The sequence below is a fragment of the Balaenoptera borealis genome (assembly GCF_965194805.1).
Source record: "Balaenoptera borealis genome assembly, chromosome: X".
NCBI lineage: Eukaryota > Metazoa > Chordata > Mammalia > Artiodactyla > Balaenopteridae > Balaenoptera > Balaenoptera borealis.
Genome location: NC_138881.1, coordinates 41,958,981 through 42,100,221, shown reverse-complemented (window position 1 = coordinate 42,100,221; position 141,241 = coordinate 41,958,981). Strand labels below are relative to the sequence as shown.

Genomic DNA, 141,241 nt, shown 5'->3' with positions numbered 1-141,241 from the left:
AAGGTTTTTTTTTAATTCAGTTTAATTTAAAACCTGAGGAGATGAGCTGAATTTACCCTACATAGAAGAATATAGAAGAAATAAACAGGTAACCATGTGTTAAAAGAAATTTAGATGTTTGGATAGTAATATTGATTTAAATATAAGTCTCTGGCAACAGAAAGCTGTTTTATTTACACCATTCAAGGGTTTACAAAAAGTGACTATGAATACACAGAAACTGTACAAGATAAATGTCAGAATACAAAGGACCTTTAAATTTAAATGTATAAGATTATTCTATCCAAAAGCATAAATACTTTGCCTTACATTTATCCTCTTATCATAATACTAAAATCCTTATTTAGCTTTTATCTGATTTTACCTATTTGCTTCTACATTTTTATTAGGGGAATTCCAAAGTTGTAACAATGGCACATGAATAATAAGAAAACATTCATTTTCATGTTCTAATTTTTTAAATCTTTTTGCTTCTTTTGTTTCGTGTGTGTGTGTGTGTGTGTGTGTTTGTTTTGGTTTTGGTCACATTTTGTTTTGTTTTGGTATATTTGGTGGCATGTGGGATCTTAGTTCTCTGACCAGGGATCGAACCCAGGCCCCCTGCAGTGGAGGCATGGAGTCCTAACCACTGGACCACCAGGGAAGTCCCTGTTCTGATATTTTTAACAAAATATTTTCTATTTGAACCATATTAACCAAGATTGAATGAGACAACCTTATAGGTAAGGGTACTGCTTAAAATTCTCTATTCACTAGTCATTTCCTATAAAATGCTAGTAAGTTTCTAAGCTACAAGGCCTGAATGTTCACGTATAAATTGTAGGCAAATGGCTCGAACATGGTGTCCTGGCCACCTTGCTTTTCTCCACATAGGTCATGTAGTCAAGGTCTGATTGCAGTCACCCGAGTTCTGGAAGAATGCCCTGTGATGTTCCCCTGGAACGGGGCAGTCTTGTGAGGGGCTGTTACAGGATGTTCCTCACCTGCCTCCCTATCTTCCAGAAGTCTTGCTATCTTGCCAAAGGTTCCCACAAAGCCATTTCTCATCTGTCCCCCCCAGATTGGGTAAGGCATGGGATTTTCTGCTTTGCTGCCTCCCCTTAGGGTACAGCTGCAGGCTTCTGTGTAAGTCATACAACTGCTTGTGTGTAGGTTAGAGAAGGGTTCTCAATGACAGAGTGACCCACCATGCATGCTTTCTGTCACCTGGCCCCTCTGGTTCAGTGTCACACAGTACCGACCTTGCTTTTACTGTCTATGTAAATAATAAATCCTTATGGTTCATTGTCTCCTTAGCAGCTGAATCTATGGAAATATGACAAGCCAACTTCACTGCCACTTAGGGACTGCTTGACCACTTGACAAATTGACACCCAACGTGGGGCAGGTAAAGTCATGATGCCTCTTTGGAGAAAAGACATAAGGGCAATGTAGGCCAAGTTAGGGGTTATGAGGAAACCCCCTGGGATCTGGCAGTTCATGCTTTTTCTCTTTTCAGGGCACTGCCACATGTAAAAAGCACTCATGAGACAAACTCTGCCCTCCCCCTACAATTTGTCACCAGTGGATAAGTCATGATTTAGTGCAACTACCTCTACCTTATGAGGTCCAAAGCTTTCACTATATAGATGATGTCCTGTTGGTTAGCAAGTCAAAAGCCTTAGTGTCAGCAGCCCTGACTATGGTGTCATCTCATCTTTACCAGCAGGGGTAGCTGATCAACTCCAACAACATCCAGAGTCCTGCTTGCCAAGTAAAGTTTCTTGGACTTATGTGGGTGGATTTACAACACTCAGTCCCTCTGGAAACCAAGTTTAGAAGTGTCTTACAAAATAGGGGACTGCTTGCCAAACTTATAACTTCTGGCAAAGTCTTGTGATTAAAGAGCCCCCATTATACTGGGCATTGGCCCCACCCTCTCCTAATAGATTAACATCAGATCTGTGACACACTTTCTGGTTATCAGTGGTGCCTCATCACAGTTGATATCTGGTCAAACTGTGTTATGTTTTACTTGATGGACATACACCCAAATGGTTCTAATGGATGCTGCTAAAAGTACTGGAATAACAGATGTTTTAAGTAGGCGTAACACTTCTCTTGATTTTATGGAATGTTTCTAGTGGAGAAATGGCCACAACTAAAACAGTAGCAGTAGAATAAGACACAACCAGGAGCCCACCTGGCTTCCACAGCCATATGGTGTCACTAAAATAACACAAGATGGGGGAGGGGTGGCTGATCATTTTATTAAACAAAAACCTAATAGAGATGGAAGTGCTTTTAAAAAAATTCAACAGACTGCCATCCCACTTAGGCCAGTCAGACCTAATGAGGCTTTTGAACTACTAGTGTCAGTGACTGACAATTATGCAGACTGGAGCCTGTAGGAAAAAGAAGTTGCCACTAGGCCACAGTCCCCACCACCACCACCACCACCCCACCCCTCCTGTGGCTTTGCACATGTCACTTCTCTTGACACATCAAGATTCCTGATAACTGGACCTGATTCATGGACAGATCAGCTAAATTAGAGTCTGATAGGGCATGCTGGGACACTTGCAGCAATGCAACCACCAAAACAAAACAAAACAAAACAACCATTTGAAACTTAGCATGGAGCATGCAGACCAAGGAAAGGGCCCTGAATCCCTGAGGGTAGCACCAGCACAGATGTGGCAGGAGGCACTAGGAAACCAAAAAAAGTGCTCCCACCTCCCAGTCCCACATTTTCCATCCCACACCCATGGGCACCAGACAGAACCAGGAAATCAACATCCACCCCTGGCACCAACAAAGACTGATGTGGTGCTCCAGTGGTACCAGGCAAACAAAGCAGACCAGAATGACATTGCAAGGTCTCTGAAAACTAAATTATCATTGGAACCACAGCCCCAAAAGGTCAGGACCTATATGATAAACCTAGACAGAGTGACTGCTAAAACAGAAGATTTAAATAGGATCCTGAGTCTCCTGACATGATAGACAAAATGTGCGGGATACAATAAAAAATCAGGGGTCATACCAAAAGCCAGAAAAATCACAATGTGAATGAAAAGACAATCAATAGAAGCCAATACCAAGATTAATCAGATATTGGAACTATCTGAGAAGGATTTTAAAGTAGTTATTATAAAAATGATTTAACAAGGAATTACAAATAAACTTGAAACAAATGAAGAAATAGAAATTCTCACCAAATATAAGATATAAAATAAGAACCAAATGGAAAGATAGAACTGAAAAATATAAGCAAAATTTAAAACTCAGGCGGAAAAGATCAATGGCAGGATGAATTTGACAGAGGAGAAGTGACCTTGAAGATAAACAATAGAAATTACCCAATCTGAACAACAGAGAGAAAATACACTGAAGAAAAAAAAGGTGAATAGAGTCTCAGGGGCCTATATGGCAATAACAAAGATCTAAGATTCATATAATTAGACTGCCAGAAGTAGAGGAGAAAGAGAGTAGTGATGAAAAAGTATTTGAAGAAATAATGGTTGAAACCTTCCCAAATTTGGCAAGAGACACAAACCTACAGATTTAAGAAGCTGAGAAAACCACAGTAGGAGAAACCAAAAGAAAGCCATGCCAATACATCATAATTAAGCTTTTTGAAAACTGAAAACAAAGAAAAAAACTTGAAATCAACTAGAGGAAAATGACACATTATGTATAGGAGAACACTGATTAGAATAACAGTGAATTTCTCATCTGAAATCAGAGACTAAAGGACATGGCACATTTTTCAAGTACTGAAAGAAAAAAAGCTGTCAATTGAGAATTCTATATTGGGCAAAATTATCCTTCAGGAATGAAAAGGAAATAAAGACATTCTCAGATGAAAGAAAAGTAAAACAATTTGTTGCTAGTAGATCTACCCTTCAAGAAGGGCTAAAGGAAGTTCTCCAAACAAAAATAAAATAATAACAGACAAAGGCTTCATGAAGCAAAAAAAGAACCACAGAATGGGTTAACATGGAGTGAATGTCTTTCTCCTCATGAGCTTTTTAAACCATATTTGATGATTTAAGCAAAAATAATAACATCTGATATGGAGCTCAGTGTATATAGAGGAAACACTTAGGACAATTATGTTTTAAAAGTCAGAAGGATAAAGGGCCCTAAAGTGAAATAAGTTTTCTCCACTTCAATCAAAGTGGTAAAACATTGCTATCAGTAGACTGTGATAAGTTACACCTGCACATTGTAATACCTAGAGCAACCACTAAGAAAACCACACAAGAGACATACTCAAAAATAATGTAAATAAATAAAAATGGAATTCTAAAAAATGCTTATGTACCCAAAGGAAGGCAAGAAGAAAGAAACAGAATAAGAATCAGAGGGAACAAATAGAAAACAAATAATAAAATGGGAGACATAAACCCAAACATATCTCATTAATTACTTTAAGTTTAAATGGTCCAAATATACCAGAGATTGGCAGAGTGAATAGAAAACACAACCCAACTATATGCTGTCTACAAGAAATTCACTTCAGGGACTTCCCTGGTGGTCCAGTGGTTAAGACTCTGCACTTCCACAGCAGGGGGCACAGGTTCGATCCCTGGTCAGGGAACTAAGATCCGCCTGCCATGCAGCATAGCCAAAAGAAAAAAAAAAGAAAGAAAGGAAAAAGATAAGCAATGCAAACATACATTTTTTAAAAAGTAGACTTGAGAGCAAATAAACTTAGAGGCAAAGAGAAACTTTGCATAATGATAAAAGAATCAGTCCACCAAGAAGACATAGCAATCCTAAATGTGTCTGCACTAAAGAAAATAGCTTCAGGATACATGAAGCAAAAACTGATGGGGCTGAAAGGAGAAATAGATAAATCCACAATTATAATTGAGGACTTCAGCAATTAATAGAACTAGTGGAGAGAAATTCAGCAATGATAAAGAAGAACTGAACACCACCACTGATCAACAGAATCTAATTGATACTTATAAAACATTCAACCCAACAATAACAGAATATACATTCTTTTCAAGTGCCCATGGAACATATTTACCAAGATGGACCATTACCTGAGCCATAAAACAAATCTCAACAAATTTAGAAGAATTTGTTGCATATAGCATATACATATATCATATGGTCTTGACCATATGGAATCAAACTAGAAATCAATAAAAAGAGACAACAGGAAAACCTCTAAAACACTTATTTAAAAACATGCTTCTCAATCATCTATGGGTCAAAATGGAAGTCAAAAGGAAATTTTTACAAATACATAGAACTGAAAGAAAAGAGAAAATACAAATCAAAATATGTGCAGTGCACTAAAGCAGTGCTGAGAGAGATAGTCACAGCACTAGATGCTTACATTAGAAAAGAGGAAAGTTCTCAAATCAATAATCAAAGTTCCTACCCCAAGAAACTAGAAAAAGAAGAGCAAAAATAGATCCAAAGCAAGCAGAAGGAAGGAAATAATAAAAATAAGAGCAAAAATCAATAAAATTGAAAACAAAAAAATGATAAAATCAATGAAATAAAAAGATAGATCTTTGAAAAGATTGATAAAATTGAAAAACCTCTAGAAAGACAAAAAGAGAGATGATACAAATCACCAATATCGGGAATAAGACGGAATTATCTCTACAGATCCTGTAGCTGTTAAAAGGATTATAAGATAATAATACTATGAACAACAGTAGGCTCATAAACTCAACAACTTAGAAGAAATGCACTGAATACTCCAAAACCACAAACTACCCAACTCATCTAAATAGTCCTATAACCATCAAAGAGATTGAATTTGTTATTTTTAGCCCTCAAAATGGAAATCTCCAGGCCCAGATGTTTTCCCTGAAGAATTCTACCAAATGTTTTAAAGAGAAATTAGAACCAATTTTATAAAATCTCTTCCAGATAAGAGAACACTTCCCAACTCATTTTATGAGGCCAGTTTTACCTTGCTATCAAAACCAGAAAAAAAGGACAACAAGGAAAAGAAAAATACAGATTGCTACCTCTCTTGAACTTATCCACAGAAATTCAACAAAACATTAACAAATCAAATATTGCAATGTTTATAAAGAATTATACACCACAGTTGGGGCTTCCCTGGTGGCACAGTGGTTAAGAATCCACCTGCCAATGCAGGGGACACAGGTTCAAGCCCTGGTCCAGGAAGATCCCACATGCTGCAGAGCATCTAAGCCCGTGTGCCACAACTACTGAGCCGGCTCTCTAGAGCCCGCGAGCCACAACTACTGAGCCCGCGAGCCACAACTACTGAGCCCGCGTGCCACAACTACTGAAGCCCGTGCGCCTACAGCCCGTGCTCCGCAACAAGAGAAGCCACCGCAATGAGAAGCCTGCACACCACAACGAACAGTAGCCCCCGCTCACCTCAACTAGAGAAAAGCCCGTGCGTAGCAACGAAGACCCAATGCAGCCAAAAATAAAATAAATAAATTTATTTTTTAAAAAAAAGAATTATACACCACAACCAAGTGAGATTTATTCCAGGTATGAAAGGCTGGTTCAATGTTCAAAAATCAACCAATGTCAGCCACCATATCAAGAAAAATTATATGATCATATCAATTGATGGGAAAAAAAAAAAAAACCCAAAACAGGATTTGACAAACTCTAACAACCAGATTTCTGGTTCCTGGAGATGATGGAGTGGACATGCTTCTCCCTATTTCTACCACTAAGTACAGCTAAAAACCTGGATATTGTATATAAACAAGACTCTGGAAGACTCTGAAAGGTGGAGAAAAGACAGCAGACTGGCTAGTGTCTCGAGACTCAAGGAATGACATGGTGGTGAGTTCCCTGGCTTTTCTTTTGCATAATAGATCCAAGACAAGGTGATGGAGAAACCAGCAACCCCGAAACACTAAGTAGTGCAGACAAGAAAAGACCCAGGAAACCCTTTTCTCCCAAAGGATCAGGCGAGAGGTGGCCTAATAAGAGAGCAAGAAGGTGAATGTCGGGACTGATAAACTTGCTATGTGTACCTGTGTTAAGGAAAATCTAAGTTCTCCTCCTACCTTTCTCCTTTACTTTCATACAGAACACCACTTCTGATAACTTTCTTTTTTTTTTGTCTGTGTGGCTTGCAGGATCTTAGCTCCCCAACCAGAGATTGAACCCGGGCCCTTGTTAGTGAAAGCACAGAGTCCTAACCACTGGACCGCCAGGGAATTCCCACTTCTGATAATTCTGGTCACCAAATGTGTGGAGGTTTTTCCCCCACCAAGCAATTCTCTATGACACCAGCTGGGTGTCTTATGACTTAATTCTGACACACACATCTACCTGGAGATCACATCAGATCCCATGGGTTAAGGGCTCAGTCCCATGAGACTGCCCTCACAACTTCAGATGCCAATCGAAAGTAGTAGGTCCCCAGGTTACCCACCACTTCTGTCTGACTCAGCTACACATGGGAGATTCCCACGACCTCTTCCCCCTTGGATTCACTAAAGAGGCTCACAGAACTCAGGGAAACACTCACGTTTATCAGTTTATTAAACGATATGATAAAGGATACAGATGAACAGCCAGATGAAGAGACACACAGGGCGAGGTCTGGGAGGGTCCTGAGCACAGGAGTTTCATCCCCATGGAGTTGGGGTGCATCACCCTCCTGGTATGTGGATGCTTCGCCCACCTGGAAGCTCCCAGAACTCCATGCTATTGGGATTTTATGGAGGCTTCCTCACGTAGGCATGATTGATCATTAACTCCATTTCCAGCCCTCTCCCCTCTCTGGAGGATGGGGGTTGGGGCTGAAAATGCCAAGCTTCTAATCATGGTTTGGTCTTTCTGGTGACCATCCAGGAGCCCACCCAGAGCCACCTCATTAGAAATTCCAAAGGATTTAGGAGCTCCGTGTCAGGAACCAGGGTGAAAGACCAAATATTAGAAGAAAAGATTCTCCTGTGCTCTTATCACTTAAGAAACTACAAGGGGACTTCCCTGGTGGTGCAGTGGTTAAGAATCCGCCTGCCAATGCAGGGGACACGGGTTCAAGCCCTGGTCCAGGAAGATCCCACATGCCGCAGAGCAACTAAGCCCATGCGCCACAACTACTGAGCCTGCGCTCTGGAGCCTGCGAGCCACAACTACTGATCCTGCGCACCACAACTACTGAAGCCCTCACACCTAGAGCCCGTGCTCCGCAACAAGAGAAGCCACAGCAATGAGAAGCCCACACACCACAATGAAGAGTAGCCCCCGCTCGCCACAACTAGAGAAAGCCCGCGTGCAGCAACGAAGACCCAATGCAGCCAAAAATGAATTAATTAATTAAAAAAAAAAACTTCAAAAACAAACAAAGAAATTACAAGGGTTTTGGGAGCTCTGTGCCAGAAACTGGGGGGTAAAGACCAAATGTATATTTCTTATTATAAATCACAACATCACAGTAACAAAGACAGAGAAGCTACTTACATTTCTGGCCATGCATGATCTGTCTAAATATTTCATCCAGGGAAAAATAAATCAAAGAGATTATTTTCAGTATAAAAGGGATTCAAAATTTATATGGCTTAACCACGGAGATATGCATTAGCCTATGTGCCTGTAGGCCACAGGCACATAGTAATATTACTAATGAGATTTATACATTAGAAAGTTTTTTAAATGTAAAAGACAATTGTCCCTTTTTGTTAATTTACTAGTAATGGAAATCTGCCTTTGAGAAGAAACTCTGAATATATCTTAGAGTAGGGGCTGGCAAACTGTGGCCCGTGACCAAATACGGGCCACTGTCTCTTTTTGTAAATAAAATTGTTTGGGTTTTTTTGCCATGCTGCATGGCATATGGGATCTTAGTTCCCCAACCAGGGATCGAACCCGTGCCCCCTGCAATGGAAGCACAGAGTCTTAACCACTGGACTGCCAGGGAAGTCCCATCTTTTTGTAAATAAAGTTTTATTGGAAAACACACACATGAACACACAAATGGCATTTCTATATACTAATTGTAATCAAAGGTAAAAACACAATACCGTATACAATTGCTCCAAAAAAAATTAAGTACTTAGGTATATAGTTAACAAAACATGTACAGGGTCTGTATGCTAAAAATTACAAAATACTGATGACGGAAATCAGAGGAGCTCTAAATAACTGGAAAGATACATCGTGTTATGGATTGGAAGACTCAACGTGGTAAGAAATGTCAATTCCCCCCAAACGGATCTATAGGTTAATGCAATTACTATGAAAATGTCATCGATATACATAAGCTTTTTCTAAAATTTATATGGAAAAGCAAAGGCTAAAATAGCTAAAACAATTTTGGAAAAAGAAAAAAAGCAGGAGGAACCACTCCACCTGATATTAAGGCTTACTATAGAGCTACGGGGATCAAGAGAGTGTGGTACTGGCAGAGGCAAATAGATCAATGGAACAGAATGGAGAGTCCAGACAGAGACCCACACAAATACGCCCAATTGACTTTTGTCAAGGAAGTGAAAGCAATTCAACAGGAGAAGGACAGCCTGGTCAACAAATGGCGCTGGAGCAAGTGGATATCAATGGGGAAAAACCTGGAACCTCACACCTTACACAAAATTAACTCGAAATGGATCACGGACTTAAATGTAAAACATAAAACTTTAAAAGTTTTAAGAGAAAACATAGGAGAAAATCTTCAGGACATCAGGCTAGACAAAGAGTTCTTATACATGATGCCAAAAACAATCCATAAAAGGGAAATGTGACTAATTGGGTTTCATCAAAATTAAAACTTTTCACCTTGGGAGGGACTCTGTTAAGAGAATGAAAACACAAGCTACATACTGGGAGAAAATAATTGCAAGATGTATATCTGACAAAGGACTTGTATCTAAAATATGTAAAGAACACTCAAAACTCAACAGTGAAAACCAAAAAAATCCAATTAGAAAATGGGCAGAAGACATGAAGAGACATTTTACCAAAGAGGATATACAGATGGCAAATAATGATGTTGGACATCATTAACCATCAGGGAAATGCAAATGAAAACCACAGTGAGATACACCTACGCAACTATCAAAATGGCTAAAATAAAAAATAGTTACAACACTAAACACTGGAGAGGATGCAGAGATCACCTACACATTGCTGGAGAGAATTTCAAATGGTACAGCTACTTTGGAAAATAATTTGAGTTTGGCAGTTTCTTATAAAACTAAACATGCGGGCTTCCCTGGTGGTGCAGTGGTTTAGAATCCACCTGCCAATGCAGGGGACATGGGTTCGATCCCTGGGCCGGGAAGATCCCACATGCCACGGAGCAACTAAGCCTATGCACCACAACTACTGAGCCTGCGCTCTAGAGCCCAAGAGCCACAACCACTGAGCCTGCATGTCACAACTACTGAAGCCCACATGCCTAGAACCCATGCTCCACAAGAGAAGCCACCACAATGAGAAGCCCACGCACCACAATGAAGAGTAGCCCCCGCTCGCTGCAACTAGAGAAAGCCCGAGCACAGCAGTGAGGACCCAATGCAGCCAAAGATAAATAAATAAATTTATTTTTAAAAATTAAAAATATAAAACTAAACCTGCAACTACTATATGACCCAGCACTGCATTCCTGGGCATTTATCCCAGAGAAATGAAAACTTATGTTCACTCCAAAACCTGTATATGAAACGGTCTTAACAGCTTTATTCATAATACCTAAAACTGGAATTATCCAAGATATCCTTCAGTGAATGAATGGTTAAACAAATGGTGGTAACATCCATATGATGGAATATACTTAGCAATTAAAAGGAATAAACTGGGACTTCCTTGGTGGTCCAGTGGGTAAGACTACATGCTCCCAATGTTGGGGGCCCAGTTCCATCCCTGGTCTGGGAACTAGATCCTGCGTGCATACTGCAACTAAGTGTTCACATGCCGCAACTGAGAAGTCCTCATGCCGCAACTGAGAAGTCCTCATTCCACAACTGAGAAGTTCACATGCCACAGCTAAGAAGTCCAAATGCCACCACTAAAGATCCTGCATGCTGCAACTAAAGATCCCGCATGCTGCAACTAAGACCTGGTGCAACCTAAATAAATAAATAAATAAATATTATACAATAAATAAATAAATAAAAGGAATAAACTATTGACACACGAAACAACTTAGTTGGATCTCAAAGGAACTGTAATGAGTGAAAAAAGCCAATCTCAACAGGTTTAATATTGTTTGGTTCTATTTATGTAACATTCTTGCAATAACACAATTATAGAAATGGAGAAAAGATTAGTGGTTGCCAAGGGGACAGGGAGGGGGGTGGGGGACTATAAAGGCACAGAACAGGGCTCTTTGTGCTGATGGAACTGTTCTGTGTCTGTGTAGTGGTTACATGAATCTACACATGTGATAGAACTGCACAGCACTACACACACACACACACACACACACACACACACACACGGCATGTAAAGCTTGTGAAATATGAATAAGTCAGTGGATTGTACCAATGTCAATTTCCTCATTTTGATATTGTACTATAGTTATGGGAAAGCTGGGTAAAAGATACATGCAATCCCTTTGTACTTTTTTTTGTGCAGGAACCCCTTTGTACTTTTTTTGCAAGTTCATGTGAATTTATTATTATTTCAAAATTAAAAGTTAAAAGAAAACCTGTGCATGGAGAGGGGAACTGCGTTCAATGGACAGAGTTGCAGGCTGTGGAGCTTGCCCTGGACTCATGGACAGTAGCCTGGTATCAAGGCCACTGGATGACCAGCCTCCATGGGAACAAACATTATGGCAGCAGATCGCACAAGACCCACAGCCCTGTTTGTGACCCATGTGGTGGATGTCCATGGAATGGGACCCTTTCGGGATTTGCAGCAATGGATCAACAAGCTGGTTAGCCCCACACTGCCCAGGTAAGGACCATGGGTGCCTGGACACAGTGCTGCACAGGGTACAGTAACTCTGCTATAGTTCAGGACTGGGCCCCAGAGCAAGACCTGGTGATTTCAGCACACAAAGCCAAAGAAGCCTGGCCAATGTGCTGAGACTGCCAGTTACACAGTTGGGTGGCAAGGAGAGATTCAGGGCACTGGACCTGGCCCATCTTGACAATAGACCCTCCAGGCCCCTTCCCTCCTGTCGCATGAGGTTGGCCGGGCACCAACTGCAGTAGGTGCGTTTTTAGGGCATGGCACTGCCACCCCTGTCTGTACGTCAGGAGGGGACATGCTATCCAAGGACTCCTAGATGGGTGGTGCTACATTTTGGATTCCCCAAATACACCCGGTCACCACCAAATGGTGCCACCTTTTAGCAAACGTCACTGGGTTGGGGGCCATACACTGAACATTTCAGGGGCGAATGCCATTAAAAAATAAAATGGACTTATGAAAGAAAAAACTAAAAATAAAAGATAAGTGGTATTTACAGTAGCCAGGACATGGAAGCAACCTAAATGCCCATCGACGAAGGAATGGATAAAGAAAACGTGGTACATATACATACAGACTGAAGTCAGAAAGAGAAAAACAAATACTGTATGCTAACACATATACATGGAAGCTAAAAAAGAAAATGGTTCTGATGAACCTAAGGTCAGGACAGGAATAAACATGCAGATGTAGAGAATGGACTTGAGGACACGGGGAGGGGGAAGGGTAAGCTGGAACGAAGTAAGAGAGTGGCATGGACATATATACACTACCGAACGTAAAATAGATAGCTAGTGGGAAGCAGCCACATAGCACAGGGAGATCAGCTCAGTGTTTTGTGACCACCTAGAGGGGTGGGATAGGGAGGGTGGGAGGGAGGGAGACACAAGAGGGAGGAGATATGGGGGTATAGGTATATGTATAGCTGATTCAGTTTGTTATAAAGCAGAAACTAACAGACCATTGTAAAGCAATTATACTCCAATAAAGATGTTAAAAAATATATATTGAGAGAATGACTATCATACCCATAGTAATCTACACATTCAATGCAATCTCTATCAAACTACCAATGGAATTTTTCAAAGAACTAGAACAGAAAATTTTACAATTTGTATGGAAACACAAAAAACCCTGAATAGCCAAAGCAAATTTGAGAAAGAAAAATAGAGCTGGCGGAGTCAGGGTCGCTGACTTCAGACCATACTACAAAGCTACAGTAATCAAGACAGTATGGTATTGGCACAAAAACAGAAATATAGATCAATGAAACAGGATAGAAAGCCCAGAGATAAACCCACACACCTATGGTCACCTAATCTATGACAAAGGAGGTAAGAATACACAATGGAGAAAAGACAGCCTCTTCAATAAGTGGTGCTGGGAAAACTGGACAGCTACATGTAAAACAATGAAATTAGAAAACTCCCTAACACCTTACACAAAAATAAACTCAAAATGGATTAAAGACCTGAATGTAAGGCCAGACACTGTAAAACTCTTAGAGGAAAACATAGGCAGAACACTGCTTGATGTAAAATGCAGCAAGGTCTTTTTTGACCCACCGCCTAGAGTGATGAAAATAAAAACAAAAATAAACAAATGGGACCTAATCAAACTTAAAAGCTTTTGCCCAGCAAAGGAAACCATAAATAGGACAAAAGGACAACCCTCAGAATGGGAGAAAATATTCACAAACAAAGCAACGTACAAAGGATTAATCTCCAAAATATACAAAACAGCTCATGCAGCTAAATACCAAAAAAAACAAACAAACAACCCAATCAAAAAATGGGCAGAAGACCTAAACAGACATTTCTCCAAAGAAGACATACAGATGGTCAAAAAACACATGAAGGGCTTCCCTGGTGGCGCAGTGGTTGAGAATCTGCCTGCCAATGCAGGGGACACGGGTTCGAGCCCTGGTCTGGGAAGATCCCACATGCCGCGGAGTAGCTAGGCCCGTGAGCCACAGCTGCTGAGCCTGCGCATCTGGAGCCTGTGCTCCGCAGCAAGAGAGGCTGCGATAGAGGCCCACGCACTGCGATGAAGAGTGGCCCCCACTTGCCGCAACTAGAGAAAGCCCTCACACAGAAACAAAGACCCAACACAGCCATAAATAAAATTTAAAAAAAAAAACACATGAAAAGGTGCTCAACATCACTAAGTATTAGAGAAATGCAAATCAAAACTACAATGAAATATCATCTCACACAAGTCAAAATGGCCATCATAAAAAAAATCTACAAACAATAAATGCTGGAGAGGGTGTGGAGAAAAGGAAACCCTCTTGCCCTGTTGGTGGGAATGTAAATTGATACGGACACTATAGAGAACAGTCTGGAGGTTCCTTAAAAAACTAAAAAATAGAACTAACATATGACCCAGCAATCCCACTACTGGGCATATACCCAGAGAACTTCCATAATTTAAAAAATACATGCACCCCAATGTTCATTGCAGCACTATTTACAATAGCCAGGATATGGAAGCAACCTAAATGTCCATCAACAGAGGAATGGATAAAGAAGATGTGGTACATATATATATAGCGGAATATTACTCAGCCATAAAAAGGAGCAAATTGGGTCATTTGTAGAGATGTGGATGGACCTCGAGATTGTCATACAGAGTGAAGTAAGTCTGAAGGAGAAAAACAAATATCCTATATTAACACATATATGTGGAATTGAGAAAAATGGTATAGATGATCTTATTTGCAAAGCAGAAATAGAGACACAGATGTAGGGAACAAATGTATGGACACCAAGAGGGTGGGATGAACTGGGAGATTGGGATTGACATATATACACTACTGATACTATGTATAAAATAGGTAACTAATGAGAACCTACTGTATAGCTCAGGGAACTCTACTCAACACTCTGTGGTGACCTAAATGGGAAGGAAATCCAAAAGAGAGGGGATATATGTATACATACAGCTGATTCACTTTGCTGTACAGTAGAAACTAACACAACATTGTAAAGTAACTATACTCCAAAAAAGATTAATTAAAAAAATATATAAAAAGGACTTCCCTGGTGGCACGGTGGTTAAGAATCCGCCTGCCAATGCAGGGAACACGGGTTCGAGCCCTGGTCCGGGAAGATCCCACATGCCACGGAGCAACTGAGCCCGTGCGCCATGACTACTGAGCCTGCTCTCTAGAGTCTGCGAGCCACAACTGCTGAGCCCACATGCCACAACTACTGATACCCACGTGCCTAGAGCCTGTGCTCCATAACAAGAGAAGCCAGTGCAATAAGAAGCCCACGCACCGCAACGAAGAGTAGCCCCCGACTAGCCACAACTAGAGAAAGCCCGAGTGCAGCAACGAAGACCCAAAACAGCCAAATAAATAAATTAATTAATTAAAATTTAAATTTAAAAAATGTTTTAAATAAATAAATAAAATGGCACAATTTGAGCATCAAAAAAAATCACAGTGCTACAAATAATCAATACTGGAGAGGGTGTGGAGAAAAGGGAACCCTCCTATACAGTTGGTGGGAGTGTAAATTGGTGCCACTATGGAAAACAGTACAGAGGTTCCTTAAAAAACTAAAAATAGAACTACCTTATGATCCAGCAATCCCACTCCTGGGCATATATCTGGAAAAGATGAAAACTCTAATTCAAAAAAATATATGCACCCCAATGCTTATATCAGCACTATTTACAATAGCCAAGACATGGAAGCAACCCAAGTGCCCATCAACAGACTACTGGCTTAAGAGATGTGGTATTTATATACAGTGGAATACTACTCAGGCTCAGAAAATGAAATACTGCAACAGCAACATGGATGGACCTAGAGAATATCATACTAAGTGAAGTAAGTCAGACAGAGAAAGACAAATATCATATGATATCACTTGTAGGTGGAATCTAAAAAATAATACAAATGAAACTATTTACAAAACAGAAACATGGCTTCCCTGTTTCTGACTACTGAGCCTGTGCTCTAGAGCCCGCGAGCCACAACTACTGAAGCCCGCTCGCCTAGAGCCCGTGCTCCACAACAAGACAAGCCACCGCAATGAGAAGCCCGCACACTGCAACAAAGAGTAGCCCCCGCTCGCCGCAAGTAGAAAAAGCCTGCACTCAGCAACAAAGATCCAATGCAGCCAAAAATAAATAAAAATAAATAAATTTTAAAAAACAAACCCAGAAACAGACTCACAGACATAGAAAACAAACTTATAATTACCACAGGGGGAAGGGGGGGGGGAAGAGGGATAAATTAGGAGTATGGGACTAATAGATACACACTACTATATATAAAATAGATAAGTAACAAGGATTTACTGTATAGCACAGGGAACTATATTCAATATCTTGTAATAACCTATAATGGAAAATAATCTGAAAAAAAAAAATGTAACTGAGTCGCTTTGCTGTACATGAAACTAACACAATATTGTAAACCAACTACAGTAAAAAACATTTTTTAATCACAATGGATACACATTAAATACATAAAAATCCGTGAATTCCTAATGATATTAAACAATGAAGGTCTCTAGGAAACCAATTCTCTGAAAATTAATAAATGATAAAAAAGTATCCTTTTGTTTTTTAACATTAACTCTTTTTTTTAACTGAATTATAGTTAATTTACAATATTGTGTTAGTTTCAAGAGTATGGCAAAGCGATTCATTTACACACACATGTGTATGTGTATATATATATATTATATACATAATTTTTCAGATTCTTTTCCATTATAGGTTATTATAAGATATTGAGTATGGTTCCCTGTGCTACACAGTAGGTCCTTGTTGTTTACCTATTTTATATATAGTAGTATGCATACATTAATCCCAAACTCCTAATTTATCTCTCCCTCCCCCCAACCCTGCTATCCCCTTTGGTAACCATAAGTTTGTTTTCTATGTCTGTGAGTCTATTTCTGTTTGTAAATCCTGACTTTCTTTTCATGAAACATATTTCAGGATGAAAATAGTAGCTGGAAGGAAAAGGTCTCCTTTATAAAATAATCCCAGCTAATGAATGCAGACTGATTGCTAGAATTAGACCACTACTTTCCAACCACTACTGAAATAATGAATTTAGAAAATTATCTTCAGTGGCTGCTAAAATCAACAGGAGAAAGGCTGGTAGGAAATGCTACAATGGAGGGATCAGGCTGAGATCACCAGCAAACACAAATCAATCCCAGCATCAGTTAAAAAGATAAAATCACACATGATGAAATGCAAAAGAAAGTGCATAACACTGCATGAAATGATTCTTTCCCTTAAAAAATAATTAAACTGAATCTACTCAAGCCTCTAGCTCTAAATGCCAGTGAACAGGAAACATGGGGAGGGGAAAACACAATAAAAATCACCTTAAAGAAGCAATCATCAGGACTTCCCTGGTGGCGCAGTGGTTGAGAGTCCGCCTGCCAATGCAGGGGACGCGGGTTCGAGCCCTGGTCCAGGAAGATCCTACATGCCGCGGAGCAGCTAAGCCCGTGCGCCACAACTACTGAGCTTGCGCTCTGGAGCCCGCGAGCCACAACTACTGAGCCTGCGTGCCACAACTACTGAAGCCCACGTGCCTAGAGCCCGTGCTCTGCAACTAGAGAAGCCACCTCAATGAGAAGCCCATGCACCACAATGAAGAGCAGCCCCCGCTCGCCGCAACTAGAGAAAGCCCGCCCACAGCAACGAACACCCAACACAGCCAAAATAAATAAATAATAAAATAAAAGATATTTTTAAAAAATTATTAAAAAAAAGAAGCAATCATCTAAATCCATTTGTCAGTCAGACAAATGATTTAGTTTCTCCAATAAATCAATGGTCTTTAAAATTGGGGGGTAGGGGTGTATAGTGGATTTACAGGAAAGGAGACTCAAGAGAAAAACATCCAGTAGGGGGCTTCCCTGGTGGCGCAGTGGTTGAGAATCTGCCTGCCAATGCAGGGCACACGGGTTCCAGCCCTGGTCTGGGAAGATCCCACATGCCGCGAAGCAACTAGGCCCGTGAGCCACAACTACTGAGCCTGCGCGTCTGGAGCCTGTGCTCCGCAACAAGAGAGGCCGCGATAGTGAGAGGCCCGCGCACCGCGATGAAGAGAGTGGCCCCCGCTTGCCACAACTAGAGAAAGCCCTCGCACAGAAACGAAGACCCAACACAGCCAATAAATAAATAAATAAATAAATAAATAAATAAATAATAAAAAAGTGTTTAAAAAAAAAAAAAATCCAGTAGCAATAAATGACCTTTGGATATAGATTTAACAAAGCTACTGTAAATAGACATTTTAAAGACAATCATGGAAATTTGAATATGGACTGAGTATTAGATAATATAAAGAATTATTGTTAATCTTATTAAGTAAATATAATGGCCCTGTGGTTCCTTATATAATGTACCTATGAGTTAGGGATACAGAATGAGGTATTTATCTGTGCAATGACAGGATGGCTGGGATTGCTTTAATATGCCCCAGTGAAAAAAGTGGGTGAGGAGAAAAGAGCAAACAAAATTGGCAAAATGGTATTAATTGTTGAAGCTTAGGAATAGAGCCATGCACGGTTTTTGTGTGTGTGTGTGTTTTTTACTATTTTCTACTTTAAATCTATTTGAAAATTTCAATAATAAAAGAAAAAAGACAGAAGCCAATGTGAAAGCGTTCCAACTGGCTCCTTCTAAACTGGACAGTTTGAGCGATAGAAGAAATAATGACTGCAATGAATTGAAAAGTACTGAATATATAACAAGTTCAATAAAATATAGAAAATGACAACAGTAAAGTCTTAAGGAATATAAAAACGCCTTAGGACACTGCATTGCCGCTCCTGACCCTCTCTCGCACTCTCTGACTGCCAGCAATCGTGGGTATGGACCCCACGCTCCAGTGCCATGCATTTTCAGGGCTAGTTGATTCAGCAGCCATGTGGTAAGTGACCTGGAAGATAAAATAATGGAAATAAACTACTGCAGAGCAGAATAAAGAAAAAAGAATGAAAATAATTGAGGACAGTCTCAGAGACCTATGGGACAACATTAAACACACCAACATTTGAATTATAGGGGTCCCAGAAGAAGAGAAAAAGAAAGGGACTGAGAAAATATTTGAAGAGATTATAGTTGAAAACTTCCCTAATATGGGAAAGGAAATAGTCGATCAAGCCCTGGAAATACAGAGTCCCATACAGGATAAATCCAAGGAGAAACATGTTGACACATATTAATCAAACTATCAAAAATTAAATACAAAGAAAAATATTAAAAGCAGCAAGGGAAAAGTAACATATAACATACAAGGGAATCCCCATGAGGTTAACAGCTGACCTTTCAGCAGAAACTCTGCAAGCCAGAAGGGAGTGGCAGGACATATTTAAAGTGATGAAAGGGAAAAACCTACAACCAAGGTTACTCGACCCAGCAAGGATCTCATTCAGATTTGATGGAGAAATTAAAACCTTTACAGACAAGCAAAAGCTAAGAGAATTCAGCACCACCAAACCAGCTTTACAACAAATGCTAAAGGAACTTCTCTAGGCAGGAAACACAAGAGAAGGAAAAGACCTACAATAACAAACCCAAAACAATTAAGAAAATGGTAATAGGAACATACATATCGATAATTACCTTAAATGTAAATGGATTAAATGCTCCAACCAAAAGACATAGACTGGCTGAATGGATACAAGATCTGTATATATGCTGTCTACAAGAGACCCACTTCAGACCTAGGGACACATACAGACTGAAAGTGAGGGGATGGAAAAAGATATTCCATGCAAATGGAAATCAAAAGAAAGCGGGAGTAGCAATTCTTATGTCAGACAAAATAGACTTTAAAATAAAGACTATTACAAGAGACAAAGAAGGACACTACATAATGATCAAGGGATCAATCCAAGAAGAAGATATAACAATTGTAAATATTTATGCACCCAACATAGGAGCACCTCAATACATAAGGCAAATGCTAACAGTCATAAAAAGGGAAATGGACAGTAACACAATCATAGTAGGGGACTTTAACACCCCACTTTCACCAATGGACAGATCATCCAAAATGAAAATAAATAAGGAAACACAAGCTTAAAATGACAGGTTAAACAAGATGGACTTAATTGATATTTATAGGACATTCCATCCAAAAACAACAGAATACACTTTCTTCTTAAGTGCTCATGGAACATTCTCCAGGATAGATCATATCTTGGGTCACAAATCAAGCCGTGGTAAATTCAAGAAAATTGAAATCGTATCAAGTATCTTTTCTGACCACAACGCTATGAGACTAGATATCAATTACAGGAAAAAATCTGTAAAAAATACAAACACATGGAGGCTAAACAATACTAGTAAATAACCAAGAGATCACTGAAGAAATCAAAGGGGAAATCAAAACATACCTAGAAACAAATGACAATGAAAACACGACGACCCAAAACCTATGGGATGCAGCAAAAGCAATTCTAAGAGGGAAGTTTATAGCAATACAATCCTACCTCAAGAAACAAGAAACATCTCAAATAAAAAACCTAACCTTCCACCTAAAGCAATTAGAGAAAGAAGAACCAAAAAAACCCGAAAGTTAGCAGAAGGAAAAAAATTATGAAGATCAGATCAGAAATAAATGAATAAGAAATGAAGGAAACAATAGCTAAGATCAATAAAACTAAAAGCTGGTTCTTTGAGAAGATAAACAAAATTGATAAAACATTAGCCAAACTCATCAAGAAAAAAAGGGAGAAGACTCAAATCAACAAAATTAGAAATGAAAAAGGAGAAGTAACAACTGACACTGAAGAAATACAAAGGATCATGAGAGATTACTACAAGCAACTATATGCCAATAAAATGGAGAACCTGGAAGAAAAGGACAAATTCATAGAAAAGCACAACCTTCTGAGACTGAACCACGAAGAATTAGAAAATATAAACAGACCAATCACAAGCACTGAAATTGAAACTGTGATTAAAAATCTTCCAACCAACAAAAGCCCAGGACCAGATGGCTTCACAGGCGAATTCTATCAAATATTTAGAGAAGAGCTACCACCTATCCTTCTCAAACTCTTCCAAAATATAGCAGAGGGAGGAACACTCCCAAACTCTTTCTACCAGGCCACCATCCCTCTGATACCAAAACCAGACAAAGATGTCACAACAAAAGAAAACTACCGGCCAATATCATTGATGAACATAGATGCAAAAATCCTCAACAAAATACTAGCAAACAGAATCCAACAGCACATTAAAATGATCATACACCATGATCAAGTGGGGTTTATCCCAGGAATGCAAGGAGTCTTCAATATACACATATCAATCAATGTGATACACCATATTAACAAACTGAAGGATAAAAACCATATGATCATCTCAATAGATGCAGAAAAAGCTTTTGACAAAATTCAACACCCATTTATGATAAAAACTCTCCAGAGAGTAGGCATATAGGGAACCTACCTCAACATAATAAAGGCCTTAAATGACAAACCCACAGCCAACACCATTCTCAATGATGAAAATCTGAAACCATTTCCACTAAGATCAGGAACAAGACAAGGTTGCCCACTCTCACCACTATTATTCAACATACTTTTGGAAGTTTTAGCCACAGCAATCAGAGAAGAAAAAGAAATAAAAGGAATCCAAACTGGAAAAGAAGAAGTAAAACTGTCACTGTTTGCAGATGACTTGATACTATACATAGAGAACCCTAAAGACTCTACCAGAAAACTACTAGAGCTAATCAATGAATTTGGTAAAGTAGCAGGATACAAAATTAATGCACAGAAATCACTTGCATTCCTATACACTAATGATGAAAAATCTGAAAGAGAAATTAAGGAAACACTCCCAATTACCACTGCAACAAAAGGAATAAAATACTTAGGAATAAACCTACCTAAGGAGACAAAAGACCTGTATGCAGAAAACTATAAGACACTGATGAAAGAAATTAAAGATGATACAAACAGATGGAGAGATATACCATGTTCTTGGACTGGAAGAATCAACACTGTGAAAATGACTCTACTACCCAAAGCAATCTACAGATTCAATGCAATCCCTATCAAACTACCAATGGCATTTTTCACAGAACTAGAACAAAAAATTGCACAATTTGTATGGAAACACAAAAGACCCCGAATAGCCAAAGCAGTCTTGAGAAGGGAAAACGGAGCTGGAGAAATCAGGCTCCTTGACTTCAGACTATACTACAAAGCTACAGTAATCAAGACAATATGGTACTGGCACAAAAACAGAAATACAGATCAATGGAACAGGATAGAAACCCAGAGATAAACCCACACACCTATGGTCACCTTATCTTTGATAAAGGAGGCAAGAATATACCATGGAGAAAAGACAGCCTCTTCAATAAGTGGTGCTGGGAAAACTGGACAGCTACATGTGAAAGAATGAAATTAGAATACTCCCTAACACTGTATACAAAAATAAACTAAAAATGGATTAAAGACCTAAATGTAAGGTCAGACACTGTAAAACTCTTAGAGGAAAACATAGGCAGAACACTCTATGACATAAATCACAGCGAGATCCTTTCTGACCCACCTCCTAGAGAAATGGAAATAAAAACAAAAATAAACAAATGGGACCTAATGAAACTTAAAAGCTTTTGCACAGCAAAGGAAACCATAAGCAAGAAGAAAAGACAACCCTCAGAATGGGAGAAAATATTTGCAAATGAAGCAACTGACAAAGGATTAATCTCCAAAATATATAAGCAGTCCATGCAGCTCAATATCAAAAAAACAAACAACCCAATCCAAAAATGGGCAGAAGACCTATATAGACATTTCTCAAAAGAAGATGTAAAGATTGCCAACAAACACATGAAAGGATGCTCAACATCACTAATCATTAGAGAAATGCAAATCAAAACTACAATGAGGTATCACCTCACACCGGTCAGAATGGCCATCATCAAAAATCTACAAACAATAAATGCTGCAGAGGGTGTGGAGAAAAGGGAACCCTCTTGCACTGTTGGTGGGAATGCAAATTGATACAGCCACTAGGGAGAACAGTATGGAGGTTCCTTAAAAGACTAAAAATAGGACTACCATACGACCAAGCAATCCCACTACAGGGCATATAGCCTGAGAAAACCATAATTCAAAAAGAGGCATGTACCACAATGTCCATTGCAGCACTATTTACAATAGCCAGGACATGGAAGTAACCTAAGTGTCCATCAACAGATGAAAGGATAAAGAAGATGTGGCACATATATACAATGGAATATTACTCAGCCATAAAAAGAAATGAAATTGAGTTATTTGTAGTGAGGTGGATGGACCTGGAGTTTGTCATACAGAGTGAAGTAAGTCAGAAAAAGAAGAACAAATAGCGTATGCTAACACATGTATATGGAATCTAAAAAAAAAAAATTGTTCTCATGAACCTAGGGGCAGGACAGGAATAAAGATGCAGAGGTAGAGAATGGACTTGAGGACCCAGGGAGGGGGAAGGGTAAGCTGGGACGAAGTGAGAGAGTAGCATTGACTTATATACACTACCAAATGTAGAACAGATAGCTAGTGGGAAGCAGCCACATCGCACAGGGAGATCAGCTCGGCGCTTTGTGACCACCTAGAGGGGTGGGATAAGGAGGGTGGGAGGGAAGTGCAAGAGGGAGGAGATATGAGGATATATGTATATGTATAGCTGATTCACTTTGTTATACAGCAGAAATTAACACAACATTGTAAAGCAGTTATACTCCAATTAAGATGTTTAAAAAAAGAGTGAAAATATAAATAAAATAAAATAAATGAGTCTAAATAGAAAGACTCATTTAATTTAAAAAGAATGTGGTACATATATACAATAGAATATTACTCAGCCATAAAAAAGAACGAAATAATGCCATTTGCAGCGACATGGATAGACTTACAGACTGTCATAATGAGTGAAGTCAGACAAAGACAAATATCATACGATATCGCTTATATGTGGAATCTTTAAAAATGGTACAAATGAACCTATTTACAAAACAGAAATACAGTCACAGATGTAGAAGAGAAACTTATGGTTACCAAGGGGGAAGGCAGGGGTAGAGATAAATTGGGAGACTGACATATTCACACTACTATATATAAAATAGATAACGAATAAGAACCTACTGTATAGTGCAGGGAACTCTACTCAATACTCTGTAATGGCCTATATGGGAATAGAATCTAATAAAGAGTGGATAGGGACTTCCCTGGTGGTCCAGTGCTTAAGAATCCACCTCCCAGTGCAGGGAACGTGAGTTCGATCCCTGGTCAGGGAACTACGATCCCACATGCTGCGGGTCAACTAAGCCCGTGTGCCACAACTACTGAGCCTGTGCACTACAACTAGAGAGCCCGCGTGCCACAACTACTGAGCCCGCCTGCTCTGGAGCCCACGTGCCACAACTAGAGAGAAGCCCGTGCGCTGCAACGAAGAGCCCGCACACCTCAATGAAAGATCCCGTGTGCCGAAAATAAGACCTGACGCAGCCAAAAAAAAAAGAGTGGATATATGTATATGTATAACTGATTCACTTTGCTGTACAGCAGAAACTAACACAACACTGTAAATCAACTCTCCTCCAATAAAAATTAATTTTAAAAAAAGATAAGTGGGCCAGCAGGGCTCAGTTTCCAGTGGCGCATACATTTAAAACAGGCAGTATTGGGAACTTCCTGGTGGTCCAGTGGTTAGGACTCCCTGCTTCCACTGCAGGGACCAGTTCCCCTGGTCAGGGAACTAAGATCCTGCAAGCCGTGCTGCGCGGCAAAAAATTTTTTAAAAAACCCAAAAAACAGGCAGTATGAGCTCTAGATGTGGCAATTCTCCACAAGAGAACTTCCCATTTGGAGAAAATGTTTTAATTATGAAGTTCGGGGGAAGGGAAAGAGGCCCAGACTGACTGTAAGAGACCCAAACCACCCAAGTAGTCCTTTTCATTCTGCCTGTTCCCTTCCACACCGACCTGCAAGAACCCAGGACTTGGCAAGTGGCCCAGAAGAGATGGGAGGTTGGAGCTACTAACTTGGTGTTTCTCTTCACTCTGGGTTAATGATGATCATAGGTATGAGGTGACAATTTCTAAGTTGGTCCTGGAGGGGTGCACACGTCCGGAGGCGGAAGATGATCTAGGAGGGCACAAGGTATACAAAGAAGGAAACCACTGGGCCATCTTAGGATGAGCCTAGACCCACAGTGTGGGGAAGACACGGGGAGATTAGAAGATGTGGGCGCTTCGGAGACTGGGAGTACCCATCACGTGACCACAAAAGGAGAGTGACAACCTGGGCTGGTGGGAAAGCAACACCTTAGACCCAGGGGTTGGCATGGGTGGGGGGCACCATTAGGCTCTCTTGGCTCTTGCCTGCAGGACCCCTGACCTGTCCTATCATTTCCGAATGCTGTGGTAACCTTGTCCTGGACCCCAAGGCAACAAAATGCTGCTGCTGAGGTCGCTACAAACCTATTAGTAGAATCTAGTTCCCCCTGAGCAGGCTGTGGCAGGGGGCTGAGCTGGCTGAGGTAGGAACGGTTTAATTCGGTTGAGTTTCTATCATAAGGGACATAAAACTGGTTTACTCCTGTAGTAATAAATGATACACTTCTGCTACAGTTTATGGCCCAGTAGGGTACCACTTCTGACATGGACATCAAGCCTATACTTGCCTGCCACACATGAACCAGTCTACACTCTCTAGCGTGACTGGGGATGGACAATCCCATCACCCTGGACTTCCTGCTGGCCACTAAGTCAGGGTGTGTGCAGTTGCCAACACCTCTTGCTGCATCTGGATTAAATGACATATTTGGCTGGCTTGGCTCTGGATCAAGATCCTGGCTGCAGTCTGTCCTCCAGGCAGGTGTGATTGTTCTACTGGGAGTCGTAGCCACAGTCACTCTCATCTGATTTCACTCAAAACAAATAGAAAGGGTTTTTGTCCAAGCCCCTATCAGTACAATGACTGATGGGGCATCTGATGGGATGGCCTGTGCTTCTAAAAATAATTCTTAGGGACTTCCCTGGTGGTCCAATGGTTAAGATGCTGCGCTTCCATTGCAAAGGGCACAGGTTCCATACCTGGTCGGAGAACTAAGATCCCGCAGGCCGCGCCACAGTGCGGCCAAAAAATAGAAAAAATAAAATAAAAAGAATTCTTAGCTAGCTGGATCCATGAAAGGTCAGGCAGTGCAGGTGTAGGGGAATGGCTCTGCCATGGCGGTGACCTTGCACATCTCCATGGAGCCCGCATGGGCCAAGGTTTGGCTGAAGTCTGAAATGAGTCTTGGCAGAATGTCCTGGGATTTTCCCTGGGACATGACAAGACAAGCAGCCTGAGGAGGAGCCGCCAAGAGGCAATTTTCCATCTGCCTCCCTGGCTCTGGTGCAGCTGGAATTCCCACCTTGATCACACTTAGGGTACAGCTGCAGGCTTCTGTGTAAAGTCTACAAAATTGCTTGGCTGTGGTTTAAAGTTGGTTCTTCAATGACAGAGCGACCCACGGCCTGTCATCTGGCCCTTCTGGTTCAGTGTCAAACTTTGGGACTAAGGACATGGGAGCTGACATCACGCTGGTCTTACTTTTGCTGTCTCTGTAAGGACTACACTGCCTGAGTGAGTTTGGGTTCACTGTCTCTTTTCCGGCTGAATCCGTGGACATGTGACAAGCCAGCTTAGCAGCTGCCAGTGCACTGCTGCTTAAGAGCTGTCACCCAAGTGACATAAATGTGTTGAAATGTGAAGGAGGATATGCTTTCTCACACTTTGACGTTTTGATAAAATATCTTCCCGGTGTCACCTTATCTTACAGTTTCCCACATCACCTCCCAGAGTCACATCACCTGGATGCCACCTGTGTGGACTATGGAACTTGGCAGGACATTAGTCATTGTGAGCCCACTGAGGCAGGAGATAGATGGGCTCCAGGCTAGAAGTTTACAACTGGCCTCCTGTTCACACTTCCTGGGATGACAAATAGATGGGCTCCAGGCCGGACATTCACTACCAGCCTCCTGTCTGCATTTCAAGATCTGCACTTCGATGTAAGAAACAACAGGAATAGGGCAAATAGCCGGACATTTGACACTTCTATGGCAGGAACAGAGAGGGACTAAACCTTGTTAAAAGATCAAGAGGTCATACACTTCTCATCCTTGGGGCAAGGGAAACATTACACATATGCAGAAAGCCTCCATGGGGTCAAAAAGGCAGGGGATGCCAGACCATAATGAGTCTTGCTATTTTCCCTCCCAGACGCCTTTGCAATGGAATGCCACCAACACCATCTTGACTGAGGGGTGCATTCGCACCCAGGGGAGGGTCCTGAGACAAATTAGCCATGGAGTCAAAGAAATACGACTGGTCAAGAAGAAGACAAAGACCCAGAAGACTGCCCCCTTATAAAGGATTTAAACTTCCCAAAGGTGCGACTCTCAGGACTCTCTCACTGAGTTCGCCCATGCATCTTTCTGCATGTACTCTTCTTTCCTAATAAGCACTTTACTTTCCTCTATACCTTCTGTCTCCTTGTCAGATCCCTCCTTTCAAGGTAGACAGGGACTGGGAATTTAGATTCTGGCTGCTGGCCCTGTGGTCTAGCAGTTAAGATTCCTGGTTTCCACCCGGGCAACCAGGGTTCGATTCCCGGTCAGAGAACTAAAGTCTCGCTCCCAGACGCTGCTCACTGCAAGCTACCGCTCACTGCTGCGTGTGTCAGAAATCACCACCAGGAGCTTAGACGTGGAGTGTTACTTAAGAGATTCCAAAAGGGAAGACAGGAAACCATAACCATTTTCCTAGGAAAATACCCCAATGAAAGGAAATTAGTTCATCTGTGTAATCTTAGAACGCAGATCACAGACATTTTACAGTGAAAAGGGTATTCGGAGATTAATTAGGTCAACAACAACCTAAGTCAGATGGGTATGTATTATTGTACCCATCTTATAGGTCAGGAAATGTAGACACCCAAATGTAAGGCAACTTGCCCAAAGTCTCAGTCATGGAGTTGGGACTTATAATGTCCCTTTCTTCCATGGAGTTGGGCCCCTTTCACAAGCTATAGTTGCTGGAGCAAACATCGACAACTACAACAATATATTCTTACACTTTTGTTAGCGATTCTTTTCCCCTTTCAAGTTAAAGCAGAGCGTTAAACACCATCTGAAAGCAGGCAAATAGATGAAGTTTCTCACTCTTATGGAAAATGCATGCCCCACAAGTGAGACTGCATGGAGCGCTCTGGAATGTCACCAACACCAATAGAACGCTCCGGAATGTCACCAACACCAGTAGGTAGCCCTGGCAGTTGCTGTCATGCAATGACTGTATATATAGACCACAGTCTCCTCACAGCGCGCATGCATGAAGGGCTCCGTTTGCCTGCAGGCTGGTGCCCCCAGTTTGGAACGGCTTCTCCTTTGTGCCTGGCTGCCCTCTTGCTCCCAATCTCTGTTCTGAGGCTGTCACCCAATCCGTGCCTGTTGCATATTCAGATGTGTATCTGGGTTTGTGAAGGAGGATTAGCAAGAGAACCAAAAGCTTATTGTATTTGCAGTTTTTGATCCTACACATTAATCGAACTTATAATTGCCATAACCATAGTTATATAGCAACTTATAATTAGTTATGTAAAATAGTCTCAATATTTGAGTAAAAAGCAAAATACTAGAAAGACCTGGCTTCTTTACCTGGTGTTCCTATTTCTTTTCTGAGTTCCAGCATGGCTATTTGAAAAATCCCTATAATAATTATGAATTGCTTAGATTAAATTAAAGTAGTACTAACATGGTAAATTCTCACATGTTCACTTATGTCTTTTTAAATAAAATTAACTTTAACAATTTATGTTCTTAAAGGAGAATGTTAGGAATTCCCTGGTGGTCCAGTGATTAGGACTCGGCGCCTTCACTGCAGGGGCTGGGTTCAGTACTTGGTCGGGGAACTAAGACCCTGCAGGCCACACAGCCCGTCCAAAATAAAATAAATAAATAAATAAATAAAGGAGAATGTGATCACAAAACTTTTTTTTCTATGTTATTGCTTTTTTCCCCCCCTTTTATATACTGGGGTCAGTACAATGAAAACAAAGTAGCATTACTGAATTTTAGCTAAATCCTACTGTTCGGTGGAGGCTCTGGGTCTGAGACTTACTCTTCTGTTGTCAAAAGATGTACTTGTTTTGTCCAAAGTTCCAAACTGAGACTTTCTATCTGTGGTACCTACAGAGGCTGAAAGAACCTGGGGAAGGGGCCATCTCTCTCACTTGTGATTCTCTGTTATTTAGTGCTGTGTCCATAATTACCACCAGTGATAAATGCACCCTGCACTTAGGACTGAGCATCATTTTATTTAAATTTTGAAATGTGCATCAATTTAAAGAAACATATTAGGGGGCTTCCTTGGTGGTGCAGTGGTTGAGAATCTGCCTGCCAATGCAGGGGACGCGGGTTCGAGCCCTGGTCTGGGAGGATCCCACATGCCGCGGAGCAACTGGGCCCATGAGCCACAATTACTGAGCCTGCGCGTCTGGAGCCTGTGCTCCGCAACAAGAGAGGCCGCGATAGTGAGAGGCCCGCGCACCGCGATGAGGAGTGGCCCCCGCTTGCAGCAACTAGAGAAAGCCCTCGCACAGAAACGAAGACCCAACACAGCCATAAATAAATAAAAAATAAATAAATAAAATGGTGGATTATATGGTATCTTAATAAAAATAAAAAAAAAGAAACATATTAGGGCTCCTACACTGTTGGTGGGAATGTAAATTGGTGCAGCCACTATGGAAAACAGTATGGAGGTTCCTCAAAAAACTAAAAACAGAGTTGCCATGTGATCCGGCAATCCCATTCCTGGGCATATAATTCAAAAGATACATGCACCCCAATGTTCATAGCAGCACTATTTACAATAGCGAAGACATGGAAGCAATTTAAATTCCCTTGACAGATGAATGGATAAAGAAGACGTGGTACATATATACAATGGAACACTACTCAGCCATAAAAAAGAATGAAATAATGCCATTGGCAGCAACATGGATGGACCTATAGATTATCATACTAAGTGAAGTAAGTAAGACAAAGACAAATATCATATGATATCACTTATATGTGGAATCTAAAATATGACACGAACTTATTTACAAAACAGAAACAGACTCACAGACATAGAAAACAAACTTATGGTTACCAAAGGGGAAAAGGGGTGGGGGAGGGATAAATTAGGAGTTTGGGATTAGCAGATACACACTACTATATATAAAATAGATAAACAACAAGGTCCTACTATATAGCACAGGGAAGTATATTCAATATCCTGTAATAAACCATAATGGAAAAGAACATGAAAAGAATATATATATATATATATGAAACTAAATCACTTTGCTGTACACGAGAAACTAACTCAACATTGTAAATCAACTATACTTCAATAAAGATTAAAAAAAACATATTAGGTAATAACGTTCATTTGGTATATGGATATGGCAAAAGTAGTGATGGTTGTACATGAATTACTGAAGTCTGTACCACAGTTTTATCATGTGAATATGTTTTCTATGTATATGTGTCACATATGCATGTTATATGTGTCATATGGAACAGATATAATATGAAATCCAAATATATATACTTTTTATATATACCCTGCATGTTAAAACTCTGGAAATTATGAGGAAAGTATCAGTCTCTGGATTTCTTTTTTTCTTTTTTAGCTACAGCTAAAATCTTTATGATGCAGTGAATTGAGAAGTCAACAGGAGAATTAGGCTATAAATTAACACATCACACACCAACTTCAGAGAATGGACTTCTGTGGCCCTTTGCCCATGGCTGTGTTTTGAGCACCACCTGCTTAGTAAGCTGGAACTCAGACCAGTTCTCTTGACTCCAGTGCTTGAATGGTTTAAATTATGCTATGTGCGTAGTAACTGGAAAAACCACATGTGATAAGAATAACCTATGGCAATGACAACAGAAATCGATTTATTCCATAGTGTTCACACAACATAAAAACATAAAAGGAAGGACTTATTCTGAACACTTTCCCATTGTTACATAATTATACAATGTTATAAGTAAAAAGGAGGGCCATTATGGGACTTTGCAATTCAAAATATCTCACTATAGTGTCAAAAATGGGGGAAGGGGTAGATATTTACTCCATAGAGTTTTATTTTAATATTTATTTATTTATTTGGTTGCACCAGGTCTTAGTTGCAGCAGGCGGGCTCCTTAGTTGCAGTTCGCCAGCTCCTTATTTGTGGCATGCGAACTCTTGGTTGCGGCATGCATGTGGGATCTAGTTCCCTGACCAGGGATCGAACCCGGGCCCCCTGCGTTGGGAGCACAGAGTCTTAACCACTGTGCCACCAGGAAAGTCCCTCCATAGAGATTTAAACCATTTTAATATATTCTATGAAACCCAAATGTTCAAAGGGCCAACCTTAAAACGTATAAAAATGTTGCAACTGTACTAACACTCATTACTAAACAATATTCATTGAATATTTGCCCCAAGCCCAGCAAATGAGGGCTGTAACCCCCCAAGTGGGCCTCTGCCACCTCTGAGAGCAGCCAAGTCACTCAGTCTCTCTGTGAGGCAAAATAGTCATTAAGAAACAAAAAGTCTGCTCGCAAAATCCTCCAACACATCTTTCAACTTTTTACTTGAAGAAAACAAAAACACTGCAGTTCACATATTTAGACAACTTTATCACTATTGCTCAGAGGAAAGGCCTGTCTTGGTCTAGTAGAATTCTACAGGAAGCCCTTGTGCCTGGTAAAGTGGGGAATATTCGGCTCTGGCAGCCCACTAATCTAATTAATAAAATGGTACCCTTCATACCACACTTGGATTATTAATTTTCCAGAGATTTTGAATGCAAAAAATAACACTAAATCAATATAATTTAAACGTTATTTCACAATTAAGAAAGTATCTCACAAGTCTGTTGAGTTGCAGGTGTTTATGTTCTATCACTTTGCTAAGAAACAGAGATATCCTTTGTGTATCACGAACTGTTCCCTGGCCATTTCAAAATCCCTGTTGGGTGCATTAGGATTTTTTAAGTGGTAAAAAGAAAGTTTTGGATTTTTAAAATTACTGTGGCCCTTGCAACACTATTTACAAGAGCCCACTCATGGAAGCAACCTCATCGAAAGACAAATGTATAAAGAAGATGTGGTACATATATACAATGGAATATTACTCAGCCATAAAAAGGAACGAAATTGGGTCATTTGTAGAGATGTGGATGGACCTAGAGTCTGTCATACAGAGTGAAGTAAGTCAGAAAGAGAAAAACAAATATTGTATATTAATGCACATTTGTGGAATCTAGAAAAATGGTACAGATGAACCGGTTTGCAAGGCAGAAATAGAGACACAGATGTAGAGAACAAACGTATGGACACCAAGGGGGGAAAGCAGGGGGAGGGGGTGGTGGTGGGATGAATTGGGAGATTGCGATTGACATATATACACTAATATGTATAAAACAGGTAACTAATAAGAACCTGCTGTATAAAAAATAAATAAAAAAGAAAAAGAAAAAAAATTACTGTGGCCTTTAAAAGAGTAGCAAGTTACTACACTGTACTGCCAAAAAAGTATCTGGGAATAACGATATAGCAGAACAAAAGCTGAAAATTATTTTCAAGGACTAAGGAAAGGAGTGCATGGTACATGCTACATGTTATCAGTTAAAATAGTCAACTGTGGTGAAATACCTTTGGGGGAAAAAGTAGAGAGTTTTACAAATGCAGAAGAAAATGTTACTTCTCTGGGTCTAAGTACAGTAACAAGGACAAGGAAAAATATGTCAGAAAAATCAGGTTATATGTCTTGAGAATCAAAACCTCTTATTGATTCTCACTAAGAGAATTACTGTGAATAACTAGGTGAGTTTGATAGCAGCATGAAAAACAGAAAGAGAATGAGAAAAGCAGGAAATAAATTCGAATAGCCACAGGAGTGGCTTTGACCATGAGCATGGTGTCAGAATTTCAGCAATGACAGAAAAAGCAGGCAGACAGATGGCAGAGATATTTGCTGGAACCATAAGGAAGAGAGTCTTGAATATGTTATAATTGCTTTTGAACCCTTCAGCGTCCATAGCTCTCTGTGAGGAAAAGCTCTGCTAACCTTTGAGACTAATGAAGACCGGTTGTCTTGCTTTGGGAAATATGGGAGGTTTAAAATGGAAAAGCCTAGGGTTTCTTGATGAAAAGAAATGTATGATGGGGCATTCAAACCCAAAGCAGCATTTTTAAAAATTGAAGTATAGTTGGTTTGCAATATTGTATTAGTTTCTAGTATACGGCAAAGTGATTCAGTTATATATATATTTTTTCAGATTATTTTTATTTTCCATTATAGGTTATTACAATATATTGAATATAGTTCCCTGTGCTATACAGTAAATCCTTGTTGCTTATCTATTTTATGTATAGTGGTTTGTATCTGCTAATCCCAGACTCCTGATTTATCCCTCCTCTCCCTCCCTTTCCCCTTTGGTAACCATAAGTTTGTTTTCTATGTCTGTGAGTCTGTTTCTGTTTTGTAAATAATTTCATTTGTATCATTTTTTAGATTCCACATATAAATGATATCATATATTTAAATTTGGTTTTATTTTGTTCCCCGACCAGGGATGGAACCTGTGCCCCCGGCAGTGGAAGCACGGAGTCCTAACCACTGGACCGCCAGGGAATTCCCTCAGCCATGTGGCTTAATAAGTCTAACGAAGATGCTCTGTAGCAGTCCTTAAATTCTCATGATGAGACTTTAGCAAATGAGGACTTCAAAGAGTTGTCCCCAAGAAGCATATGATAACTGAGCATCTCTGCTGAAAAGATTGCCTCAGACTCACTTAAAGGCCAAGTGCTCTCAAGTCTACAAGGCACTTGAAAAGAAGCACCAGCTTGAAGGCAGTGGTTGAAGAACAAAGTCAATGCAGAAAGGCAGTCATACATCACTGATAAAGGTGTTTGGGGGTAGGGGGAAGGGGAAATAAATACTAAAAAGCATCTTTTTCTGATGTGATCACCTGTTTGCTCCAGAAAAGGTTAAAATGAGTCATCTCTCTCCCTGTGTCTCCTCTACCCGCCTCCTCCACAGCTCTTACAATTCCACAGCAGAAATAATGGCCAATAATCGCTGCAATCACAAGTAACTGATGGTCACAAATGCACAATCATGAACATAAAATTATTTATACTTTAAAACACAAATTACTGGACTTGCCTGGTGGCCCAGTGGCTAAGATTCCGCACTCCCAATGCAAGGGGCCCGGGTTCGATCCCTGGTCAGGGAACTAGATGCCGAATGCCGCAACTAGGAGTTCGCATGCCGCAACTAAGGATCCCGCATGCAGCAACTGAAGATCCCGCATGTGGCAACGAAGATCCCGCCTGCCGCAACTAAGACCCAGTGCAGCCAAATAAATAAATAAATAATAAATTAATTAAATAAAATACAAATTACCAAAATAAGTAAAATATGCATACACATAGTTAATTGAGGTTATCATAGAGACAGTCAGCCATACTGTTCCCCATTATTGCTCATCATTGCTCAGGAATTCATCCACTATAATTATATTATTCCTAGAATACTCAGACATGTGTGTGCATGTGTGCACACACACACACAGGCTAAACACAGTCAAGCAACGTATTCCAACAAAATTTAGGTTATGCTGTTATTTCTTCTGTGCTTTTGGAACCATGGAAACGCAGAGCTGCAAGAGTTCTGTATCCAGAGCCTCACCCAACATACTATGGTTGCAGCTGTAGAAAACGAGGTCAAAGCCTGAGATGGGAGTTAGGACCAGGCTTCTGACTAGACCCCAAGTGCACTCCTTGTCCCTAGAGTAAGATGGCATGGAAGAGACCCCCAGAAAATGCTAACTTCTGGTGAAGGAGGCCCCCTTTGACATTGGAGAGTGATGTCTATCATACAGAAAGCACTATTGTGAAGACATTACCAAGCTCTGGAATGTGAATTATTCCTTTATCTCTAATTTTATCATCTAATAATGCTTTAAAAGTGCAAATATCACCTTTTGATTCTATGCTTTCAGTGATGTTAATAAGTGATCGCTGCAGTTTTAAAAATTGTACTTCCAAAATAGACACATAACTCCTGATTTTTTGGGAATGCTATCACCTAAGGGGCTGGCTTATAAAATTCTAACTTAAAAACAGAATAGGGGGCTTCCCTGGTGACTCAGTGGTTAAGAATCCGCCTGCCAATGCAGGGGACACGGGTTCGAGCCTTGGTCCAGGAAGATCCCACATGCCGCGGAGCAACTAAGCCCGTGCACCACAACTACCGAGCCTGCACTCTAGAGCCCACGAGCCACAACCAAGAGTAGCCCCCGCTCGTGGCAACTAGAGAAAGTCCGCTCGCAGCAACGAAGACCCAACGCAGCCAAAAATAAATTAAATAAATAAATAAATAAACCAGAATAGGTTTTCCACAAATTCTGCTTTAGGAAAGTGTTGGAGGAAAAGTGGGGGAGGGGATAAGGAGGGGTGTTAGAAGGATACCATGGGAAAAATAAGAAACATCCCAGCATTGCAATAAGAAATTAAAGATATCTATTCTTCCTTCAAAAAGATCTCAAAACAAACTGGTGGTTGCCACAGAGGAAGGGTTGGGGGTACAGATGAAATAGGTGAAGACGATTAAGAGGTACAAACTTCCAGCTATAAGATAAATAACTCACAGGTATATAAGGTACACATAGGGAATATAGTCAACAGTACTGTAACAGCTTTGTATGGTAATGGGTGGTAACTGGACTTATTGTGGTGGTCATTTCATAATGCATAAAATATCAAATCACTATGTTGTACACCTGAAATATAATATTTTATGTTAATTATAACTCAATAAAAAAGATCTCAGTATGTGAGGTGAGAGGTGTTAACTTGTGGTGATCATTTCATAATATATATGTATATCAAATCATCGTGTTGTACACCTAAAACTAATACAATGTTCTATGTAAATTAGATCTCAATAAAACTAAGGAAAAATAAATAAAATTTTTAAAAAGCCCTCAGAACACACACCACCACACACACACCAGCTTGGGTTCAGCACTCACTTTCCCTGCATGCTCAGATCTCTTTGCTAAGAGATTTAGGGCTTCAGATGTAGTCAGTGACAGGTAATATATATGCACTTAATACATTTCCTTGTCATCTAATTCAATACATTCAATAAAAGTAGCCTGGGCTTCCCTGGTGGCGCAGTGGTTGAGAATCTGCCTGCTAATGCAGGGGACACGGGTTCGAGCCCTGGTCTGGGAAGATCCCACATGCCGCGGAGCGGCTGGGCCCGTGAGCCACAATTACTGAGCCTGCACGTCTGGAGCCTGTGCTCCGCAGCAGGAGAGGCCGCGATAGTGAGAGGCCCGCGCACCGTGATGAAGAGTGGCCCCCGCTTGCCACAACTAGAGAAAGCCCTCGCACAGAAACGAAGACCCAACATAGCAATCAATCAATCAATCAATTAATCAATAAAAAAATAAATCTTTAAAAAAAAAATAAATAAAAAAATAAATAAAAGTAGCCTACTTGATATGTCTAACTCCCTTGGGCAGTTCCCTGTCCTATCTCTAACAAAACAATTTCTTCTGGAGTTTTCTGCTGAGTTTTAGCATCAGAAAAGATGTAAACTTTGGATTATGGTTATTATAAACTCTCCATTCTCCAAAAACACAAAATAATCTTTAACTTGTTTTCCTGTGAATAAAATTACTTCACCTGAATACAACAGCACAATTTGAAGCTTCCAGTATTTCTGTATCCTGTAAAAATGGAGAAGCAGCCCTGTGTGGTTCCACGATGGGAGTCCTCAGAACATGCCAAAGATAGGGATGGAGACGTGGATGAATTACACTGTAGCAGTCAAAGCAGGTGATGTTCAGTCTCTGCTTGAGCAACAAAATAACCACCCTCTTCTTTTTTTGATACTGGGTTAAAACAAAGAGCTACCACAGGGCTTCCCTGGTGGCGCAGTGGTTGAGAATCTGCCTGCCAATGCAGGGGACACGGGTTCGGGCCCTGGTCTGGGAGGATCCCACGTGCCGCGGAGCAACTAGGCCCGTGGGCCGCAGCTGCTGAGCCTGCGCGTCTGGAGCCTGTGCTCCGCAACGGGAGAGGCCGCGACGGTGAGAGGCCCGCGCACGGCGATGAGGAGTGGCCCCCGCTCGCCACAGCTGGAGAAGGCCCTCGCACGGAGGCGGGGACCCAACACAGCCAAAAATAAATATAAATAAATTTAAAAAAAAAAAAAAAAAAAAAGAGCTACCACAAATAGCTGAAATCTGGCGGGGCGGGGGCGGGGGCGGGGGCGGGGGCGGGGGCGGGGGCAATGCTTAAACTGCTCACTTTCAAACCTCATGCCAGAACCACTAAAAAAGTAGCAAATCCCCTGAACCTGAGACATCCTCCCTTGCCCACCCTATGATGGACAGGCCCTTCACTAACCAGGATGGCATTAACCCCACCATGGCAGGGCACAAAGAGATAAAGCTAGGGAATGAGATGGTCTAAAATAATTAACTGCTCTCTAAAGAGCTGGCCTTACTAACATGGCTCATTCTTTCAAATTATAGGAATACATTTCCTTTTGTTTTTTGGCCATGCCATGCGGCTTGCGGGGATTTTAGTTCCCCAACCAGGGATGGAACCCGTGCCCCGGCAGTGGAAGCACGGAGTCCTAACCACTGGACCACCAGGGAATTCCCAACACATTTCTATTTTTTAGGAAGCTTACACATGTTCAAATTCATTAGGAGGGGACTTCCCTGGTGGTCCAGTGGTTAAGACTCCATGCTCCCAATGCAGGGGGCCTGGGTGGTTCGATCCCTGGTCAGGGAACTAGATCCCGCATGCCACAACTAAGGATCCCGCATGCTGCAACAAGGATGCTGCAATGAAGATCCCGCCTGCCGCAACTAAGACCCGGTACAGCCAAATAAATAAATAAATATTTTTAAAAATTCATTAGGAGGAGTGAAAGTACTTTATTTTTCTTTAAACAAATAAAAATGCTTTTCGGCACATGTTAGAAGGAATAAAGTAGTAGAAAGAGTGGGGCTGTAGAGCTAAGACTTGGCTAAAAGATACCGCTTATTTGCTATATGACCTTGGGCAAGGGCAACATGCCTACCTGCCTCAGCGGCAGCTCCATCATCTACAACATGGCAATGATAATACCACGTCCCACGGTGTTACACAGAGGGCAAATGAGAATGTATCTGGAAGCTTTTTTGTAATTTCTGAAGTCCTATACATATTGTTGTTTTTTATGACAGACCAGTACACAGTTTTTAATAATTATGAAAGTATTTTTGTCCCCAGGATAGATTCAAAAACAGATTTTATTTGAAAACACATATTTTACCTTCACTGAAACTCATAGCCCTATTCATACATCACAGAAAGAAAGGGTCAGCTGATGACAGGGACAGGAGCTTGGGAAGAGGTAGCAGTGATACCAAATGGACACAAAATCTGCTGCTTTCAGCACGGTCTCCATTTGGAAAGAGGAAAGGTCCTCTCCAACCTGCCCCATTTCCAACTGGGCACAGGAAACCTATTAACTGAGGGAAGGAGAGAGAGAAAAGCGCCTCAGTGACTGTAACTGCTAGAGCAAACCAAATCCAAGATTTTGTTAGGTTCTAGAATGGAAAGAAACAAGATTTTAGAGCTGCTCAGAGAATAGGACAGGGATCTTACACGGCAGTAGAAAAAAAAGAGGATGCTCCCTTGGAGCCCTGACTTCAGACATTGTTCATTCTTAAAAATACCAAAAAACTATATTCACAATTAAGTCTTCTTCTACAGTGTATTTACATACTGTTTTTTACCATTTTATAGAGTAGCTAACACAGGCAGTGGTCTGCTCAGTGGGGTGGCTGGTGAATGCAAGTGGACCATGACCAGTCATGCATTGCAGTCTATGGAAACTATAACTGAAGATCTAGAAACAGTGAGGGTTACATGCCATTTCTGTAAACCTCATCCATGTGCTACTAATTTTTCCTACTTTTCTATTCCCTCTTCTCCTTGCTTTCTTCTACCTTCCATATTTCTTTTTTAACTTCCAGATTGCTCTCTCTGCTATCCCCTTTCCACACAGAAAGAGTGTACAATTTTTTAAAGGTACAGTAAGTTTTTAAAATATAGAGATACCCATGTTTATATACATTTTTTTCCAGTTGTTAAGGAAACTTTTTTCAAGGTGAGCTCTATGATGGCACCAAAAAAACTGTAAGCATTTCACAAATGTGTTACTTTTTTTATTTAAAGAATTTAAAGAATCCAACAGTGTCAAAAGTAATAAGTCTATTTACATGGGGTTTTTACAATCCATATTTCTGTTTTTTATTATCTAGGAGTACAAACATATCAAGGCAAAAAGTTAGAATAATTAATGAACTAAGCCTTCATCTCAAGAAGTGAGAAAAAGAACAGCTAAACAGCAAGTTTTACAAAGTTGTGGGAGAGCACTTCTGCTTCCAGCCAAGATGAAGCAACAGAGACAAGACTCACCTTCTTGCCTGAAACAACAATACAACTAGACAAAATATGTGAAACAACAGTTTTTAAAACAATGGACAATGGAAATGAAGGACAGTGACCCCTGAGAAACAGGAAGCAGATGAGGTGAATTCCCCAGCTTACTGCCTGGAGGGATTGTCCAGGCCACTGCTCAGGGAGGGCAACCCAGGCAGAGCCTGGCGGAGCCCCTGAGTTGAAGAGACATAGCTGAGAGTCTGTGGAGACCAGAACAGCTGGAGTCCTTAGGACAGAGTACCAGAGAGGAGAGAGCTGCAGAGAGAACTCTGGTGATCTGCAGAGGGTCTTCCTGGAGCAATCAACAGAATATCAAGCAGTGCATCTGTGTGAGGAAACTGCCCAAGACTGGGGGAAAGAGCCATTCAAAAGGGTTATAGGGAACAAGGCCTGGCACTCACACAGGGTGGTTCCAGTGGCTGATCCAACCAGGAAGACTGGAAACACTCATAATTGGATAGAAGACTCAGGAAGATCTTGCCTCAGTGGTGGGGAATAATTAACCCTAGATTAAACACTTCTTTGGAACTGCCTACCATCATAAAAGCAAGACTTGAAAGGATGAAACTATTTCTAAGAAAATTAGATGCATCCAAGAACAAAGCTCTAGGAGATTTGTAGGAATACAAAAATATCCAGCTACTAGTAAGATAAAATTTACAATGTCTGAGATCCAACCAAAGAGTATCAGAAATGCCTTTTCAGGGAAACATGACCCATAATAAGGAGCGTAATCAATCAAAACTGATTCAGAACTGATACAGACGTTAGAATTAGCAGAAAAGGACGTTAACACAGTTATTGTTATTATTGTATGCCATATGTTCAAAGTTAAGTAGAGACATTGAAGATATAAAGAAGACCCAAATTGAACAGCTACAATGCCCCAGTTGAAAAATACACCAGATAGGATTAACAGCACATTAGACATTGAAGAAGAAAATAACTAGTCAACTTGAAGTCACAGCAACAGAAACTATTGAAAATGAACTACATAGGAAAAAAAGAATCAAAAAAAAAAAAAAAGAAAAGAGCATCAGTGAGCTGTGAGACAACTTCAAGCAGCCTAATATATGAGTAATTGGAGTCCATAAAGAAGAAGAGAGAGGGGAGCTTCAGAAAGAAAGAAAGAAACACTTGCCAAAATTTTTCCAAATCTGATGAACACTAGAAACCTGCAGATCCAAGAAGCTCAAGGAACCCCAAGCACAAGAAACATGAGGAAATGACACCAAGGCAAGAAACTTATCAACAAAACAAAAAGCTGCCTACTGAATGGGAGAAGATATTTGCAAACAATATATCTGGTAAGGGGTTACTATCCAAAATATACAAAGAACTCATACAACTCAACGTTAAAAAAAAACAAACAACCTGATTAAAAAAATGGGCAGAGGACCTGCATAGACATTTTTTCAAAGAAAACATACATGGCCAACAGGCACATACATGAACGATGTTCAACATTACTAATCATCAGGGGGATGCAAATCAAAATCGCAATGAGATATCACCTCATACATGTCAGAATGACTATTACCAAAAAGACAACAAATAACAAGTGTTGGTGAGGATGTGGAGAAAAGGAAACCTCTGTGCACTGTTGGTGGGAATATAAGTTGGTGCAGCTAGTATGGAAAACAGTATGGAGATTCCTAAAAAAATTAAAAATACAACTACCATATGATCCAGCAATTCCACTCCTGGGTATTTATCCAAAGAAAATGAAAACACTAATTTGAAGAGATATGTGTACTCTTATGGTCACTGCAGCATTATTTACAATAGCCAAGATATGGAAGCAACCTAAGTGCCCATCAACAGATGAATGGATAAAGATGTGGTGTATATATATACACAATGGAATATTACTCAGCCGTAAAAAAGAATGAAATCTTGCCGTTTGTGACAACATGAATGGACTTGGAGGGCATTATGCTAAGTGAAATAAGTCAGACAAAGACAAATACTGTATGATTTCACTTATATGTGGAATCTAAAAAACAAAACAAATGAACAAACATAACTAAACATAAACAGAACAAACAGGTGGTTGCCAGGGAGGAGGGGAGGTGAGGAGGAGAGAAATAGGTGAGGGAGGTTAAGAGGTACATACTTTCAGTTACAAAATAAGTGAGTCATGGGTATGAAATGTACAGTGTGGGGAATATAGACAATAATTATGTAATATCTTTGTATGGTGACAGTAACTAGACTTATCTTGGTGATCATTTTGAAATGTATAGAAAAATTGAATCTCTATGCTGTGTACTAGGAACTAACATAGTGTTGAAGGTCAATTATACTTCAAAAACAAAGAGACAAACTTATAGAAAAAGAGGTCAGATTTGTGGTTCCCAGAGGCAGGAGGGTGGTGGGAAAGATAACTGGATGAAGGCAGTCAAAAGGTACAAACTTCCAGTTCTAAGGTAACTACTAGGAATGTAATACACAACATCATATAATTAACACTGCTGTATGTTATATATGAAAGTTGTTAAGACAGTAAATCCTAAGAGTTCTCATCACTGGGAAAAAATTTTTTTTCTATTTCTTTAATTTTGTATCTATATGAGATGACGGATATTCACTAAACATTGTGGTAACCATTTCATAATGTATGTAAGTCAAATCATTATGTTGTACACCTTAAACTTACACAGTGCTGTATGTCAATTATATCTCGATAAAACTGGAAGAAGAAAAAAAAGAAACTACACCAAGGCATATCATAATCAATTTTTTCAAAACCAGTGCTGAAGAGAAAATCTTCAAAGCAGCCAGAGGGAAAAAAGGACTATGCACAGGGGAACGAAGAGAAGGATGAGAGCAGATTTCTCATAGGAAACAATGCAAGGAAGACGATAGTGGAGGAATGTCTTTAAAGTACTGGAAGAAATAGAAACAAGTTGACCTAACATTCTAGACCCATGAAAATATCTTTCAAAAAATAAGGTGAAATACAGACTTTTTTCAGACTGTACAAAAACAGAGGATTCATCACCAGCAGACCTGCGCTATAAGAAATGTTAAAGAAAGAAGGCAAATGATACCAGATGGAAATCAGGACCTACACAAAGGAATGAAGAGCACTGGAAATGGCAACTATGTGGGTAAACATATATGATTCCTTTTCTTATTATTTAAATCTCTTTGAAGTAATTGACTGCTTAAATAAAAATAACAGGGACTTCCCTGGTGGCACAGTGGTTAAGACTCCACACTCCCAATGCAGGGGGTCCGGGTTCGATCCCTGACCAGGGGACTAGATCCCACATGCATGCTGCAACTAAAAGTTCGCATGCCACACTAAGGAGCCCGCATGCCGCAACTAAGACCCGGTGCAACCAAATATAAATTAAAAAATAAATAAATATTTTTTTAAAAAATAAAAATAACAATGTATTTTGGGATTTATAACATATGTTAAAGTAAAATGCATGATAACAATAGCATAAAGGCTGAGCAGGGGGAAATGGAAGCACACTATTGTGAAGTTCTTATACTATATGTGAAGTAGTATATATCACTTGAAGGTAGACTTTGATAAGTTAAAGATGTATAATAAATATAAACCCTAAAGCAATCAGTAAATAAAACTAAGAGTTAGAGCTAACAGGCAAACAAAAGAGATAAAGTGGAATCATTTAAAAATACCTAATTCAGGGACTTCCCTGGCGGCGCAGTGGTTAAGAATCCGCCTGCCAATGCAGGGGACGCGGGTTCGAGCCCTGGTCCGGGAAGATCCCACGTGCCACAGAGCAACTAAGCCCGTGCACCACAACTACTGAGCCTGGGCTCTAGAGCCCACGAGCCACAACGGCTGAGCCCATCTGCTGCAACTAGTGAAGCCCGCGAGCCTAGAGCCCGTGCTCCACAACGAGAGAAGCCACTGCAATGAGAAGCCCGTGCACCACAGTGAAGAGTAGTTAGTCCCCTCTTGCCGCAACTAGAGAAAGCCCGCGCCCAGCAATGAAGACCCAACACAGCCAAAAAAAATTAAAATAAGTAAACAAATTAATTTTAAAAAATAAATAAAAAACAAGTAATAAATGATGTGCAATCTAATGAAAAAATATGAGATTTCTATCAATAAATTTCCTATTAAAAAAAAAAACACATAATACACAAAGGGAGTGACATCAGCATAATGGCAGACTAGGAAGCTCCAAGCTTGTGTTCCCCAACGAAAACATAAAATTAAATTTAAAAAGAAAAGAAAAAAGAAAGCAAGCTGAATTGTCAGAACCAATTGTGTCAGTACTCTGGAAACAGTCACAGGTTTATAGCAACAGAGCAAGTGCCCAATCAAGAAAAAGACATCTTCAAAGTCGTGGGAAAGCTCTGTGGCATTCTTCCTCACCCTCGCCCCACCTTCTCCCTGGGACGGTGGCAGTTGCGGTCTGGAAGCAGCAGCCTCATTCCCAGTCCCCTCCCTTGAACTGGAGAGGGCAGAGCAGACTATTTGCAAGTGGTTGCATACGTGCTATCCATCCACCTTGTTCCATGTTCCTTTCTTCTTGCCTTCTTTTGGATTATTCATCTATTTCCCTTCCTCTTGTTTGAAATTTATACTTTTCTATTCTTTAGTTTTTATACCTTTAATTTATCAAAATGTAGTATTAGTCTATCTTAAAATCTTCTAGAAGTGCATTACTTAGTACACTTTAAACTGTATCCAATTCACAGAGTCCCTCCTCGGCTATGTCTGATGTGTTGCTAAACTCATCCATTGACTTCTCAAACTTTGTTATTATCTATCTCAGATCTATCACTTCTGCTTGGTTCTTTCTCAACTCATTTTCATTTTTAAAAGTTTTAAATTTCTTGTTCATGTGTAATCATCTCTATTTCCATGGCCAGAGCAAGCATAACTGTTTTACATTGATGTCTGAGGATTCTAGTATGAGGTGTCTCCATGTAACTGTGTCTGTTGCCTCTTACTTTTCCTGATTCTTAGGCGTGTTGTCTTTTCGAAACGTCTTTGGTTAAACCCGGGAAGTTATTTTGAGTGAATTCATTGTAGGTGAATTTTTGTCCAGGACTGATTGATTACTCATAGCTAATGAGGTCTTATTTTGAACCAGCTCTTTACGCCTGCTTCCTCATCTGCAAAATGGGGTAATAGTGCTTAAACCATATAGTCTTCGTGAGGATTAAACAACAGCTTATGAGTTCCTGGATCCAGTCATGCCTTTGACTAGTATTTCTGTGCTTTGCGCTTAAGTCAGTTTGAGCTCACAGCAACTACCTCAATTCTTGCCTGTGTCAACAGCACGACCGGAGATTTGTGGGTGATAAAGCTGGAGGTGGGGGCGGGGGGAGCCTGCCAGGTCCAGTGCAAAGGCAGCAGGCTGAGGGGAATGAGGAGGCCCTTCCCGTGGGAATGGTCTCTCAGCCGTCCTGATCAGGATTCCCTTCCTCAGTGTGAAGGGTTGGGGTGCTTGTCTACGTCCGGATACTGCACATCTGTCCACTCCACGCTGCCCCAAGGTTGTCCCCACAGGAGCCCTGTTTCTCAGAGGTGAGAGCTGGTGCCTATGGGAGGGCTCAGGTGGGGGCTGTGCAGTGCTTAGGTGGCATCTTATGCTCAGACACACTATGCTGCACCCATTCTGTGCTAGGTGCACCACCTCACTCTTCTGTGGCATGAGGCTGAAGGGACCCTGCCTGGTGGGGGAGCTGCCGTCATGGCGGGAGGCTAGGCATAGGGGCGACACAAACACGGCACATCTGTCCTGTCAGTTTGGCTGGCTTGGGCCAGATGTACCCACTCCTCAGAGGACACTACTGGGGGCCTGCGAGGTGGTCTGGTTAGTATCTTTTACGTCCGGAAACCACCCATTTGCCCACACGGATGCCTGTCTGTTCCAGGCACACCTTTCCCACATCACCTGTAGTGCAGGTCATGTCCACAAAGATTTCCATCCTGGGTCCAGGGAGGTCAAACGTCCCCTCCGGGACTACTCCAGTGTAACTGATAAGGTGTACTGACCTCTGGACCTAACTCAAGCAATTACTTGACCTCTGTATCTGTTTCCCCATCTGAAATTGGCGATGACAACTCCTGTGTGAGACTGTTGTGAGGATTATGAGTCAATATTTCCAAAATGCTTTGGAAAACACTGGGCATGCAGTTGGTGCTGAGAATCGTGTCTGGTGCGCAGATGGTGCTTCAGAAGCACTTAGAATAGTACCTGGCACACAGATAGTGCACTCAGAGCAGCAGCCATCACACACCTGGCATTCAGTAAGCACACAGGCACAGAACTGGTGCTTGGTAATCATGTGAAAAGAAAAAACCCCACACTGCCAAGGAACACACTGGCACTTTTATATGTACACAGCGGAAAGTACAGAGTCTCAATAAGAAAATACACTCTGTGTTCAGGTGCACCCCACCACCACCCCCTCAGTTCACCCCAGGTTGAGGACAAGAGGGAAGGGGACAACCATAAATAGAGAATAGAAGGGAGGGTTAATGCTCTAAGGGGCAAACACAGGTAGGGAACACACTGCCGGAAGGAGACATACCTCTTCTTCCCCAGGAGAAAGCAATATAGCAGCACAGGAGAACAGTAGCCACGACTAAGCCTGTGGCGTCTGGCATGGGGCACCTAACACAGGTAAGAGGACAGGGCTGGAGCCAGGAAGGAAGAGAGCAGACATGGCTTCCTTCCCTGTGGCAGGGCCAGGGCCCCTCAGTTTATATCCATGAACTCAAAGTTGGCTGGGGTACCACAGGCTGGGGATGCTGGGGGGTCAGATAAGCTGGGCTGGGGTTGCAGGCGACGTGCCACATCCTGGCGTTGGTAGAAGAGGACATAGGCTGCCTTGGACTGCGAGGAGAGGACAGGAGTCAGTGTGGATCGGGGAGGAGGGTGTCGGGAGAAGGGAGGATGGAAATCACACCTCAATCTGATTCTCAGTCACAGGTGAGACACTGTTGTCATCGAAGTAGTGCCATTGACCGCTGTCCTTGTTGCAGGCAAATGTCGTATCTATAAGAGAGGGGAAGCTGTCCTCACCCACCCTCCTGCCCCTAAGAGGCGACCACGTTCGCTCTCTCACTCCTCCCACCCTGATGACCTCGCCACCCGTTCACACATCTGGGGACACCCACTGGGGACATCCTGACCCCCCGGCACACGGCCCTGCCACGGCCTGGCACATACAGTGTCCATCCCGCAGGCCCCCGTAATGGTTGGAAACTGCGATGAGATCATATTTGTACAGCTCTGGGGCCGACTCGTTCTGCGGCTTGATGACAAACTTGGAGAAGTCCAGGTCCCTGTGGGTGGGGAGAGGGATAACACTGCTGGCGCCCCCTTCCCCATTGCCTGCCTTCCCCCCACAGCCAGCCTCCCTGGGCCCCGGACCGGATAGGAAACTCCACAAGGGTATCCAGCTTCTCGCGGGAGAACTTGGTGTAGGAAAAGCGCTTCAGGTGGATGATGAGCGTCTCCGGCAGCATCCACAGGTCCAGCTTCTTGGTGGCCAGCTGGTGCTGCTTGCAATTGGGGCAGTACCTAGAGATGGAGCCCGAGTCGGGACACAGACACTTTCTGAGCACCTACCGCATGCTCCTTGTGCCGTGCGGCCTTCGTGGGCCACGTCTCGTCCAGAGATGCTGCTCTTACTCCTAGCCTGCCTGTTACTCCAGTTTGCTCTCTTGACACGTTAAAATCCTGCCAAGTACTTACCAACTCCCCACTGTATACACTTTTGAACTGGCGTGTGTTTTTGTTTGGCTTCCGGTCTGTGAGACACTAGTCTTCTTTTAGAGCCTGCCTCTCTCACTCCAGTTTTCTCTCTTCTATTTTATTCACTGACTCACTCGCCAGGTATTTACTGATGGTCTACTGTTGAGTCCTTTGGCACTACTTTGTACTTCTATTCCCTTTCTGCTCCATGGAGATGCCGCTCTTATTTTTGAGACTGGTTTTGTCTTGTTTGGTTCTCTTTTTCTGTTTTGTTTATTCTGCAAGGATCTAACGAGTATCTACTGCACAGCCCACACCATTATAATCAGTGAGAAGAGACACACAGTGAACTTAAAAGTCTTCCCCCTTAAGGGGTTCACTCTAACAGAAAAGACAAAAAACGATGCAAAAGGGGATCTAGGATGTGACATCAAGTGGCGTTACAGAGCTAGAGAGAGGGAATGGAGGGAGCTGATGGCTGGGGGAGGAGTGGCTTTTAACAGAAGAGTAAGAGAAGGTCTCTCTGATAAGGTGACATTTGCTCAGAGACCTGAGCAAAATGGAGGTCAAATCCTGTAGATAACAAGAGGAAGAACGACCCTGGGAGAAGGAACAGCCCAGGCAAAGGCTCTGAGGTAGGAATAGGCTTGGGGTGTTGGTGGCCAGAGTGGCAGGAAGGCTTCGAGTGAGGGGGAGGGGGAAGGAGGTGTATTTAGTGGTGACGGACTGGGGGAGGTGGTCCCACCCAACTGCACCCCCAGAGGCCCCGTTCTGGTCCCTCACCAGGGGTTTTCCTTCTCCAGGGTCTCAGTGGTGGTGAAGAGCTCGATGCACTCCTGCAGCCGCACCGGAGCCTTCTTCAGCACGTACCCAACGCAGTCATGCTTCACGTAGCCCTAGGTCGGGGGAGTGGACAGCCAGGTATGAGGACGGGGGTTGGGGGGGGGGATAAAAAGGAGTGGGGGTGGAAGACGCACGCCGAGTGGTTAAGAGCACGGACTTTGAAGCTAGGAATCCGAGGCCCTGGGAGCTCTGCGGCCACGGCTCGGCTCGGCGGAGGTGGGGGAGGGTGTGTGTGGCACAAGGTGAAAGTGCCTCCCATCCCCAGGATCTCCCTTACCTCAGCCTCCACCTCGTCATAGTAACGCTTCTTCATCTCTGGCTCCCAGTCGATGGCGATGTACGGCTGGGCTGGGGGCGAGGGGAGGTGGTCATGGGCCCTGCTGCCAAGGAAACCCCCCCTCCCGCCTCCCCAACCCTGGCTCACAGCTGAAGGAGACACCATGGGTATCCTCGTTGAAGGTCGAGCGGTCGCTGGTCCCATTGGAATTCACTGTCTGCAGGGTGAAGAGGTGCTTGCGCCGTGCTCTCTGGGGCCAGTGAGATGGTCCAGGGGAGTTGTCCACGGGGGCCCGGCTCCCGCCCGCGACTCCAGAGCTGGGCCCAGCCTGCTCCGGCCCAGGGTCTTGGGAGCTGCCCCCAGCCACATGTCCAGGCTTAGGGAGGTTGTCCTTATCCTCCAGGTCTGCTGGGACAGGAGAGGATGTCAGAGGTGGAAATGTGTGAGCCCCAGGGGGTTGAGCTGCAATACACATCCATGTGGACCCTGTGTGGGCCAGACCGACCCCAGACCCCCTGACCCTTCCTCAGGCCATGGGACTGCTTGTACAGACCCTCATCCTTGCTGATCCTCTCTCCTTTCTCTTCCTCACCTTTCTCATCCCCATCATCCTCGTCATCCGAGCTGGGTCTGGTCACATAGCGTCTGCCGACAGAGCAGAGGAGACTCTCAAGGAGGGACCCGAGGGCAGGGAGGACAGAGTCCAGAATCCTACTTTGCTTATGATGGGAAGCCACTGGTAAACCCACACACTAACAGTTCTTAAGGAGGAGCCCGGAAGGTCTCAGGAGATGCCAGAGGGACACGGGAAGAGGCGGCCTGACAATGTAGGATCTTGTGCGCCACAGTTAAGGAGCGTGGATCTTAAGTATGATAAGCCACTGGTAAACAGGCCCACGATCAGCTGTAAATTTCCATCAGGGAAGGCCTCTGAGGAGCACTTGTAAGTGCAACATGAGAGAGAGGTGAAGCCAGATAGCGCACCGTTGTTTGCCTTGGTAAGGACTCTGGATTTTAAGCACGATGAAAATCTATCAGTAAAAACACAAACAACCAAGCCTCTCCAAGGAAGAGACAATTAAGTACAAGATGAAGTCTGTATTTTGTCTGTCTTGTTCACCTCTGTGTATCCCCAGCACCTAGGAGAAGTGGTAGCAAAGTCAGAAATTTAGAGAAAGAAAAAAGCCTACAAGTTCCTCTCTGGCCATGTTAAGTTTGAGCTGTCTTCTGGATGCAGACGGGAGGTGGCAACTAAGCAGCTAGACGCCCGGGTCTGAGTTCTGACCCCACCTCCCTGCCTGATCCCAAAGGGCAGACTCACGAGAGGCGGTACAGCAGGATGTGATACAGGGCGTCCCAGGAGAGCCGGTCCCGGGGCACCGACACCAGGAGCGGGTGCCCAAAGAGCATCAGGCCATAGTAAGAATTGTTGTAGTCCCGGGCTGGGGTGCGCTCCCGCAGGTAGATAGGAAGCACAACGTCCTCTCTGGAGTTCTCGCCAATAGCAGCCCTGCCTGACACCTCGTATCTGTGGGGGATGGACATCAGGTCACACCTGATCAGGACACCCAGGAGGGATTCGAGGACTCTACCCCAGTTGCTCCAGCCACTCACCACTCACAGCCTGAAAATATTTTTAAAAGGGTCCAAAGAGTCACCCAGGGTTCTGCATTTTACAAACTGTTGGATGATTTACACAGCCCTTTGTTTATGTGATGTTAGATGAAGTGCTTCGGTGTTATCAGAGCACTGAGGGAGTTAACAAAAATTTTTTTGTGACACAGGGATCTAAAACCATTTTCTTTTTGGAAAACTAAACTGCTTGGTTTACAAAAACTTTTCTACTCATAAAGCACCTTCTGTTTTAGTTACCCGAAGATTTCAAACTTGCTCTGAATGTTCTTATGCTCAGAAAGCATCTTAGTGTTCCCCATTTCAAAAATCACTTGGTTTTTGAGGCCTGCAATGTGAGTAAGGAGTGCAGATCAGCATCTGGTACATACGAGGTACTAGTTAAGTGCTGAATAAAATAAAGAAACAGGAGCCTCCCTCACATAACAAGGAGGAGAACACCCAAGGACGCCCTGTATAAGGATGTGTCGCCCCACTCACTGACAGCCCCTAGCCCCCTGCCCCACTAAGACACATGGCCGAAGCCCCGAGCCGCGCAGGTGCCCTGTGAATCAGGCCGAGGAAGGGAGAGGAAAGGTGGTTAACGGAGGAGGTTGCTGAGAAGCCCTCATCTCCCCTGGTCCTCTCACTCACATGAAGATATCATCTCGGTCCAAGATGCCGCTCAGAGACTCCTCCAGCTGGTAGATCTTATAGAAGCGGTGACTGAAGACATCGGCCACCATCATCTGAGAATGGGATGCGGAGAGGGAACCGGTCAGTCTGCCAGGTCTCCCCCAGGCCCTTCTGCCTCTCTCTGCCCCCCTGCCCCTGAATCCCACCCTCCTTCTATCTGCAGAGCCTCACCCTTTCTGGCGAGACACCAGTGTGTTTGGCCAGAGCCACACACAGATCCGAGATCTTGCCTCTCTTGGGGACCACGAGCCGGTGCTGAGGGAGGAACAGTATCCACAAAAGAGCAGAAGGATGTGTGGTGAGCTAGGGAAGGAAACCCTGAGGTACGGCAGAGTAATCAAACGAACTCTGACTACATGTCCCTCATTACGTCCCCTGTCCCCATTCCCCCCATACCTGCTCTGGCTTGCGGCGGGGGTCCATGGAGACAAAGAAGACCTCCATGACCCTCTTGTGGGTCACAGGCAGTGGGACACTGAGGTAGCAGAAGGGGTCGAAGGTCACAGACACGTTGCCACAATCAGGGCACACCACCGTGGACTTGAAGAGGCCATGGAAAGTGTCCACAATCACAGAATCGTTCCGCCGTCTGTGGTTCTGCCAGGCCTCCCGAGCAACCTCCTGTTGAGTGCCGTGGTGGGTGGTGAGGCTTGCCCGGGGCCGGGGAAAACCATGGTGTGGGGTGGATGCGCATGGGATTCAAGTTAAGGTTAGGGCCACCGGTAAAGTCCAGAGGCAGAGTTACAGCGAGGGCTATCTGGAGACTGCGTTCACTGTCAGGGCCGGGGGTTATTTGGGGCAGGAGACCAGGTGGGGGTTAAGTCTGGGTTGGGTGTGAGGGCAGATGTGGCGTTGGAGCCAAGGTTGGGACTGAGGTCAGGGAAGAGGAGCTTAAAAGAAAATGGTGGTGTGCGGGATACTCCAGGGAGGCCAGAAAATTCCTGAGGCAGAGGCCCTAGTGGCTTTAATGAGGCTCTCGGGATGGGGGTCTTCCAGGAGCACCCACCTGATCTGGCCTCCCAGCAGCATCGCACAGTTCCACATATTCCTTCTTCTTAACACGATTGAGGTCCTCGTGCAGCCCATCCAGGAGAAACGACAGCAGCTCCTGTGAGTCATGCTGCTGGTAGCCCAGAAACTGGGACGCAAAGTGGCCGACCTTGGTCTGAGAAGATGGGCAGGGCCGTCAGAGCGTGAGGGAGTTGGGGGATGGGGGCGCAGAGGAGCCGGCCAGGGCTGAGCCACACCTTGAACACGTGGGGCACGATGGAGCGGTGGTGGCCGGACCACGCCTGCTTCACCAGGTCCGCATAGGCCTCTGCAATCTCCCCCTTCATGCCCAGCGGGTTGCAGAAGTTGAGCTCCTCCAGGTAGCGGTTTTTGAGGAAGTAGTTGGTGAGCTGTGGCACATTGCTGAGGCACTGCAGAAGGCGGGGGCCAGGTGCATGAAGAGGAGAGAGAGGTAACCAAGGTGGGGACAGAGGAAAGGGAGACAGGAGGGAGGAGGAAGGGGAAAGAAAGAGAAGGGGCAGGGGAGTAGGGGAGAGAAGAGAGCAGTATTTCAGAAGGAAGAATGTGGTGACGAAGGACAGAAGACAAGGGAAAGCAGGGAGCAAGTGGAAGGAAGAGGCATTAACGTTTCAGAAAGTAACGTGGGCATGTCGAGCCAGACTGTGGGGCCCCAGCTTCCAACCTGACCCCTTGCCCTGCAGTACCCCCCTAGCTCTGTCCCCAATCTCCAATGCTCAAATCCATCCCTGCGCAGTGCCAGACCTAGACCTAATGGCTCAACCTGCAGGGCCGAGTTCATGAAGCACGTGTTGCCCAGATTGGTGAGACCACAGATGCCCGGCTGGCCCTGGAAGTCCTCATCCTCCTCCGACGCGCTGCTCCTGGGACGGATGAGAAACTCTTATCAGCTGAGGACCTACTACTTGTGGGTGGAATGTGCTCTTGGGCTCAGTTGTTCTGCCTACTGTGGGATCCCACTCTGGACTGGAAACCCCAAGGGCTCACATGGCGGGCAGCTGTGCGCTGGGCCAAGTGCCATCCTTGTTTCGGGTCTCCATGATGACCACCTGGGTTGGAGGAAGAGGAGTAAAGATCAGGAAAGGCATTCATGGAGGGCCCATGGACACCTAGCCCTCACTTCCCCCAACCTGAGCACGGGTGGTGGGCCAAGAAGCCCTCCCCACCCTTACCTGCCCAGTCTGGAGAGCGGCGTCAAGCACCGTGACACGTGTGTTGCACAACCTCTCAAAAGAGCCCTCCGCGTTCTTGATCCACAGCCGTGTCTCTTCCTGGGGGCTCACCAGAAACTGCTCTTGAGCGGTGCGCAGAACTAGGTCTGTGGAGGGTGATGGAGCACATTCAAGGTCTTCCTGGAACCCTGGAGGATCCATCCATCTTGGCATCAGACTCCTTAGGTCACCGAGCTGTGACCGTGGCTGGGAATGCCAACTTATTCCGCGACCCTTAGACTCACCAATAGAATCTGTGCGGTTGAATTGAGCGGTGTGAGCTGTGTCCATATCACTGTGCTGGATGAGCAGCAGTTCTACTGGATACACTTCAACCTTCTGGATGCTGGACAGCTCCACGACCTGGAAGGCGGGAAGGATGCACACACAGGTGTACCCACCCAACACACACACGGACACAGGAACGACGACCTCTGAGATCAGAGGAACATCCACACAGACAAACACACGTGGCATAGACACACGTGCGAGGCTCTGTGAGGGGAGCACGCACAGGCGAGCAAATGCAGGGGACACAGCAAGATACCGTCTGATGACCTGGGAGAGGAGGAGAGGGCAGACCCAGGTGTATGGATACAGCATACGTGAACACACAGGTCTGGACCCATCCTGGGCCTATGAGGCCTTCCTCCTACGCTCCCCCACTATAAAAGCCGTCCCCCAGCACCCTCTCCACCCACTATACCTTGCGTTCAATGGGAGGCTGGCCATGCCCTAGACCATACCAGCTGACCAGGTAATGCCAAGCAGCCGCTGGGAGCAGCACATAGTCCTCACCTTCCACCAGTCCCTTCTTGAGGCGCCAGTTTACCTGGTCTGCAGGAGGGCGGGGGGAGGTGGCAGAGGAACAATCAGGGAAGGAAAGTGATGAGTCACTCTGGCCATCTCACCAATGACCTAGCACAGAAAAGGGGCTCATGATCATTTGCTGGGACAAAGATGACAAGAAGTCCAGGCTAGGCTGATGTGGGGAGGCAGAAGCCTGGTACCTTCAAAGAGCTCAGCATTGTTGATGCAACCAGGGAAGGTGCTGGGGTCCTGGCCTCCTCCCTGCACGTGTACTTCCCACTGCTTGTACCAGTGCCGCTCCACGAGGAACCTGGACCAGACAGGTGACAGGGGTGTCACACAGCTATCTGGGGGTTAGTGGTACCACTTCACACGGTTATTAGACTAAAAGTATCAACACGTGTTTACAAGTCAAGATGACAAGTTTCATGAACACCTGAAACTAATAACAGCGCTATACGCCAACTATTTTTCCGATTAAAAAAAGAAATTCTTCCCAGAATTCAACATTTAAAAAAATTTTCAGCATCATATAAAAATAAATTAGAAGCAAAATGTATTCAGTGAAATCCAGATTCGGACAGAATGCTTAACTTCTTAAGATACTAAAAGAGACTTGATTAAAAACAGAAAGTGTGCTCAATAAGGGCAAAAAAAAAAAAAAAAAAAACCCATACCCATACCCATGGTGCCAGAAAACAGGAGACTTTATTATGGAATAAACAATCATTCACTTGTATTAGTCTGTGGGGTAACACAGTCAAATTAGGTTCAAAATAACTGCTATTTGCAGCTAATGTTGTAAGACTTCAGCCATTTGTTAAATGTGCAGTGTCTGTAAAGGATACAAAAATCTTCAGCTAAGAAATGGATTGTTAAATTCTGAAAACCCGCTCAGAAATCAAAAAGAATTTCAACTGCTAAAAGAATCATAAAGTTTTCCTTCAAAAACTGTATACTGCCATCTTTAAAATAATTTTTTATTTAGGATTTATTTTGGCTTTAGAGCAAATTTCTAAGTGTATGGTGACTAGCTCACTCTTTGTGTAAAACTGCGGTGAAAAACATATAAAATTTACCACCTGAACCACCTTTAAGTGCAGTTTGACCTGTTCTCTTTTAAAGGAGACTTTTATATGCACTACTAGGATAAACATTTAGGACTGTTGAAATCTGCCGTTGTAAAATGTCATGAGAAATTCTGAAGTCTGCAAAATACTTGACATATAATAAGTGCTAAATGAACATTAGCTGTTACTGTTCCGATCCCAGGGCTTAGACAAAAAAGTTCATGTACACATAATCCTCGTTCCCCCCTCCAACCCCAACACAAACCTGCTCTGCTATGGAATTTTTTTTTTCTTTTTTTTTTGGCTGCGCCCACCCGTGGCATACAGGATCTTAGTTCCCAGACCAGGGATCGAACCTTGCCCGCTGCAGTGGAAGTGCGGAGTCTTAATCACTGGACCGCCAGGGAAGTCCCTGCTATGGAATTTTTGACACATAAAAGGCTGTCCCAAGTATTTAACAGCCTCAAATAAACACTTTTTTAAAAAATTACAAAACTGCTGAAAAATACGTAAACATTAGTTTTCCAGCGATTTAACTCTATAAATTGGATTCCTTAAAATGGCAACTTTTCTTTGTTTAAAAAAGGATCAGAAAGGTAGGGGGATGGAGAGATAGAAAAACCCTGGAATAGTCACATGTTGCCCAAATAGGCAAACTTTTCTGTGGGTTGTTTTTTATTCATTTATTTATTTTGGGGGTTGCAGTGACCCCCCCCAGACCCCGTATTTCATTCATGCCAGGGACACACACCCTCCACACCCCGGTGGCTCAAGCCACAGACACTTCCCATCACTCATCTAGAAAACCCCATCACGGACCTTACCCTCTGCCACTTGCACCTTCACCTCCCCTTCAAGGTTTTAATTGCCTCCATTGATGGTCTATGAGGTTATTAATTCACTCAGTAAAGCTAGTTTATTGTTAATGGGAGCTTCGAAGCAAAAGGAGCCACAGCTCAATGGGTTTTTTTAAAAGCAGATTTTTAAGGAAGATTAACACTAAAATCACTTTTTAGAGTGGTAAGCAAAACCTCCAGACCTGGCTACAACCTGGATTTCTAAAGCCGTCATAGAAGACTGAAGTTTCACATAAATTTTCACAAAGTATCACTACCATGTTTTTTCAATTCAAAGACACAAAAACTTTAACATCTCTGAATTGGGATGGCTCATAATCTGTCAGCTCAGGTGGCAGTCATGACAGTTGTCATTGTCTAATGAAAAAGCACCCACATTGTTACATTTACTCCTACACTTCAATTTTTTTTGGTTGCTACTGTAAATGGTATCTTTTAAATTTTAACTTTCTAATTTCTTGTTGCTAGTATACAGAAATAAAATGGATCTTCCTAAAATCACTTGTTTGTGTTTCCTCAAATTTGTTAAAATGATATGAAATATGTGCTTACGGAAAGAAATTACTAAAAATATTGTCTGTCCTCTAGATTTATCTTGTGTCTGGAGAAAATATTGGTTATTCTGGTTAATCATTACACTAGGTATAATAATTACAGAGAAATAGAAATATGGATATAAACTAAGAGATGGTTTCCTACTTGTTTTATTAAAAGGTTGTTAGCTTATTCAGATGGTAAATGTGCTATTACCTTGTTCTAAATTCATTATTTATATATCTGTATAAGCCTACATACATAAATAAGAAGGCACGCATATAAATAAATCCTTTCTGTAAATTGTTACATGAATAATGTACCAAAGGAGAAAAATTAGAATTTGGGCCCTTTTCTGTAAAATGACTACATTAATTTATGCCCAGATTGAAAGTTCCTTTTTCTGTCACCAAATTACTGTTAACTCTTGGTACCTTCTGACATCTCCTTAGCTCATTTTTTAAAAAGAATTCTTGCTTTAAAAAAAAGTTAAGCTCCTAATAATCTTTGTTGTTTATCACTGTGTTTTACGAGGTTGACTATAAATATTTCTTGTCTTTACTTCAATTTATATCTTGTTAAAAAACAACTATTCTTCCTTTGTCTTTCGCAAATTCAGGCCAAAGTCAGAATAACAACACTGTTAAGATGTTCTTTTCTGTCTAAACTATCTCTGGGAGATACCACAAAGATCTGCTCCTTTGCCCTATAAAAGGAATGACAATAGCATCATTAGGTTTATCCAAAATTCCCCCAATTTTAATTAACTTGAAAATTTCAGAAAAGCTTTCATTTTTCAAACTTGATATTTTTAAAAATGACAAACCAAAAAGAAAGTTTATCTTCCTAGATTAGTTATTGTTAATTATATATAATTAGATATACTAATATAAATATCTTTCAGTAACTGCATACTTTTCAAGCTAAAAAGCATACTCATGTTCAAGCAACAAAGACTAGTACAGTAACTGTCTACTACCAAAAGATCCCCCCTCCAGGACGCTAGACTCACAAACCCCTTTCCCTTTTTGGTTCACAAAAAGTCTGAACAGGTACTAGGGGTGCCGACTCAATTACAGGGGAATTGTCAGAGGCCTATTGTTTATTTCAGTCTTTCATTAGATCCAGTGGCCAAAGCATATTTACCTTGTGTAAGAGCTATAGCAGCAATCGCCAACCAAACGTGTGAAAATTTCAGTCGGTTTAGTTCTAGGGTCTTCATTAAAGGTAACGGTTCCCCGTGCTGTGCAGACTTCTCCATTGACAGAAAACCCTCAACATTTCTAGGCTAGTCTCTTAAGCTCCAGTGAGACGTTGCTTCCCCTTCACACATCACAGTCGATTCTGCAACACTGAACCCAGCCACCCACCTTCCTTAACCTGAACAAAGAGAACCTCATGCTTGCTTACCTCTGTTAGGAAACTATCCACACCCTGCACAGACCTAGAGACTCCTTCAGCTATCCCAGATTTAATTGTTTTAGATGGTTCATCCTCGAAAATTTGCCGAGGAGGCTAAACTATCACAGATTTGAATTTTCTCTTAAAATTTAAGCTTCTCCTAGAAATTAAATCAGTTTAGATGGCCAAATTAATTAAATGCCCCCACCCAGATCTGCCAGCTGACAAAAGATAGAAGGTGCAAATATTAATATGGATATTCGGTATATGACTTGGGGTTAGTCCATGACTTTGAAATGCTTTATAAGCACAAATTTCCTGACCACTGCAGCAAACCCCTATAAATTAGACAGCAAATTAAAGAATCTTGAGGTGCTCTGCTCTAGATAAGCATTAAAAAATGGAGCTAAGGAAAAATGCTGCATGATATTATCCACAAAAGCAGAGATAAACTGGCTTCAATACTGAACCAACATCGATGGGATAAATTTTTTTTATTGACAGAGCATAATTTTTTATTCACATGACATAAAATTAACCATTTAAAAAGTGAACAATTCAATGGCATTTAGTACATTCAGCGTTGTGCAACCACAACCTCTATCTACTTCCAAAACATTTTCAACACCCCAAGAGGAAACCTGGTACTGGTGGAATAATTTTAAAGGGTATTGTCACAAGGCTGTAAAGGTAGGATGGGGCAGAAACCAAAGTCCCCCCCCCCCGCCCTTCTGAACACCTCCAAATGGGCTATAAAAATGTTCCTGTTATTGTTGTTTATTCTCAGGATGGATTGAGGTTTTGCCTTGCTGGAGAGCTATAGCGTAATGGTAAAACAAATTGCTCAGTTCCATATTTCCGATGTGGGGAATCTCAACTTGTCTCTCCAGTAACAGGAATATATATTTCGCGAGTACTGTGATTAAAGAACTCTGTAAAATGAGCAAACCTCACTCCTAAAGGCTCTCAGGTGAGAGCATGCTTGAGGCGTTCGAGGAACAGCAAGAGTCCAATATGGCCGGATGGGGAAAGTGAGGGGGAGGGAAATCAGAAGAGCATGGGAGAAGATCAGAGCCAGGGACCAGCCTCGCAATCCTAAAGCCTTGCAAGTCATTGTAAGAATTTTAGCATTTACATTGAATAAAATAGGAAGACTGTTAAAACATTTTGAGGAAAGAATGGACATAAATTATTTTTAAAAAGAATTACTGTGTACGGAAAGAGGAAAATAGTACCTGCAGTGGAGAAACCCAGCAGATACCTTCACCAAGTGATCAAGGCTAACGTCACCAATGACGTCATGTGGATACCGAGTACCCACCTGACATGATGCAAAGGGCACACCATGTACGTCCAGTCTGATTTCATATATATCCTCAATAAAATAAAAGCTTAGACCACAAATACTATTTAGGGATGCATACAATGGTGGGGAAACGTTAACGAAATTAAAAATTCAGGGTAATAACTTCCCGTGGCAGGGAGGGGGACCTTCATCTGGGAGGGGCACAGAAGGATTTCTTAAGGTAACGGTCTGAATCTTAACCTAGTTGGTTAATTCACAAATTTTTTATTATTCTTTAAATTTTTTACTTTGAAATTGACTCCGAAAAATCGCAAAAATAATACAAAGAATTCCCGTGTGCCCTTCATCCAGATTCTCCAAATTTAAAATTTTACCCGTTTGCTCGATTATTTCTTTAAATACGTTTTTATATATGCCATTCTTTCAGCGATTTCAGAGTAAGCTTGCTTACACGATGGTTCTTTACCCCTAAATATTTCGGCATGTATTTCCTAAAAACAAAGATATTCTCTTTCATACTCACAATATAGTTATCAAAAGCAAGAAATTAGCAGTACTAATAGCTAATCTTCAGACCTTAGTAAAATTTTACCGATTTCCCCATTCATATCTTTTACAGTAAAAGAGAGAAAATTCATTTTATGAGAAAAAACTGATTTTTAAATAATTTATTTTTTCTGCTCCGGGATCCAACCCAGGATCACACTTTGCATTTAGTTATCATGACTCGTTAAATCCCGTTAATTTCTTCAGTCTGGAACAGTTCTTCATCCTTTGTCTCTCACGACCTTGAAATTTTTGAAGAGCACAGGCCGTTTATTTTTATAGAATGTCCATCAACCTGGGCTACGTAAACGTTTCATATAATCTTTACAGGTCTTACGTATTTCACAACTTAAAAAACGAGATGCAACTCGGCGAGAAATAAAATGAACCCAGGAACAGTACATTTCAAGCACTGGTTAGCAAATCAATTAAACAAGCCGATTTATCAAGATACGCATTGACATTTTAAAAAGCTATTTGTTCCTGATTACAAAAACAAAGCAGTACTAAAACAGAAAACAAATGTAACATCGAAGGCCCCTCCCGTGCCAATCACCTGCACTTTCTCCCGTCCTGGGAAGAAGGGCTCGGCCAGAGGCAAAAACCTCGCCGCGTCACAAACTTTGCTCATTCGCAGGCGCCATTTTCTGCTTCACAAGGCACCACCTCCCCTCTGCAGTCTTTCCTCGGCCCCAGGACACGCCCCTCGGCCTACGTCACAAGCCTCGTTCCCAGGCTCCAGCTCCCTCCATCACGCAGGCTCCGACTACCCCCGCCCCCACAGCCTTTCGGCTCCGATTTCGCTCTTACGCCTGACGTCACCCGCCTCGCCTCCGTTGTCAGGCGCAGCGGAGCACCGCGGGCCGCCTCCAAATGCTACGTTACGTCGCGCAGACCATGCTGTCCCGCTCTGTTGCTGAGACAGTCTCCTTCCCAGGTTCTTGGTTCCACCACGCGAGCCTGACTCCGCCGCCGTGGCCCTTTCTTCTCAAGACCCGGCCCCCTGAATGTAAATTGATATAGCCACTATGGAGAACAGTATGGAGGTTCCTTAAAAAACTAAAAATAGGGCTTCCCTGGTGGCGCAGCGGTTGAGAATCTGCCTGCCAATGCAGGGAACACGGGTTCGAGCCCTGGTCTGGGAAGATCCCACATGCCGCGGAGCAACTGGGCCCGTGAGCCACAACTACTGAGCCTGCGCGTCTGGAGCCTGTGCTCCGCAACAAGAGAGGCCGCCATAGTGAGAGGCCCGCGCACCGCGATGAAGAGTGGCCCCCGCTTGCCGCAACTCGAGAAAGCCCTCGCACAGAAAGGAAGACCCAACACAGCCAAAAATAAATAAAAAACAAAACCAAAAACTAAAAATAGAACTACCATACAACCCAGCAATCCCACTACTGGGCATATACCCAGAGAAAGCCATAATTCAAAAAAGCACATGCACCCCAATGTTCACTGCAGCTCTACTTACAATAGCCAGGACATGGAAGCAACCTAAGTGTCCATAGACAGATGAATGGATAAAGAAGAAGTGGCACATATATACAGTGGAATATTACTCAGCCATAAAAAGAAATGAAACTGAGTTATTTGTAGTGAGGTGGATGGACCTCGAGTCTGTCATACAGAGTGAAGTAAGTCGGAAAGAGAAAAACAAATACTGTATGCTAACACATATATATGGAATCTAAAAAGCAAACAAACAAAAAGATGGTCATGAAGAACCTAGGGGCAAGATGGGAATAAAGACGCAGACCTACTAGAGAATGGACGGGTAAGCTGGGACGAAGTGAGAGAGTGGCATGGACATATATACACTACCAAACGTAAAATAGGTAGCTAGTGGGAAGCAGCCGCATAGCACAGGGACATCAGCTCTGTGCTTTGTGACCACCTAGAGCGGTGGGATAGGGTGGGTGGGAGGGAGACGCAAGAGGGAGGACATATGGGGATATATGTATACGTATAGCTGATTCACTTTGTTATAAAGCAGAAACTAACACACCATTGAAAGCAATTATACTCCAATGAAGATGTTTGAAAAAAAAAAAAGATCCGCCCCCCCTGCCTCTCCAGAACAAACCGCCTCCGGTTCTCAGGCCGCAGGCTCCACCACACAGGCCCGGCCCCGCCTCTGGGCCACACAGGCCAGGCCCCGCCTCTTTCCCAAACAAGGCACTTCCCCGCCTCTCCTGTCCTCAGTCTCACAGGCCACTCCCCCGCCCCAAGGCACCTCTCCTGCGGACCTTCGCCGCCCCGTCCCCCACCGTCCCCAACGCCCCCATCGTCCCCCCAAGCCGAGGCTCCGTTCGCAGCTCCGCCTCACCAGCTTTCGCCCGCCCGCAGCGGAGGCCCTCGCCCATTCTCGCCGTTCTCGATCTGGCGCCGCTGGCTCTCCAGGCCCGGCACCGCTTCACGCTGTGGCTCTCGGTCCTCGGCCGCAGCCGCAGCCGCCGGACTCTCTGCGACCGCCGCCATGGCCTTTCGCCCTCCTCTCACAGTCACCGCAGCTGGGGATAGGAAGAGGCCCCTCAACTGCTACTTCCGGCTTCTGGTCCCGGAAACGGAAACAGAGCCCCCCAAACAGCCGGGGGTCTACTGCCATTTTGAAAAGGGACCCCTCGCTCGGACGCGTCGAGGGGCTAGGCGGGCATCGGACCTTGGGCGGTGATCTCTGTGACGAATAGGCGGGGTAAAGCCTCCAGTTGGAAACTAAAGACAAAGGTGTCTTGTGGGATTCTAACGCCATGTTGAGTCGGGGCAGACGGTTCTGTGGAAGGTGCAGGTAGAGGTCCCCGGCGTGGACGAGGACATGTATTGGGGAGCGCTCAGGGGAACGCAAAGGTTCCAGGTCTTCTCGGTCCCATGCTCTGCTGGGGACCGCGGGCCCCTATCCTGGGAGCGGCGTTTTTGCTAGCCTGACCAGAATACCCTTCTTTCATTGCACTACCCTTCCCTTCTCCTCCATCAAAACCTAATGCAAAAGAGGTCACCACTTACAGGGCGCCACCCAGCCCTTCGGGCCTCCTCCCTGCGTGAACTGGATTTATTCTCTTGATAAACGTGTTGAAGGCAAGTCAGCCCCAGGCCAGGTATATTTGTTGGAGTTGCAGTACTAATAATAGTTGGCCCTGTTTAGGTGTTTTATTGCACGTAAATAGTAGTCTTAGGCAGCAGATTGCCTGTGGGCAACAATGGGGATGCTGAGCACCAGAAACGTTAATTCACTTTGCCCCACCTAGTAAGTAGTGGAGCTGTGGTTCGAACTCAGGAATTCCAGTTCCAGAGTTGGCACCTTAAACCACCAGGCCAGAGATTCTCAAACTGTGGTCCTAGGCTTTCTACCGCTTCAGGAAACCCTTTCAGGGGGTTCACAAAGTCAAAACTATTCACAACAATACTTTTTCATGGTCATTCTCTCTTGCATGTGCAGTGGAATTTTCCAGAGGCTGCATGACATAAGCAAAAGCTCTTTGGATGTCCTCAATTCTTAAGAATATAAAGGGATCCTGAGACCAGAAGTTTGAGAACCAGTCCACTACGCCAGGGTTTTTTCAACTTAGGCACTATTGACATTTCTCTGTTGTAGGAAGCATTGTAGGATGTTTAGCTGCATCCCTGGCCTCTACCCGCTAGCATCCACCAGTTGGCACAACCAAAAGTGTCTCCAGACGCTGCCAGACGTCCTCTGGGGGTGGGGGAGATTATCTCCTGCTGAGAACCAGTGCACTAGACTACGCCAGCCTTTTCTCTGCTAGGGCTCCCAGCCCTACATGTTGGTGATAACTAAAATTTCCCCCTTTGGCTCTCTACATCTACCTGCCTATTGGCTGTCCCCACTTGACCATATCACAAACTCCCCAAGACAGGCTCACGATTCTGGGTCTGTTTCAGTGATTTCCTTCACTATCACCACCCGTACCCACAGGCAAAAACACACCTTGCCTTTCCACACCTCTAGGCCCAGGCACACACAGGTCCAGAATACCCTTTCCCTGCACAATTTCAAACCCCACTACCACCCATACACATGATCTTATGATTTACCTGTTTTCGGTTAACTTCTGCAGGGCAGGGATTGTATATTACTGTGATTCCAGCCTCCAGCTCAGACCTGGCACAGGTGAGGGGGTCACAACTCAGTTGTGCAAACTTTGAGGGAGGAAAGGGAGCAGCCCTTTCACCTGGGGATCCCCAAAGTGGCATTCGAGTTCAGTCTGGCACATGGCAGATAGCTGCTCTTCAGGCCCAGCTGAAGCTTGGCAGATTCTCTGAATTGCCTCTTATTGCCCCTCTGCAAACTCCCCCTCCCCATTTAATTGGTAGCCCGTCCTTCCTACAATCCAACAAGAGGCCTCCCTCCCTAGGCCTAAACTCGATCTCTCCATTTTCCAGAAACCAACATCTGCCCACACCAAGGACCCTACCACTTCCCAGAGCAGTTGGGTGAATTCTAGTCCGGCCTGGCAATCTTGTCCCCTTTTGCAAGGTCTTCGTTTTCCCCACCTCCCTTGCTGCCAGAGGTGGCCATGTCAACTGATTCTAGCCAAAGGATGGCATAAGAAGTCTGCTGAGGAACTTGTGGAAGTTTCAGCCCTGTTACAAGGAAGCGGTCAGGTAGGGAGGGTGATGTTTTCCCTGCTTGCTTTCCCGTCTTTGGGGACATGGCAGCCATCATGGAACTATAAGGCCGCAAGCTATCACCAAGGTGCTTACAGGGACACAGTAGAGGTCCATCGGCCACTGCCACCGCTAGACTTCAGTAACCAGTCACTTAAGCTTGCATCTCCTGTAGCATTTGCCTGGCCCTGCCCACCCCACCTCTTCTGCCTGGAAGTCTATCCTAGGCTTTGCCCAAGATGGTGGACAGGGGCTAGAACTTCCAGGACAGAGGAAATCGAAGCCTCGACTTGAGACCAAGTCCCAGGCTGTGTCTCTTGACCTCTAGCCTCTCACAAACCACTGCATCCTTCCCAGGGTATTCTCATACATGTCGGTGGTTTCCATTACTTCCTAGACACCAGTAATCCAAACATCCAATTCCATCAATGGCCCTACTCCTGAATTTGATCCATGTATTAAAAGGATTCCCCTATCTACTCAGTGGTTCAAAATCTACCCTCCTCTCATATTCCCTCTCCAACTGGCCTTTCTCATGCTCCCAGCCAGACATGTCTTGGTCATACTGGGCCTCTCTGCCTCACCTCCCCAACTCGTTTTACTGGGCCTTCCAAGTGTCTTTCAAACAAACAGCCTCTCTACACCCACCAGTCTACCCTCTATCTGGCTTCCGCATATTCTCAGGTAAATCTAACTCCTCTCTCCGCTTGATCCTTAGCCTATGCTCTATACAGCCTGCCCTGCCTGTTTCAACTCGATGTTCCACCGTTGTGTGCAACCCCTCAGATGCCTTTTTCATAGTCCTGAAGCGTCTCTGGCCCACTCCCAGTGCTCTTCTAGACGATGGGGACCAGGTATGAATTCTCCAAGGTCCCAGTACTCACCGTGGGTTGAGCCCACCCCCACAGGGATTTACAATCAGGTTTTTCACTTTAGACTTTTTAATATTTCATACAGCGATTATGGTGCATTCAGGAACCCACCCCTCCCAAACCCCCCTAGGAAGGCCCCTGCCCTCCCACCCCATTTGAGGGCCCCAGGGTTTAGAGTGAAGGGGAGGTAACCACCCATCTGGAGACTGACCCCAGAGACTGTCCCTGCCCTGCCTCATCTTCCCCAGGGGTTAGGGGGTAACGCCTGGGCACCCCCCCCCCATGTGCCCCTCTGTCCCTGCCTGTGCACATATACACACTATGGCTCCTCGCTGAGTTGGTCAGTTCCTGGCAGGGCCCCTACTCAACAGCACCGAGTGGGACGGAGGCAGGAGGGCTGGGCTAGGGAGACCCTGAGAAGGAGGCCCCTGCTATGGGACTGCAGGAGGGAAAGAGTGGGGGCCCCCCACCTCATCCATCTCCCAGAGAGTCTCCAGTAGTCCCCAAGTCCCCCTGCAGCTGGGGATGGCAGGTGGGGGTCGGAAGGCGAGTGGTTGAGGCATGCTTTCCCTTAGCTGACCCCAGGGTCTGGTGATGGTCAGGCTTTTGGATAGGGGTTGTGCCCCTGCCATGGAAAGGCTGGGAGCGGGGCTTCATTGCACAAAATACTGTGGGAGGGCCACACAGTGGGTGGGGCCCAGCCAGCCTGTATACAGAGATATTGCATTTAAAAAATGAAAACCTCATTTAAAATAATTAAAAAACAACAATGAATCAAACAAACAAAAAGAAAAAGGCCCACACAACATGAGGCAGGTGGGGCAGGCAGGAAAGCAGACAGGGGAGCCTCAGACCCAAGGCATCACCGTGTCTTGTCTGAGTGGAGATCCCCAGCCTGGGCTAGCTCCAGACCCCTGGCTTGCCGTGGGGTAGTGGTCCTGCGGCGGGGGGATGGGGGGGGTATAATGGGGAGGGGTATAGGCCTGGCCTCAGTGTGGGAGGCTGGCATGGCCATGCTGTCCGCCGGCAACTACCGAGACAGAAAGAGAGAGACACACACAGACAGACAGACAGACAGACCAGGCGAAGGAGCGATGAGAACTTTGTTAGCACCCAGCAGACAGGCCAATGGGTGGGCCGACAGGCCAATGGTCGGGTGTTCAGACAGGCAGCAAGGGACATGTGGGCAGGCGAGCATGAGTCAGGCAGGTAGGCAGGCAGCAAGCAGGGAGGATGATGCAGTTGGGGGCTGCCCTGTGAGGGGTATGGCATCCCTCCAGCTGCTGCCTGCTGGGGCCTCGGTCTGTGGCTTAGAACTCGGTGTCCACCACTCGGAAAGCTGGCCTGCCTGCAGGGGAAAGCAGAGCAGATGGCTGTTGGTGAGCAAGCAGGTAGGTGGACGGGGCAGGGAAGAGGGTGAGGGCCACACGTACCCTTACCTGAGTCAGGCATTGACGAAGACCGAATGCTGGCCTCCTTTTGTAGCTGGATCTCCTTTAGTGCAAATATGGAAGTAGCTGTGGGTGGAGGAGAGACAGGAGTGGAGCATGACCCATGAGGCCACCTAGGACCACCTCCCATGTGGCCCCATCAGGGAAATTAGAAAAAGTTGCCTTTTCTTTGCGAGCCTTGACTTTCATCCGTCAAATAATCCCACACACAAACCAGCTACAACCAGGGAAAATGGAATACAGACTATTACATGACACCAAGAAATCATTAACTTTGTCAAGTGCGACAGTGATATTGCGATTACCACCTGTAAAGTCTAGACAATGGATGGTGTTTGGGATTTGATTGAGATTAATCCAATCAAATTTTAGCGTGATAATGGTATTATTGTTATGCTTAAGAAAATATTTCAGAGATACATGCTGAAATTGTTTATAGATGAATGATGTATATGGGACTTGATTCAAAATAATCAGAGTGATTATAGATAAAACCAGACTGGCCATGAGTTGATCACTTGTTGGAGTACCTGGGGACTCACCATATTATTTGGTCTAATACATAAATATATCTAACTTTAAAATGTCCATATTAAAAAGTTTTAAAAAGTCAGACATAACAGAACACGCCATGTGACTCCATTTCTGTAGGGTACAAGGACAGGGAAAGCGTATCTATGCTTTAGAAGTCAAACTAGTGGCAACTCTAAGAGGGGATGCCAGGAATAACTGAAGGAGAAAAGAGGGCACTTTAGGGGAGCTTCTCACATCCCATTTCTCGACCTGTATGCCGGTCACATGGGTGTTTAGTTTGTAAAAATTCATTGTGCTATATGCTTATGATCTGTCATTTCTCAGTATCTATTTCACAACATTTACTTTTTTTTTTTTTAATTTTTATTTATTTATTTATTTATGGCTGTGTTGGGTCTTCGTTTCTGTGCGAGGGCTCTCTCCAGCCGCGGCAAGTGGGGGCCACTCTTCATCGCGGTGCGCGGGCCTCCCACTATCGCGGCCTCTCCCGTTGCGGAGCACAGGCTCCAGACGCGCAGGCTCAGTAATTGTGGCTCACGGGCCTAGTTGCTCCGCGGCATGTGGGATCTTCCCAGACCAGGGCTCGAACCCGTGTCCCCTGCACTGGCAGGCAGACTCTCAACCACTGCGCCAACAGGGAAGCACCCATTTACTTTTTTTTAAAAGGTAAAGTGATGTTCCATCGGTTTTTATGTACGTTTGAAAATTTCCATGAAAGGTAAAAGGAACTGAAAACTAAAAAACTCTTCTGTAATAAACAACACATCACACACGTGAACAAGGGCATACCCCCCACCCCACCCCACCCCACCCGAGGTGGCAGAGCCAGAGCCCAACACAACCTGCCCAGCTATCTGCAGCAGTCCCCTTCCCCGAAGCCCCCCACCAGCCGGTCCATTCCCCAGCTCCACTCACTGTCAGGAAGTTTGTGGATCCGTTCCCCCAGACTGAGGAAGAATGGACGTTTCATGGCATCTTCTGCGGAGATCCGATTGCGACCTTCAAACTGAGTGTGTGTGTTGGGATGGGGGAGTATTGACACTTTAAACAAGTAGGCTTCTCTTCCTCCCCGCCCCAGACCCTGCCCCTGTAGCTCCCTGTTTCCCCACACCTGGAATCCGCTAGGCCCCAAGGCTGGCCCAGGAAGATGGTCTCACCTGCAGCAGCTTGGTGAGGAGGTCAGCCCCGTCGCTGTCAAGTCTACCACAAGGACAAGGGGACCTGTTTTAAACTCAGTTTGGGTACTCTGGTCCCTAACACCCACCCACCCACCAGCCTCACCGGGGTGCATGGCTCAGAAGGGCCTCAGCTCGGTACTTGGGGTAGTTGTATGTCTTGAACTCTTCATTGGACAGGATGCCCGGCCATGTCTCCTCAGTCGGGGTTCCTGGCGGGGAAGCGGAGTTATCCTAACCATCTCACAGGGCCTCCCTGCATGTCCCCACAGCTCCTAGGGCTCATGCCTCCTCACCCAAGATGCGGAAGATGAAGTGCAGCTGTTCCTCCACCGTGGAGCCCGGGAAGAGGGGCCGGCCTGTGGCCATCTCATAGAAGATGCAGCCCACACCCCTGGGCAGGGAGTGCACAGTGAATACGGAGGTAGTTGGCCAGTTGGCTGTTGTGACCAAGCCACCCCCCTTCACCGCATGGCCCCTGCCACACTTCGACCTGTCCTCACCACATGTCAATCTGAGTGGAGTAGTCTGTGGACCCGAGCAGGATGTCGGGGGGCCGGTACCACAGTGTTACCACCTCATTGGAGTAGGTCTTCGTTGGAATTGACTTGGCCCGGGCCAGGCCTGGTAGGTGGAGAGAAAGAAGGGGCAGCTGGGATTGAGGAGGTTGCGGGCAGTCTGGGGGAGAATGCAGTTAGGACTGAGGGCATCCTAAGCAAAGCCTGGAGGGGCTGAAGGGGAGGGACTGAGACTAGGTGGTTGTGGGGAAGGGGGAGGCTGGGAGAGTAAGGCTGGGGGATCACTGGGAAGAAGGCAGAGGCCAGGGGTACCAAAGTCGGCCAGCTTGAGCTCTCCTCTCTCATTGATGAGCAGGTTCTGGGGCTTGAGGTCTCGGTGTAGCACCTTCTGCCGGTGGCAGTAGGCCAGGCCACGGAGCAGCTGGAACAGGAACAGCTGGGGACCCAGGAACGGCAGGCAGAGGTCAAAGAGTATCCAGCAGCCTGACCCCCAGCAGGCACTGCTCCCCCTCCCAAAGACAGGCACTGAGCCCAGAGCCTTGTCTCACAAAAGAGGATAGGGTCCCAATGCCCTCCAAGGGCTCCCAGCAAAAAAGCCAAACGGGAAAAGTCTGTTTCTGGGAGATTTGTGGGATGGAGTGGGTGAGTGGGGGGCCCCCTTGTGCCCCTGCTTCCTGCCCCACACCCACTTTCACGTTGTGCATGTTGATGACGTTCCCACAGTCATCCAGGTACTGCTTCAGGTCCTTGTCCTGAGGAAAAAAGAGCAGGTAGAGGAAAGAGGGTCACATCCTGTGGCTCCTGGCCATCTCCCCACCTCCCCCGGGACCCACTGCCACCCAACCTTACCAGGTACTCAAAGACAAGGGTGAGGGACTTCTCTGTGTGAATGATGTCGTGTAGCGTGACGATGTTGGCGTGTTTGAGGTCCTTGAGCAGGGACACTGCAGGAAGCAGGGGGGTGGGACAGGGGAAGAGTCAGGGCCCACCCTCAGAACAGAGGCAAGGAAGAGGACCAGACCGGGTCGAGCCCAGGTGGCTTGGGGTGGTGGCTCACAGCCACCGGCTCTAACCCACCTGATACCAGGAAGAAGGTGTGTCCCCAAGTTCCAGATGTGGAAACTAAGGCTCAGAGAAGAGTACAGAGCAAGAACCTGGGATTGCAGCCCCAGGCTTATGTGACACTAGATTTTCACAACCAGTTTTTGGTTTCTGGAAAGCGCCCTTGATCCAATCCTCAGTACACAGACCTGCAGCTTCGTGTGAAAATGAGTTTGCACACTCAATTACTATGCAATTCAGATTCATTCCATGTGAAATTCTGACTAGAAACTATTGTGTCAAGTAAACTGGTGAGCACTTTCAGGGATATTCTCAGAACCAAAGCAAGCACCCTGCTTTACAATTCACCTGCCTCTTCTCCACACAGGAAGATTCCTGGTTACCCTGATTTATTATATGGATATGTGGGTGATGGGCACTTTCTCATGAAGCCCAGAACATCAGGAGGGAAGTCCCAGAACCCCTAGTCCCTGTCCTCACTATGGGTGTGTGTGTGCGTGTGTGTGCGTGCACGCGCACACCATGGGGAGAGCCCGGGAAGCCTGGGGCAGATGGGATGGGGCCTGTACCTTCTCGGATGGCGGTGCAGGGTGCCCCCTCTTCGTGTTCCAGTCTGATCTCCTTGAGTGCCACGAGGTTGTCTGTGAGCTTGCTTTTGCCTTTGTAGACGGTGGCATAGGTACCCTGGAATGTGAGAAAGAGTGACAGGACACGAGCTATGAAGCTGCAGGGAGTTCCCACTGACCCCCAGCCCTACCATGGGCCTCCTGGCTGTCTCTCACCTCTCCCAGCTTGTCCAGCTTGATGTAGGTCTCCAGTTTCCCAAAGCCAATCTCAGACTGTGGGGCAAAGGAGGCAGGCTGAAGTAAGCTCAGGGGAAGGGACTGGGAGGAGGAAGAGGAGGAGACAGGAAGAGAAGATGCTCACGAGGCTGACACGGCGGAGGCGGCGGCTGAGGGGCTTGTCGAAGATGGGGCTATTGAGGGTCAGCTTCTCAAGGTAGCCCTCGGGCAGCCGGATGTCGGCTGGTAGTGATAGGCGCTTGTTGATGTCCTAGCAGGCAAGATGGGGGAGAAACAGGACCATGAGCTCCAACACCCCAGGTCCGACCCTCTTTTCCAGCCCCGCCACTGCCCGGACAGGGGGTTCAGCACCTCAGTGGAGATCTTGCGTGGGGGATGGTTGCGCATGCGCACCCTCACTGGTGACTGCACCTCATCCGAGGACGTGGCTGAAGCCTGGTCACTTTCCCCGTCAGACCCCATCTTCAAGTCCTCGTGTACAATCTCTGGTAGTGGGGACAGGGGGAGGGCAGGCCGGGTGGGCTCAAAAGCCCCAGGACAAATCCCCCCACCCTCCCGTAACACATTCCCTCATCACACACGTATGCACATGGCCCCCAGAGCAGCCTGGAGTCCCTCAGGGAGAGGGTGGGAAGGCCCAGGGAGGTTCACACAGGTCAAGACAGGTTGAACTGGGAGGGCAATAGTCACCTAGTGGAGCACCCCGCGTCAGCGGCGAGCTGAAACTGCAGCTGGCCCAGAGCCAGTGGGCAGGCAGCAGCAGAAGTAGCCAAATGCCCTGGGAAGGCAGGCCTAGGGCAGGCAGGTGCCAGGAGGCCTGAGGGGGCCGTCACAGAGCGCAGGAGAAGGGCAGAGGGAGGCTTGGGGCAGCTGTGGCAGGCGGGGCACCCTTCCTCCCCGCTGAGGCCTGGGCACAAAGCCAAGGAAAGGGACACAGATGGACAATAGAGAGAGGGTGTTGAGAGAGGATGGCAGAGATGAGGGAGAAAATGGAGAAAGGGAAATGAAAATAACGCAAGTTTAAGAGGAACTCAGTTGGAAGGCAGCACCCCTGGGACCAGTCTGGGAGTGGGAATGGTCAGTGGACCCACCTGGTGCAGAGCTGAGTGGGCCCCGTCCAGAGCGAGGTTCCCCAGAGGCAGCATGTGTGGGGCCCTCTCCAAGGTCACTGCCGCCGCCACCACCACTCTCATCCAGGCCTATCTGTTCAGGGGCACCATTGGTCTTATCTACACCTCGGCCCCCTCGGAGTGTCATTGACAGCTGCCGTTTGATCTTCTTCATCCGATCCATGGCGACCTGCGCAGGGGATGTGGATGCGAATGGGTCCCACATTAGCATCTGCCTGACACCCATGGGCCCCCTAAAACCCATGACAACCCAGTGAGGTGCACTAACATGAACCTGTGTCAGTGCCCACCCAACCACTGTGGAGTCCTGGGACCACTCAGGATTCCTGGAAACCTGGCATGGATGGAGACCCTTGTCAGTGCCTGCCACCTACGATGACCAGCCCCAGGGCACCCTGCTCCTAAGGAGCCCACCTGGGTACTGAGGCTTGGGTGGCTGGCTGAGGGAAAGGGCCCAACTGGTGGCGTGTTGGCTTCTATGGGGGTACCCTCACTGTGGGAGCAGAGGGCTCCACAGCAGGCATTCTCGGGTGCAGCAGCACTGATGGACCCAGCCATTGGTGTGGCGGGGGGCTCGCCCAGGACGCCGGATCCACTGACACGGCCCCGGGCATGCCCACAGAACGGCATGTTCCACTGGCACCAGCCCACATCACCCCCAACTGCCAAGGCGCAACGCTCCCCGCGACCACAAGGACCCTCCCGCCTCCCCCAGCAGCCATGGTCAAGGTGGCTAGAGGACTACCCCACTGGGCTACCCAGGTGAGGGGTGCAGGGAGAGGGAGGGGGAGTCCTGCCCAGACCCAACCACTGGGTGGGGTTGTGAGGGGATCTAAGTCTACCAGCTGTCCTGAGAGCTGCTGGAAAGGTTCCATCAGGTTGAACCCAGATTTTACCAGATTTTTACAAGCCAAGTCACATTTCTCCTCTACCTGAGAACGTACCACGTGTCCCTTATCACCCCAAATAAACGTCTCAGTCCTTAATGTGGCCCACAAGGCCCCCATTCACACCATTACCTCTCTGGCCTCACCGCCCCCTCGTTGCTAGTTGCTGTTCTGCAACCGCACCCAAAAGTCCCACCTCAGGGCCTTTGCAGTGGCTGTTCCTGGTACTTAGAAGACCCTTCCCCTAGATTTCAAAATAGCTCACTCCCTCATCCCCTTCAGGCCATTGCTCAAATATGACCTTTTTCACAGATAACCATGAATAACCCTATTTAAAATTGCAACCATTCTGAGCCCCCTCACCTTGCCAATTACCCCCCCAGCACTTATCACCTCCTCAGAAATGACACCATCTAGTTATTGGTTTCTTTATTCTTTACCGTCTGTCTCCTCACCACCATAACTAGAAGATCAGCTCCGCCAGGGTAGATTTATGTCTGTTTAGGTCACGGCTGTATCCTGAGGACCTGGAACAGTGACTGACACAGAGTAGATGCTCAAAAAGTGCTTATGGCAGAAATTAATGAAGCAGGGGGCTAAGGGCCTAGGACCAACATCTGTCAGGGTGAGCAGGGTGAGTCCCTGCTACTCATGAACAACCCCAGACAAGGTGGCCCAGGGACACTGGTATCAGCAAGAAGATGGGGCTGCTAGAGGGAACGGGGCCACCAAAAGGCTTAGGCCGGCCTTCTTCTGCTTCCTCCTGGGCTCTGGGCCAGCAAGGAGGGGGAAAGACCTGGCCCAGGAACCATCTGGACTCACAGCAGGGCCTAAGATGGCCCTGGGCCCAAGGGAAGTGGAGCTAGATAGGAGGTTGAGGATGAGGCTGGGGCTGGATTCGAAAGAGAGAAGTGGGTCATCTGTTACCTTGAATTCAGGTGCTTACCCTAGCGGTCCCCATACCCCACTTCTGCCTGCCTGAGCTCATCACCCCCAGAAGGGGTAGAGGGGCCAGCCTAGCAGAAAGACCCAGTAAAGAGGATGAAGTCCATCCAAAGAACCCAAGATAACAATAACAAAAAAAATCCTGACCCAGGAGGCTGAACACTGGACCTGAGGCTGAGGAAGGTGAAGCATGGCCAGCCCCCAAAGACTGTTTTCCATACGTCCATATGGCATGGATCCCCAGCCGCTTTGCCTGTTGTGGCAGGGAATGGGGGAGCTGGGGGGACTGTAAGTAGGGCTGAACGGAGGATGAGGAAGGAACCCGAAGGAGCCATGGGTCCATGACCTCTAAGTGGTAACCCCAAGGGCTGGACATATTCCAGAGTTCAGTTTTGGGGGGATTTTAGGAAGATAGGGTACAAAATCTGTGTATCATGCAACGCCCCCAGCAGGGGGACCCTGGACAGGGCCCTGTGAACAGAGACACTTGAACATTAATCTGCAGTAAAACTTTTAAATATCATTTCAGTTTTCTGAGATTTTTAGGTTTTAGAATACTGAAGGAGCAAGAAACTGGATACACAACCCCACTCAGAAAAGGGCACATGTCCGTCTTGACCCCCTGAGGGGATACTTCCATCCTCAGAATACTGGACTCTCACAGTGTCCTGCTTCCTTCAGTACACACTGGACCCTCTAGAAGGCTTCTCTGCCTTGTAACTGCCAGCGGCACCGCAATTTCCCTATTTATCTCTAACCCCCATCAGCACACAAAGCCTCAACAGAGCACTAAGCTCAGTTAGCACACCACTGGCCCCTCTAAGTTAACTCTTAGCACCACATGCTGCTGCCTGTTATCTTCTCCACAGCACTCACTGTTCCCCCAACATGATTCCGACCCCTATTAACATGCACTTGGGACCCCCTACAGCAGTAGAGGGTAACCCACATTAGCACTCACTGGACCTTCACACTACCCTGAATCCCATGAACACAAAGTGAATCTTGCAGATCCCTGACCTGGTTTTGCCCACACTCAGATCCCTCCACAGCTATGATCATCACTGACACATATTCTGGTCCTCCCACTACCCTGTCCCGCCATATCCCATCAGCACAGGCTGGACCTTCACTTCACCCTGACCCCTATTAGCACACACCGGGCCTCACAGTGCCTCCCCATTACCACACCCTGAACCTGTACTCAGCCCTAGTCCCCAGGGACACACAAACACGCTGTTCTATAATGGCCTGACCCTCATTAGCGCACACAGATCTTCATTCAGCCCAGAACCCCATTAACACACTTCAGCTCTCCATGGCGCTAATCCACTTTAGCACACCTAGACCGTCACACGTTCCTGTCCTTCATTTCTCTTTGTTTCAACTCCTCCACAGCTATAACCCCTGTCGGTTGACAACTGGATCCCTTCACAGCCCTGATCTTCCTTATTGTACACAAGATCCCCTCCACAGCTCTACCCTCCATTAGCACTCCTGGAACCTCAACGCACCTCAGTCCCCCAAGAACACACTGTCTTCACAATGTTCAGACGCTCATTAGTATATTCCAGACCTCATACTGCTCTGATTCTCCCCCCATTGGCACACATTTAAGCGCCTCCATGCCTCTAAATCCACATTAGTAGTCACTAGAACTTCATATATTACCCTGCTCCTTCTTAGGGTGTCCTAGAGTCTCACATCCCTTGACCTCATGGACCCACACACACTGATCTCACACCATCTTGATGCTTAATACACTGAACCTCTTACAGTGCTTAGATACTTCCCTCACCAGCAACCCCCCAACCCCCACACACATATATCCACAACTCTGATACCCATTAGCACAGGCTCAGGTCTTCCACTACTCTGCCCCCATTAGCACATACTGGGCCTCATACTACCCAGACCTTTATTACCATATGCACATACCCTCGAGAGCTATGACCCCCATTAGTACCCTCTCAACACTGGAGTTCTTCCACTACCCTGTCCTCCATGAGCACACTCTGGACCCTCACACCCCGCAGTCCGTCATGGACAAATACACAATATTAACACCATCCTGACCCCCCCCCCTTACCACACACAGGGCCTCAGAACCCCGATCCTACTGGCACACCTTCTGGTACCTCTACCACCTTATCCCCCCAGTAACACACACGGGGCCTTTCTACAGCTATAACCCCATTTGCATATCTTAGCACTCCTCCGACGTCCTCTCCCTTGTTATACATCCTCAGGTCCCTCCATCGCCCTGCACCGCCCCTCCGTTAGCACACACTGGGCCTCAAAACCTTACACAGCGGTAAGACTTATTACATGCTCCGACCCCTCCACAGCTCAGGCCCCCGTTAGCAAACCTCGAGTCTTTCACCACTCTGCCACCCATTTACACACGCTCTGGTCCTTCGATTACCCTGCTCCCCATTAGCACCCAAAGTACTTCCCATCCCCAGCTCCCAGACCAGGCCCAGGGCGGGGCCAAGGTCAGGGAGGCCCCAAATGACCCCCGGCCCGGCGCATTCTGGGAAACTCGCTGGGGGAGGGGACACATGCCAGCAGTGCAGCCCGGCAACGCCCGGGGTCTGGGTTGGTTCTGCAGGAGGAAGGGCAGCCCCCACCCCACGCCTCGTGGACGCGCTCACCGGCGGGGGCGCGCGAGCAACCTCAACGCCGCGGGGCCGGCGCGGCGGCGCCTGGGGCGGCGGCCCGGGCTGAGGCCGCGCGACCTCCTTCTCCTCCTGTTCGCCGCAGGCGCCCGTCCCAGTAGTCTTCGGCCATGGCTGCTGGGCCCGGGCCGCCGCCGGCTGAGGAGGAGGAGGCGGCGGCGGCGGCGGTGGCTGAGGCGGAGGCGGCGTCCCGCTTAGCCGGCCATGAGCTTGGCCGCTGCGGGCGATGCCCCTGGGCTCGCTGGCGCCGGCTAGAATCCGAGAGCTCACGGCGGCTCGCGGTTCAGAGCCGACCGCTCGCGGAGACGCGGCGGATCCCAGGGCCGAACAGCCAACGGCCCAGCCGCTGCGCGCGCCGCGCTCCGCGCATGCGCACGCACGCGCTGGAAAGGGTGAAGTGGGAAGGAGGGGACTCACCTCGGACTGCATGTACCAAAAGACCCGTCCGCAGCGGGAGGGGGCGCGGCCATTGCGCGCCCACTGGGGAATGTGGCGCCGGCCCTGGAATGGCGCCCGGGGGGAAGTGTAGAGGTTGTTTAGTACTCAGTTCCGATCTTGCTAGAAGTTTGCTAACGCTGAAGTGGGCAGCAGCCAGTGACCAGCGTGCCGGTCACCACTCGGTCCCCCTACTCCGTCTCACTTGGTACATCCCCATGATAGCAAACGGGACTTTTGGAAGGAGGAAAAAGATAAGGCAGTCAGTCCTAGTCCCTTGAGGTGCCTCCGGAGGCAGGGACTTTAAAGGTTCGCGAGAAGATGACTTTTCTAGGAGAAGCGGCCTGGAGAATCACTGGCCTCTACCACCTTAGATAGGACAGAGTCTAGCCCCGCCCAGCTGCTCCTCCCCGACCGCGAGCTCTTTCCCACTGTGAATGTGTGCGGCCCCGCCCTTTGAGTTTGTCGCCCATCCAATCGGATTTGCTCCCTGGGGTGAGGCAGAGCAAGAATAAAGGGCGTGGCCTGGTTGGAGAGGCGTGATTTCGCTGTCCCGGCCACGCCTCTGTCAGGTTTTCATTGGTTTCACCGCCGAGGGGGCGGGGCCTCCTTTTTGTTCTCTTACAATGGGTCGAATGTCTCGCAAGGCGATTGGTCAAAAGATCGTTCAATCGAATTTCGTCCCGCCTTTAACCCCTCCCATCCCCATCAGCAAAGCTCACGGGGTGGAGCCTAGGCTGAAGGGAAAGACGGACCTTTACAGGGGCGAGCGCATTACTACGCATGCTTGGGACTTCGGGTTGGAAGGGGTGCTCTTTTCCGCCTCACGCGAGGATTTGCACCCTAAATTGGGTTTTACTGCCACCTCTCAACTACCTCTTCTGGCCCGCCGGAGCCCCGCCCATGGTTCCCCCTGCCCCACCTCCTGGGCTCTCCGGTTTTCATTTTATTTATTGGGCGCCTGTTGTGTGTCAAGCACTGACAAACCGACCTAATCCCTCACCCGTCTCTGCCTGCAAAACTCCTACACTATCACCAAGCCCAGTTTAAATGGCAGCAGACTCCGTCCGGCAAGCCATCTGGAACATCTTTACACGGCACCCCAGTCCAAAGCCAGCTTCCCCACCTCTTCTGGGCTTCCCCTTATGGTACCCTTGGTCACACCAGATCATATTAACGAGGATTTACCGGAGCATGTCGGGAGTGGAAATATTTGACAAAGACAAGAGTCCACCTCGTGATAGATGATCGCGTCCATCACTTCCCAGAGCTCATCTCTTAGCCTTCTCACTCGGCTCCAGTCGTACTAGTATCCTAGCTGTTCCTGAATAAAGCAGGCACAGTCCAGCCTCACGGACTTTGCACTTGCTGTTCCCTTTGCCTGGAATGCTCTTTCCCCAGATATCCACTTGCCTCATCTTTTTCCAAGTCCTTGTTTCAATGTCACCTTCTTCATGAAGCCTTCCCTGACTCCCCTATTTAAAAATGCCTACCTGCACCCCCCCCATCATTCCCCAGACCTGGCTTTACAGATCTTCTGAACTGCACTGATCAACTTCTAACATACAATTTACTTACTGTGTTTATTGTCTATTCTGGGTCTTGCCCTAGCAAAACGTAAGTATGCGCACACGCGCATGCACACACACACACACACAACCCACCCCAGGACAGGGATCTTTTTTATCTGTTGCTGTCTCCAACACCTACAATAGAGCCTGACACACAGTAAGCAGTCAACAAATGTTTGTTGAATGCCTGATGGTAAATAGTTCTAGGCAGAGACAAGAGGAAGCAACCTTGTCCCACTCTGTCCTTTGTGCCTGCTGTGTGCAGGGGGCTCAGTGCAGTGACCCAACCCTTGCCCACTGAGCCCTGGTGTTATAATGGTAGACGAAAATGATAGAGAAGTAAAATGGCACGTGTGGGGAACTAAGATGCAACCAGAAAACATGGGTTCTTGATGAAGAAGCTGTTCTCAAACCTTATGCAAATTAGGTAGCAAGGGGATCCAGGAGCTGTGGTGGTGAAGAAAGGGACAGCAATGTCTGGAGTCAGGAGGTGTAATGGTGGGGGGCGGGGGGATACAGTGAACAAGGTCTAGAGTACCCATGAAGGCCCCAGGATAGTAGAGGCAGAGAAATCAAGTTTGTGTGCAAGCCTCAGATGCTGAGGTGGAAATGGTGGAAACAGTGGACAGAGGTGCAGAGTTTGGGGGTACTCTAGAGCAGCAATAATGGAAAAAGTACCTGTGGTGGGAAAACCTCTCCACTTGACCTAGATAGCTAGCATCACCACTAAATGGATGCCAGAGATAAAGCACTTCAGTCCCTAATGTCCTGGCGGAGAATGAAAGGAAGTATAGAAGGATGAGGTCACCCAAACAGAATAGGCCAAGAAAAAACAAGTAACCAGAAAAGGACTTCCCTGGTGGCTCAGTGGTTAAGAATCCACCTGCCAACGCAGGGGACATGGGTTCGAGCCCTGGTCCAGGAAGATCCCACATGCCGCGGAGCAACTAAGCCCGTGCGCCACAACTACTGAGCCTGCTCTAGAGCTTGTGAGCCACAACTATTGAGCCTGTGTGCCACAACTACTGAAGCCCGCGTGCCTGGAGCCTGTGCTCCGCAACAAGAGAAGCCCCCGCTCGCCGCAACTAGACCGCACGCAGCAACGAAGACCCAACGCGGCCAAAAAAAAAAAAAAGTAACCAGAGGGAGGTGGGGCAAAGGCATATGCTGTGCCTGGAGTCTGGAACTGGCCCAGGAAGCAGCAGATGTGGGAACAGGCTGTGATGGGTGACAGGTCAGGGTCAGGCCAGTTTGTGTGATTCCCAATACTTGGGTTAGAGTGAAGGAATGAGGGGGTCTGTTTCTAAATGGAAAAAGTTGGAGTCTGGCTGGGTGAAGGACAGAGGTATGAGTGGCTTCCTCAGGCACCAGGTGGCCAGTCCGATTGGTGCTTTCAACTGTCTGAAGTGCTCAGCCGAGACCAAAGACGCAGTGCGGGCAGTTCTGCCGTCCTGGTGGGGCTTGTGGTGAGCCTCCTACTGCCTGCTCCAGCCAATCAACAACCCACAGCCGCTCTCTTCTCACAGGTGGGAGGCCTCAGGACAAGCAGACCAGGCCCGAGGGACAGGAAAGAGGCTTTTCCTTTACAGATGTTCTCAGCCAAATATTTTCATCAGTACTGCAAACTGTGCACAAACACTGGCACTCCTCAGTCCAGCAGAGCTGTTGAGGCCCCTCTGCAGCAGGGAAGTTGAACTAAGGGCACCACAGGCATTCCTAGCACTGGGAACCATGATGCTAAAGGCTTGTCCAGGGTCTGAGTGCCTCGGTCCAGGCGGGAAGGGATGTGCCCCAAGGACATAAGCCACAGTGACCAAGCCCTGGCCGACTGGTTGCCATAACTTTTCCCTTCACAGAGGGGGGACAAGGTTAGAGAAGTTAAAGGACTTGCTCAAACACTACTCTTAACTACCTTTCAAAATCCATATGGCAGGGAGTTAGGAGCTAGAGATGGAGAAAGTGAATTTGAACCCACCTCCAGTGAAGTCACAGGGACCTAGGTACCTGCTCTCCACAGCTTCACTACTGCCTCCATTTCTTCCTAAGCAGGAAGGGCAGGAGGAAGACATGACAGTTCCCACATTTTCTCTGCCCAGGAAGCTGGCAACTGGGGTGAGGCTGAGCCCTTCTGGTTACTATCTGAACCAGACAGCTCCAGGAAGTCCCTTCTTTCCCTGGAACCAGCAGCTATGTCACATCTGGGTTTATAACGCTTTATTAGGATTCAGCAAGAGGGGTTCAGATAGAGGGACGAGGAGGGAATGACAGAGGCCAAATGGGAGCCCTGTGCTGGAAGGGGTCTGGAGAGGGGGGCCTGGGGTCAGTCTGTAGGAGAGGACAGGGGTCAGCGGATGGTGTATCGTACATAGGGGACCTCAACGTCCTCACCGCTCTCGTCGTTGCAGCACAGCTCAAGCACCAGGGCCCGCACATGGCGGCCCAGCTTTCGCTTCGACACACGGCTTACGATCTCTGTCATCCTGGGGGCGGGGGAGCAGAGGGTCAGGGAGGCAAAAAGTAAGTGAAGAGGGGCAGGTAGCTGAGGGCAGAGGAGGTGAAGGGCAGTGAGCAGGAGTGGGACAGCTGCAAGTTGAGGCTCCCCACTACCCAACTCACGGCTGATCCAACCGTTCCTTGAGCTTGGCGGCTGGCATGAAGAAGGAGTAGAGCATAGACACGCCCTGGGACAGCATGGTGATCTCCAGCTTATGCTCTGTCTGGAGGAGAAGGGGGAGGACAGCAGTGTCACGGGGGTGGACAGGCCAGCCAGTCACCTGCACACTCCGCCCCCAGTGGGGTGAGAGAGAGAAAGGGGTCTCACCTTGAAGTAGTCAAGGAACTGTTTGAGGGTCATCTCCTCACCATTAGACTGCAGCCCCTGTACTTCAAAGCGATCCCACAACGTCCACTCTTGGTTATAGTACTGTGGAACAAGGAGCAGGCCAATGGGATGGGGGCCACCAGAGGGCGCAGCCCCATCAGTCTCCCCCTCCACTCATGCAGACATGCTATAAGTCAGATCACAAGCCTCTTCTGTCCAAAACTTTCTCATGGCTTTTGTCTTGCCTTGAGTAAAGACTGAAACCCTTATGATAATGGAGATAAGGTCTTAAGTCACTGGAATCCTATTCTCTTCTCCTCATTTCCTATCCCCTCATCCTCTCACTCACTCTGCTCTAACGACTTCTTCCTCAAACATGCCAGGCACACTCCTACCTCAGTGCCCTCGCAGAGACCGGCCCCTCTGTCTGGAATGCCTTCCCGGCAAATCCTTCATGGCCTGTCTCCTCACCTCCTCCAAGTCTGGACTCACATGTCATCTTCTCTGTAAGGCCACTCCTGATTATCCCACATCTAAAATCCCAAACCCATCCCCTCACCACCTGGTACTCTCAAGTTCTCCTTATCCTGTTCTTTTTCTGGGGTTCCAAAATCATTTATTGGGTTACTCTATTTCAAGAATATAACCTTAGCACCTGTAAGAGTACCTAGCACGCAGTAGGTGCTCAGTAAATATCTGAGTGAATGAAGAAGCAAGCAAAAGCACTTAGCATACTAAGCACCCAATAAATTTTGGGTGCTACTATTGTGCAGTTATTAATCATAATCTAATATTCAAATATCTTTTCTGAGGGCTTCCACAAGCAGAATCAGACCGGTACGTAGCACATAGAAAATACTAAAAAAAAAAAAAATATGATGAGTGAATAAATGAACAAGGGGATACACAAAAGGAACAGGTACACACTGACAGAAACCCTCTCCTGGTGACAGGCTATGAAGCAAACTAGAGCCAGCTCTACAGAGAAACACCCACCCACAAATCCACTTCCCCTGATGCAGGCCCTCACCTGATGATGGGGTGCTGCCAGGGGTTCAGAGAAGCCAAAGAAAGGCAGGGCCAAATTGAGGAAACCATTCTTATAGGAGTCAAGCTGTTGGTGCCCCTGCACCACCTTGTACAGCTCTAGACACACAAGGCCAACCACGGCTGCTGTGGTCGTGGCAATGGCTGGGATGATCTTTCCTGCAATCAGCTTGCTCTGTAAGGAAGGAAAGGATCAAGGAAGGAAGTTAAGGGTAGAAGAAGCTCATATTCTACAGAAGGGATAGAATGTGGGCAACTGCAGCCTGGGAGGGGGTGAAACGTCAAGTCTAGATTTCCCTCACCTTGTGCCGGTCTGAAGGGGGAATGTCATAGTTCTCCGCCCGGAGGTTGGATGCAGCCACAATGAAATCCATATGGAAGTTGCTGTCATCATCCTTTTATGAGTGAGAGGTTAAGGGAGGAGGGTGGGGAGACAATAAGGAGAGGATCAGAGGAGGAAGAGGATTCCTGGCCTCCGGGGACACAAGTATCGTCCACTGCAATTACCTGCTGGGCTCTCAGATCACAAAGGCATGGCTGGGAACATCTACTCGTTCAGGGCCACGTGGCAGGCCTGTGATCCAATCCCACAAAGGCCTGGGGCTGCCTCTAGATCCCCAGAACCTGTTCTGTCCAGCCCATCTGTGCTTAGCCCATCCCCACTGCCTGCCCAGGGCCCCCACCCAGCACCTTCTCGAAGTCAATGGGGTACATCTTGAACCCAGGGAGCTTTTCTGGACTGGGCAGTGTGGCCTTGAGCTCCTCCAGACGACTGTCATCTGCAGGGAGAGAGGGACACCGTCAACCCTTTAGACCCCAGGCCAGGGTCTGAGGTAGAAACAGAAGCCCAGGTGGGGCAAAAGGTGTTTAGGTAGATAAAGGATTTGAAAAGGAAAGACATCCTGGGAGAGAGGAGGAGCAATGGGGAGAGAGAGAGCAGGACAACAGAGTACAAACCTGAGTAAGACGGGGGGCAGGGGGCAGGGGGCAGGTATATCAAGAGACAGGTATCTCTAGAGACTCTAAGGAACTGAAAATGAAGACATTAGGAGAAAGTAGGGATGGACAGATCAGGATGGGAGAGCTGTAGATCTCAGGAAGAATGATGCAGAGAGAAGTGGGGAGACATAAGAGGATACAGGGGAAAAAGGCAGGGGAAGATATATAGAGGGGAAGTTGGGAGAAATATGCAGATGTGGATATAGAGGTTAAGATATTGGGGGACAGAATATATGAAGAGTGGAGAATAGGGGCATATACAGAGGATGAGATAGGTGAGAAAAAATTTTATACACATGATAGATACAACTTATATATACCCTATATACTCTGTGTATGTGTATGTGTGTGTGTGTGTGTGTGTGTGTATATATATATATATATATATATATATACACACACACACAATGTTTATATACATTTTACATACACCTTGCATACGTTTTATATACATTTTATACATATTACACACAGATACATACGTGTGCATGTATATGAGGAACAAGATGGAGGAAATACACAGAGAGGAACATGACGGATATATATTTGGGGAGGAAGATGGGGACATGGGAGAAAATAAAAACAGCCACATTCATTCATTTGTATGTTGTGTATGGCTGCTTTTGTGCTTCAATTGCAGAGGTGATAACTGCAGACACTATATGGCCTGCAAGCCTAGAAGAGTCACTGTTTGGCCCTTTACCCCTGATATACAGCATGAGCTGGGGGAAAGAGATGGAGAGAGGTGGGGAACTGGGGCGGAGATATGGAGAGGGAGATGAGGAAAACTGTGGAGAGCAATACCATGGCAAAGATGCACACAGAGGAACATGGCGGTGGGAAGATGGGGCAGATACCAAGGGAGCGAGACCACTGGTGGAAATCACACCCTCCAGATAAACAGATCAAGAAGAAACAGAGAAAAGTTGTTCTTTCCAAGGGAAACACACACAGAGCAAGAGAAACAAACAGCTAGTTCTCCTGAGGGCCAGAGAGTGGGGAGGAGGAGGCAGGAGGGATAGAATTTAACCCAACCAACCCTCATTTCAGAGCAAGGGAGGCTCAAAGGAAGGTGTGGGGAAGCCTTAGGCCAGGGGTTGCAGAGCAGTGCCAGGGGCAGAGAAGGCTGGACTGGGCAGGGGACAAGTTGGGGTGGTGACTCCTGGCCGACTGGCCAAACATCCTCACCAACAGAGGCATTGGCGCTCTGTAGCTCCTGGTCAGAGACATGGATCTTGACGCCGGACTTGGGGGTAAACTCGGGGACCTGCACAGACTGTAGAACTGTTGCCACGGCAGCTCGGTCCTGAGAGCCTGTCAGCCCGTAGGTCTGGGCAAACAGGTTGGCAGCAGCCATCACGTAGTCCAGATGCAGAGGCTGGGAGAAGGCAGGGCCCAGAAGGGTGAGCACGTCCACCCTCGCCTGGGGAGTCTCGGCCTCCTTCCCACCCACGCACCCTCCACCTGACCCTAGGAGGCCCCAAGGAGGAGACTTACATTGTTGACATCAAAGGTGAGCGGGTGTGGACAGCGTTTGGGCCCAGACCAGAATGGAGCTCCCGAGCTTGTGAGCTAAGGAAGTAGAGAGAATTTTGAGGAGCAGGACCTGAGATTGGAGGCCTCTCTAACAATTCTAACTTCTCACCTTGGCCCTGGATGTGCCCTGACTCACTCTTCCTGGCTGGGCACGCGCAAGGGGCTAGAATCGATCATGAACAACCCAGACTGTAGGGTCCTGTAGATGGAAGTGCTGATGCCAGGCTGAATGAAACAGGGGCGCCTCACTGAAAAAAACTCCTGGCACTCACTCTGTGCAAGCCACACAGCCATTTAACAAACTCTTATGAATTGCTAGGCACTGTACTAAGTTAATATTAATAAATACCAATAAATCCTCACAAAAACCCTCATGAGGTAGATTATTGTTATCTCTACTGATAAGGAAACTGAAGTACAGACAGAAGGTATGTGACTTGCCCAAGTGCAAATGGAGCTGGGATTTGAACCCCCACTGATTCCTGAGCTCTTAACTCCAAAATTTCTCCACTATGATCCTTACAGTCCTGGGAGGTGGGTGAGTCAGCCCACACCACAGGTAAGGGAAACAGAAATGAAGTCTCTTGCTCAAAGGAAAGGGAACAGCAAAAATAGGTCAAGTTTACTCATTCGTGTGAGACCCCCATGCCTTGGGGCATCTGCCACAGCTGGACGGAGAACTCACAGCAGGCTCCTGTTTCTAGGAAACGCATCCCGCCAAATGGACCTGGCAAGTGGGCGTTACCTGGTCGGGAGGGAAGTTGTGCAGCAGCTGCCGGATGTTGTTAGAGTACTGGGTGTGCCAGTGGTGGCAGGCCCAGGCCACACAGTCGGCCCAGGTCTGTGGCCGCTGCAGCACCAGGCTGCGCTGCACGGCCTCCAGCACCTCCAGGGGTTGGGTGCCCGCCAGCCGCAGGGTCCGCTCCACAAACTTGGGGTCTCTATCAGGAATTGGAGGGGTCAAAGGGGCAGGATTACACAGCGGCCCCAAGAGTGGGCTCCAGGGCAACCCTACTTTCTCCACGGAAAGCTAGTCCTGACCCCCAGTGGAATGAGGCCCCAGCAGTCACTGACTCATTGAGAAGTGTGCCTGGTGCTGGGTGTCACACTGGTGAGGAAAGCAGACAGGATGCCCTGGCTGGAGGGCAGGGGGTGGGGTGAGGGGGCATTTGGTTACTTACGTGAGGTACTGGTTGACGTTTTCTGCCGGCTGCTTGAAGAGGCCTTCAAACTCGTCTCTAGCCCACTGCAGACAGAACAAACAGATTACAGGGGGCGATGGTTGACAAAATGGGCTTCTGGAGGCATTAGAAAGACCATCAGTGAACAAATCAAACAGGATGAACAAAGCTGCTCTGGGAGAAGGTAAGCCCCGCAACCACTGTTCCCAACCTTCCCCACTCCACCACCCCCAGCACCTCAATTTGAAAAACCAATGAACTTGATCTGGACAGCGGTTACACTAGTGAATGCGTGAAAAAAATTAAGTTCTGTGTACCTTACGTGAGGTATGTCATGCCTCAATAAAAAAGAAACAATTCAATTATGTGTATTTTTAAATTACATTACATATTTAAAATTACGATCCTATACAGGCCCTGAGGACTCAGCAGCAAACTGGACAGAGGCTCTGCCCTCTGAGAACTCCTAGAACAGTAAGTGCTGTCATTGGTGAGGGGGTTTGGAGGATATAGATGTTAGAGATCAAAACCAGCTCTGCTACGCAGTATCTAGCTTTGCGACTTCAGGGACACACAGTAACACTTAACTCTGTGCCCTCCTTTCCGAAACAGATACTGTAACAGTAATATGTACCTCACGGGTTGCAAGTATGTATATATTTAAAGTTTATTTAAAACAGCACCAGATACATAGTGAATGCTAAGTGCTTTACAACCCCATGAAGTATATACTACTGTCACCTCCATTTCATCAGAGGCATGGAGAGGCTAAGTCCAAGGTCACTCATGCCCTAGTGAGTCTGTGGTGGGTGCACAAATACAAAGACACCCAGTCTGGAACTGCAGGGGCAGAAGGGAAAGTGATAGAGGGAACTGGTTTTTTCCCCCCTCCCTATTTTGTTCCCACCCCCTCATACTTTTACTAAACATTCTGAATGGTTTGCTCTCAAAGACTGGAATAAGAATCATCTGATAACACAATGGTTATCCTTAGGTTCTGGTCTGTAGGCCTAGGTGCTGGACAACCTAGATATGTTCCCTTTGTAAAAAACTCAGCCAGATAATACGTGCACTGTTCTGTATTCTGTATGTATATGCATCACGCAAACAAAATCAACCTGGAAAACCAGCTGTTAAACCCATTTTGAGCAACAGCAGGGGAAACCTGTATATGGACTGAGTATTAGAGACAAACAAGTAACTAGGAGAGACAGTAAGAATAACCATTAACTTTGTTCAGCATGAAGGTGGTGTTTTGGTTAGACACGGCAGTTCTTACCTGGGGGCAGTTCTCACCTGGGAGAGATTTTGCCCCCAGGGGACATCCAGCAATGTCTGAAGACATTTTTAGTTGCCACAAATGGAAGGGGGTGCTATTGGCATCTAGTGGGTAGAAGCCAGGGATTCTGCTAAACATCCTACAGTGCTCAGGATGCCCCCATGACAAAGAGATATCGGGCCCCAACTGTCACCAGTGCTGAGGTTGAGACCCTGTTATGTGCAAATATAACCTCCCTTTGAAGAAGCAGAGAGAGTGAAGCATTGTGATGGCCACGATATACTTCACCCAAAGAAGAAAAAGCCACATGAATCTAAGAAGAGAATGTGGCAAAACGTTAACAAATGTTAAATCTAAGAGTATTTGAGTGTTCCCCACACTATTCTCTGTATCTGTCTAAACGGTGAAAAGTTTTCAAAACAAAAGTTAAAAAAAAAAAAAAGAATGAATCATTCTAGAAACCAAGGTTGCACGATAGAAAGTAAGAGAGGAAGGTTTAAAGAAAAAGCACAGGGGCCAGTGGCCGCGAGGCCGGGTGCCTGCCCCCTGCCCTCTCCCCTCACGCTGATCACCTGCAGGGTGTGCTCGATGGCATTGGGGAAGTTCTTCAGTGTGCAGATGGGGATGGACTTTTCAGGCGGGTCCTGGCTGGAGCTGTATGATTCTGTCAGGAAGGGGATCACCACCTGCACATTGCCCTTGGTGCCCAGTGTGCCTGACTCCAGCAGTGGCTTACGGTAGTACACGCAGCGGCGGTCCATGTACATGCCTGGGGGGTGGGGGGGTCACGACAAAACGTGAGTGCCAGGAAATGAACATCAGGAGACGGGAAGACAGGCACCTCCAAGAGACACACACACACACACACACACACACACATGTACCCACGCAACTTGGCCCTTGACCTCCTCACCCGCCTCCAAACTCACGGGCATCCACATTATCCAGGGCGTTGGCCACACCATCCAAGTTTTGGAAGAAATCGTCATCATAGATGCGCTCGGTGTCAGGGCCTACACGGTTCTGGTGGCTTGTCACTCGGATGTGCGGATTCATCTGGCGCACAGCTGCAGCAGCTGTGTCAGACTTTAACTTCTGGGGGGGGCAAGGGTAGGAATGGGGGAACAGAACTCAGTTATTTATGCATGCACCAGCGAACCTCCACAGAGCTGTCCTCCTGAAGGCTGGCTTATTTAATGCTGGGAAGAACCAAGCCCTGAGTTCAGGAGGCTCCCTGGTTTGGCAGGAGACAGTCCGTGACAGTACCACATGGCTAGGGCTGTGAAGGATATGGCAGGGGCTCAGTGAAAAGGGAAGCAGTGCACAGACAGGCTGGAGACAATAGGCCAGCCATATGTTCTTCTGCCTACCCAACTTCCATTGTTCTTTCAGTTAACGGCACCCAGGGCTGGGGAACATTCCCCCCAAACAAAACAGAATCTTAGCACATAGACAAGGAGGATCCTTTCAAAGTCCAAATCAGGTCACGTCCCTCCTCTGCTGAAAACCCTCCCTTGGCTCCCACCTCCACTGAAGGCAAAATGAGTCGGCCCCCATTTCCTCTAGCTCATTTCGTATTACCCTCCCACCTTAGGATCTTGGCCTGGAGCACTCTTCCCCAGAAGAAGGGACTCTACTCCCTCACGCCCTCCAAGTCGGCAGAAATGAGCCCTTTCTTAACCACTGTAATCAAAACTGCAAACCGATCTCCCTGGCCTGCCCACTTCCTTCATCTTGTTTTTGTTGTTCCCTCTGCACAGCACTTATGGACGTTAACTATAAACTTCGCTATTGTACTGTGTGCTTACTGTTTACTGTCTGTCCCCGCCCACTAAAATCTTCGTTTCCTTGGTGTACTGCAAGTACCTAGAACAGAACCTACTCAATAACTACTTGGTGAATAAATGAACAAAAGGGGAATCGATCCTGGCCAGGCAACAATGACAGTCCCCTACAGAAGGCTTCCTAACTAGATCACCGTATAACCCAGCTTCTATCTGTGCAGAGAAGAGTGAACCTAGCACAAGTGCTCTCCTAGGAAAGAGGCCTGCTGGCCAGGTTGGCCCTCGGCTGGAGTCTGGGAACCTGGATTTCTGGAGGGTTCTTGCCATTCAGTACCTGGTAAGGGCTGCTCACTGTGCCTAGACTGCTTATGCAAACCCTGTGGTTTATGCTGAACTCCTGCTCTCCTTCTGGGAGTCTGGAATTTGGGGACATTCCCAGCAGAGGGTGCCTATGTGACCAGCCCACAGTAAAAACCCTGGGTACTGTGTCTCTAACGCGCTTCCCTGGTTGGCAACATTTCACGTGTTGTTGCAACTCGCTACTAGGGGAATTACGCATGTCCTGTGCGACTCCACTGGGAGAGGAGTCTTGGAAACTTGTGCCTGGTCTCCCCCAGACTTCGCCCCATGAGCCACTTCCCTTTGCTGATTTTGTTATGCATCCTTTTGCCGGAAGAAATCGTTAACTGTGAGTACAACTACATGCTGAGTACTGCTGAGTCCTAGGGGGCTAGTGAATCATTGAACTTGGGACCCCCAACACACTGTCCCAACCAGCACTCATAAGAAGTCAAGGAAAAAGAAAAAAAAAAAAAGGAGATAAAAAACGGTAGATTCGATGGAAGGGTACTCAATGTTTGTTGAACGAGTGACAGAGAGAAGCTGAAGGAAAGAAAAAGGTGGTAAAGCCCCTTTTCCAAGAAGAATGAGAACAAAAGAGGAAAACAAGATGACAAAGTCCCACCTCCTACCCCCACCGCTCTCACCGTGACGTCCCAGGGCCGGAACAGAAACTGTCTGTTCAGATTTGACTTCTCAATGGTGTCCATGTCTGTGACGACAATTTCTCCTCCCTCCCCACAGCCCAGCCCAATCATGGCAAAGTTCTTGAGCAGTTCACAGCCAATGGCCCCTGCGCCCACCTAGAAGACAGCCAAGAAGAGAGACAGAGGCTAGTCAGGGTGATGCAGGTCAGTGTGAAGTCACTCATCACTCCTCACTCTCACTCCCATTGAAGACAGCAAGAGAGGGGAGAGGTGTGTCTAGTGCCACATCCTCAAGTGCCAGGGCTATGAGAAATAACCCAGGCATCTGAGAGAGGAGGCACAAGATGGTGGAAACAGAAGGACACACCAGGCTTTCCCTCAAGATAAAAGAAAATGGCAAAAGTCATGCGGTAGAAATATAAGAACCAAAAGACCCGCCCTCAGGAGGCAGAAGGAGACCCCGTAAGAGGTAGCCAGAGGCCACAGGAGATGAAGAAAGTGGCTGTCCCAGTGGATCACTCACCAGGAAGTACTTCTGCTTGCCCAACTTCTCTTGCAGGTATGAGCCAAATACAGCTACCTGCCCATCATAACGGTTCTGGCGCTGAGGAATGCAAAGGGAGAAGGGTCAGAGAGAGGCCTCACCAGAAATGCCCCCAATGACATCTCCCCCAGGGCCCCACTCACATACCGGGAGGCACTTGTCCTCCGTGAGAGCCTCTTTGTCCTCGGGGAGACACTCCAGTGCATCAAAGTACAGCCACTGCATGACGGGCATAAACTTCCCGGAGCAAGCCTGGGGATTGGGCAGGACAGGGGAAGTGGTGAGTGGTTAACTGGGGCCTGACACAGATGGACAAGCGATGGAATCAGGGAGGTGTCTGGCCCACCCCAACCCTGTCCTTCTCTATCTGTGCTGACCTTCATGACCTCCTGGGCAGCTAGACCCCCGATGAAGGCATTTATGGGTGCCAGATCCCCAGCAGCCACATATGCCAGCTTTCGAATGAGGTCCTCATCCAGGCTGTCCTGCTGCACCGCTGGCAGGGCTTGAGCATTCACAGCCTGGGCCAAGGTCACCAGCTCTGTGGCATCCTCCTGGTGAGGCAGAAGGAACCAAGAGCGTGCCTGTGAGGCCACTGTGGGGGGTGAGGGGGGCTAGGTAGAGAGGCACTGTGGGCCTTCGATGCCAAGGTCATCTGCCCTGGCTGGCTCACCCACCTACCCACCTCATTGCGGGGCCGAGGGGGCCGGCCATGCTGAGCACAGAACTGGTGCAGGGCCTGGAAGCCAATGTGCAGCTGGGTGGGGCGGGAAAACTTGGCGAAGTCCGTCATCACGAAGTCAGGCTCTGCCAGGGAGGCCAGCAAGGATTTCTGTCGGGGGCAGAGCATCAGAACCAGAAGAGTAGAATGGAGAACCTGGAAATGCCTGGCACCACCCCCAGAGCCCACTACTCCCCACACTCACAAAGCTGATCTTCTTGGGTACTTTGACCTGGCTGACGATGCCTCCACGGATATAATCAGAGAAGCTGGAGGTGTCACAGATGCTAAAGGTGTAAGGACCTAGGGTAGGCAGGGAAACTGTCAGGCTACCCACCCTCCCTAAAACCCACAACACCCACAAGATGAGGAAAAATCCATCCCTGACCCAGCCCAGACATCAGGAGTAATCGATTCCACTCCAACTTCACAAACCATCTACCCTCTAGCCCAGCTTAGAGCCCATGGGACCCTGTGTCCCTGACCCCAAGTCTACACTAGAAGACAGTCTCTGCTCCCTGTCCGAATCCAGTCAGACACGAGTGGATCCTCTGATCTGCTTTGTTCAAACACCAGAGATCTTTTCCCCCTCAGTGCAGATACCAGGAGCCTCTTCTAGGAACAGCTCAAACACGAGACAGCACTTCTCCCCCATGTCCCCAGCTCTGGGTGGACCACAGGGGACTCTGTCTCTGGTTCATCTCAGACACCCAGGATGTGTCTCCCCTCACGCAGAGTCCAGGGAAACACCTCCTATCTCCCCTGATTCCCCATGGCCCTAGCTCACCCAGGACTTTGATTTCCATGGGCTGACTTCCGTTGAGTTCAATCATGCCCTGTACTTCCGAAAAGGAGACAAAGTCGCCACTCTCAAAGCCATGCCGGGCCTCATCCAGACAGGTAACCACACCGGGGTTGTCCTGGTTAAAGGAGGAGTACCTCAGAGGCAGGCCCAGGGTACCAGGAGCAGACAGGAAAGCCTGCTGCCCATCTGCCTGCCAGGACCCCTGAGGCTGCCCTCCTCACCTTGGTGACCATAGAAACCATAGCACTGAGCGGCTGCTCCCCATTGGAATCTGTGAGGATCATTTCCTCTCCAAAGTCACAGAAAAGCTGCCTGTAGAGGGAAGCAACAGGGCTGATGCTCGAGTCCCATGCGCTCAGGGACCCCACGTGTCCCTCAAGATGCAGCAAGTACTTGCTGAGCAAGTTCAGCCCATCACTGCTGGGAATCAGATGGCACTCATGCTACATGGGGTGAGGTAAAGACACAATATCCAAAACCCAAGGGGCTGAGGGGGGCTGAGGGCAGTCAGAGGTTGGGGGTCTTTTCCTGGGCATGGCAGGGGTCAGGGGAAAAGGGTGGGGGCACTCACCCAAACAGGCCCCGCGTGTCTGCCACCACCAGCTTGATGCCATGGCTGTGACAGAACTCACCCACCCGCAGCTGGTCCTCCAGGGGGGTGTTGGTGAGGACCACCACCTGTGGAGAGGTGGCAGCTCAGGCGAGGGCCCAGCACCAGGGGAAAGGGGAAAGGGGGAGATGGTGGAGGAAGGCTGGTGCGAGGCCTCAGGGAGTCCTTATGGCTTTGCTGGTTCAGCTCTCTATCACAAATACAAAGTATCTACCATGTATCAGATTCAGCCCAGGCGAAACTCAGTGAAGGGAAATGTGAATCCCTAAACTATGGCAGGCAAGGTAAAGAGGCAGCTGGGAGGACAGAGTTTGGACAACAGCTGACTCCTTCATTTGCCAACACCCACTGCTGCCTGCCTACAACCCTGCCATGCCCTGCGAGACACAGAAGTAAAACTTCGTCCTCAGCCAAAGTCTGAGCTCACTCCTACCACACCCACTTGCTCCCAATTCTCAAGACAACACCTGCTCAGCCATGATCCTTGGGACTTTGCTCTCTGCCTGAATGCCCACCCATTCCATCAGGGTGAGCTCCCACAGCTACATCAGGGTTCGGCAGCAGTGTCCTGGCTTGCTGGGACACCCCAGGGCACAATCTCAGCTCCCACAGCTCCTCTTTCCAGCCCAGGGTTTTTATTTAACAAAAAACCAGCTGCTATTCTAAGTGCTTAGCCCTCACAAAATCTTTATGAAGTCGGCATTACTACCATTCCCGTGTCTACAAACAGACAAAAGGCAGGCACAGGAGACTCAGTGACCTGCCCAAGGTCACACTAGTACAATGAGAGACTTGTGCCAAGGCAGTTTGGCTCCAGTCTATGCACTATGCTGTCCTGTCTGCTGGCTCATATCTTCCCCCTGAAGAGGCAGGTCCAGCGTCTAAAGCCTGCCCGCATCCCCTAGCTGCAGCCTCAGCATGAAACCTGGCACCCAGGCTAGCCCATTAAATATTGATCAAATGAATAAACCAGAGATGGGCTCTGAGAGAACTGGGCAGGAGGTCGGGCGGTGGCCCAAGGTACCTGGAAGTCACTGAGGAAGTCCTCTACGAGGGGTCCAGTATAGGCGCTGACAGGCACGTAGCTGTTGAGCTCAGCCAGGTGGGGCTGGGAGACCTCAGCCCGGTTTTTCCCAATGTCCTCCTCCCGCAGGTAGAACTGCAAAGGGGAATGAGGAAAGAAATGAACTGGCTGTGTAGCCCGGGGGATGGGGTCTCGGCAGAGAAGGGCGATGGGAAGAGGTACCTGGGAGGAGAGGTCGGCCCACTGGGCAGTGCCCTGGTCATGCAGAGTGACGGCCTTGACCCCACCAAGGATGATGTTCTTAGCAATCTCCACGCCCAGGCCCCGCAGGCCTGATACCAGTACGCTGGACGTCTGGAGCCGCTTCATTGCCTCGTGGCCCAACACATACCTGCCAGGTTAGGGGGCGTCTCGGGTCAGGGCCAGGCCCTTCTGACCCTATCCACTCAGTGCCCCCTCCCACCTCACAGTCCAACCTCGGCCCCACTTACAGCTGCCGGGAGTAAAGTCCCTCATCTATGTCTGCTTCACTGCCGTTCTTCGCCATTCCCTAGAGATGGAGGGGAAGAACGGGTTCAGGGAGACATGCAGGAGGAGGGGAGGGACAGATGGGACAGCGATACAGAAGACTTTCCCACCCACCACCCCGCCTGCCAGTCTCCAGGAAGAAGACACTCACGTTGGTTGGCACCGAGGGCACTTCGGACAACACGGAGTGGGCAGGGGAACAGTTAGAACCCGGCTTTGGATCAGGCCCGGACACGCGACGTTTCTTGGACAGCGGCGAGCCGGACATCTGGAAGGAAAAAAGGAGATCAGAGGTGAGCCTAGGGCACGTGGGTGTTCCTGTTGGTTAGTGGTAATTGTGGGGAAAGGGAAGACGTAAGGGCTAATATCCCCATTTTACAGAAAAGGAGACAGGTACAGAGAGGTGAGGTGACTTGCCCAGGGTCACACAGCTGTCAGAGCTAAGATCTGAACCCAGGTGGTCTGGCTTGCAATCCATGCTGCTAACCATTAGGCCATTCGCCTTTCTCCCCAGCCCAGCATAATGAGGGAGAGACTCCAATCCTGTGGGGGGAAAGGAGTGAAAAGAATGTACTTGTGGGGAAGTCAGAGAAAGGATGTAGCTTCAGGTCAGACCCTGCCACTCCTTGACAGTCATCATTTAACCCCTATGGGCTCGGTTCCCTTGCCTGTAAAACAGGGGTGAGAATACCACCTACCTAATCCATGGAGCTGCTGAGGTGACGGGATATACCACAGACCAGAGGGCCTGTTACAGAGCAGGTAGGCAATAGCAAGCAGCCCTCCTCCTCTCCCTTAACCTCCTTAACCCCAGTGACAGGGGTTCGAGAGGGAAACGCGGCTTGGACATCCATCAGGGTGGCATGACGGCAGGAGATACTGTGCCGAGAACTCAGTTCCCAGAGGGGCTCACGGAGCAGAGTTTCACAAAGTCCAACCCGCTCCCCACCACCCCCAGCTCTGGGAGGGGAAAACACCCAGGGCCAATAAAAGAGGTCGCAGGGAGAGAGAAAACACACACTTCCCAAGCCTTGTCTGCGTGTGGAGTCCCTTAAACAGGTCAACAATAATGATAAACGAATATTTATTAGGAGTCCTCCCTGGGCCAAATGTCAAACACAGATCACTTTACGATCTGTGCCTCACTCTGTCCTCAGGGCACCCCTGTGGGGTTTGGACTACTATCAGTAACACTCACAACTCATACTGGAGGAAAAGAAATTCACTCAGCGAAGTTTGGTGACTTGACCGAGGTTCCCACAAAGAGAGTGGCCAAGCTGGAACCACCTGGGGATCTGCTGACCCTGAGGCCCAGGCTGCTTCCTGATGTTATGGCGTTTCATCCCCTCAATGGTCCTGACCCTGCAAGGCAGGGCCGAGTGTCCTTGCCAGACAAATGGAAAAACCTGAGCTCATGAGGACTAGGTCGCAGAGACAGAACAATGCAGGCTGCTGTGGAAGTGAAATTGGGGGGGGAGGGTTGGTGACTGGATCCAGACACTGGAGACGACAGGGCCCCCAATCACTCCCCCTCACCCCCAATGCTCCTCTGAGCCTTTTCTGACACCCAATCATACCAAGTACCCCCACTGTACCTAAGATTCCATCTTGGCGCTTGTCACATGCTAGCACTAAACAAGATGACAGGAGCTCCCTACCATCTACCAAGAGCTTACTGCCTGTCAATCTCAGAGTAAAGGGCTTTGTATAATCCTAACAATGCCCATGAACCAGATAACCTTATACCCATGTCACAAATAAGAAAACAAAGGCTCAGAGAACTCCAGTCACTTGCCCAGAGTCATGCAGCTGGTGCTGGACTGCTTGCCAATGCCTCCTGGGGGAACAGAGTCAGGACCCAGCTCAGGGCCCAGCCCACAGGGCTAAGAGATGAGGGTTGAGGGAGGGGGACCCAGGAGGCAGGAGGCTGGCTAGGTCCAAGTCATTTAGCTGAACTGCTGGGAACGCTAAGAACCAACTTGGGTAGAAGAGGCTTGGTGAGTTAGTAGGGAGACCAAGGCAAATCATATTTTTCCATTTACTGACTTCCTGACGCGCGATAGGTATCTCATTTCCTCTGAGCCCCCCTTTTTCTTTCCCCCAAAGCAGGGGCAAATGGAAATATCCTTAAGGGGCTGCTAGGGAGGTTAAAAAAGTCAAGGTCTGTGGTCAGAACTCAGCGACTTAAGGACATAAGCTCCTCCCTGGGCACCTGCAGAGGCCTCCACTACTTAGTTATCGCCTTGCCTTGTCACTGATTTGGTTGTTTGGGACACACCATCTTCCCACTTCCGAAATCAGAGATGATCCAGGACCAGAGAGATCTCTGCTATCTGGACCTTTGACATCTGGACCCCTAATGCTGGCAGCAAGGGTCTAAGCAGGCTTTGGTTGATGGTCTGAGAGTGGATTTCAATCGCAGAGATTTCGAACAGGCCAGTCTCAAGGCAAGCAGAAGGGGTCTGGGGCAGAAACCCCAGAGAGGAGCTAAGATCCTCCACCCCCAGCATAAATTCGAAACCTTTCTTCAACACATGCTCAGGCCCCAATTAGAACACATATACTATCAATTGTTCAGCAAAGTTGAACTGAGGCTTAGAGAGTTTCAGAACTTGCCTGAGGTCTCCAATCTGCTGATTTTGAAGCCTGAGCATTGTCTACCACCCAAACCAGAGAAGAAGGTTTGAGGTAGGAGTCCTGGAGCAGGTTTGAGAGAGGGTAGACACAGGGTCAAGTTATCAGGATGGAGAGAAGCTAGGGCACAGGATGCTGGGGCCTGTCAAGCCTCCAAAGAGGGATTAACTGAGAAGTCCCTGGGAATATAAAAGAGTCAGGAGATGGTTGTCTGAGCCCTTGGAGGCTCAGAGGGAGATGGGAAAGGGGATGTTAGAAGCCCTGGGGGGCAGGAGGGGTGGTGCTGGGCAAGGTTGTTAAGACTCATATCTGGGTCCTTGGAAAAGGAGCTTTTAGGAAAGGGCCAGGAAGTTGCACCAGAGGCCCCAGCGGCTGCACAGGGAATGGGCCCAAGGAGGCTGTGGGAAGACGCTGGGGTCTGGGGGTGGGGGTGTTCTCCATCAGGACGATGCTGGGGCCCTGGGGGGTCTCCACTGGTGGCAGAGGGAAATCTTTGACCAAAAATAACTGGGACTTGCAGGGAAAAGGTGTCTCTGACATTTCTGTCAGAGTCCCAGGAGGCTATGAGGGTGGATGCTGAGGCCCGGGGTGGGGTCGTGGAGGGATTTCTAATGGAGTACAAAGGTCTTGTGTTGATCTCTGACTGGTACGTGCTAGGTACTGCAGCTGCTCTGAGGAGTGGAAAGGGGAGGCTGAGCCCAGACAGTTCTGGCCCTAAAAACTTCAGTAAGCAGATACTGGCTAGGTCCCCAGGTGGGGTTGGGTTTCTATGACCAATTATGTGGGACCCCATGGAGGCTCGGAGAGTAGATGCAGAGAAAGGGGTTTCCTACTCTGATGGAGAATTGGACCTGTTGTGGGAAGGGACAACTGACAATGATGTTGGGGTCCTACGAAGCTGAAAGCCTGACTGAAGATGCTGGAATCCTGAAAGGCTCTGAGGGCAGATTCTTAGGCCTGATGTGAGGTTAAAGGATCTGTGAGAGAAGCTGGAACCCTGGTTGGCTTTTGAAGGCAGAGGCTGAGTGAAGGGTGGGATTTGAGAGGCAAGACTCTGATGGAAGGGGCTAGGAGCCAACAGGGTCTGCAAGGGCAGATGTTGGCAGAGAGATCTCTGATGGAGGATTATATGTCCAAACAGTTCCTCCCTGGTGTCTGGTCCCCTGGGAGGCTCTGAGGGAAGATACTGGGGGTTATGAGTGTCTGATGGGGGAGATGCTGAGGCCTGCAAGAGGTACTCTCTGAAGAGAATACCGGGACCATAAAAAAGGGTGCATTCTCTTAAAGTAAAGGAAGTCTCTAAGGGCAGATTCTAGGAATTAAAGGAGTCTTTAAAGGTGAGCGCTAAGTGGAAACCTCTGAATAGAAATGCTGGCCCGGAGGGGTTTTGGAAGGAAGATGCTGGGCCAAGGTGGGTTGGGAGACCTCTGAGATGTGGGGGAGTGCTCTCTGACATGGAGGCCAAGCGCAAATGGCCTTTCACAGGGTCTAGACCCCTTGAAAGCTCTGAGGGCAGAGAGAGAGAGAGAGAGAGAGAGAGAGAGAGAGAGAGAGAGAGAGAGAGAGAGAGAGAGAGAGTGTGTGTGTGTGTGTGTGTGTGTGTGTGTGTGTGTGTGTGTGTGTGTGTGTGTGTGTGGGGGGGCAGGTTCTGAAGGAAGATGCTAGAAAAGACTTAAAATGAAGCCAAATGGACCCTCCCTGAGGTCTGGCCCCTCTTGAAAGCTGCGACGGCAAATACTGAGGAACTAGGAGTGAATGAAGAGAGATTCTGGGGAAGGTCTTTAATGACATACACTGGTAGGAAGCTTTGACCAGGAATGTCGATCCCGTAAGTCTCTATCGCTGATTGGGGGAAGTTCCGATCTGCGATGCAAGGCTCAGGATGGGATCAGGTCACTGACTAGGAATGCTGGCCTGAGTCTCTAAAAGCAGATTCTGGGGGTCTGACCCTAAGGTCAGATTTTGGAGCCCGAGGGACTGGGCTGGTCCCGGATGGGAAATGTCGGCCCCGCCCCAAGATCTACCCCCCCCCTTCTCTCCAACGATCTCTGCGTCCGAGTCATCACCGCCCGCGCCAACGTCAGCTTGGCCCTGCGCCGGCCCAAGACCCTCCAATGCTTCCCGAAGCCCCTGCCCCGGCGCTTAGAAAGGCCGTTTGTTACCAATGCCGGTTCCCCGGGTCGCGCCGCCGCCAACTCCTCTAGGAGCCGAAGCCAAGCCCGGCCGCCACCCTCCTCCTTCTCCTCCTCCTCCTCCCTGCCGCCTGGGCCGCCTAGGATCGCCGTCGCCGCCTTCTCCTCCCCAGGCCGTAGTGGCTGTGCTCGTCCCTGCCACCTCCTTCCCCTCAGCCGCCGCTGACACAAGATGGCTGCTGCTGAGCCCAGGGCCGGAACAAAACCTTGGGCCCCACCCCCAGAAACCCGGATGCAGGCAGGCCGCGCCCGTTCATGAATCATACATGACGGGCCCTGCCTGTCTGTGACTCCTTCGAAGGCGAATAGCTCCACCTGGTGGCTACTGTGGCAGTAACTAGGAAAACAGGTAAAACGACATAGAGGGCACGCCCATGGAAGGTGAATAATGAATACATTGTTACAGCCAGGCTACCATGGAAACCAAGAAAGGACATCAAGTCCACACTTCCTGACCGTGAATTATGCACGAGGCCAGGTGGCTGGTTGACTAACACCCTGCAACCAGAAAGCCAATGTTAAAACATGGAAGCCACACCCCAATGCTCATGAATAATGAATGACCTTGCAGCAGCCTGGAAGCCAAGGAGACCGAGGCCACATCTTATCATGAGTAATGCATGAGGCCCGGTGGGCAAGAACAAAAGAGACAGGTCCGCCCATTACTGCATCTAATACCCAGTAAGCAGGGAAATAGGGCTAACACAGGGAAAACACACTCCCCCAGCTCATGAATAATGAATGGTGATGCTGCAGCAGCCCAACCTGGAAACTCAGAGAGGTCAAGAAAGGTCCCACCCAGTTACTCATGAATTATGCATGAGATGCATGGACAGATACACTCAAGACAGCCCTCTCCAGCAAGTAGGGATTATGGTACTCCAGGCGAGGCAACTTGGTCACCCCTTCCCGTTCATGAATAATGAAAGGTGCTGCAGAAACACAGGGGAAACCCAAGGGAAGTGCAGCTGCCTCGTCCCCACCCTTAACTAACTGCACGTGAACCAGGGCTGCCTTGGTCCAACCAAATCCAGGTTTACCACATACTGTTGGCAGGTGCCTCAGTTTCTACAACTGTAAAATGGGGATAGTAGTAGAACCCATCTACATCGTAAAGGCAAAATGTGTCACTGTGAAAACCAGAGAATATGAACTATGGAATGAGCTCAGAGCAGTGCTGGCACAGGGCACTGTTAAACTTTTTAAGTATTATATATTAATTTAAAGGTGATTTGTAAATATATTTTATATTAATATAAAATTACTTATGGGTGAGGGTGTACCCAGCCACTAGAGAAACCCCCAACTTCGGACATTATCTAAAAAATAGTGCCTTGAAACACCCTTCCAGAATTACACTGGAAAACAGAGTGCTAAGGCCACCAATGTCCATTAAATAGGTAGGACAGACTACCAGGTCACCAGAGATACGACTGTATACCAAAGCCCCAGGCACACGATAAGCACCCAGTACGATTCTGTCAAATAATAATAATAGATCACATTAACTGATCGCCCACTATGTGGTGGTTCCTGTGGTGTGTCCTTTCCATGCACTGCGCCACTGGTCTCAGGAATGCAGAGCAGGAAATCGGTTCCTTCTTGTCGTTCAGGTCTCAGCTCAAAGGTGACCTCCTTAGAGAGTTCTTAAACCCTCACAAAAATCATTTCCATCCACTGATGGCTAGCTGTGTGACTTGGGACCAGACACTTCACTTCTCTGGGCCACTGTTTCCCCACCCATAAAATGAGAACAATAGTAACCTACCTTGTGATGAAGTTTAAATGAATAAATATGTAGAAAGGTCTCAGAACAGTGCCTGGCACGCGGTGCTATATGACTAACAGTAGTAGTAGTACCATTGAATTGGGTGGATGGGAGACAGACATTATGACATTTGATTAAGACTACAGACTCTGGACTGTAGACTCAGACTCACTGACTGAGTAACCTTAGGCAAATTACTTAGTCTCCCGGTGTCCCAGTTTCCTCATCTATAAAATGGGACGATAATAATCTACCACCTATAATTGTTGTGAATATTAAACGGGCTAATAAAGTGCTAAATGAGTGTAAACTAATCTGATCATCATTATGCTCTTACTCATTTTTTCAGGCTCACAGAAAAATCTGCCAAAGATCACACAGCTGGCAAGGATCGATGGGACTTGAATCTAGAGCCTTTGCTGATAATCTGGGATTACTGGGCCGTAAGGAATGAACAATGAGCGAGGCCTCGTCCCTTCGCTGAGACGCAAAATTTAAATCCTGAAACCTCTAAGGGAAAGCTAACAGCGGATCATGCAGATGAAGCCGTAAAAGCTACGCTCCTCATGAATTATGCACAACGCCCCTAGAAAAGCCACAGAAAACTCGGGGTGCTACTCACCTTTACGCTTAATAAATGAGATCTAATTTGCCCGGCAGACTGCAGAACGCCCCTTTCAGCACACCCCCTCAGCACGCTGATCCACCCCCTCGTGAATAATTCATACGCTGACACTTACAAAAAGGCAAAAATGGTCTTCCACAACAGCCCACCTCCTCACGAATGACGAATAAATCCATGGTCTATGAAGGCCCCGTGGCACACTGTCCCCTCAGGAAGAACCTAGAACCTAGGATGTGTTACTCCCACATCCTTCCTAAAACAACTTGTGGGCCCAGATGTGTCTAGTCTCTCCGCCTTTTATACCCAAGCGCGGTGAGACATCATAATAGAACCAGAGGTCACAAAGGCCATTCGATACGTCCACATGCCACGTCGGTCCCAAACGTTCCCACCGTCACCAGGACCTTTCCTGAATTCCAAAATTCCGCCTTGTGTTCTGGAACCTCAAACTTTGCTTTTACCCTGGGGAAGCACACCAAATCCTGCCTCGTGGACAGAGTATTCATACACGAACCCTAAGGGTCTCCCCAAACATCCCCCTAAACCCTGTCTCCAAGGGGTCTCCAAGGGGTATAAACCCTGCCTCCGAGGGACGCTCCTTAAAACAGACTCCCAAGTCCCACCCCGGAGTCCCTAAATGCCACTTGCTAAGGGTCCCCTCAAAAACAGCCACCTCTAAATGCCACACCGGGCTCAGAGCCTCTAAATATGCCCATTCGGGGATCCCCCAAATTGAGCCCCCTCCCTCAAATGCTGTCCAGGGGGTTGGGGGTACCGTGCTCCAGCTCACCCCCTGTGCCGGGCGGAAGCCTCTCCTTCCTGCTGGAGATGAGCCGAAGCCACGGGGCAACGGAAGAGCAAACCACCTCCGTCGTACAAGAAGAGCCAGAGTTTCCGCGGAGCTCGGAAGCGCGGGGCCTTGGAGGGCCCCCTGTTTGGGACGTACCACAGATGCTTAGCTAGAGGGGCTCGCCCCCTTGCTCCTGCGCCATCAAGGCCCTTGTCAGACCCAGATACCCCTATGGGTTGTGGCACTTCCCAAACGCGCGAGGCATGCTGGGGGTGGTAGTCCGGTCGGGCCGGCGCCTAGTGCACGTGGTGGGCATGAACGCCCAGGGTATGGGAAAATGTAAACCTGGGCTGTGGAGTTCCGGGAGCAGCCCTCTGGGGCGAGGGGGAGGTGTAGGAAAAGGGATCGGAACATGGGGGTGCCTCCAGATGGAAAGGCACACCCATCCTACAGAGGGGAAAGCTGAGGCTCAGGTGGCCAAAGGAGTTCATTCATTTGACATTTTGGAGCTCAAGCTGTGGGCCAGGTGCTAGGGATTCTTCCTTGCCCTCATGGAGCTGACAGACTAGCGAGAGACAAGACCATAAATGTAACAAATAAATAAAAATTATATTAGATACATGTGAATATAATATAAATTGTGTCTAATAAAATGTACATGTTAATACTACATAGTTTGCATAACATGATAGCCAGTGTCAATATGTAAATAATTTACATCTGTAGGGAATTCCCTGGCGGTCCAGTGGTTAGGACTCCACGCTTTCACTGACAAGGGCCAGGGTTCAATCCCTGGTCGGGGAACTAAGATCCCACAAGCCATGTGCTGTGGCTAAAAAAAAAAAAAAGTTACATCTGTATATAATAAATGTCATATTAAATACATTGTGTATAGTCTATATTCATATGTGAATATACAATTAAATATATATGTAAATATGTCGTATATATGTGATAACTGCTAAATGCTGTGGAGAAAAATAGAACAAGGTAAAGGGAAATCCGTTGGGGACAGGTTGCATTTTTAGATAGTATGGTCAAGGAAGGCCTCCCTGAGAAGGTGATGTTACAGCAAAGGTATTTAACACAAAATGCCTTTATCACCTTATCCCAAATTCTGTATCACATATCCTGTCCTCAAATCCTCCAAATTTGCTCATTTGAAAAAGATTTATTGAATGCCTACTAAGTGCAGGGCACTGGGAACATAGCAAGGAGACTACTGCCCTTGCAATAGTTAAGAACGCTCTTCCATCAGATCTTTTCCTTCTGATTTATTGTTTGCCTCACCTCAGAGAGACCTCCCCTGATACCCCATGTGAAGTAGTCAGGGAATGACTCTCTGAGGAGGTAGCCTGTGAAAAGTGAGGAAGCAAACCATGTGTAACATGAGGGGAAAGCATCAGACAAAGGGAACATCAGGGGCAAAGCCTTGAGGCTGGAAGTTCTTGAAATGTTTGGGAAGAGCACCGATGTCTGTGTAGTTGGAGAGGAGTGAGGAAGGGAGAGCACTGGGAGATGAGATCCGAGGCCATATCAAGCAGGGCATTGTAAGCCAGGCTGAGATGTTTGCTTTTTATTCTAAGATCCATGGGGAGCCATAAAAGGATTTTAAGTAGGGGAGTCACATTATTTAAATTATATTTTAGAATCCGGCTGCTCTCTGTGGAGAGAGAACAAACTGTGTGTGGGGGGGGGGGTTGGGGGTGGGGGAGAGGAAGCAGAAAAGCCAGTGGAAAGGCTACTGCAAGAGTCCAGGTAGTGATGAGAGAGGGTCAGACCAAGGTGGTAAAAGAGGAAGTGGGGGGGGGGGGTTCTATTTTGAATTGATTTTGAAGGTAAAGACACCAGGATTTGCTGAGAAATCGGATACAGCGCATGAAAAATAGAGAGGAGTCCTGGCTGACCCGTGGGTTTCTAGCCTGAGCTGCTGGAAGGATGGAGTTGTCATTGACAGGGGAAATACTCCGTTAGGAGCAGGCATGGGGCAAAATCAGGAGTTGGTTTTCAGACATGTTACACTATTTATTTATTTATTTATTTATTTATTTTTGGCTGTGTTGGGTCTTCATTGCTGCGCATGGGCTTTCTCTAGTTTGGGCAAGCGGGGGCTACTCTTTGTTGTGGTGCACGGGCTTCTCATTGCAGTGGCTTCTCTTGCTGTGGAGCACGGGGCTCTAGGCGTACGGGCTTCAGTAGTTGTGGCTCGCGAGCCCTAGAGCGCAAGCTCAGTAGTCGTGGCGCACGGGCTTAGTTGCTCCGCGGCATGTGGGATCTTCCCGGACCAGGGATCGAACCCGTGTCCCCTGCACTGGCAGGCGGATTCTTAACCACTGCGCCACCAGGGAAGTCCCCAGATGTGTTACATTTTTGATGCCTGTTAGATATCCACGGTCTGGTATGTGTTGTTTGAGTGAACAGTTTGGGGACTAGATCTGAGTTTCAGCGGATGGATTTGGAGGCCATCAGAGATGGCAACTGAAGCCGTGGGTGTGGCCGACTTCTCTGAAGAATTGATTGCCTTCAAAAGGATCAGTAGGAGTAATTGAGGCAGGATTTGGACTTTGGACTTTCCCAAGTGAGAGGGAAGGGCATCCCAGTCGGAGGGAACAGCTTGAACAAAAGCCTGTGGAGGTAAGAAAGCAGGGAGAAAGGGCAAGTGGGGATGAGAGTTGTACCATTCGCATTGCCCCCGGCCACGTATGAGAGTACAGCTGGTTCACAGCCTCACTGAGCAGATTGTCAAGCCTTTGGATGTTTGCCAATCGGGTGTAATTATAATGTGTATTTCTCTTATTAGTCGTGAACTTGGGCATCTTTTCATAGATTTAAAGGTATTTGCAGTTCTTGTTTTCTGGGAATTTTCTGTTTCCTTTATCCATTTTCTATTGGGTTGTTGTACCTCATGGATTTTTAGGGACTCGTTATTTTGATTTTTTTATAAATTTATTTGTTTATTTATTTATTTTTGGCTGCATTGGGTCTTCGTTGCTGCGCGCGGGCTTTCTCCAGGGGCTACTCTTCGTTGCAGTGCGCAGGCTTCTAACTGCGGTGGCTTCTCTTGTTGCAGAGCACGGGCTCTAGGCGCCACGGGCTTCAGTAGTTGTGGCGCGTGGGCTTAGTTGCTCTGCCGCATGTGGGATCTTCCCGGACCAGGGCTCGAACCCATGTCCCCTGCATTGGCAGGTGGATTCTTAACCACTGTGCCACCAGGGAGGTCCCTAGGGACTCTTTATGTATTAGCCATTTTTTAAAAAATGGAGTCTTGAGGATGAGAATGATTTGAACAGTTGTGGTGTGTGTATTTATTCATGCTTCCATGGTCTGGTATGTGCCAAACCCTGTTCGAGGCATTGGGGACACAGTGGTGAGCAAGGCAGACAAAAGTCCCTTCCCTCGTGATGTTTTCATTCTAGTGAAGGAGACTATAGAAAAGTAAGAAAACTTATAGTATGTTAGAAATTGAGAAATGTCATGGAGAAAAGGAATGCAAGGAAAGGGGCATAGGGAGTATGGCAGGGCAGAGTTTGGAACTTTAAAGGGGGTCGCCAGGAGGTAACATTTGAACATCCAAATGGGATGTCTCCTTCAATCTGGAACGGTTCTTCAGTGCTCCCTTGACCTTCATGACATTGACACTTTTGAAGATTATAAGCCAGGAATTTTGTAGACTGTCCCTCAGTTTGGCTTTGTCTGACGTTTCCTTGTGGTTAGATTCGTGCTCTGCATATTGCCTGGGAATATCACAACTACTGAGCCCACGTGCCGCAATTACTGAAGCCCGCATGCCTAGAGCCCGTGCTCCGCAGCAAGAGAAGACACCGCAGTGAGAAGCCCGCGCACCGCAACAAAGAGTAGCCCCCACTCGCTGCAACAGAGAAAGCCCACGTGCAGCAACAAAGACCCAACGCAGCCAAAAATAAAAAAATAGATAAAAAAATAAATACATTAAAAAACAAAACCTGATTAAAATTTAAAAAAGATTACGCCAGCCTCATAAAATAGACATCTTTTGTTCTTTTTCTTATATCTAGAACAACTTTTTATGAGATAACAATTGACTGTTCCTTGGGAGTTTGGTAGATTGCACCTATAAAAACCATCTGGGTTCTTTTTTTTTTGGCAGTAAGAGGGAAGATTTTGACTACCATTTCAACTTCTTTGTTACTTTTTGCTCTATTCAAGTAACCTGTTTCTTCATGTACCAGTTTCGGCATTTTATATTCTTCAAGGAATGTATTCATTTCATCTATAGTTTCAGAGATACTTTGTTGCATCTGTAGTAAATTCCCCTTTGCAATTTTGTTTCTGGGTTGCTTGCATCTTCTTTTTTAATTGATCAGTCTTGCCAGAGAGAGGTCTGCCTTTCCTCTTAATTTTTGTTTCCAAGTTTCTGCTTTTGATTTTATTAATCTGTTTTCTTTCCCTACTTCATCTATTTCTGCTTTTCTATCTATATTATTTCCTTTCCTCTTACTGAGGTTTGCTCTGGTGGTCTTTTTCCAACTTCTTGTATAATTTATATGATAAAATGCCCAGATTTTCATTATACAGCTTGTTGAATGTTTACCTGATTATACACCCATGTGACCAGCACCCCAGTCAAGATACAGAACATTTCATTATTCTAGAAAGCTACTTTGTAACCCTTTCCAGTGAATGAACACCCTTCCCACCTCTATTATCACCATAAATGTGTTGTCTGAGAGCTTCATATAAATGAAATCATACAGTATGTACTCCTTTTATGTCTTTTTTCACTCAACATGTTTGTTAGATTCATTTGTGTTGACTTTTGTATCAGTATTTTGCTCCTTTTTATTACCGAGTTGTATTCTGTTGTATGAATATACCATAATTTATCCATTTGCCTCTTGCTGGATGTTTGGGTTATTCCCAGTGTTTGGCTATTCTGAATACAGCTGCTATGAATACATATAACAAGTCCTTTTGTTGATATATGTTTGCATTTATTTGGGATAAATATCTAAGAACGGAATTGCTTGGTCATAGGGTAAGCTTATGTTTATCTTTGCATGAAACAGCCAGTTTTCCAGAGTGGCTGTACCATTGACTATTGCCAGCCAAGTATGAGGGTTCCTTGTTGTGGGATTCCTGGGAGCTACGTTCTGGGGAATGGGAAGAGGGAAGGGAACGTGGGGGTGTCTCCAGACTGAAGGCCACCCATCCTGAGACTGAGGCTCTTTCACGTGGCCTCTTTCTATTCCTATTTCCTCTCCCTCTCCCGCTCCCTGTCCCTCTCTCACTGGGCAGTACCCCTACCCCAGATCAGCACCATCCCACCTCTAGGGGGCCCCTCTTTTTCATCCCTCTCCTTACAACTTGTGTAGGGTGCTGTCATAATGCAGACTAAGTGAGGGAGGAGGGGCTTTGAACCACTTGCTCTTCCTACATTACCTCCCCTCCACCCTCTTGTCTTAAAAGCATGTATGTTTTGGGGAGGGGCAGTTCCTGGCCCCGTTTCACGGCCCAGCCCCCCAAGGCCCGGAGAGGGCGGCCCCAGCTTCGTGTTCCACTGCACTCAGACCTGTGCTGAGAGCACGCGCATACTTGTGAATCACAGGGTGTAGACTGGTTAGCGGGACTGGAGGGATAGGGTGCTGCGGTAAAAGCCGTGGAGTGGATGGGGACGAGGGTGGACCCAACTGGTGGGGCATCCCTGGGACTGGCAGGCTCATTCTCTTATCTCCACACCTCTGGGGTCATCAGCCTGTTGAGGGCACAGGGCCCACTGGCACCAGAGTGCCTATTGTTGTTCACTCAGAGATGCCCTCAGGCATTGTCCCCAGACCCAAGTACAGTTTAGCCTTGCAGCCACACAGCAAGTGCAGCTGCGGGGTGGCAAGGCAAGGGGGAGGGGGAATTCCTAGTCCTGGCTCTGACCCAGAGGGTCTTCAAGCCTGACCCTCTGGTGGTGCCCTGGTGGTGCTTGGTGGTGCCCTGGTGGTGCTTGGTTTCCTGGTACAGTATGACCTGCTGGACCCGATAATGGTGAGGGGCTGTGACCAAGATCTCGTCCATCTGTGTTTATGTCCCTGTATCTGTGTGGGCCACAAACCACTCTGGGACATGAGAAAGAGACATGCAAGCTGCGGACTTTTCAGCTTTTATTACAAAAAGAAAGACATGAACCCAGCCCAGTTTTCCAATAAAAGTCACCAACTCTTAAGTCTGACTTGGTCAGGGCCTCTCTGGCTGCGGAGCTGTGCTGGTAGACAGGTGCAGGGCCCCTGCTCTGACCACCCAACAATTCATCCTCCCCCGCTCCAGGCTGGACACCCGACATAAGTATAAGTAGGTCTTGCAGCTGCTCACTGGGCCTCGTTGAAGCGGGTCACCATTGTCTTGTGCAGCGTCTCCTTGTATGACTCGGTTGAGGTGACCCCATAGGAGCTGCCTCGGGCACCCAAGCCAGAGCCCCGCACCCGTGTCTGGGCCTGTGTGAGGGAGGCAGACTCTGTCAGGTTGGGCGGGGGCCAGGCCTACAGCAGAGAGTACTGGAGGATGGGGATGGGATTCCCCGCAGACTCACCTCAATGGGAGTCACAATGCCCTGTTTTTTGCGGCCCAGGCCACTGCCCTCTTTCCAGCCCATAGCCTGGAGCATGCGACTGCCAATGTTGTCACTGCCCAGCCCATCCCGCGTGGGCTGCTCAAAGTCCCTGCAGGAGACAGTGGCACAGTGTGAGTGACTGGCCTGCCGGCCCCAGGCCCCCGACCTGGCCCCGGGCACTCACACAGAGGCCGCAGACATGCCGCTATACTTCCTCCTCTTGGGCTCCGGCGGCTCAGGGATGCCATACTTCTCTCTGCGTTCAGCTGCGCGGTCCCGGTACTTCATTTGCTGAAAGAGTGTGTGTGAGAATGAAGGAGCTGATCGCTATTTGCAGGAAACATGGGCACAGCTGGGGGGCCCCCACAGGGAGCTAGATCTGGCGAACAGATCTGTGGTCCTGTGAATGCCAGCAGCCAGCATGGGGGAATCGGGAAGAAGCCTTGCAGGGACAGGACGTGAGGTGGCTGATGGCAGCCAGGCCGTGTCTAGCTGACGAACCTGAGCGCCAGCTGCCTGCACGGATGGAGCGCTTGGTAAGGGACCGAGGGATGGAGCCCAGGAGTGGGTCACACCTCACCTCCATGTCGTTCTTCTCAAGTGCCTCCAGCTCATTTTCTGACAGGTGGGCTCGCCGGTGAATCTCAAGGTTTTGCTGCAAGGAGGACAGGAGAAGGAGTGAAGCGGCTGGGCCGGGCCGGGACAGGGTTCCCTGCCAAGCCTCCCTCAGTCACCTTGTGGAGCCCGGAGAGCTGCTGGTGCCGGATGAGCGCCTCCTTGCTGGGGAACTGGCGCCGGCAGAGCAGACAGGCCAGCTTCTGCCAGTCAGTGAGCTTCTCCTCCCGCTCCGGGCCCCCGCGCTCTTGCTCCTCCTCACTGTCACTCTCTCCGCTGTAGGCTGCCACCAGCCCCCTCGGCGGGCTCTGAAAAAGGTGGGGGTGAGAGGTCAGGCCTGGCTAGCTCAGAGCCCTGCCCTTCTTTCTGCCCTGGGCACTCACTGGGCGGTCATCACTGGCCAGTTTTGGGAGGTCCATGCTGGTGTGCTGTCTCTCGGCTAGTGCTCCCTGGGGTGGAGGGACACAGAAATTCAGAGACTCCACGGAAGGACCAAAGGGATGACAAGACGGGGGGCAGGGCGCGGATGGACAGCCACACACACCTTCTTCTCGAGGATGGCGTAGCCGGCATCTGCAGTGGCCGACTCCCGCCTTTCATCGTCTCGTAGGGAACTGATGGGCTGGAAGCTGTTTTTGAAGTTTTCTTTTTGCTTGTTGAGGCTGCGGGCCCAGCGTTCCATGTCCTTGGCGATCTAGGGGCGAGGGTGGGGGTGAGGCTCTTAGGAATCCTCCAACTGCTGGGGTCACCAACTCCAACCTCTGCCCTTGCAGCAGCCTGCCCCTTCCTGCCCTGCAGCCTCAAGCAGAAGGTGAGAGAGGCGGAGGTGAAAGTCCCCATTTCTCTGTCATCCTGTCATCAGTGCTCCTCAGCAAGCCCCTCCCCGGCTGTGCCCCCATTCTCCTCACGGGCACCCACGCTATTAGGTTTGCCATGTGTTTTCATTTTATCGTTCTAAAATGCATAGAATGGCTTGCTCTGTGTATAATTTTAATTTATACGTGTGATACTATGCCACGTTCCATGTCGTTGCCCAACCCCGACCCCCAGGCACAACACCATTTTTAGAATTTACCGGGCTGCCAAAGGAACACGTAGTTCTTGCTTCTAAGTGTTGCACCCAGACTGTCATACTCTTCCTCCACAGACAAGACACTGAGGTTCCCTCCAACTGCCCACCACCACAGAACACTGCGATGGTTGTCTTCCTGCCCACCCCCTGATGGGCCCGCGAGAAGTTCTCTGGGATATATATACACAGACAGACATGGACACACCCTCAGGTGGGGTTCTGGGCCCAAAGGAGCATGCATGCGCGTTTCTTTCCACAGGCAGGGCTAGCCTGGCTTCAGGCGTGCCCATACCAGCCCACATTGCCACCAACAGCACAAAGGTTCCCACCAGGGGATGGGAAAGCAGACAGGGCACACTTGGATGGCACTGGCCACCTCAGGGAGGTGGGCAGCCCTACCATGTACCTGGTAGGGAGACGGCCCTGGCTCAAGGTCACGCAGCAAAGAGCAGAGCTGGACCAGGAGCCTGGTCTCTCCTGAGCACAAATACTGCCCACGTGCACATCCACCGCCATCCCCTCCCTTGGCAGCGGAGGATAACAGATGACAGAATGGCATTCATCAGAAGACACCTAACGGCCAGCCAGTGACTGCTGGACTCCCAGTGTTCACCTGTTGGGCCGTCTTGGTCTTGTGCTTTTCCTTCTTCTCTTTGCCCTCCTTTGAGGGCGCCCCTGTTTCCTTATGCCCATCAGCTGACTGCTCCAGGGCAGGAACATAGGTCCGCCTTTCCCCATCCCAGTACAGGTACTGCTGGCTCTGAGCATTGTAGTAGTACTGGGGGAGGTGGGGGAGAAGGAGCGTGAGGGAAGACCTCGAGGAGGGGACGGCAGACCCCACCCACTCCCCAGACTGCCCTATCACCTGAGAGTTGGGGTCGTAGTAGAGGCCAGTCTGGGGGTCATAGTAGTAGCCAGATGTCTCGTCGTACTGGTAGGTGGAGACGTCAGGAACAGCTGGAGAGTGAGAAGAGGGGGTCACACTCCTCTCTGCTTTGTTAAGGAATTCCCCACCCCTCACTGTAGGCCATGGCTACTCACGGTACTGGCTGTAGGACTCCTGGGCAGAGGGACTCGTGGCTGGTGGCAGGGAAGAGCTGGGATGGGTGGGGCTCTGGAGCTCAGATTTGAGCACAGCGGGTGACATGATGGTGTATGACTAGTCACGGGGCAAGACAGGGGAACAGGGCTCAGTGTCTACCAACGCCCCCATGGCCCCCAGGACCTCCCTTGATTTTCCTCACCTGGCTGTTGGCAGCAGTGCCCTGGCTGCCGCTCGCTTCAGCTGCTGACTGCTGGTAGACGCCAGGGGTGGCACCAGGCTGGGTGCGGGAGAAAGCCTGCAGGGACACAGAGTCTGCCCCAGGCTCCAGGGAGGCCTCGGGACCTGTAAAGGGGGACAGGGAAAAAGGAGAACGTGAATGGCAGGGCCCAAGACCCTATGCTTGCCAGTCCCCACCATGGGCTCAGGGAGAGATGCTGAGGCTAACCTGCTCCGGCTGGGTCCCCTTTGGTTCCAGTGATGCCGGGGCCCTTCGTGCCCTTGAGGTAGCCATGGGCATAGAGAGAAGACTCTGTGCCCTGGCTGCCGCCATAGCCCTCATCCTGTTGGTAGTAGCTGTAGTCGACCGGTGGCTCCTCGGGGGTGGCCCAGGCACCCTCCCCACCCTGGGAGGCCTGAGGGGCAGGTGGGAGGGGTTCATTAGCAGAGGAGGGGGCACAGAGGGGAGGGGAACCGGCTAAGAGACGTCTGCCCACAGGTGAAGCAAGTGTCTGCTGACAGAAAGCATGCAGCCCTCAAACAAGGGCCACCCGGCCAGAGCAGAGCAGGGTGGTGACAAAAACAAGACTGGAACAAAGACACGTGCCAAAACGCTCCCAGGGCTGACACTGGTACGTGTGTTGCGTGATACATGTGTTGGGTGTCAGACCAAGGAAGATACCATCCTCCCCTTCTTTATTCTCATCTGCCAATTTTCTTACAGCCACTTATAAATTCCCTTTTATCAAGAAAGGTTGTAACAATTCAGGATGATATATAACTACCAAACAGAACAGAAAAGCAGCCGCGACGGCGCTGAAAAGGAAAGCCTGGGAGGAGGTGCCTGGGAAGGGAGCTGCAGTGAGGACCCCACAGCCCCCACTGGCGACCACTGTGAGAGGTTTTCGGGGCCACAGGAAGCCAAAACAGCAAGCCAGCCCTCCTGTTTGCAGAGAGGGAGCGGGAGGGTGGAGGCGGCCCAGGTACAGGGATGCTGGGGTGGAGGGGAGTCTCTGAGTACCTGCGAGATGGCCCACTGGGCCGCGGCAATGGCAGTGCTGGCCACAGAGGCAGCATTGATGCGACTGCCTTCGTTGGAGGCCATGTCCCTGGGGAGGATGTCAGAGACTGGGAGTGAGACAGGAGGCCCCAAGCTGGGGGGCAAGCTGGGAAAGGACACAGGTGGGGCCCTGACCTCTTAGAACCCTTGGCAAACTCAACGTTGATGGTCTTGCCGTCGATGGTGAGCGGCGGGTGCAGGGCCTGCAGGATCTGCAGCAGCTGGGCTGCCTCCTGGGGGAGGGGGGCGGGCAGGGGCAGAAGGGTCAGGCCCGGGGAGGTCCCCGGCTCCATTGCCCCATTTCCAGGCTTGGGGCCGCGGTGGGGGGCTAGGGTCAGGGTCCCTCCTCCCTGCCCCGGGGGCCGGGATCCTGGCTGCCCGGCCCCCCCCTGTGCCGCCCTCACCACGATGGTGGAGAGCTGGATGAAGGCAAAGCCACGGTTCAGTTGGGTCTGCTTGTCCTTGATGACGCGTACGTTGGAGGAGGACAGCACTGCGTAGGGTGCCAGGGCCCCCAGGATGGAGTCCATGGTGCTGTGTGGGTTCAGGTTGCGCAAAATGATGGCTGCAGAAAGGGGCCCAGCATTAGGGAGCACCCCTGCTAGTCCGCTCCGGCCCTACCCTCTGGTGGCTCCCCACTGCTCCCTCTCCCCTGGCCTCCGTGTCCTTGCGCCTGCTGCTTCCCCTCACCTCTTCCTCTCAGATAAACTCTGCTTGTCAGTCCAAGTCCCAGCTCAGTCGCCCACCTGCTGAGAACCTTCTCAACACACCCCCGAAGTTGAGTTTGGCAATGCTCTTCCTCTGCTCTCCCTACATTACATGTCTGTCCCCCCACCAGGCAGAGGCCCCTGGGAGGATGAAGTCCTGGTCACCACCATCTCTCTGGCCTTGGAGAGCCCAGCCTAGACACCCTAGGGCAGGGAGGAAGGAAGGAACAACTGACTCACTGTCGTTGGCGTTCTCTGAGCTCGGCTCCGAGCCCTGTGACAGGGCCTGGGAGGCCAGCACTCCCTGGGCCTGGTAGGGCTGTGGCAGGGGCAGCAGGCCCTGGCTTAGCTCCCGACCACCCAGCGGTAGCGTCTGCTGATCCAACCTTGCGCCCAGGGGCAGCTTCTGTTCTGCCTCTGTCAGGGGCGGCAGAAGACAGGCCAGTGACAAAGGGGAAGGGGCTCCCAGGTTGGTCACCCTCCTCCCAGAGCACTGGCCCCTCACCCTTCTCCCCCTTCCCAGCAACGTCCCGGGGAAGAGGGAGGTAGGAGGGCCATACCTGACTTGGGCACACCACACTTGAAGCACTTCTCACGGCGTTTGAAGTTCTGGACGCCACACTGTGAGGCACAAGCCAGGCTGTCAGAGGGGGTGGGGCTTTCCACTGTGCCCTCCAAACGTGGATCCAGAGATCCCCCAGGGAACCCGCCACGCCCCAGGAAGGTCCCAGGGTCAGGGGTGGCAGGGGGCTTTGGGGCTCTGGCTGTCATCCTCGGTCCCGTGAATCTTCCCTTTACATGGTCTCAAATTTGTCCTCAGTGCCAACCCCTCAACTCAGGAATCCATAACTCCCCCACCTCTGTTACCAACTGCCGCCTGCTCCGAGGTACCAACTCCCAGAAATGCCCCCACCAAAGTCCCTTTGGTATGTTCCTCTTCCCCAAATGTACTTCCCTATTCAGAAACCTTCGTTATTTCTATCCCTCAAAGCCAGCAGCCCCTCTCTTGCCAGACTCTCACCCCTCCTTCATCTCGAGGACTGGGCTGGATCCTGCCGCTCTTGAGAAATAAATTTGCCTGGGGTATTGCAGCCTCTGGAGACCCCCAGCTTTCACCACATTTCTATCTCTGATCCATGCTCAGGTACTAAGCACTGCTCCCGTGCCAGGCTCCATGCAGGACGTGGCCTCTGCCCTCCTGGCCTAACAGTGGGGAGCAGATGTAGCACAGAGGGGCAGCAGGTGAGTCTGTGGAAATGGTCCCCCCCCCCAGGGGCTCTGGGAGGGGAGCGGGCCTAGAGGCCCAGCTCACTCAGCTGCGTATAGTCAGCAGGGCTGTTTGATCTGGGAGGTCCAAGAGTTTGGTTTGGTTTTGCTGGGAAGCGACTGCTGGCGGAGGCAGCAAGAGATTTTGTGTAGGAGGATGAGGAGAGAGGCAAAAGCAAAGGCTGGACAGGGAAGGTGACACTAGATCACAGAGGGCAGTCACACTCCAGCTCAGAGCTGTGGGGGTTTTCAGCAGAGGAGGAGGGGCGTGGTCAGAAGTGGTTCTGAGGAATGTCACCAGTGAGGGAGTGGGAGAAAGAGGCAAGAGGCCAGCACACCAGAGAGGGGCCTGTGGCGACTGTGTGGGGGAGGAGGTGAGGACTGGCCCGAGCAGTGGGAATGGCAAGAGGGAGCATTTCTGTGATGGAAGTGACAAGACTGGAGAGCAACAGGATGTGGTGGATAAAGGAGAGAAAAGAAGAGAATCCCCTAGTTTCAAGGAGTATCTGAAAATACAGGAGGGATGGAGTCCTCCCGTCACTCTGTCCCTACCTCTCCAGAGAGGTTGGACACCCGCCTTCTGATATTACTTTTTTGGTTTTGAAATAAGCAGGAACCACTCCCCTTACTGGGCAGAGTTCCTCTTGGGGAGAGGGCCTATGCAAGCTCTCAGGTCTCCCCTTAGGTCTCATGGCTGCCAGCCGGCGGCAGGAGGTGAGGCTGTAGAGTCCCAAGGCTGCTTGTGAGGCTGGCCCCAGGGGAGATCTGAACTCACAGTGGCATCCATGGCCCACGATCAGGAGCAAGGCACCACTCAAGGTTCCATCTCTCTGAGCCTCAGCCTCCTCTTAGGGAATATTGACTGCAAAGAGCTACAGCTTGTACCCGCAGTCTCAGGCAGACATGGCTTTGTCAGAGGTCGGGTCACCTGACACAGGCTCTCAGAACACCCTACACATTCCTTCAGGACAAGAGCTGACACTGAACATCGTTAACAGCGGGCCAGGTGTCGTTCCAAGTGTTACCCTCTCATCACCACATTTCAATCCTCCCAACCACCTTTGGGGAGCGGGGTCATTGGTATTTGCATTGTAGAGATGGGGAGAGTGAGGCAAAGAGAGGTTAAATACCCTGACGAAAATCAAGGTAGATTTGGGGGAGTCTAACTTCAGCTAGTCTGGTTCTGAAGCCCACATTTTATAGATCACATTATGCCTCCACTGTCACTAGTCACTTACATAAACATCTGTTTCAAGTCTACTGGGGCTTCAGGCAAGATCGTACCGCATGAGGGCAGAGCCTGGCGCCAAGTGAAAGCTCAGTACAAACTGGTGGGTGGGTGGCAAGGAGCAGCGCTGCTTGAGCTGAGCCAGTCCTCCACACCCACGCCACTCAGAGGCCCCGGGGAGACACAGACGTTGCCACCGCCCCTGTACCTTATTACACAGCCAGTCCTCATTGATCTTGGGCTTGGGGTCGCTGTAGTGCATGGACACCTTCTGGCCCAGGATGTTGAGGGAGTGCTGCGGGGAAAAGCAGAGCACAGTGAGGCCTGGGCAGCAGTGCCCCACGCACCGTCTCAGCACAGGAGAAGAGAGTGAGCGAGCCCTTCAGCTGGATGGATGAGGGACAGGGAACGGAGGGAGGTCGGAGAACTGACGAGGGAAGAAGGAAGGGAAGGAGGGAGGGAAAGCGCCACAGCCCTCGGGCGCAGCTGCTTGCTGCCTTTCCGGGCACGCGCACGCACACGTGAACACACGCCACCAGGCACACAGTGCTCGGCTGCCCGAAGCTTGCCGGACAGCGGGGGAAGCCCCCACTCGGCCCTGACACTGCCAGGCCACACCCAGGGCCAGCACTACACAGGCTACACTTGGGATGAGGGGGGACGGGGAGGGGAGGGGAGGGGAGGGGAGGGAGAGGAGGGGAGAGAAAGAGAGAAAGAGAGAGCGCACGCGCACTAGTGCTGGAGAAGGGGAAAAAGAAAGAGCCATATTTAAAAGATGGACGGTCCTGCTGTGAGGCTGTCTTCCCGTGGCTGGCTGGGTCCTGGGCCCATGGCACTAGCCTGTGGACCGGCAGAGATGGCCCCAGGGCCGCCCCTGCTGAGCCTCCCTTCCACCACATCGCCCCTTCCTCCCCTGAGGCTTTCCTTCAGTGCCCCACACCAGTGAGCTGGGCTCTGGGTGGGCGAGCAGAAGCCTTGGGTCTCTGAAGGTCCCAAAGCTGCTGGGTTGGGAGCCCGTGCCAGGCTGGGGGAGCAGGCTCCCCCCATTCCAGACAGCACGGCTCCTCGCTGAGAGGGCAGGCCTGTCCCTAGCGGAGTGGGGCAAGTGGTGACTCCTGTGGGAGCTAGGTGCAGTGGGAGGGGTGGGGTGACCGAAGTGAGTCCTGGTGAATGAAACCATCACTCTTGACTGGTACTTTCGATCAACAGAGCGGTACTGGCCTGTCCCATGGAAATCAAAGGACCGAACTCACGTGCAGGGACAGAGCTGGCAAAACAGGACTTGCTAGTTAGTGTGCCAACAGCTAAGTTCCCCAATGGCTGGACTTCCAGCGGTGCCCAAGAGTGGAACAGAGTCCTGGCTCTGCCCGACCCCAGAGCAGGGCGGTCCCCCGGGGAGTGGGAACTTAGGTGGAAGGACCCCACCCCCACCCCACCCCCAAGGCAGCCCTTTCTCTGAAAGCTCAGCCAGGAGAGGAAGAGAGGCAGAGCTAGTGCCTGGCCAGTGGGAAGGGCCAGTGGTGAGTGTGGGTTCTTGATGGGAAGCCCAGTGGGTAGCGAGAGATGGGAAGAGGAGATAGTGAGGGTCAGGAAGGGGGAGAGAGAGGGGGTGGGGGGATGGGACACAGGGCCACAGGGCAGGGAACTGTGTCCGTAAGAATCAGGCGATGGGGAGCGCTCGATTACAAAGTAGTATTTGTTTGGGGGGGGGGTTCAAGTGCGGCAAAGCAACCTGATTGGCTTCCATCCATCGTGTAGCGTCCTGCAAGTGACTAAACTCGACGAAGGCGAAGCCCCGGCTCTGACCTGGAGACAGCATTCAGATACAGACGCAGTGGGTTAGTCAACAGCTTTGGACACACGGCGTTCCCGGGGGCGGGACCCGAGGGGAGAGGACTGGGGGGCAGAGAGGGAAGTGGGGAGAGGAAAAAGGAAGAAAGGGAGAGAGAGAAGCAAAGAAAGACCAGGGTGTGGGAGGCAAGGTAGATGGTCGGGAGGGGCAGGAACGAGGGAAGCAGGAGGGAAGAAAACAGAGCTGGAGAGGGGTTGGGGGCAGGGGATACACACACGCCAGCTGGGAAGAAAGACAGAGAGATGGGGCTCAGGCACACCTGCCCGGACAGCCTGGGGTGACAGAGACGGAGAGAAGGAGCTGGGAGGGAAAGGGTACAAGGAGAGGTCTCCAGAGAAGGAAGGAGGACAGATGGGCAGGCTGCTGGCTTCACATGGGCCAGAATAAATAACCAAATGGTGGGGCCCAGCACAAGGCCAGGGCAGCCCAGGAGGGGTCCTGTAACAGGTGTTTAATCAAAGGAGCAAAAGAGAAGCTGGGCCAGGCTGCTCGGTGAGGCTGGGAAGGCTCTAGGCCCAACAGGAACCAGAGGGAGTTAGGGACACAATGTCACCTCAGCCTCACCACAGTCCAGGGAAGGTTGGCCTCACCAGGGAGCCACCTCAGGGCCAAGCTGGGAAGATTACAGCCACCTACAGTCCAGGTCCTCTAAGACAGCAGGAGAATGGGGGCCAGGATCGTCCAGGTAGATCTTAAAGATCTTAAAGATCAGCAGGTGCCTGGGAGAAGCGTCCAGGGCCACAGAGAGGGCTGCACCTGGGACACCGCCTCAGGGAGACCAGAATCCTGTCAGCTTGGCTGGGGTACAGCAGAGCAAGACCTACATGCTATCAAGAGAGACTCCAGGCCTGGCCAGGGCTGGGAAAAGGATCCAGGGCTTGAGACCACAGGAAAGTAGCTCCTTCTTTGGAGGTACACACACAGGGAGGGCTTAGACACAGCGGGACTTGAGGGGCATGCTTGATCTCCAAAAGAATAACCATTAGGATGCACAGGAGGATGGAATGGTATAATTAAAGAGAGAGAGAGCGAGATGGAGAGATGGAGGCGTGGGGAGGAGAGAGACTGAGAGATGCAGAGAGAAGCCCAGGCAGAACGAGGCCCCACTGTGCCTGCCTTGGGGAGCCTGGGCCAGAGGTCCTGCAGAGACAACCCCCCACCACCCTACTAACCTCAGGCCAGCTCCAAGCAGCCTGCAAGAGGGAGGGAGGGAACAAGCGAGGCCAGCGATCCTGGCTGCTCCTTGGGATGCACCCTTGGACAAGAGCCATCCCCTGCCTCCCCTCTTGGGACACATGGGTGGGGCCGTGTCAGACCTACTTTCTGGTCAGAGGCTGTTACCAGAAAAACGTGGGGGGGGGGGAGCAAGGGGCAGGGGAAGGAGAAGAAAGGAGAGGGAAGGGAGGCTACTGGGGGGGACGGGGTTACCATCTCAGATACTCAGAGTCCCAAAGAGGAGGTTCCCCGGAGCCTGGCCCTGGCCCTGCCCCCGGGGAGCACTCAGCTCATCTCAGAGCTGCACCCCCTCCCTGACAGCCTCGCACAGGAGGCTACTGGCCGGAGCTGTGAGGAGAGTGGGAGGAGGGGGAGAGAAGAAGAGAGGGTACCCCCAAGCTGCCCATTCCCAGCTGTGGCAGGAAGGCAGGGTAGGGAGGGTGAGGGAAAAGGCAGAGGCAGGAGGGAGACTCGGAGGCTGAGGCTGGCCAGCGGAAGAGGAGGGTACTAGAACAAAAGCTCACCTGAGGATTTGTTCCGCATCAGCCGGACCTCCCGTGCTTGGACACCGTGGGACTGCAGCTGGCCACGGATCTGTACGGGGAGATACGGTTTGGAGCAAGCTCAGTACAAGGGGGCTACTGGGTACCTGAGGCTGGCTGGAGGCCTCCAGGACCCCAGAGGGTCATAGGGGATGTGCACACACTGTCTCCTCTCCCTCTCTCAGGGCTTTCCCCCAAGTGACCACAGCCCCAGCCCCACACCAGTACCCAGTCTCAGCTTTCAGCCCCAGACTTGCAGAGTGAGTCAAATGAAAAAAGGGGCGTGGTGCAAGGTGAAGCATGGCAGCATTAACGACCCTCAGGGGTGGAGAACAGCAAGAGAGCAAGCGAGCCAGCAGCTCAAGAAATGGTGGGCAGGGGTGGTCTGACAACAGGCTTGGTGCAGCCACAGAGCAAGGAAAGCTGGCAAGCAATTCTGGCCCTTTGCAAAGGGACTGCCCTCCGGCTTGCATCCAGAGAGACCCATGACACAAGTACGAAACTGGGAAGGACTGGGGTCTGAGCAAACCCCAGCCATGTGTGCTAGACCATAAATGGAGCAGTAACTTGGGGTGGAAACCAAAAGGCATGGCCGTGGGATTTGGAAAGCTTCCTGGATGACCTAAGCCAGAGGGAAGCTGCAGATGAAATTTGGGATTTGGACCAGGCGAGGCAGAGTCTCTAGGCCAGTGGTGCCTCTCGCAAGCGACTGGGAGCCTGTGCTGGGCATTCTTGGGCAGCAGCCTTAACGCCTCTGGGCCTCAGTTTCCTCATCAGGTTCAACAACAGAAGGGAAATTAAACATACACATACAAGGATGAAAAAGAAAGACACAGAGGAGCAGATCAGGACTGCTAACACTCAGGGAGAGCTCAGGAAACAGCTAGAACGTGGGCTCTGGGGTTCAGCTGCCCAGGTTCAGACCCCAACTCTGCTGTGCCACTCACTGACTGTGGGACCTGAGGCAAACTGCTTCACTGCTGGGGGCCTGGCTTCCTCATCCGCAGAATGAAAATACAAAGAGTACCTTCCCTACAGGGTGGCTGTGCAGATTAAATCAGACCTGACATGTGGCCCACCCCGTGATAAATCCTCCGCAGATGTCAGCACTCAGTTACCGTCTGACCCTGAACAGTGCAGGTGGGCCAGACCTGAAAGCTCTCAAACACACAGGTGGGATTTTCTCTGCGACAACACAGGCAGCCAGCAGGTTTCAGAGGCGAGATGAGCAGAGAATTCACGGGCAGTGGGGAGGAGGGGGAGCACTGGGGAGGCTAGTGAGGAGGCTATTCTAGTGGCCCACTTGGGGTTTTCCTGCTCTCTAGGGGAAGTCTGTATGAGAAGGGAGGAGGATGGGAGGGAATGTCACACAGGAAAACAGGGTGGGAAGGCTGCAGCAGCAATGAAGTCAAAGGAGAACCCAAGGCTCTGTGGTCGTGCCAGTGAGGAGATCTGATGCTGCTGGCAAAAGAGGGAGGAGGGCGGGGAATGAGAATAAAACCTCAGAAAATCCCACGGGGAACCTCCCCACCTCCCAGGCCGCAGGGTCTCCGCATCATCTCTGCCACCAGAAATATCTGGCACTGGGACTGGTGAGCATCTGGCCTTTGATGGACATTTGCAGAATGGATGGATGGCCAGTGGAATGTGCAGAAGGAATGCTCTGTTCCCTCCCCCACCCACCACCACAGCCCCTGGGCCAAGTCAGCCTATCCAACACTCCTCCCTTCCAGACTAGGAGACAACAGGGCCTACCCAGGGGACGGATCAGTGCTGGCGGACAGAAGCTAGTGGGGAGAAGGGATGAAAGGTGCTGAGGTTGGGGGTAAGGGAGAAGCTGAGGGCCCTGGAGGAGACCCAGCCTGGCCTCCTGCTCTGCCACCTGCCCAGGGACACGGGGGGCACGTACGTCATCCTCAGTGGCTGCCTGTGGCAGCATCCTCAGCATGACGATGTTACTGGCCTTCTCCTCCTCCTCCTCCTCCTCATCCTCCTCCTCCTCCTCCCCTTGCTCGGTCCGATAGTCCTGGTCCCGATAGTCGCCGTCTCGGGGGAAGCCTGGTGGGCCGGTGGGGCTGTGCCTGTGCCGCCGCCGCCGCCTACGCTGAGTCTCGGAGCCCGGGGAGGCCTCGTAGGAATCCTGGCCAACAGAATGAGACGAGAGACACCAGACGGGCAGTCAGTCTGGGGTGGGCCTAGGAGCTGGCCGCTGGCTCTCCGAGGCAGGCAGGCTCTGAAAGCCAGGGGTGGGCGGGCTCCGGCTAAAGGCTTGGGGCAGCAAGGTGGGTAGGCCCTGGACTGCAACCCTTCTGGGGTTGGAGATTCTCCCCGGGATGCTTTTGGGGGCTGCTTTGGTGGGGAGTGGGGAGAGGCCGGTGGCAGTATCGGTGTGGGAGAGGAACTCCCACAGACAGGTGACCAGACTCCACTTAAAACCTCCTTGGGAAGAGACCATTTGGGGTTGGCACACTAAACCCTGCTCTGTTTCTCCCCCCTCCTCCCTCGCCAGCTCAGCTAGCATGTGCACAATTGTTCCTTGTGCCATGGAACGCCACACCTTGCTTAAGATTCCCAGCCTGGGCCCTGCCACCAAGTCGTGGGTTTAGGAATAGCTTAAGACCTCAGCCAGAGCCAGCCAGCAGGGGCTGGCAAAGGTGCGAGGGCTATGGCGCTGCCCCACCCCGGTCCCTGATCCGCTGCCTGGCCAGTCCTCCATCACCACCAGGCTCTCTCCTAACAGGGTGTGGTCACTGGATTCCTGGGCGTTGCTCAAATCATCCTTTCAGGACTAAGCAAGCCAGGCCTGGGTCCACACCCCTCCTGCCCTCACGGAGGCCAGATAACTCAGCGCTCCACTCTTCCTGGTCCACCCAGGGCCCAGCCAGTGCCCTGGAGACATCCAGGCACAGCTCACAGCTGCCACTTGAGGAAGCTTGGTTGCCCACCACAGGGGTCTTTCCACTGGACCCCCCAGAGGGTGGCCAGCAGCCCACACTCTGCTTCCCACTGGAAAGGAGAGCTGTCTGCTTGTGTGGACCAGGGCCCTGATGCCCCCTCAACTTGGAGTTCCCATAAGGCAAGGCTGATTCTTCCCGTCAGATGGGGGCTCCCTGATGGTGAGCATCATGCCTCCCAACTCAGGCCAGGGCTAACTATCCAACATGGAAATGGCTAGATTCTGAGCTCAAAGGAGAGGCCTGAGGGGACTTCCCCTTCTGTCTAGAGGCTCTGCCACCACTGGGAATGCCCACGGTCAGCCCCCCAGAGCTGCTCTGCTTGGTGATATCCAAGTGCCCTCCCAACCCTAGATGCCGGGTCCCCAAATTGGCTGGGAGCAGGCAGTATAGGGCTTGCAGTGAACCCTGAACAACAGGGAAGAAGGGAGACAGGTGGTGGCCAGGGGCCCTCAGAAGTATAGAGCCAAGCACGTGGAAGTTAGGGAGACCCAACTTGGGAGAGGAGCCCTCAGAGAGGGGAGTGGGGACAGACCCTCCAGGTGAGGCAAAGCCACCGAGCACAGTCTGAAGGCATGGGAGCTGAGAGCTACCTGCACACGGTGCTGCAGCCAGACAGAGGCCCTGCAGGAGCTGGCCCTCCCCTGCCCTCACCTCTGCACTCTGCTCCTCGGACGAGTCATCATAGTCGTGCTTGCCCTCCTGGCTGCCGTACTCGCGGGGATACGAGCGGTAGTCCATGTCCCGGTAGTCGTGATCCCGGCTGCGGTTCTCCCCACCATCATCCTGTGAACGATCACTGGCTCCGTAACGGCCAGTCCTGTCTCCACGACCCCCTCTGGGGAAAGAAGGATGGGGAGGGAAGAGAGGGCAGTCCTTTCTGAAAGGCGCAAGAGGTGAGGGTGACCCCACCCACCCCCTCCCTCTAGACCCTCAGCCCCGCCCCCTGACAGGGATCCCTACACGCTGACCCCGTGGGGCAAGCTGGCTCCCACCTCTCCCTCAAATCCAACCCACTTCTCTCCTTCCCTTCCCCACCTCTCCATTCCCTCACTGGGCCCTCAGATGTGGAACCCCGACTGGTCTCCTCACCTCCACCCAGGCCTCCCCTAGTTCACTCTCTATACCCCACATGTGAGGGAGGGTTTCACAAGGCAAAGTCAATCAAGCCCAACCATATTGCTCCTTACAAAACACCAAAATGCTCACCAAGGTCCTACAAGGTCTGCAGGGTCCTGCGGGATGAGGTCCCTGCCGACCTCTTTCCTTCCACCTCATCGTGCACTGCGCTACCCTGCCCCTCTGTTCCACGGTCACCTTGCTAGCACTGGCAGCTGTTTGTTTGTATGTATGTATGTATGTATGTATTTATTTCGCGCGGGCTTTTCTCTGGTTGCGGGGAGCGGAGACTACTCTTCGTCGCGGTACGCGGGCTTCTCATTGTATGTACGTATGTATTTATTTATTTCGCGCGGGCTTTTCTCTGGTTGCGGTGAGTGGAGGCTACTCTTCGTCGCGGTACGCGGGCTTCTCATTGTATGTATGTATGTATTTATTTCACGCGGGCTTTTCTCTGGTTGCGGCGAGTGGAGGCTACTCTTCGTTGAGGTACGCGGGCTTCTCATTGTATGTATGTATGTATGTATTTATTTCACGCGGGCTTTTCTCTGGTTGCGGGGAGCGGAGGCTACTCTGTTGTGGTACGCGGGCTTCTCATTGCATGTATGTATGTATGTACTTATTTCGCGCGGGCTTTTCTCCGGTTGCGGTGAGCGGAGGCTACTCTTCATTTCGGTACGCGGGCTTCTCATTGTATGTATCCATGTATGTATTTATTTCTCACGGGCTTTTCTCTGGTTGTGGTGAGCGGAGGCTACCCTTTGTTCCGGCACACGGGCTTCTCATTGTATGTATGTATGTATGTATGTATGTATTTATTTCGTGCGGGCTTTTCTCTGGTTGCGGCGAGCTGGGGCTACTCTTCGTTGCGGTGCGCAGGCTTCTCATTGTGGTGGCTTCTCTTGTTGCGGAGCACAGGCTCTAGGCATGCAGGCTTCAGTAGTTGTGGCACGTGGGCTCAGTAGTCGTGGCTCGTGGACTCTAGAGGGCAGGCTCAGTAATTGTGGCACATGGGCTTAGTTGCTCCGCGGCATGTGGGATCTTCTGGGACCAGGGCTCAAACCCGTGTCCCCTGCATTGGCAGGCGGATTCTTAACCACTGCGCCACCAGGGAAGCCTCTGGCAGCTGTTTTGTTAAAATTTCTCCTACTGCAATAACTGTAAAATAATTATCTCAACATTGATTTAATGTGCATTTCTTTGATGATTTAAAAAATTACTAGACTGAGTTTTGGGAGATGAGGGAACCACCTGTTCGGTTCACTGCCCTATTCCCCAAAGCTTAGCTTAGTGCCTAATACTCAGCAGGTGCCCAATAATTATTCTTTGATAAAATAATGACTCTAAAGAGCACTGAGGAACCACTGGACCACCAGGAAACCTCTCTAAAAGTATTCTAAAAGCAACCGATACATATCTACTTAAAACAAGACAAAAATGGACACCACCATAGACTACTACTAGCAGGATCCCAATCCTGGTCAGAAATGATAGTAGAATATCCATTTTCAACACCATTATTAACATTATTCTAAGATACTCGCTATTAAACAATTAAACAAAGGAAAAAAAAGATTAAAAGCTGGAAAGAAGGTAAAATTACCATTACTTGTAGATGATATGAGGATGTATCTGCCTAAGCCTAAGAGAATCGACTGAGAAATGATTATAAATAATAAGATAAATCAATAAAGATGCTGGGTTCAAAATTAATATGCAGAAATAAATACTGTGCTTGTATTCAGAGAGCCACTGTTTAGAAATGGGAAGATCCCAAGTATAACTGCATCAAAAAGGTTAAATACCTAGACATGTGCACGATCTTATGACTATACTTCACACATATAAGCCAGGATACATTTGAAATGGGTCAAAGATTTAAATGGAAGAAATGAAACCATAGAGGAAAAGAAGAATAAAACACGAGATATTTTGATAATCTTGAAATGGGGAAAACTATGACCCAAATCCAGAAGCCACGGAAGAAAAGACTATTAAATCTGACTACATAAAAATAAAACATTTCTGCTTGGAAAAAACAAAAACCATCACAAGCCAAGTCAAGACAAACAATAAACAGGGAAAAGATAAGGGAAAAAGAAAAAGGGAACTGAATTCACAGAAAATAATACAGTTGACCCTTGAACAATGCGGGGGTTAGGGGCACCGACCCTCTGCTCAGTTGAAAATCCGAGTATAACTTATAGTCAGGCCTCTGTATCTGTGGTTCCCCCACATGCTCAGATTCAACCCACCATGGATCCTGTAGCATTGTAGTATTTACTATTGAAAAGAATCTGTGTATCAGTGGACCTATGCAGTTCAAACCTGTGTTGTTCAAGGGTCAACTGTACAGATGGTTTATATTTGAAAAGATGCTCTATCTCACTCATAATGAAAGATGAAAATTAAAACTACACCAGATAGGTCATTTTTATAACACTTAAAATTTATTTTTGTATATTTTTCCTAAATCATTTTTATTGTGATAAAATATATATAACAAGAACTTTACCATTTTTTTAAAATAAATTTTTTAATTTTTATTTATTTACTATTTTGGCTATGTTGGGTCTTTGTTGCTGCACGCAGGCTTTCTCTAGTTGTGGTGAGTGGGGGCTACTCTTCGTTGCGGTGCACGGGCTTCTCTTGTAGTGGAGTGCGGGCTCTAGAGCACGTGGGCTTCAGTAGTTGTGGCTTGTGGGCTCTAGAGCGCAGGCTCAGTAGTTGTGGCGCACGGGCTTAGTTGCTCCGCGGCATGTGGGATCTTCCCGGACCAGGGCTCGAACCCGTGTCCCCTGCATTGGCAGGCGGGTTCTTCACCACTGCGCCACCAGGGAAGCCCAAGGACTTTACCATTTTAAAGTGTACAACTCAGTTGCACAAAGTACACTCAAAAATGTTGTACAGTCATCACCATTATCTATTTCTAGAACCTTTTCATCACCCCAAACAGAAACTCTGTACTCTAATTAAACAATAATTCCCCACACCACCTGGCAACCTCTACTCTACTTTTTGTCTCTATGAGTTTGCCTATTCTAGGTACCTCATATAAGTGGACTCATATAACATTTGTCCCTTTGTGTCTGGCTTATCTCACTTAGCAGAATGTTTTCAAGGTTCATGTTGTAGAATGCATCAGAATTTCATTTTTTTATGGCCATATATGTATGTATGGTATATACCACATCTGTTGATGGACACCTGGGTTGTTTCCACCTACTGGTTGTTTTGCATATTGTGAATAATGCTGCTATGAACACTGGTGTACAAGTATCTGTTTGAGTCCCTGCTTTCATTTCTTTTGGGTACACACCCAGGAGTGGAATTGCTGAATCCTATGGTAACAGATTTTTTGAGGAACTGCCAAACAGTGTTCCATAGCAGCCGTACCATTATACATTCCTACCAGCAATGCACAAAGCTTCCAATTTCTCCACATCCTCATTAACACTTGTTATTTTGTATTTTTCATGTGCTTATTGGCCAATTATACATCTGCTTTGGAGAAATGTCTATTCAAGTCTTTTGCCCATTTTTGAATTAGGTTTTTCTGTTGCTCTTGTAGGAGTTCTTTATACATCCTGGGTGTTAATCCCTTATCAGATATATGATTTGCAAACACATTCTCCCATTCTGTGGGATGTCTTTTCATTCTTTTGAATAGCATTCTTTGATGTATAAAAGTTTCTAATTTGATAAAGTCAAACTTATTTTCAAGAAATGATAATTTTAGATTTACAGAAAAGTTCAAAGATAATAGAATTCTCATATACCTTTTACCCAGTTTCTCCTAATGTGAAGAGAACCATGGTACATTTGCCAGAACTAAAAAGTTAACTAAACTGTAGACTTCATTAGCATTTCACCAGTTTTTCCACTACTATCCCCTTTCTGTTCCAGGATCTAATCCAAGATACCACATTGCATTTAGTCATCATGCCCCCTTAGTCTCCTCTGGCCTGTGAAAGTTTCTCAGTCTTGCCTTGTTTTTTTATGACCTTGACACAATTTTGAAGCATACTGGTCAGGTATTTTGTAGAATGTACCTCAACTTGGGTTTATCTGATGTGTTCTTGTGATTAGACTTGAGGTTATGGTTTTTTGAAGAATACAACAGAGGTGCCCTTCTGATCACATCAGATCTCAGGGGCATGCTATCAACGTGACTGGTGACACTGAACTTGATCATCTGGTTATGGTGGGGTCTGCCAGGTTTCTCCGCTGTAAAGTTTCTTTTTCCCTTACACTCTATTCTTTAGAAGCGAGTCACTAAGATCAGCCCACACTCAAGAGGAGGAAAATTAAGCTCTACTTCCTAGAGTGGGGAGTATCTACATATATTATTTGGAATTCTTCTGTAAGGAAGATCTGTGATCGAATGTTTTTAACTCAACAAATCTGCAAAAGTCCAAATGTTTGACAACAAACTGTTGGCAAGGCTGTATGGGAAATAGGCACTCTCATATTGGTAGTAGGAGTGAAAATGGAACGATCCTCATGGAGGGGAATTTGGCAATAGCTGGCAAAACTAAAAATCTATATACTCTCTGACCCCCAATTCTCCTTCTGGGAATTTAATGTACTAATACACTTGCACATATACAGAAACAGTATTCTCAATGCAACATTGTTTATAACAGCGAAGGACAAGAAACAACTTAGAGAAGAGTCAGGAAAATTCTGTTTAAAAAAAAAGACTAATGATGGAGAGAGGAACCCCACCAAATATTAAAACATATTATAAAGGTGGAGCAATTGAAACACAAATGGACAGATCGGTAAAATCAAATAGAGTTCATAGTATACAAACACACATATGGAAATTTAGAATCAGCCAAAGGTTGCATTTCAAATGAACAAGGAGAAAATGGATTAGTCAATAAATACTAGTTGTGATAACTGTCTAGCTCAGGAATTGGTAAACCACAGCCAGGGGGCCAAATTCAGTCACCTAAATAAAGTTTTCTTGAACACAGCTATACCCGTTCATTTACATATTGTCTGTGGTTGCTTTCCGCAGACTGGTTGTGACAGACTGTATGGTCTTCGATGCCAAAAAATATTTACTATCAGGTCCTTTACAGAAAAAGTTTGTTGACCTTTAAGAAAATAAAGTTGTTTACCTACCTCATTTCTTACACCAAGTAAATTCTAGATGGATCAAAAATACAAGTCCCTGAATAGACACCTTCAAAATACTAGAAAGAAAACGTAAGAAAAAACTGATTACCTCAAGAATGGGGAAGATCTTTATAAGTAAGGCAAAACCCAGAAGTCATAAAATTTAAAAAAAAACTGATAAATCTGGCTTCATAAAAAATTTTAAATATCTAGAGTATAAAAAATACCATAAACAAATAAACACGTGATAAAACAAATATGGTAAAATGTTAATGGTAGAATCCAGTGGATGGATACAGAGGTGTTCACTGTAAAATTCTTTCAACTTTGCTGTATGCTTGAAATTTCATAATAAAATATTGGAAAAACCCCCAAAAGCTAAAAGGTAATTAACAAATGGGAAAAATAAAATGTTCCCAGACATTTCAGTTGGTTTGCAATTTTTCATAATTGTTCATTTATTCATTCAACAAATAGTAATGTAACATTTGCTATGTGTCAGGTACTATTCTAGGTGCTGAGGATACTGCTGTGAACAAAATGAAGTCCCTGTCCTTGTGAGCTTGGCTTAGAACCCAAATTGTTTCCTTAATGATAAATGCCTAGACAAGAAGTGGCTGGTATGAGAGATATGAGTATTTTTAAGGTTTTTGATATGAACAATGTTTTTCATTGTTGCTTAATGTAGGTATCCCTCGATATTTGTACTTTAGTTATCAGAATCTAAGAACTGAACAGATTTGGGGACTTCCCTGGTGATGCAGTGGTTAAGAATCTGCCTGCCAATGCAGGGGACATGGGTTCGAGCCCTGGTCCAGGAAGATCCCACATGCCGCAGAGCAACTAAGCCTATGCGCCACAACTACTAAGCCCACGTGCCACAACTACTGAAGCCCGCACACCTAGAGCTGGTGCTCCTCAACAAGAGAAGCCACGGCAATGAGAATCCCGCGCACCGCAACGAAGAGTAGCCCCTGCTCGCCACAACTAGAGAAAGCCCCCGCATAGCAACAAAGACCCAACACAGCCAAAAAAAAAAAAAAAACAAACAAAAAAAAAAAACAAAAAAAAACTGAATAGAGTTGAATAAATGTTCAGATGAAATCCTGAACTGACACTCAGCATCTAAACCAAACAAATTTGGATACTGAACTCTTGCTATCTAAACTCAGGAAGGGAAAAGATTTGGATAGTAAGGGATACTTTTTATTGGCCACAGAGCACTTTGACTAAATACCTTCCAAAGGTAGTCCCCATTCATAATACATTTCTAGGAAGCTGGACTGAATCATAATATAAGAGGATCTCCACAAAATGAGTATATTTCTGGAAAACATAAAATGCCACAATTGGCAGAAGTAGACAAAATGATAATCAAAAACCCAGGCCCCTTTAAAGGTGAGTTTTACCAAACTTTCAAGGGACAGATAAGTCTTATATGAGTTCCTCCAATAAAGAGAGAAATAGCAAAAGATGCCCAATTCATGTCATGAGGCCACCTTGATTCAATGCCAGATAAATACCGGAAAAGGAAATTATAGGACCCCATCACTGATGGACACAGATGCAAATATCCTAAATAAAACAATTTATCTAATCAAATGTAACACTGTTTTAAAAGTATACACAACATTATTTAAATAATTTTTCTTCCAAAAATCATGAGTAAACATTAGAAAAACACAAATTGAGAAACATCTACAAAACAACTGACATGTACTCTTAAAACATCAAGTGCATAAAAGACAAAGACTGAATAACTATTCCAGATTAAAGGAGACTAAAAAACAAAAGTAGCTCAATGTGGTGTGTGATCTTGGATTGGACACTGGATTAGGGAAGAACAGCTATAAAAGACATTTTTGGAAGAACTGATGACATCTGAATATAGACTTTAAGACAAAAGTTATTGTATCAATGTTAAATTTCTTCATATTGATAAGCATCCTGTGACTATGAAAGAGAAAGTGGGACGAACATGCTGTAGTACTTACCGGTCATGTCTGCCACTAACTCAAATGAGTCAGAAAAAAAATGTTACGTATAGAAAGTGGAGGAGGGGTAGAGGGAAGGGAGAAGGAAGAGGGGAAGGGAGAGGGGAGGAGAAAAGGGAGAGGGGAGAAAAAAAGAGAAGGGGGAAGAAGGAAGGAGTAGGCTTGTAGGTAGGTAAAGTGAATGTGGCAAAATGTTTACAATTAGTGGTTCTGGGTAGAGGATTAAGGGAGTTTGTTGTACTTGCAATTTCTTTTTTTGTAAATCTGAAGTTTTTTCAAAATGAGAAGTTATAAATATACATATACATACCATGATCAAGGAGGGTATATCTCAATAATATCAAGGATGCAATTGAATGCAATTTATGAAGTTGATGGACAAAAGGAGGAAAAAAAACATGTAATTATGAAGTTCAATACTCATTTCTGATCAGTCTTAGCAAACTAAAATTAGAGAATTTTCTTGATTTATTAAAGACTATATTCTAAAAGCCTACAGTACACATCACACTTGATGGCTAAGCAAAAGGGGCTGCCTATCAGGCCTGGATCGACTGTCTGTCTGCAGATGTCCTTTATGGGAAAGAAAATAAACTATATTGTTTAAGCCATTATTCTTTGGATTTTCAGTTACAACCTGCCAAAATGAATCTATACTTGTGATTCTTAACTAAAATGAATCTTAATCAGCATCACGGATACTATTTAACATGGTATCAAAAGTCCTGGTCAGTGCTATAAGTGAGGAAAAAGAAATAAGAAAAGCCAGGATTGGTTTGTATACAACATGGCTAACTACTTAGAAGGACCATCAAAGTCAACAATGAATGAGTAGAAATAACAATGGAACACAGCAGAGATAAGATAATTTACAAAAACCAACAGCTTTCCTCTACCCCAGTAAATACCAGCTTGGAAAATAAAAAAACAAGATGCGAATAAAAACTACTGAAGCACCTAGGAATTACTTTAACAAACAATACACGACCAGATTAAACTTAAAAGCTTTTGCACAGCAAAGAAAACCATCAACAAAACAAAAGACAACCGATTGAATGGGAGAAAATATTTGCAAATGATATGACCAATAAGGGGTTAATATCCAAAATATATAAACAGCTCATACAACTCAATATCAAACAAACAAACAGAAACAAACAAACCCAACTTAAAAATGGACAGAAGACCTGAATAGACATTTTTCCAAAGAAGACATACAGATGGCCAAGAGGCACATGAAAAGATGTTCAACACCGTTAATCATCAGAGAAATGCAAATTAAAACCACAATGAGATATCACCTCACACCTGTCAGGATGGCTATCATCAAAAAGAACACAGACAACAAATGTTGGTGAGGATGTGGAGAAAAGGGGACCCTCGTACACTGCTGGTGGGAATGTAAACTGGTGCAGCGACTGTGGAAAACAGTATGGAGGTATCTCAAAAAACTAAAAACAGTCCACTCCTGGGTATATATCTGAAAAAAATGTAAACACTAATTCAAAAAGATACATGTACCCCAATGTTCACAGCAGCATTATTTACAACTGCCAATATATGGAAGCAACTTAAGTGTCCATCAACAGATAAATGGCTAAAGAAGATGTGGTGTACACACACACCCCCCCACACCCACACAATGGAATATTACTCAGCCATAAAAAAGAATGAAATTTTGCCATTTGCAACAACATGGATGGACTTGGAGAGTATTAATGCTAAATGAAGTAAGTCAGAGAAGGATAAATTCTGTATATCACTTACATGTGGAATCTAAAACTTAAAACAAACTAATGAATATAACAAAACAGAAACAAATTCACAGATATAGAGAACTAGTGGTTACCAGTGGGGAAAGGGAAGGGGGGCGGGACAAGATAGGGGTAGGGCATTAAGAGGTACAAACTACTATGTATAAAATAAATAAGCTATAAGGATATATTGTACAACACAGGAAATATAGTCAGTCTTTTATAATAACTATGAATGGAATATATAATCTTTAAAAACTGTATCACTATGCTGCACACCTGAAACTTATATAATATTATACATCAACTATACGTCAATTTTAAAAAAAGGAATACCAAAGACCTGTATTTTGGTTTATTCAGATTTTTATGTCCTTTAAACGAGTTTTATAGATCTTTGTGGCCTGTTTCAGAGGATGAGATGACTACTTACAAAGCTGACAATTCTCCCCAAATTAATATATAAATTCAATGCAATCTCAATCAAAATTCTTGAACTTTTTGAAGGACTTGATAAGTTTTTTATATAAAGCTGCAAAATGACTAAATCAACTTTGAAAAATAAGAGCAAAGTAGGAGCTATTAAGACATTCTATAAGGCCACAGTAAGAAAAACAGTAAGGTTCTGCACCAGAATAACAAATAGACCAATGAAACAAATCGGATCACTCAAGACAGATCCAAGTACATGAGGAAACTTAAAATGAGATGAGGTACTGCAAATCAATAAAGAAAGAATGGACTATCTGCGGGGCTGTACTGGGAAAACTGCCCACTATATGGAGGAAAAGAAAACCAGAACCTACATTATAACACATTCAAAAGTGGACTCTAGATGGATTTAAAGATGCGAATGCAAAAGGTAAAACTATAGAGTGAGAACAATCTTTGTGATCCAGAGATAGGAATAGAGAAGATTCTGAAAGGACAGGTTATAGGACAAAAAAGTGATGAATTTCAGCACACCAAAATTAAAACAGGTATCCACCCTTGAGGGAATCATTAAGTAAAAGGCAGTAGGCACACCCCACGGTGTCTTTGGGACCAACTAGAAGCAAAGCACTAACACACATGGCAATACAGACAGACCTTAAAAATGCAGGGCTGATTAATACAAAGTCCAGGAAACAGAATGAAGACTGTAATACTCTGCCATCTGTGTAAATTGAAAACACACACACTCGAAACAACACTACATATTTTAGAAGGATACGTTTCAAACACAACAGAGCAGCTGCCTACAGCTATGGGGATTGGAAATAAAAAAGGAAAAAATAAATATGGCAAGAGAAGGTCTTGTACCAACCCATGATAGAAATGTACCTTGAACTGGAAAAGTATGATTAACTCAAACCTCTGCACTTGAGGTCCTTTAAAAGCCAAAAGAAAGCCAGTGGCTTTATTTGGTAATAAAGTCTGAGGCAAGTATCTTACCTACTCAAACTCAGGAACTGCCACCAGAGCTCTTCCAGTGAATACCATCCAAAATCGAATGCCTTTCAAAAGACATTCTGAAAGAAAGTCAAGGCTGAATAACACTAGAGGATGACATCTCAAATTTGGGCTCATCACTTTTCAGAAAACAAAATATTATAATTCTATATTTTTGAAAAGGTGGTGGTAGCAGAAACCCTTTGTAAGACATTAAAAAAAATTATTTCTTCCCTGACTTTTCATAAATCTACTGACTCTTAATAGAGGCTCTCTGGGAGAATTAGGTCTACTTTCCTATACAATCTTTAAATGTCAGGAATAAATCATCTTCATTAGAATCAAGTGAGGTGATCCACCAGTATGGTAAGGGTATGGCCCAGGATCTCTGTATTTCACCAAGTGTTCCAACTGTTTCTTGTTCGTACCAGAATTTAAAAATAACTGTGTAAGAGTGTCCCATTCCAAGACAAGTATCACACCAACTTCAGCCCACCCTGTCCCTGAATCCTAAATCTTAAAAATGCAGTGCTGAGTAATACTATCTGACCTGGCTTGCCCCATACATTTTCTGGGCAAATTCCTGACTCTGAAGGCACCACTCCTCTCCATCCCTCAAACCCAAAGCTACAGCCCACACCTCTCTCCTGAGAATCCACAGCACTTACAACCCACCCACTGCCCATCTGTCATGCACCTCTGCCTCTCCTCCTGCAGTGGCTGTCACACCTTGGTGAATGGCACCATATTACCTATTACCTATTACCATATGGTAATATTACCATATTACCTATCTGGGTCATCCAAACTGGAAATCTAGGCATCAGTCTCCATTCCTCCCTTTCTCTTGATCCCTTCCCACCCTGCAACCAAACATGGCACCTATCAAGCTGTTTTGTAATGACCTGTAAACTGTGTGGTTTCCCTTGTGAGACTCTAAGTAAGGAGAAGGCTACAATCTTATTTATCTCAATTCACCAATGCACTCCCAGAGCCTAGCACAGGTCCTGGCTCACAAGTGCCAAGTAAATGTCTGCTGAAAAGAAACCAATCATCTGCTGTGCTGTTTTCTGTTGTTGTTTTCTTCTGCACAGAAGCCCCCTCCTAGCACTTTTCTGGATCAACTCTCACACAGGGACAAGCCTAGGTTGCCTGGCAGAGGTGGGAGCGGGTTACTCACCGTCTTTCATACTCCATGTCCTGATAGGGCCTGCGGGGGCTGCTGGGGCCCCTCCTCAGCCGCTGGCTCCGTTTCACTTCCCAGCCACCCCCGCTGCTGCCACCATGATCTGCCAGCCTGGGTGATGCCTCCTGCAGGGACTCTGGAGAGAGCAGAAGGAAGAAAGGGGTCAAGGCAGTTGGGGCAGAGAGGGCCTCCTTGAGAGACGCTTATTGTGAAGGCTTTCTGCTGTCCCTGAGCCCAGCGACGCTGTTTCCCAACTCCTAGTGCTCCTGTGGACCAGAGCAGGAAGGCAGTCCCTATTTGGCCTGCTGCTTCGTTTCCCTACAAACGTGAGGCTAGAGCCGGCCGCCATAGAAACAGCATGGCCTTCAGCAGACAGCATCTTGCAGAGAGACCCGGTGGTGCCACCAATTCTGTGATCAGGGCTTTGCCATCTGAGACTGGTAGACAAGTCAAGCCCGGAGTTACCTGCCCAGGGGGGCTCTAAGTGCTGGATGACTTGTCTGAGATCAGGCACATTAGGCACGGAGGCGAGACTTCACAACGGGAGTCCCAGGCACCCACCAGGCTTCTTCCATGAGCCCTCAGGTGCCATTTCATCCTCCCAAGAAGATGCTGGCTGCCCACTATGAGACAGCAGGAGACCACGAAAGGCTCAGGGGGTGAAGGGGTAACTTGGCAACGAGACAGCTGCCGCCTCCCTAGGCTCCGGGCCAACACAGTTTTGGCCCTCACAGGGCAACTGGCTCAGCCCTGAGCCCTGTCTCTTATGCACAGCCAGGTCCCCCAAGGCGGCTCCCTCCCCAGGGCTCTGGGCCCAAGTTATTCAGAGGTAATAAGGAGCCCTTTCGGAGCCTGTTTTGAACCACTGTTACTCTGCTGGGATGGAAGGGCAGTCCCTTCCCGCAACCCTCAGGGCTGCGGTGAGAACGAAGGAAGGCCTGAGAGCCATGTGATCGGGCCAGGGGTCACCACGAAGTATCCCAGAATCTTCAGGCCCCACCCTCTAAACAAGAATCAGGCAAAGTCAGGCGTTAACAGCACCTGCCCAACACTAGGTTGCCACCACACCTTTCCTCCTTGTATACACTCACACCAATTTTCTCTTCCTCTTCAAGCCACAGGGAACCAGAGTTACCTGCTCCCAGATGGGTAAGAGTTAGAATCACAGCCAGGGGCCCCAGTGGATGAGAGCCAGAGACAAAACCCTCAGTAGATCTGGCAAAGGGGCCAGAGTCATACACTGGTTATCCACAACAGATAGGGACCAAAGTCACAGACTGGAGCCCCGAATAACTACGGGCCAAAATCACAGACAGGAACCCACAATCAACACGGGCCATAATCACACACTGAGGCCCCCTTTCACAGGATGAGCGTCAGAGTAACAGATACGAAACCCCTCCCAAAAAAAGAAGGGGAAATAAGTCTTACACACGTTCCTTGCACTCCCCGCCCCCACCCAGTAAGTGGATTAGGGCCAATCGTAAGAAGACTTTCTATGGATAAGGACCCCTCCCCATGGATAAGGACCAAGGTTACAGACACACTCCGAGGATAGAGACCCGAGTCATACCGACGTTCTCCCTCCTCCCCCACCCAAGAATAAGGACCAGAGCCACAAAACACTTCCCCGTGGGTAGGTAAGTACCAAAGTCACACACGAGAGCAGAGCGCACACTTCTATGAATAAAAAGCAAAGTCGCAGACACCCGCCTCCCACGGATAAAGTTCGGCGTCGCAGACACAGTGAGCCACAGTAGCCCACTCCCATTCGTCCCTCCCTTCCCCCAACCCGCGTGCACCCATCCAGTGTCCCAATCGCGCACGCGCCTCTGCTCTCTAAAGGAGAAAAACAAAAAACAAAAAGACACCCCCTCCCCGGCTCAGATCGTGCAAGCATCGATCGGTTCTTCGCGAAGCCCAGACCCGCCGCCCGCAGTCCTCTACGCACCCCCTCCCCCACCCCGGCCCCTTACCTCCGCCCCCACGACCAGCGTCGACGCTCACCTTCTCGGCCCGGGCTGTCAAGGGAGGGCTCTCGGACATCACCTCGGCCCGCCGCCACCTCCTCCAACTCTCCCAGCTCAGCCGGAGCCGGTCCGCACAGCTACCAAGTCCAAGGCTAGGGGCGGAAGGGCGGAGGAGGGGGGGGGAAGGGCGGAGGAGGGAGGGAGGGGAGAAGCGCGAGGCGCGCTACCCTCCCCTGGAAACCCACTGCCGCCTACTCCCAGCCGGCCGCGATCACCAGCACAAAATGGCGACGACAAGAAGGGAGCCGGCGCTTCGACCACCATCCACCTACTAAGGGAGCGCGCTCTGGCCTGCCCAGTCTATTGGTCGCCGTCCGCAGTCGGCCAGCCCCGGCTTGCTCTGATTGGCAAGTGTACGCCACCTCCTCGCTCCCCGTGCATACTCCCACAAGTCGAGAAAAGGAGCAGCAATTGGCCAATCCAGCGAGGCGCTTTTAAGAAAGCTTGGCTTCCTTCTAAGATGAAAGATCAATGGAAGCTCCGCCCTTTTCGCCAGAGGGTGAGGGAGCTCTCTGTGCGATTGGTTGGGAACGGAATCCAAGCAAGTGCTACCGCTTTATTTTCAAGGAAATTCCACAGCCTTTCGGTCAGAAATGCCATAGCCTGATCGAGAGGATAAGAAGATGGTTGCTTCCGTGAGGCCATGACAGGAGGGAGGGAAAGAGGACGCCTCGCCCTTTTGAAAACAAAATCTCGACTCGGGACCTATTTAGTGCGGCGGGGGCGGAGCGACAATTCTCGCGCTCGGACCAGCTGCAGCTGCGCAGTCACATTTCCGTCCCCGCCCCCGAGAAACTGCAGAACGATCTGTCATGGCGGCCGGGATGTTAGGTTTGTGCGGCCGCCGCCTTTTGGCGTTGGCGGCGAGGCGAGGGCTCCCGGCTGCCCGTGTTCGCTGGGAATCCAGCTCCTCCAGGGCTGTGATCGCCCCCTCTGCTGTGGCGGGAAAGCGGCCGCCGGAACCGACTTTACGCTGGCAGGAGGACCCAGATCCCGAGGACGAAAACCTCTATGAGAAGGTGAGAGGGAGGGGAAACGGACGCCGGAAGGGTCAATCGGGGACCGGCGGATGGGGCGCCGTAGAGGACGTTCTTAGTCGGCTGAAGATTGCGCAGCTGGCGAAATCCTCGAAGATTTGGGAATTTTGCCTAGCTTGTTTTCCTCCTTTGTCCCCTGATCACCTTCGGGTTCAGGGCCAGAGGCGAGATTGGCCTTATTTTGCAGACAGATATCAACCCTGAAGTGGGCAGTGCTCAAAACACATTTGAAGCAATATAACAACAGTAATTCTAAACACTGATATAGTGCTTGCTCAGGTCTTTGAAACACTTTACATACATTAACTCATTTAATCCTCATAACAACCTTATTTCGAGGTAGGTAGTATTAGTGTACCCATTCTACAGATGAGGAAACTGAAGCATAAAGATGTTAAGTGACTTGTCCAAGCTCACATAACTGAATGTGTGGTGGAGCCAGGTCTGCTGCGCTATACCGATATCAGAGACTGAAATCAGAATGCCTGAGTTGGAATACAGGCAGTGACCTTGGGCAAGTAGCTAAACCCCTTGGTGCCTCAATTTCTATGTAAGATGGGGAAAGTATTAGGACACCTTCTAAAAAAATAAAATACTACAGTACACCTGCCTCGTGTAATGAGTCAAAATGCTCAAAACAGCAGGTGGCACTTAGTAAGTACTCACCATTAGAAGGTGTTAATTATTCTTGCCACTTTCCACTTCACTGGGATATTGTGCAGTTTGTGCTTGTGAAAAGGCCTGGCATACAATAGGTACTTCATTAATACTAATCTCTGGTTGAGGGGCTGGGATATATAGGATGCTTATTCATTTATTCATTCATTCTGTAACTATGTATTGAGGGCCTGCTGTAATGCCAGGTTAAGTTCAGGGTGCTAGGGATTCAGCAGTATGGAAATCAGATAAAGTCCTTGCTTTCACAGAGCTTACGTGGTAGTGGAGAATACTGAAAATAAACATGTAAAATGTTAGGAAACAGTAATATAGAGTATGTAATCAATAATATAAGATGATGTGATCAGAGGATTTGGAGGATATGCTACTTTGGTAAACTAGTAAATGCTAGAAAGTTAAGCAAGGTAAGAGGATGGAGAGTGACTTGGGGGTAGGGAGTTAATAGGTTGAGACATTTTTGACCTGTAAAAATGGCAATTTTCTGTAGTTCAACTTAATAGATAAGGTGACTAGGGAGTGCCTCCTAAGGGGAGTGATGATGAAGCCAAAACCTTGAATGAGGAGACAGATCCAGCCACGACTAGATCTGGGGGAAAGGCTTTCCAGGCGGCGGGAACAGCAGGTGCAAAGGCCCTGTGGTGGGAAGGAGCTTGACAAGTCCTAAGAATAGAGAGGAATTTAGGGAGGGAGGGGAGATTGGTCCAAGGTGAAATTGGAGACCAGGTTATGCAGCGCCAGCATAAGGCTTTGTGGAGCAGCAGGAAGCCCTCATTGACCTCTTCTTCTCTTTGCCATAGAACCCAGACTCCCACGGTTATGACAGGGACCCTGCTGTGGACCTCTGGAACATGCGGGTCGTCTTCTTCTTTGGCTTCTCCATCGTCTTGGTCCTTGGCAGCACCTTTGTGGCTTATCTGCCTGACTACAGGTGCATGGGGTGTCAAAGAGAGTGGGACGGGTCGGGGCAGAAGCAGGGGTGGAGATTGAAGGAGACTGCCAGAAATCCTGTCCCTGGGGAGCTAAGATGGGGATTGGTGTCCATTGAGGCTCCCTCACGTCTACCCCCACGCTGCTGCCTCCAGGATGCAGGAGTGGGCCCGCCGGGAAGCTGAGAGGCTTGTAAAATACCGAGAGGCCAATGGCCTCCCCATCATGGACTCCAACTGCTTCGACCCCAGCAAGATCCAGCTGCCAGAGGATGAGGACTGACCGGTTACTGAAAGGGGCTTAAGAGCACCACCTTCTCCACCCCTTGTCTGCCATTCTGCCCTCTCTTCAGAGCACCTAATTAAAGGGACTGAAACTGTGACTGGCTGGTGTTGCTTTTGTTGTGAGGGGGATGTGGGAGTGGGATGTCAGGCTTGAAAAGCCTTTTCTGGGTATTCTGGTTATCTGTTGCCATGTGACAAACACCCTAAAACTCAGTGGCTTAAAACGACAGTTTACTATTACCTTTCATGGTCCTGTGGTTGACCAGGCTCAACTAGGTGGTCCTTGGGGTCTTGGGTGGCTTGGGCTGGAATCATCTGGAGGCTCAACTGGGCTGGACGTCCAAGATGGCTTCTGTATTCCCATGTTTGGTACTTGAGTCTTCTATGTGGCCTCTCTCTCCAGCAGAATAGCCTGGGCTTTTTCTGTGGTGGCTCAGGCCTTCTCTGGATCAAGGTGTAGCATATGAGAAGAAATTGACGGCAGCCGTATTTAGAAAAAAGCTACCACACTGGGACCACCTATGTTGGAAGAAGGGCCAGGGTGACCAGGGGTTGAGGGTGGTGGGTCAGAGCAGGGCTTTTCTATTGCTGAGGATGAGTGTTTGTCTCCCTCCCTGCCTTCTCTGTTTCTCTCAGCTCCGGGGTTTCTGCCTCTGTCTTGTGTCTTGGTGAGTCTGGATGCCTCTCTCTTCCCCTCTACCCCAATCTGGGTGGTCTCTAACTCAAGATGCACATCTCTGTGTGTGTGCATGTGTGTCTGTTTCTCTCCCTGCCCCCTTATCTCTCTCTCTCTTTCTGTGTCTCTCTTTCGAGCAGGAAGTCTCTCTCCACTGCCCACCCCATCCCCCGTTCTTTTTCTCTGGGAATAGGCCATCTCCTTGCGTCAGGGGCTCATTCTCAGGCTCTCTCTGGATCTGGCAGATGGAGTTGGACACTTGCTCTGGCTCTGTCTTTGTTTCTTTCCAGGGAGTCTCTCCTAGATCCCCGTTAACTATGGGCATCTGGGCTCCCCTTCGTGCCCCTGGCATCTCTGCCCTCTCCCCTGTGGCCCCCTTCCACAGCTCACACTTTCAGATTCCCACATCACATGCTCATTGCTACCATCTCTGTGCATGTCCCTACCTGGGACGTCGGAGAGCGCAGGCGCCCCCAGTCACTGGCTACCGGAAGAACATCTGGCCTGATGGACCCACCACTACAGGTGATGCCCCTAACCCTAGCTTCTGAGTCAGGAGGAGCCCTAGTTCACTTGTATGAGGCTAAGGTGGGAGCGATGTCCGGGTGAACCTTGCTGGAAGTGAGCAGTGTCACTCCCTGAATGCTTCCTTGTGGAGCCAGTCTCCCAGCTCGAGGGCAGCTCCAAAGCAGAGAGTACTAATGTGTAAAGGGAGCACTCTCCAC

General features: G+C 47.8%; 5 protein-coding genes across 35 annotated transcripts; 1 reads left to right on the top strand and 4 right to left on the bottom strand.

The window, feature by feature from the left end:
* Positions 1-18,653: 18,653 nt before the first annotated feature.
* USP11 (ubiquitin specific peptidase 11) lies at positions 18,654-61,919 on the bottom strand. 16 transcript variants are annotated; one of them, XR_014239757.1, is made up of 22 exons: positions 61,699-61,881; positions 53,859-53,968; positions 53,555-53,685; positions 53,094-53,211; positions 52,810-52,955; positions 52,625-52,686; positions 52,401-52,500; positions 51,856-52,029; positions 51,615-51,773; positions 51,005-51,229; positions 50,780-50,863; positions 50,567-50,661; positions 49,623-49,829; positions 48,894-48,946; positions 48,449-48,706; positions 48,302-48,372; positions 47,965-48,077; positions 46,858-47,007; positions 46,654-46,769; positions 46,391-46,479; positions 34,128-34,303; positions 18,654-18,799 (listed from the first exon to the last, which is right to left on the bottom strand). XR_014239757.1 is itself a non-coding variant. In XM_082378088.1 (22 exons), exons 1-22 carry the CDS (start codon positions 61,848-61,850, stop codon positions 46,180-46,182), a joined length of 2,862 nt encoding a protein of 953 aa, XP_082234214.1. In that variant the 5' UTR covers positions 61,851-61,919; the 3' UTR covers positions 45,796-46,179. The 16 variants fall into 16 exon arrangements, 15 of the variants coding, with proteins under 15 accessions (XP_082234214.1, XP_082234215.1, XP_082234205.1 ...); XM_082378088.1 differs by lacking the exons at positions 18,654-18,799; positions 34,128-34,303 and adding exons at positions 45,796-46,317; positions 53,338-53,406 and having other exon boundaries at positions 52,810-52,997; positions 61,699-61,919; XM_082378089.1 differs by lacking the exons at positions 18,654-18,799; positions 34,128-34,303 and adding exons at positions 45,796-46,317; positions 53,338-53,406 and having other exon boundaries at positions 61,699-61,918.
* Positions 61,920-65,950: 4,031 nt separating this feature from the next.
* Positions 65,951-76,879, bottom strand: CDK16 (cyclin dependent kinase 16). 5 transcript variants are annotated; one of them, XM_082378197.1, is made up of 16 exons: positions 76,465-76,879; positions 71,499-71,706; positions 70,759-70,892; positions 70,532-70,657; positions 70,387-70,443; positions 70,174-70,288; positions 69,392-69,486; positions 69,232-69,294; positions 68,855-68,978; positions 68,528-68,648; positions 68,321-68,418; positions 68,131-68,236; positions 68,007-68,049; positions 67,765-67,855; positions 66,304-66,381; positions 65,951-66,212 (listed from the first exon to the last, which is right to left on the bottom strand). In XM_082378197.1, exons 1-16 carry the CDS (start codon positions 76,474-76,476, stop codon positions 66,175-66,177), a joined length of 1,509 nt encoding a protein of 502 aa, XP_082234323.1. In that variant the 5' UTR covers positions 76,477-76,879; the 3' UTR covers positions 65,951-66,174. The 5 variants fall into 5 exon arrangements, with proteins under 5 accessions (XP_082234323.1, XP_082234326.1, XP_082234327.1 ...); XM_082378200.1 differs by having other exon boundaries at positions 70,801-70,892; positions 76,465-76,860; XM_082378201.1 differs by lacking the exon at positions 76,465-76,879 and adding an exon at positions 76,024-76,426.
* Positions 76,880-80,252: 3,373 nt separating this feature from the next.
* On the bottom strand, positions 80,253-102,162 carry UBA1 (ubiquitin like modifier activating enzyme 1). 2 transcript variants are annotated; one of them, XM_082378066.1, is made up of 26 exons: positions 101,928-102,162; positions 94,070-94,186; positions 93,882-93,940; positions 93,613-93,781; positions 93,391-93,525; positions 92,328-92,434; positions 91,978-92,068; positions 91,739-91,871; positions 91,157-91,254; positions 90,916-91,062; positions 90,608-90,784; positions 90,378-90,482; positions 90,210-90,290; positions 89,687-89,842; positions 87,846-88,011; positions 87,489-87,685; positions 85,638-85,702; positions 85,202-85,397; positions 84,418-84,492; positions 84,109-84,298; positions 82,612-82,700; positions 82,224-82,316; positions 81,905-82,096; positions 80,875-80,976; positions 80,670-80,770; positions 80,253-80,533 (listed from the first exon to the last, which is right to left on the bottom strand). In XM_082378066.1, exons 2-26 carry the CDS (start codon positions 94,184-94,186, stop codon positions 80,398-80,400), a joined length of 3,177 nt encoding a protein of 1,058 aa, XP_082234192.1. In that variant the 5' UTR covers positions 101,928-102,162; the 3' UTR covers positions 80,253-80,397. The 2 variants fall into 2 exon arrangements, with proteins under 2 accessions (XP_082234192.1, XP_082234191.1); XM_082378065.1 differs by lacking the exon at positions 101,928-102,162 and adding an exon at positions 98,715-98,940.
* A 5,876-nt stretch (positions 102,163-108,038) lies between these two features.
* RBM10 (RNA binding motif protein 10) lies at positions 108,039-137,240 on the bottom strand. 11 transcript variants are annotated; one of them, XM_082378067.1, is made up of 24 exons: positions 136,861-137,240; positions 134,879-135,020; positions 122,928-123,153; positions 121,229-121,459; positions 119,302-119,371; positions 117,443-117,516; positions 115,919-116,005; positions 113,777-113,837; positions 113,457-113,633; positions 112,914-113,074; positions 112,645-112,742; positions 112,471-112,558; positions 111,679-111,865; positions 111,433-111,575; positions 111,230-111,347; positions 111,054-111,145; positions 110,802-110,966; positions 109,661-109,810; positions 109,500-109,565; positions 109,236-109,424; positions 109,082-109,156; positions 108,686-108,792; positions 108,481-108,610; positions 108,039-108,385 (listed from the first exon to the last, which is right to left on the bottom strand). In XM_082378067.1, exons 1-24 carry the CDS (start codon positions 136,928-136,930, stop codon positions 108,260-108,262), a joined length of 3,033 nt encoding a protein of 1,010 aa, XP_082234193.1. In that variant the 5' UTR covers positions 136,931-137,240; the 3' UTR covers positions 108,039-108,259. The 11 variants fall into 11 exon arrangements, with proteins under 11 accessions (XP_082234193.1, XP_082234203.1, XP_082234199.1 ...); XM_082378077.1 differs by having other exon boundaries at positions 112,917-113,074; positions 122,928-123,111; positions 136,892-137,240; XM_082378073.1 differs by having other exon boundaries at positions 111,679-111,793; positions 136,861-137,184.
* A 344-nt stretch (positions 137,241-137,584) lies between these two features.
* NDUFB11 (NADH:ubiquinone oxidoreductase subunit B11) lies at positions 137,585-139,938 on the top strand. Its single transcript, XM_082378289.1, has 3 exons — positions 137,585-137,933; positions 139,427-139,557; positions 139,712-139,938. The coding sequence occupies exons 1-3, from the start codon at positions 137,727-137,729 to the stop codon at positions 139,836-139,838; spliced, it is 465 nt and encodes a 154-aa protein (XP_082234415.1). The 5' UTR covers positions 137,585-137,726; the 3' UTR covers positions 139,839-139,938.
* The last annotated feature ends 1,303 nt before the right edge of the window (positions 139,939-141,241 follow it).

Excerpts from the sequence above, each read along its gene's own strand:
- UBA1 (XM_082378066.1), bottom strand. The coding sequence starts at position 94,186 with ATGTCCGGCTCGCCGCTGTCCAAGAAACGTCGCGTGTCCGGGCCTGAT. Across the intron at positions 92,435-93,390 it reads ACTTCCTCAGTGACTTCCAG|GTGGTGGTCCTCACCAACAC; the intron begins GTACCTTGGGCC and ends ACCTCTCCACAG. Across the intron at positions 80,534-80,669 it reads AAGGAACGGTTGGATCAGCC|GATGACAGAGATCGTAAGCC; the intron begins GTGAGTTGGGTA and ends CCCCGCCCCCAG.
- USP11 (XM_082378088.1), bottom strand. The coding sequence starts at position 61,850 with ATGGCGGCGGTCGCAGAGAGTCCGGCGGCTGCGGCTGCGGCCGAGGAC. Across the intron at positions 47,008-47,964 it reads CTGGAGAAGGAAAACCCCTG|GTACTGCCCCAATTGCAAGC; the intron begins GTGAGGGACCAG and ends CTCCATCTCTAG. Across the intron at positions 46,480-46,653 it reads GGGCCTGCGGGATGGACACT|ATACGACATTTGCCTGCAAC; the intron begins GTATGTGCCAGG and ends CCTCTCTTATAG.
- CDK16 (XM_082378197.1), bottom strand. Across the intron at positions 68,649-68,854 it reads GCTCAAGCTGGCCGACTTTG|GCCTGGCCCGGGCCAAGTCA; the intron begins GTACCCCTGGCC and ends TCCACCTACCAG. Across the intron at positions 66,382-67,764 it reads GATCCACAAACTTCCTGACA|CTACTTCCATATTTGCACTA; the intron begins GTGAGTGGAGCT and ends CTCCACCCACAG.
- NDUFB11 (XM_082378289.1), top strand. The coding sequence starts at position 137,727 with ATGGCGGCCGGGATGTTAGGTTTGTGCGGCCGCCGCCTTTTGGCGTTG. Across the intron at positions 137,934-139,426 it reads ACGAAAACCTCTATGAGAAG|AACCCAGACTCCCACGGTTA; the intron begins GTGAGAGGGAGG and ends TCTTTGCCATAG. Across the intron at positions 139,558-139,711 it reads GCTTATCTGCCTGACTACAG|GATGCAGGAGTGGGCCCGCC; the intron begins GTGCATGGGGTG and ends TGCTGCCTCCAG.
- RBM10 (XM_082378067.1), bottom strand. The coding sequence starts at position 136,930 with ATGTCCGAGAGCCCTCCCTTGACAGCCCGGGCCGAGAAGGTGAGCGTC. Across the intron at positions 121,460-122,927 it reads CCGAGGAGCAGAGTGCAGAG|GATTCCTACGAGGCCTCCCC; the intron begins GTGAGGGCAGGG and ends TCTGTTGGCCAG. Across the intron at positions 108,386-108,480 it reads GCATTGTGACTCCCATTGAG|GCCCAGACACGGGTGCGGGG; the intron begins GTGAGTCTGCGG and ends TCCCTCACACAG.